The sequence below is a fragment of the Pan troglodytes genome, chromosome 5 (assembly GCF_028858775.2).
Source record: "Pan troglodytes isolate AG18354 chromosome 5, NHGRI_mPanTro3-v2.0_pri, whole genome shotgun sequence".
NCBI lineage: Eukaryota > Metazoa > Chordata > Mammalia > Primates > Hominidae > Pan > Pan troglodytes.
In genome coordinates, this window is record NC_072403.2 from 43,309,977 (window position 1) to 43,450,397 (window position 140,421).

At 49.5% G+C, this 140,421-nt stretch overlaps 3 protein-coding genes, 2 long non-coding RNA genes and 1 other non-coding gene across 11 annotated transcripts in view; 4 read left to right on the forward strand and 2 right to left on the reverse strand.

Annotated features, from left to right (window-relative positions):
- Positions 1-464: 464 nt before the first annotated feature.
- On the reverse strand, positions 465-1,461 carry LOC112209466 (uncharacterized). Its single transcript, XR_010157995.1, has 2 exons — positions 1,288-1,461; positions 465-1,172 (listed from the first exon to the last, which is right to left on the reverse strand). It is a non-coding gene; the product is annotated as an uncharacterized LOC112209466 (transcript).
- CMTR1 (cap methyltransferase 1) lies at positions 1,291-51,070 on the forward strand. Of its 5 annotated transcripts, none has more exons than XM_527377.6 (24): positions 1,291-1,615; positions 3,862-4,000; positions 12,247-12,398; positions 14,525-14,683; positions 18,490-18,582; positions 20,046-20,117; positions 21,285-21,379; positions 21,478-21,550; positions 26,888-27,086; positions 27,829-27,947; positions 29,811-29,907; positions 30,232-30,364; positions 31,091-31,270; positions 39,259-39,315; positions 40,084-40,141; positions 40,655-40,723; positions 41,706-41,837; positions 42,755-42,877; positions 43,551-43,642; positions 44,356-44,424; positions 45,825-45,872; positions 46,643-46,755; positions 47,381-47,489; positions 48,246-49,738. In XM_527377.6, the coding sequence occupies exons 2-24, from the start codon at positions 3,868-3,870 to the stop codon at positions 48,376-48,378; spliced, it is 2,508 nt and encodes an 835-aa protein (XP_527377.3). In that variant the 5' UTR covers positions 1,291-1,615; positions 3,862-3,867; the 3' UTR covers positions 48,379-49,738. The 5 variants fall into 5 exon arrangements, 4 of the variants coding, with proteins under 4 accessions (XP_527377.3, XP_009449448.1, XP_054541727.1 ...); XR_010157994.1 differs by having other exon boundaries at positions 1,292-1,615; positions 43,551-44,146; XM_009451173.4 differs by lacking the exon at positions 48,246-49,738 and adding an exon at positions 50,716-51,070 and having other exon boundaries at positions 1,292-1,615.
- Positions 51,071-51,171: 101 nt separating this feature from the next.
- Positions 51,172-68,237, reverse strand: CCDC167 (coiled-coil domain containing 167). Its single transcript, XM_003311272.5, has 4 exons — positions 68,131-68,237; positions 53,340-53,434; positions 53,048-53,100; positions 51,172-51,523 (listed from the first exon to the last, which is right to left on the reverse strand). The coding sequence occupies exons 1-4, from the start codon at positions 68,170-68,172 to the stop codon at positions 51,420-51,422; spliced, it is 294 nt and encodes a 97-aa protein (XP_003311320.1). The 5' UTR covers positions 68,173-68,237; the 3' UTR covers positions 51,172-51,419.
- Positions 68,238-75,685: 7,448 nt separating this feature from the next.
- Positions 75,686-80,582, forward strand: LOC129144247 (uncharacterized). The gene is made up of 2 exons (XR_008548481.1): positions 75,686-76,022; positions 77,732-80,582. It is a non-coding gene; the product is annotated as an uncharacterized LOC129144247 (long non-coding RNA).
- Positions 80,583-85,797: 5,215 nt separating this feature from the next.
- LOC107975125 (putative uncharacterized protein FLJ45825) lies at positions 85,798-106,087 on the forward strand. The gene is given in 4 exon segments (XM_063813266.1): positions 85,798-86,043; positions 103,312-103,381; positions 103,968-103,992; positions 104,567-106,087. Coding segments are annotated over 4 exon segments (693 nt in total). The 3' UTR covers positions 104,919-106,087.
- A 20,394-nt stretch (positions 106,088-126,481) lies between these two features.
- LOC134810296 (uncharacterized) overlaps positions 126,482-140,421 on the forward strand; it is a 14,121-nt gene continuing 181 nt past the window's right edge. The window contains exons 1-3 of one of the 2 annotated variants that reach the window (XR_010157997.1): positions 126,482-126,862; positions 127,228-127,365; positions 139,461-140,421. The exon at positions 139,461-140,421 is cut by the window's right edge and continues 181 nt beyond it. This is a non-coding gene — a long non-coding RNA (uncharacterized LOC134810296). Of the gene's footprint in view, positions 126,863-127,227; positions 127,366-128,550; positions 129,958-139,460 lie in introns of those variants that run through there. The other variant, XR_010157996.1, reaches the window with a different exon arrangement.

Genomic DNA, 140,421 nt, shown 5'->3' on the forward strand with positions numbered 1-140,421 from the left:
AGCATGATCCAGGCAGGGGGCTGAACTCTTAAGAGACATGGCATGTTTTGTTTTGTTGTGTTCTGTTTTTGAGATGGAGTCTGGCTCTGTCGCCCAGGCTGGAGTGCAGTGGTGCAATCTCTGCTCACTGCAACCTCTGCTTCCCAGGTTCAAGCGATTTTCCTGACTTACCCTACTGAGTAGCTGGGACTATAGGTGCGCACCACCACACCCAGCTACTTTTTTTTGTATCTTCAGTAGAGACGGGATTTCACCATGTTGGCCAGGCTGGTCTCGAACTCCTGACCTCAGGTGATCCATCCGCCTCAGCCTCCCCACGTGCTGGGATTACAGGTGTGAGCCACCGCGCCCGGCGGAGACACGGCATATTTGATAAACTGAGAAGAGTCAGCATGGGGAGAACTAAGGGATAGCAGTACAAGGCATACCTGAAGAAGGGGTCATGCTGGAGGGTCTCAGAGCCATTTTAAGGACATTAGCTTTATTCTAAGAGCAATGGGACATCATTGATGGATTTTAATCATTGTTGGGTTGTGACAGGATCAGGTTTAATTAATCAATTTTAAATTCCCTTCTTTTCACAGGTGTTGAAAATTATAAAAATCACTTTGGTTTTGTGAAGAACGCATTAGAGGGATCACAACTGGAGACAGTCACGGGAGTTTGGAGTTACTGGAGAAATTCTGCCGAGAGGGGGTAAGTGCATGAATTGTGGCAATGGGGATGGGGGTGAATGGATGGATTTGAAAGACAATTAGGAGGTAAGCGCAATTAAGTGTATGAGAAACTTTGGGGTATGAAGAAGAGGGAGATTCCTCAGATTTCTAGCTGGACCAACAGGATGGATGGCAGCGCCCTTCACCAGGAAAAAAGTGAGCTGATGGAAGAACATAAGGTGAAATTTGAATTCATGGGGTTTGAGGTGACTAAGTGAGGATGTCCAACAGACGTTTGGCCATATTGGCCTGAAAATCAGAAGAGAGGTTTGAGATGGAGAGCCAACTGTGCCCATATGGTAAGATGCTACAGGCGGCATTCCTTCTTTCCTCCCGTCCTTCGTTCAAAATCTGTTGCGATGTCCCATAGGCTGGATGTTGGGGATACAGCAGGGAACAAGAACACTGCGTTCGCTCAACCAGTTTACCATCTACCTCTCTGAACTTGTTCTTAGTCTGTAAAATGAAGATAATGATAAGATTAAGTAAGATGAGGTCGTGTGAGGGCACCTAGCACTTACAATTTTTGTATTGGTTTCTCTTCCTCAGAGCCAAAGGAGGAAATAGTTACTTTTGCTTTTGCAGCCTTTTCCGGGCGGCTTTTCCGCGCAGGCGCCCCTGGACCTCCCAGGTTGAGAGGTGGAGCGGGCCAGAACCTCAGCTGCCTTTCCCGGGGCCGGGACCCGGCCGGGGGAGGACCGAGGCGCGGCGCTGTCCGTGACGTCATCAGGCTGCGCTGCCCGCAGTACTGGACCCGAGCGCGACGGTGCGGCTGGCGGACCTGGGCTGGCTTGTGGGGAAACGAAACTGAGGGAGGAGGCGGCGGCTCTGGCAGCGGCGGCGACAGTGTCGGCCTGACCCCCCCTCCGCTCCCCGGCAGCTCGCTCTCTCCCCTCAGCGTGAGTGCCGACGCGCGGCCCGGGGGGAGCAAGCGGGCGGGCGCGCGGGCTCAGCATCCTTCTCCCCTCCACCGCCGCCTGGGCCCCCCGCCCGCGGTCATGGGTCTCCTCGCCTTCTGGCCCCTTATGTCTTCCCTCCTCCTCCCACCCCCAACGCCGGCTCCCTGGAGCCCGAGCTGCCGCTGACACATGTCTCTGCGCACACATTCACACGCTCATGTTATCTTCAAATGAAGGGACTGGCCGGGAGACATGGGAGCTTATCTCTTCTCTCTGTGATTAGGGGTGGCAGTGCCAAACCGAGGCCCAGGGAGAGAAGACTGCAGAGGGGATTTGAACCCCTTCTGTGCGGAAGCAGCAGGTAGAACCAGGCCGCTTGCCTTCCGCTTAGAAGTTCCCTGCCAGAGCATTCTGCTGGCATGTGTGGGTCACTTGAGCAGGGCACTGGTTAGCTGTGTGGCCTTCACCTCTGTGGCCGCAGTCTTCTCCCGTGGAAGATGATAGGGTTGGATGAGATGATTTGGAAGGCCCAAATCTAAGGTGATGTGGTTTGGGGAGGAGCATCCGCCTCTCCTGCCTTTCACACAACTGTTCAACAGTTCGCTTTGAGTTTGCTGTACTTCCAGTCTCCCCCCGAGTCACTTAAGAATTAAAAGCTTTTAGCGCTTGCAATGGCTAGAAGCAAGCTCTGTGATGAGCCTTCCTTTAGCTCACCCTGGGGGCCTTTTGGGGGTATTTAAGACTACGGCTTAAAGTGAAATGTGGCTTAGCTTGGTCTTGCTTTCTGTTTGCTCAGTGTCTCCGGTTCTTCCCTGGGACAGCCCCTGCCTGTATCTAGTAAGAGGCTGCTTTCTCAGGAAGGTGGCGGTTGTGCATTGGGTTGATTGGCTCTTCCTTGAGTTGGAGAGAACTGAAACATGTGATCCAGGGTTTTACGAGGTTGGGAGCATCAGTGACACTTTTGGGTTTCAATACTTTCTTGCTGTACCTCGCCTTCCCTAAGGATTGTTTCCCAGCTTGTCGCCCACCCTGTATTGAGTCCTCTTTTCTGAGTTCTCTACAGCCAATCAGTTGTGTGTAAGCCACACTGTATTCACTACTTCTTTTGCTTGCTCTTTAACTTGATAATTCGTTAAGATTTCAGGGTTTCATAATCACTTCATTCCATCTTATTTTTTTCTCGTGCTTATCTCTCATGTACCTAACCATGGGGATGGATGATTGATGGTGGCATGGTGCCTGTTTCTTTCTTTTTTTTTTTTTTTGAGACGGAGTCTTGCTCTGTCGCCCAGGGTGGAGTGCAGTGGTGTGATCTCGGCTCACTGCAACCTCCGCCTCAGCAATTCAAGCGGTTCTCCTGAGTAGCTGGGACTACAGGCATGTGCCACCACCCGGCTAATTTTTGTGTTTTTTTTACTAGAGATGGGGTTTCACCATGTTGGCCAGGCTGGTCTTGAACTCCTGACCTCAGGTGATCCGCCCACCTCTTTCTCCCAAAGTGCTGGGATTACAGGCGTGAGCCACCGCCCCCAGCCGGTTTCCACTCTTTTTTGTGGAGGTGGATTTCTGTCCTTAAAATTGTTGTTTTCGTAACTGAGTTCTGTGGTATAGCTACCTCCAGTCCCAATAACTTTCCCGCTCTTGTGTTTCCTCGGTCTTAAGTCATTCACTGCTTCCATTCCCTACTCTGCTTAAAAACTTTCCCAATTCTTTCATGTTTTCAAACATTATGAAGTAAACCAAAACCAGTATTTTTATGATATTATGTAATTTCTTAATTGTTTTGGTAAAATAATGCTGATGAAACAGTCATTCTGGGATGGTCCCTTCACCTTGGGAATATTGGTTAATATTTATTAGGTTTTATAGTTCATTTTCAGTGTACATTGTCATGCATGGCCAATATTGCATCAAAAGTGTAGAATAACTACAGGTACCAAGGCTTTTTCCCCCAGTGGCTTGTGGAGTTGATCCATGACTTTCTGTTATCTGACACCAGTGGCCCAGGGCTCTCTCAGTCTGTGAGCACCACATTTTCCAGTAAAACAGCTATTATTGAAAACCAACACTTGTCTAGCATCCTTCCTAGACCTCATTCTGAGGAAGAGGCTATTCAAGTGCTGGCACTGGAAGATGTGTAGAGTTGCCAAATCTCATCCCATTGATGATTTACACTTTGGAATCCCTGCTGTGATCCCAGTGGCTGTGACCCAAGGGCAGCTGACTGACTGGATTTATGGTTACAGTTAACGATGAAGAGGAGAACTGACCCAGAATGCACTGCCCCCATCAAGAAACAGAAAAAAAGAGTTGCAGAGCTTGCCCTGAGCCTCAGCTCCACGTCCGATGATGAACCTCCCTCCTCTGTCAGTCATGGAGCAAAAGGTACGTGTGCTTGTGTGGTCTGAGGCCACTGGCCATCTGGTTATTTGAACACACAGTGTCTAATCTAGGTGGAGCAGACTATAGTCCACTGCCCCTTGGTCCCTTGAGGAAAATTAGGAATACTCTACAGAGAGATGTTGGCTATAGACTCTTTTCCCTTCTGCCATTCTCCTACTAAGAGTGGGGAAACTTGTTTTAAATAAAAAATGGTAATTTTTCTAGAAGTTGCTTTCTGTTGGTTGTCCTTCAGTAGGTGGCACTCTTGCTGCCTTAAACCAGTTAGAAGTAGTGGTGAGCATTGAGTGCTGTGTGCCCTTAATAGCTGTTAATTATCCTGGGGCTCTTTTGTAAGGGAGGGCCTCTTTGCTGCGGCCATCGAGCCTAATTTTCATTTTTTTTGCATGCATACCGTTTTCTCAATTCCTTCAGCGGTTGTGGTCAGAAATATCCAACTACTGGAGCATTGCTGTGTTCACTGTTTGCATTAAGCGTCGAAGATTTCACTAATCTGGTTGAAACTAGCATTTTGCTTTGCCTGTCTTTTAGGGTTATTCACAGTTTCCATAGATGCTTTCTGAGGAATGGTAAAATGTCTGGGAGCTTGCCTCAAATACCTCAAGGTAAATTTGCATTTACCTTGACTTGCCAGCTGTATTAGTTTCTTAGGGCTACTGTAACAAATTACTACAAACTGGGTGACCCAAAACAACAGACATTTATTCTCTCACAGCTCTGGAGGCTAGTAGTCCAAAATCAAAGTGTTGGTGGGGCCATGTTCCCTCAAAGGCTCTTGGGAAGACCTTCCTTAGCACTTCTAGCTTCTGCTGGCTGCTAGCATTCCTTGGTGTTCCTTGGCTTGTGGTAGCATAACTCCAATCTCTGCCTCTACCTTTCCTCTGTGTGTGTCTGTATCCAAATTTCCCTCTTCTTATAAGGACATCGGTCATTGGATAGGGCCCACTGTAATCTAGTATTACATTTGATGTAATCTGGAAAGACCCTATTTCCAAATTAGGTCACATTTACAGGCTTTGGGGAGGATACCATATTCAACCCAGCACACCAGCAGGCTTGCATATTGGATCCTCTGTTGGATCACTGGGAAACTGGAATGAAATTTCATAACAGATTGGTGACTGAAAGGGTGTGAAGCACCCTTTGAAGGTAGTAGGAAATACAGTTTATTCACAAGTGATAAGCTTATTGAAGGGCAGTTACTCATCAGCTGCTACTGAGAAGCTGGTCCAGAGAGAAGCTTGACAGGTGGTACAGCGAATGGAGCATCGATGTCGCTGTAGTCCAGGCTAGATAAGAGAGTCAGTTGCAGCTTTGTATGTGGAGGTGTTCACGCCTTTAAAGCAAGCTTGTCCAACTTGCGGCCCAGGATTGCTTTGAATGGGACCCAACATAAATTTGTAAACTTTCTTAAAACATTATGAGATTTTTGGGGGATTTTTTTTTTTTTTTTTTTTAAAGCTCATCAGCTGGCCAGGCGCGGTGGCTCACAGTTGTAATCCCGGCACTTTGGGAGGCTAAGGTGGGCGGATCACGAGGTCAGGAGATCGAGACCATCCTGGCTAACACAGTGAAACCCCATCTCTACTAAAAAACAGAAAAAAGTAGCCGGGCGTGGTGGCAGGTGCCTGTACTCCCAGCTACTCGGGAGGCTGAGGCAGGAGAATGGCGTGAACCCGGGAGGCAGAGCTTGCAGTGAGCCGAGATTGTGCCACTGCACTACACGGAGCAAGAGTCCGTCTCAAAAAAAAAAAAAAAAAAAAAAGCTCATCAGCTGTTGTTAGTGTATTTTATGTGTGGCCCAAGACAATTCTTCCAGTGTGGCCCAAGGACGCCAAAAGATTGGACACCTCTGCTTTAAAGTCACAGTAGATTCCAGGGTAGGTAGGAATTGAAGTTCCTGAGTAGGAAGGCAAAAACTTACTGCACGCGATGGTTCTGGAGATTCTTGAGGAAAGGGAATTTTACCTCTCACCTGGAATTTGAGCAGCTTGGTGAAGATACAATCTCCTTGGGTAGGGGTATTGGGAGAGATGGCCTGTAAGGGAAAAAGAGAGAGTATGTCTGGGGAACAAGTGATATCTGGTTCTAAGTGGATCTTGGGGGACATTTGCTCTCAAGTAACATCTCTTTGAAGTAAGGAAAGGACAAGTCCCAGGTAAAAGAAGGTAAGTGTATAAGGGTAAGGATCCTTCAAGGAAACCGTTCTGATTTAAATTTCAAGCTTTTGTGACTGAATTGAGATTACTCTTCCCCCTTCTCTGGAAGTGGTACTATATGACTCAGTCAGGATTGACTATTGCTGTTGTGTGTGTAGAATGGAAATCCAGGCTGGGCATGGTGGCTTATGCCTGTAATTCTAATACTTTCGGAGGTCGAGGTGGGCGGATTGCTTGAGCCCAGGAGTTCGAGACCAGCCTGGGGAACATGGTGAAAACCCACCTCTGCAAAAAATACAGATATTAGCTGGGCATGGTGGCATGCACCTGTAGACCCAGCTACTCGGGAGACTGAGGTGGGAGGATCACTTGAGCCTAGGAGGTAGATGTTGCACTGAGCCAAGATTATGCCACTGCACTCCAGCCTGGGCATCAGAGCAAGACCCTATCTCAAAAAGAAAAAAAAAGAATGGAAATCCAGAGGTGTCCAGTTCCTTGTATGTGTCTGGCAAGAGGCCACTTGGTCCTTTCATTTGCAGAAAATGAGATGGGAGGCAGAGGCAAACCAACATTTCTAGATTTCCCTAGGTTAATTTATTTTAGGAAGGGGCAGCTCTGCATTGACACAGAAACTGAGGGCAGTATCTTTATCAGCAAGACTGCTCCCTGTGCCTTCTTTCCCACCATGCCTAGCCTGGAGCAAAAGCTCAGTAAATAGTTACTGAATAGAACTGATAAAACGCAACAATAGTATCTTTTCCAAGAAGCTTAAAATGCGTCACAGTTTTCATTTTGCCTGTCTCCTCCAGTCTGCAGAAGATCATTTCATTAAGTACTTAGCATTTATATCACCTATGTTCTGTATCTAATTCTCTTAGGTGTTCCCCGGACAGTATACCCTGGTGGTTTGCTGTCTACATATCCCCTGAAATGTATATGCAGCTTTCCTATTCAAATCATTCTATTAAAGCAGAGGTGTTTCCATTTACTGCAGCCACTTCTACCTGAACATAATGTTCAGGTAGATGATTGAAAAATGCTCTTTAGGGAGGACAATTAGAAAAACAAAACAGTAGTTACTATTTCTGTCTGTGTGGACCTTATTTTTTCCTCCTCTGCTAAATCAATGTAATGACTCATTATTAGAGCTATTTAGTTTAATCAGTGTGTTTATTTTACATTATTCACATGGTAGCTGCATTGCCAGGTCAAAGACTGACGTCTGGCCAGAGTAAAGAAGAAAAGGGATGTTGTTGTAATGGCCACTGTTGCATTGTGATCTTTTGAGTATTTTCAAAGGAGTTTGAAGGTATTTTCAAGTGTAAATACATTCTTACAAATTTGCCGTGAAATAACTTTTTGAAGTAAGGAGAGGCAGATGAGGTCATTTTGTTCTTTTTGGTTGTTTTTCACGGGAAAACTATGGTCTAGACCCTAAGAAAATTCCTTCTCTCCTTAGCTGTGCATCTAGTGTAGGCTCCTAGCCCTGCTGCAGCCAGTTGCTTTGGAAGTTGCCAGGCTCCTTCACCAGTATCACATTAAAGGCGCCTTCCTCTCCACCAGGTTTAATTCTTTCCTAAATAGGCTATTTGCCCTGAAACACCATCGCTTTCCTGTCAGCCCAGATTCATGACCTTAATCAAAAGCTTCCTTTATCGGTATCTGTTTAAATTGCTCTAACAAGTTACCATTTGTCTGGCATGAAGGAGAAATTGAGTCTTTAAGTAGGAATGAGTTTATTTCACCACAGTTGTTAAGCAGGATGTGATGTTTATTAAAATTCATAATTTATTTTTCTGTATCTGTGTGCTGCCCACCTTGGCCATTAGCGGTTGGAGCTGCCCCTCTTTGTTGTCACTGTCATTTTTTAAACATAGTATATGTATTCTTTTTCTTTTTTTAGTGACAGGGTTTCACTATGTTGCCCACACTGGCCATGAACTCTTGAGCTCAGGTGATCTTCCTACCTCAGCCTCCCAAGTAGCTGGTGGGACTACAGGCACATGCCACTGTGCCCAGCTTGTCACTGCCAATTTTAATCTTGGCATGTTTGTCCCATTGCTGTATTGCCATGTGAAAAATTTTGCCAACAGCCAGGAGACCTCTGTTTCCTCTGTAAAGTTGAATCTTTCTTCCTTGTAATGACTTAATAGTGATTTCTATCAAGTGGAGAAGAAATCTTAAAACCGTACATACTGTTTTGGGCTCTCTGGTAGGTTTTAGGAGGGGAGCTCCCCAGGAGGTAAATGGGAATGCCATCCAGCGTTGGCAAATTCTTATTGAAACTAATGAGTTTAACAGACTGACCTTATTACTCCTATTAATTTACAACCTCATTACAAAATTATCTGCTCAATGTTTGCTAAATTCTTTATCGGTCTTGAGAAGCTAAGCCTCCTGTTTAGTTCCTGCTGCAGCCGTGACAATTGTCTCCCTTTCATATGAAAAGAGTAGCCTCAAAGGCCCCTGAGTAAGAATAAGTAGTGGCTGTGGCAGTCTGTGGGCATCAGGAATAATCTAGGGAACTTTGGCTTAAAGCATGTCAAGCTAAGAAGTGGTCTCCTATACCACGTGAATAAAAGAAAAAAATAAGACTTATTTGCTTATCTAGCACACTTCTTGATCTTACAAGGAATTGCCTAGTAGGGTGATATTTTACTCCCATTAACCTCACTCTTAGAACCTGGAAAGGATAATGTACATTAGGTAACACCTTGGGAGGAAGAGTAGGAGGGAAAAATCTTTGTGCCAAAGTCTGGTACTGGAATTTTACACCAGAGTCACCACTGATTTGCTTAGTGAGCCTTCCACTCAAATTTGGTTCTCCCTGTCATTTTTGCCCAGAGATATTCTGAAGACAGAAGGAAACAAAAGATCTCTCTTTGAGATCTTAGGGTGGCAGGAACCCTGTGTGCCCAGGAATGTTATTTGTACTATCTCCGTGCTCATTGTTGGGCCCTCAGGCAAATCTAACAGCCTGGCAACTCTTTAGAGCTGGAGCAAGGGCATACCCTCCTTTGAGAAGGATACCGGGTTTTCAGACTTTTTCATAGGTAGACCTATGAATGTCCAGATTGCTGGTGAAAGGAGTAGCAACTGATTTAGCATTGTAGCTTGTGATTAGTCAGGGCCCTGGATCCCTGGGCTGCCCAAGAGGAACTTTAGGGCTGTGCTTAGGGAGCTGCCCACATTCCTGATACCACCTGTTTCTGTATTAAGTAGTACAGGTTGAAGCCATGAAAGCAACTGAGTGAAGAGAATCCATACCTTTGGAAGTGCAGTTCTTTAGCATGTGGGCACTCTGTTGCAGAGTGCATCTCTCTCCTCTGCATAGGAGAATAGATGAGAGGCCCTAGAACAGTCTTGAGCCATTTAGAAGGCCTTTCCCCTCAGATTTGCTGCTCTTGGAAGATTTCTCTGGAAAGGAACCAACCTCTTCCCAAGGCTTGGAGTGCTAATCTATTTATTTATAGCTTTTTTTACCCTAATTTTCTTTTTCTTTTTTTTTGAGACAGAGTTTAGCTCTTGTTGCCCAGGCTGGAGTGCAATGGCTCGATCTCGGCTCACTGCAATCTCCACCTCCTGGGTTCAAGTGAATCTCCTACCTCAGCCTCCCGAGTAGCTGAGATTACAGGCATGTGCCACCACGCCTGGCTAATTTTGTATTTTTAGTAGAGACAGGGTTTCTCCATTTGGGTCAGGCTGGTCTTGAACTCCTGACCTCAGGTGATCCACCCGCCTCGGCCTCCCAAATGTTGGGATTACAGGCGTGAGCTACCGTGCCTGGGCCTTGATTTTCAAACTAATACATTCTTGTGTCTCACAAATGCAGAAAATGCAGGAAAATGCAAAACAAAAGAAATATCAGTTCACCTCTCAGTTTCCATGGTTACTCATTCTTAGTGGTCTGGGTTTTCTGAGTGGCACACTCTGGCACTCTGTGACGTTTGCCAGATTGGTTCATGTAAGCAAGTCAACTCGATTAAGAGAATTGGACAGCCACCATAAAGGGAAGGGCAGATTTTGTGCCTCTCATACAGGGACATTCTCAACCAAAATTTATCCTTGCTACCTTATTAGAAGCCAGAATTTTGGTTTTAAGTTTATTCTTTCACACATGTTCACCTGTCTTTTCTTTCTTTTGTAAAATGTTGTATCCTTGAAAATGCATATTAACCTTATCTATTAGATTTTTAAGCTCTCTAAGGGTTGTTACTTTTGCACAGTACCCCATTATATGTAGCATGATCTTTTATAGAATAGGTGCTGAACCAGTATAGTAGTCTGATCTTTTAAACAGTATCAGTGTTCTGAACTATGACAGATGTCCTAATTCAACCTACTGGTGGGGAAGCTAAATCATAGCCCAGGAGGGCTCCGTTCTCTGTTAAGATATAGAGATCCCATTCTCATCCTTAAACTTCTGAGGCCTGAGCAGCTTGCACTATTTGTAAGAGGAAATGTCTTAAGGAGTCATATACTCTGTAGGTCCTTAGGAAAGTGATACTTGGCTGACACATCTTTACATTTACTACAGTAATCATTTAATTTCTATTAAATGGAAAGCCTCAGTCCAGGTGTTGGGTACAGACTGTGACATAGTTCCTGCCCTCCAGGAGTGACCCTGTCCAGTGGGGACAGCAAGTGGCAAACAATAACTGGCTCTAAGGCAATGTGATGAGTGCTGTGCCAATGACACTGGTGTTACTGGAGCACAGTGGAAGGGATAATCAGTTAGGCCTGGAGTGCTGGGGAAAGCTTTGTTCTTCTTGAATGTCAACCCTTAGCAGGTTTTGGTTCTGGTAGGGAAATGGATGGATCACTTAAGATTGGCTTCAGAATTATAATGTATTCTTCAAGTTAGAAATACCTGAATAGTGACCACCTCGGGTCTATTAAAAAATGTTTTACACACTGCCGTCTGTGACTTTCCTTCAGTACTTCTCACAAGCAGCCAAGTTTTGAATCAACACCCTTTCTGAGTGGTGTCCCTTCTTCTTCAAAGGAATTATGCCACATTGCTAAGTCAGTATTTTCGTATTTATTTTAAATTTTAATAGATAATATATTCACATGGTTCATAAGTCAAAAAATACAAAAAGATAGCCAGTGTAAACTTTCGTGGTATAAAAATGTAAATCAAGTTTCACTTTCGCTTTCACTAGTTCCAAGTAATTGTTTTGGTATTCTGTCTCCAAATGCTAACCCCTGAATGTGTGAATAATCACTTTTATTGGTCTTCTTGTATATCGTTCCTTCCAAAAGCGCTTTTTGCAATTATAAGAAATAAAAATGTTAGCCTTATAATGGAATCGTTGAAAATGGAATCAGGCATCAGTGTTTGGATATTGATGTTCAAATAATAACCACCAGCAGCAGAAATAACAATCATATCTTCAGTAAATACACTTTATATTTGACAATGTACTTTCTTTTTTTTTTTTTGAGATGGAGTCTCACTCTTTTTGCCCAGACTGGCGTGCAGTGGCGCAATTTCGGCTCACTGCAACTTCTGCCTCCCGGGTTCAAGCAATTCTCCTGCCTCAGCCTCCCAAGTAGCTTGGATTACAGGCACGCACTACCACACCCAGCTAATTTTTGTATTTTTATTAGAGATAGGGTTTCACCATGTTGGCCAGGCTGATCTTAAACTCCTGACCTCAAGTGATCTGCCCACCTCAGCGTCCTCCTGGAGTACTGGGATTACGCGTGAGCCACCATGCCCAGCCAACAATGCATTTTCAAATACGTTATTTCATTTAATCTTTAAACAATCCTGTGAGGCAGGTATTACTATCTCAGTTTTATAGTGGAGGAAATTGAAAGGGTAGGGAAGGAAAACTGTTATTTTTGAGCTCCCATTGTGTCAAGTCCATTAGGAACTTTCAGTAGTGACTTGCCCAAGATTACCTAGCTAGTAAGAGGTAGAAAATAGATTTGACCTTGGGTCATTTAATGAACTTTATATGTGCATTGTGTATACTGAACAGTAGTTGAATAAATGAAACTTGGATGTCTGGAGGCTATTTTGTGCCATAAACCTACCTAAACATTTTCCTTTTTCTTTTTCAGCATCTACTACAAGCCTTAGTGGGTCTGATAGTGAGACTGAGGGGAAACAACACAGCTCTGACTCTTTTGACGATGCATTCAAAGCAGACTCTCTTGTGGAAGGAACTTCTTCTCGCTATTCCATGTATAATAGCGTCTCCCAGAAGCTTATGGTATGTCAGCGCTTGGGTTGGGTTTCTCAAGCCCCACCAGCAGAGTGAAAGAAGGGCAATTTGTATTTGTATGAAAAGAAGGAAAGTTTGGCCATAGGTTTTTCCTTTGCTTTTCAGCTACTGAAATTTAGCAGAGTGTGACCCACTTCTTGATAGAAGTATCTATCACATTTGTATCATCTATAGGCAGCAACTGCTTAGGCCTGTTTCTGCTGTTCTATCTGGACTGGATCACCTTTTCATATCCATAGTAATGAATTCTTATTACTAACATGTGTGAATATACTTCCCTAAACATGGATGTCTGTCAGTGGGTAAAGAAGCTTCATGCTGTGAATTTTTGCTCTAGTGAGTGGTGTCAAAAGAAATGACTAAAATCCTGTTCACTCCCAGATGCCTAAAATAAATGGAAGTATTCCATTTATTCTTTTTCTGAAAGAAGGCCCAATTATCTTTCCTAACTTTTATACCTAATTGATGTATCACAAGAAGAATGGTGACTAGGAAGACCTGCTCATATTCCTTAGTGTATGTGCAAACATTAGAGAGATCCAAGTTTACCTTCTGTCTTGCTTTAGAAACATTATAGTTGGGCCAGGCGCAGTGGCTCACGTCTGTAATCCCAGCACTTTGGGAGGCTGAGGCAGGTGGCTCACTTGAGGTCAGGAGTTCGAGACCAGCCTGGCCAACATGGTGAAACCCCGTCTCTACTAAAAATACAAAAAATTAGCCAGGCATGGTGGCAGGTGCCTGTAATCCCAGCTCCTCGGGAGGCTGAGTCAGGAGAATCGCTTGAACCTGAGAGGTGGAGCTTGCAGTGAGCTGAGATCACGCCACTGCACTCCAGCCTAATTAACAAAGTGAGACTCTGTCTCAAAAAATAAAAAAAAAGAAAGAAATATTATAGTTGACCCCTCCATTTTCTCTTAGATTCATTTAAGAATGAGAATTGTCACTGCTAAAGCCATAGGTCAGGATTCTAGTTTGCAGGCTACAAGATTTGGGGAAGTTAAAGATGGGAAGGCTTGTGACTCAGTCAGCCTGTTTGACCTGGGAGAAGTATTTGTGGCTACCATAGGAATTCCATCCAGCTCTTTAGCTGGTAATACCCCTTTCAGAGGGAATATAGACCCTCCAGGGAAATTTAGATCTTCTTAGGATTGCAGTTTTTTTTTGTATTAGGCAGGAGTCTGTGGGGTTTGGGATTCAAGTCTCTAATCTTTGGGTATATACCTGGGCCCAGTAACTCTAAAGTTTAGTGAGAACTTACAGATAGTTGTGGCATTTAAAAAACTGTTTCTGTCCCAGAGTATTATAGTCCTCCCATACCTCACTTTTTTTTTTTTGAGATGGAGTCTTGCTCTGTCGCCCAGGCTGGAGTGCAGTGGTGTGATCTCGGTTCACTGCAAGCTTCACCTCCTGGGTTCATGCCATTGTCCTGCCTCAGCCTCCTGAGTAGCTGGGACTACAGGCGCCTGCCACCATGCCCAGCTAATTTTTTTGTATTTTTAGTAGAGACAGGATTTCACCGTGTTAGCCAGGATGGTCTCTATCTCCTGACCTCGTGATCCGCCCTTCTCGGCCTCCCAAAGTGCTGGGATTACAGGCTTGAGCCACCGCGCCCGGTCCCATACCTCACTTTTACATGAGGCAAGTTTTTAATCTCCTAAGTGGGCTCCTGCAAAGCCACTTATCCTTGCCTAGTAAGGCTGTTTGACTGGATAAGGGTAAGGTAGAAGTTACAGCTTGAAGCGGTTCCATTTTAAATTATGTTCTCTTTATCAAGTCTACTCTAGGTCTGTTTCTCACTTAATCAGACAAATTAGCAAATGTCCAATGAGAGATTCATGAAGTACTCTGGGTGCTTTTAATTAGGCTATGAGGTCCCTTCTCATTTATCCAATTTCTGGTTGCCCTAGACTTTAACCTCCAGAACAGCCAGCCACTGGGCCCACAGTTATACTGCAGTTATTTATTTATGCTGCTTTTCTTCATTAGGCTAAGACAAACTTTAGACTTTAATCATCTATTTTTCTTAGGATTTAGCACACTGTTTGGCATGTGATGGGGCTAAATAAATGTCTGTTGAACCTAATTAATTGTGCTCCATTACTTCTCTTTTTCAGGCCAAGATGGGCTTCAGGGAAGGTGAAGGATTGGGTAAATACAGCCAGGGTCGGAAGGACATCGTTGAGGCTTCCAGTCAGAAAGGTCGAAGAGGCTTGGGTCTGACACTCCGGGGCTTTGACCAGGAGCTGAACGTGGACTGGCGAGATGAGCCAGAGGTAAGTGTTAAAGTGAGGAGGAGATGGAAAAGCCACTTGTGTTTTTGGATGCATGGCTTTAAGAAGCCATATCAACAAACTAGAAATCTCCAGAGGCAGTATGAGCAAAGTGGAATTAGTTTTTTACGTGGAAAGTACTGGGGATATCCAGAATGGAAAACAGAAGGCTAGGGGAGATATGGTGGGATGTGGATTTCCTGTTGCATTATAGGACTGTCTAAGACCAATGGGTAGAAGATGCTTGAAAGGCAGAGTTTGGCTCCATAAAAACTTTAATAAATAGTTACAGCTCTCCACTAGTGGACTAGGATACCTTGTGAGGCAGTGTGCTCTCTGCTGAAAGTGTTCAGGCAGGCCAAGGGAGCACCCACTCTCTCACTGTGTGAGTAACTGGAGTAGGTGCCTTCTAAGAAGATCCTTGTACCTCCCCAGGTTTGTGCCATCCAGGTTCTAAATAGGTGCTTTTTTATGCCACATTGCTTTTCTACTGTGGGTTTAGTCTGCTTACTAGGGTACCAGTTTGTTTTCACCCTGAAGACCAAAGGAAACTCTCATTATCCCTTTTCATGGCACAGATAATGTGAGATTTTATTTTATTCATTTATTTATGTCCTATCTTATTCCGCAAAGGATCTGTAGTGGGTAAAATAAAAACACCTAAAAATAACATTGAGATATTACCATTACAGAGTTGAAACTAGAGAAAATGGAACTCAAACATCTAGCTTTCTGCATAGTTGCTGTAGTTCAGCTTCAGATGTGGCTCTGAACTCTGGAAAATTGATATTTTATTTGTCTCCCTAATGTTCCAGTTCAGGAAAGAAGTCCCGTGAATCTGCATGTGATAAAAGCCTAATAAGTCTTCTGAGTAAGATTCTGACGAGTGAGGGGCTCATGGGTTCTGGGGCCGGTCTCGCTGTTGCCTTGTAGTTGTGGGCGTTGAGACCAGCAGACTGGCAATGAGGAACAGGGTAGATACCTGCTGCTGGTTGCTGGTTGTGGGCTTTCATCTCAGAAGTACCTGATGGTTTCTATGTCTTCATTCGTGTTAAAACAAGAGTCCACATCCTTTCAGTGGGGCAGAAGTTGAACTAACTTTACTAAACTCAAAATCTGAAATCACCCTATAGGCCGGGCATGGTGGCTTACGCCTATAATCCCAGCACTTTGGGAGGCCGAGGCGGGTGGATCACCTGAGGTCAGGAGTTCAAGACCAGCCTGACCAACATGACGAAACCCCATCTCTGCTAAAAATACAAAAACTAGCCAGGTGTGGGACTCACACCTGTAATTCCAGCTGCTAGAGAGGCTAAGGCAGGAGAATCACTTGAACCTGGGAAGCAGAGGTTGCAGTGAGCAGAGATCGTGCCATTGCACTCTAGCCTTCCAGCCTGGGCAACAGACTGAGACTTTGTCTCAAAAAAAAAAAAAAGCCCTATAAGTAAGTAAAAGTTTGTAAGTAAAAGTTAGGTCAAGTGGGGCCAGGCATGGTGGCTCACGCCTGTAACCCCAGCACTTTGGGATGCCAAGGCAGGTGGATCTCAAGGTCAGGAGATCAAGACCATCTTGGCTAACACGGTGAAATCCCGTCTCTACTAAAAAATACAAAAAATTAGCCGGGCGTGATGGCGGGCACCTGTAGTCCCAGCTACTCGGGAGGCTGAGGCAGGAAAATGGCATGAACCTGGGAGGCGGAGCTTGCAGTGAGCTGAGATTGCGCCCCTACACTCCAGCCTGGGCAACAGTGAGAGATTCCGTCTCAAAAAAAAAAAAAAAAAAAAAAGAGGTCAAGTGTCAGTTGGCAGCCACTTCTTTACAGTAGGTGAGTCTGGGTGTCCAGGGGTGGATATCCAATCATGGGGTTACCACGGATAAATGCTCAGTGGCTACTGCAGCCTAGGAATGTGGAGGACAGGGTATTACCCTCTGGATAAAGTCCACTCTGTAGGTAGTTATAATAATCAGACTTCCATAGGGACATTGAGTCTGCTTTTTCTTTCCAAGTTTATATGAGCTTCTTGTTCTCTAGAGTTTATAATTTATAACCAACTCTATCACCTTTATGCTTAAACATGATAGATTTGACCAGGAGAAGAAGCCATGATTCACTGCCAGATTCATGGACAAAAGGCTTCAGTAATTTTTCTTTTCAACTTTTGTCTCTGTTGATGCTGGTTGGCTTGCCCTCAAGACCTTGCATTGTGATACCATTTTATGCCTTTCAGAGCATGTAATATTACTTTTAATCACATTGCTTCAATTTGCAATGGTGAATCTCTTCTCCACACTTGCTTGGGAGCCAATATGTGAAGCTGCCATGCAGGTTAGCCACCTGTTTAGGTTTTATAATCCATGTTTCTCTATCCTGGTGGCACTTAGCGCTGCCTGCACAGTAGAATCATCTGGGGACTTCTGAAAACTTATCCCCAGGCCTCACTTCAGACCAGCAGAATCTTATACTCTGGAGATGGGTCTCAGGCATCAGTACTATTTTTTATTTTTTATTTTATTTGAGACAAGGTCTTGTGCTGTTGCCCAGGCTGCAATGCAGTGGCACAAACACAGTTAACTGCAACTTTGAAATCCTGGGCGCAAGATATCCTCTCACCTCAGCCTTCTGAGTATCTACAACTACAGGCCTGTGCCACCATACCTGGCTAATTTTTTAGACTTTTTTTTAGTAGAGACAGAGTCTTGCTGTGTTGCCCAGACTGGTCTTAAACTCCTGGCCTCAAGCAGTCCTTCTACCTTGGCCTCCCAAAGCATTGGAATTACAGGTGTGAGCTACTGGGCCCAGCTCCAGGCATCAGTACTATTTTATGTTTTGTTATGTTATGTTATGTTATGTTATGTTATGTTATGTTATGTTATTTTGTTTTCAAGACGGAGTTTTGTTCTGTCACCCAGGCTGGAGTGCAGTGGCGCAATCTCGGCTCACTGCAACCTCTACCTTCCGGATTCAAGGGATTCTCCCGCCTCAGCCTCCCAAGTAGCTGGGTTTACAGATGTGCACTGCCATGCCCAGCTAATTTTTGTATTTTTAGTAGAGACGGGGTTTCACCATGTTGGCCAGGCTGGTCTTGAACTCCTGACCTCAAGTGATCTGCCCACCTCAGCCTCCCAAAGTGCTGGGATTACAGGCGTGAGCCACCACACCCAGCTGCATCAGTACTCTTTAGAAGCACTGCAGATGATCCTAATGCACCGTTTTGGCCTGATAGGAAAGTAATTGAAAAATTAAGAGGAAGCACCCATTAGAGATGTCAGTTTTTGTTCTCCCTTAGAATGAATGGGCTAGGAATCCTATTTACCAGTTTCTGGATTGTTTTGTGAATAACACTTTGAAAGGAATCAGGAGATGAGACTCATTGCCATTAAGTCTTTCTGATATACTTATCTTGTCATAGACCTACATTGTATGCGATAACTGCCTGTTTACTTCTCTGTGTCTCCACTGCTCTGATTGCAAACCCCTTTTGCCAAGGGCCATGTCTTATTTAACTCTGCATTCTGAGTGCTTAACACATAGTAGGTATTCATTAAATAATAATGGAACAAATGAAAGAAACCTTAGGTTTGAGAAGTTTCTAAGGATTCTAACCAGAATTGGAGCTGGCTTTAGAAGTTAAACTTTAGAATTCTGGCTCTCACGTCTCATGTCTGACCACTGCATTTGGCTTCAGTAACCTGCACCCTTCTCGGTCTGTCTCAGTCCCTTTTGATTGTTTTGGGGAAGTCCTGATGAGTTGGGGTTTAGCTTTGAGGGTCTGTCATATCTGTCTTACTAGCCTCTCTTTTGTTTGCAGCCCAGTGCTTGTGAGCAGGTGTCATGGTTTCCAGAATGTACCACTGAAATTCCTGACACTCAGGAAATGAGCGATTGGATGGTGGTGGGAAAGGTAGGCTTTCAGGAAAACGTACCCTGACTTCTTGGCATTCTCTTGACTTTTCACTTGCTCGAGTCTGGTATGTACATACACTTGCAGTTTAAGAAAAATGTGAATCTGACCATTCATGTTGGTAGGAATAAAACTGTGTCAAGAGGGAGTGTCATGAGCTTTACAAGTATGCCCCTTGGAGATATGACAGGGTTTTTTCTTTTCTCTGAGTTATTTAAATTGTAAGGCAGATAAAATGTATAACCTCTGTCTTCTTCATGGATGCCTTTTGAAGTGGCTTATCATACATATCTGTGTATTCTGATCACTGCTAGATGAAAAGACATTGTCCCTGCCCTCAGAAAGTAATGAGGGAATTGTTACAGAGGGAATTTGTTTAATCTTCTTCTGGAAAATTGTGAGAATAAAGTAGATGGCTACCAAATCAATATGGTCTAGAGGGCAGTTCTCAAAGTATATGTGCTCCCGGGGATCTCTAAGACCCCCTCAGGGGGTCCACAAGGGCAAAGCTATTTTCATAATGATATTGAAAAGTTACTTGCACTTTTCACCCTCATTCTCTCACAAGTATTCAGTGGAGTTTTCCAGAGGCTATGATGTGATATTACAACAGATTGAATGAAAAAGCAAAGAGGAAAATCTGGCCTTCTGTTAAGACAGATGCTGAAGAAATTTGCAAAAATGGAAAACAGTACCACTCTCCTCACTCATTTTTTTTTTTGGAAATGTTATTTTTCTGAAAATATATGTCTGAAAAATATTTATGTTAACATTAGCCTTTTAAACTGAATTTAAAAATATTTTTAAAATCTGTTTTAATTTCTAATAATATAATTATTTGAATTCTAGATAATAGATTACCTGTCTATTATCTATCCCGCATAAACAAAAATTCTTTAGGATCCTCAATAATTTTTATGAGTGTAAAACCTGAGACCAAAGAGATTGAGTTTTACTGGTTTAGAGGTGGCTTCACTCATTTTGGGGTTGCACTTGATATCCCTGTGAGACCCCTTAGTGTCCCTGTTTTCTGAAATGCTACCAGGTCAGTGCCTGGTATCATGTATTTGTACTCATCACAGAGAGGCTTCCTGGTGGAAGGACAAGCTTTTGTCATTTGAGGCATTCCCCATCCTTCTGCCTCCATGCTCCAGGGTTAGACAGCTTGAATGTCTCCTTCCTGTTTGGTGTTCCCAGCCTCAGCATTCATGAGTCTTGTGTCCATATGGTGCTCTACTCAGAGCTCCTGGGGTGGGGGTGAGGGGGTGCTTCATCTCACAGCCATCTGGAGAATAGCCAGAGGGATTTAGGATTTTCTCTTTCCCACCCTTCAGGGACTGATGTTTCTTGGCAGAGAACCAAGTCCCTTCTTGCTCTACTTACTTGGAACCCTAATTTCTTCATTCATCCCCGACAATTGCAGTCACACGTGGTCATTACTTACTGCTTTTTTCTCCCTGTAGAGAAAGATGATTATTGAAGATGAAACAGAGTTTTGTGGGGAAGAGCTGCTTCACAGTGTGTTGCAGTGTAAGGTAAGGTCTTGTGGCTAGAACCAGATAATGAAAACCTTGTGGGAGGTGATTTGCTGGACTTTTCCATTTCTCCTTTGAGTGGGTTGTGGGAAGCTAAAGTTAAGATTTTTGCTGGAGATCAGATGCATAGCTTGGTTCATATCTGCAAATTGTCTTTTTCCTGGGTGACTGTTCTGCCCTGTGGGTGTTGTGCTGTCCCTGTGGTCAGCAGCCAAGAAAGGATCTGCCTAATCTCAGTGGGTCTGTTCATTGTAATCCTGAGAGGGCCTGGTGTAGTAAAGGTTTGGAGTCATTCCTTAGCATCAGATAGACCAGGATTCAAATCCAAGATCTGCAACTCTTTGCTGTGTGACCTTGGCCCGGTGGTTTTACTCTCTCTGAGTTTGAGTTTCCTCATCTATAAAATGAGGAGAAAATACTCTTTTCTCAGGGTTGTTGTGTGAGCTAAATGAAATAGTGGGTGTGAAGTACCTGGGTAAATGTTAGCCTCCCCTTGACACTTTTTGTCTTAATTGAGAATCACATTGTGTGTGGGCAGAATGAGCCAGGGAAACTCTGAGGAGGAAATGGGTTGGTGAAAAAGGCAGGCCTCAGAGTAGCCTCACAGATTTTATTTTTTGGCATGCATAGGGTTGGGAATATCCATAAGGTGACTGGAACTCAGGTAATGTGAGGATTTCTTTATCTAGAGAGGAAATTGGTCAGGGGAGTTTGAGAGAAGGGATCGCTACTGTGTGGTAGGTGCCATCAGAAAACCCTAGTCTTGTTTATTTGTTTCTCCTCTCTCTAAGTGAGGTCTAGTCAGGTAAGCCTTCATACCAGAACTTTGATCCCTTGGAGAGTAGCTGCTGGTATGGGATGGAGAAACAGATTTACTATGAGGATTAGCAATGCCCAGAGGTGGCTCTGTGTGTAGCAGCGGGTGCCGTTTTTTAACCACTTGCCATGTGCCAGGCACCTGTTTACATTTTTTTTTTTAACCAATTTACCGGCAAGGTAGTTGAGAGAGTTATTGAGCAGCCTGTGTAGGGTCACACAGTGAGACATTTCAGAGCTGAGATGCCACAGGAATCTTGTTCCTTGGAGGGCTGTGAGTTGGGCACTGCAGGGTCTTAAGGTCCCTTTCCTATCCTGGAATTCACCTTGAGGTTCTGATTCTCTGGGCAGAGCGTGTTTGATGTCTTGGATGGGGAAGAGATGCGGCGAGCTCGGACTCGGGCCAATCCCTATGAGATGATCCGAGGAGTCTTCTTTCTAAACAGGTTTGCTGACATTTCCCTCCCCTCCCCTGATGCTCCCTGCTCTACCTTTTCAATTGAGCCTAGTACATCTAGTACTTTTCTGTCTTGCTTTATTGCAGGGCAGCAATGAAGATGGCTAACATGGATTTTGTATTTGATCGCATGTTCACAAATCCGCGGGACTCTTATGGGGTGAGAACAAGATTCTGCTTCTGAATTCATGGTGCTAAGAGGGCTTAAGTTTCAGTGGCTCAGCCATTGCCATTTGTTCAATGCTAGGAGAGTATTCTGACTGTGTGATGGAGATACTTTGCTTTGAGCTCCTCAGATAGGGTCCCACAGTGCTTCTGTGGTCCCAGGAGTGAAGCAGTTGTCTTCAGGGCTTCAGTCCTGGAATCCGAGCCACTAACCCTACAGAAGGTAGAGTGGAAGGGTGAATACTGTTTTTATATAGCAAGCTTATTTTCCGAATTGAAACTTGGTGACATCACCTGATTTGGGTGCTGTTTCTGGTAATGAGAGGGGAGTACTGGGAAATATGGTTTGAGTGTTGGATGAAATGTGGGCATTTCAGTGGGCATTTTCATTGATCTATTTAAAATCAGTGTTGTATCTGAAAATCTAGCCTGTGTTGTTGGAATGTGGTGAGGAGGGACATGACATAGCATTTATGAAGCAGGATGGATTACTTAAGTTTATACCTTCTTTGGGCCTCAGCTGCCTCATTCTGAAATGAGCCGTACTAACCTGCCAGAGGGCTAGGGTAGAACCAAAAGGCTCTTAAGATTTGTCCCAGCACTAAGACTGTAATTTTAGACTGGGCCACTTTCCTTCTCTGCCTCTCTGAACAAGCTTTGCGTGGGATCATAATTATAAGGCTTTGGCCCTTTTCAAGAAGTGGTAAAGCAAAATGAGTTTCTACTCTGCTGCATCTCATTTCTCTGAACATAGACTCTCCATAGTGATAGAGAAAGAAAAAAAGGAAATTTCATTCTAGAATTCCCTTCAGGGTTTCAAAGCATTTTTACCCGGTCCTAGAAAGTTACTTTTCTTTGACAGTGATAGGGCCAGGAGCCAGCTATCCCCAAACCTGTTTCTGCTTCACTCACCCTCATTCCACTAGACCCCCTGATTATCCACTGGCTAAAGAAACTTGTTTTCCAAGTTCTTTAATGTTTCAGCTCCACCTACCTAACTGCTTCCTCCTTGCTGGCAAAACTGGCATGTAGCCCCTCCAGCCATTACTCATTTTTCACTCCCAGGTCTCCCTTCCCATTCTCCAGTACCAGCAGGCAGCACAAAAGGGCTCTTGGAATTAGCATCTTGAGAAAATTAGGTTGATATAATGTTGATTTAATTTTCTGAGCTCCAAATGATTTCCTTTAAACCCCTGCCTGGCAGAGGAGCTCTGTGAAGCTGATGGGAAGTCACAGTGTCTTTTTTGGCTTTTGTATACAAATGCCTCCAGCAGCTGGTATCTGGTTATTGCCTTTTGCTGTCATGAAAGTGAAGTAGGCACCAGGGTTGTACCATTCAGGTTGAGGGTAGAGATTTTAGTTACATAGGAAAAGGCAGCCGTGTTTGTAATGCTTCAGGCAGCTTCTTGACCTGAATTGATTGTTAGTGGCCATGGAGAATTGCCCTTTCAGAGATGTTTCTCTATGCTTCACTATAAAAAAAGTGATTTCTCTCGAGCCCCTGGTGTTTTATTTTCTCTTTTCATTTCCGTTTTCCCCTGAGGACCAGAGTTACAGCCAAGCCCCACAGGCTTGGTGTGGTTTTCAGGCCAGCAGAGACACTAGAGCAGTCCCCAGCAGAAGAGGGAGTGGCTGAAGGCCCAGGCACACACCCATGTTTGCTAGGGTCATAGTGGCTCTTGGATCAGGCAAATTATAGACTAAGAGCAGGAGAATTTGAAGCTTGGAATGTGAAGAGGTTAAGAGGTGATGACAAGTGATGGAGAGAGCAGACTGAAGTTTTTTTTTTTTTTTTTTGAGACGGAGTTTCGCTGTTGTTGCCCAGGCTGGAGTGCGATGGCGCGATCTCAGCTCACCTCAACCTCCGCCTCTCGGGTTCACGTGATTCTCCTGCCTCAGCCTCCCAAGTACTGGGATTACAGGCGTGTGCCACCACGTCTGGCTAATTTTGTATTTTTAGTGGAGACGGGGTTTCTCCACGTCAGGCTGGTATTAAACTCCCGACCTAAGGTGATCCGCCTGCCTTGGCCTCCCAAAGTGTTGGGATTGCAGGCGTGAGCTACCGCGCCCAGCCAACTCTGAAGTTTTTAAGTAGGTCTGTGGTGCTGCAGGTTATGGTAAAGGAGAAAGGGGGCAAGGGGAGGAAAATAAAGAAGCTATAAGCAAGAACTGGAAGAGACAAAGGACGAGGGAAATTTAGATCCTTGGAGTATATGGAAGCATATTATAAACTGTTACATTATGTCAGGGGTTCGAGTGCCTGGGAATGTTGTTGAGACAAGAATACATTGTCTGTGAAGCATTGCAGAAGACAACTGAAGATAGATCTCTAAGTTTCAGTCCTAGCTGAGGAAATTAGACATCATTTGTCTAATTTCCATTGAGTGTGCAGTGCTGCTGTACTCGCCACTGGAAAGAGAAAAACATGGAAAAGGATAAGAGTTTTGACTCTGAGGAAGTTGATCTGATTGAGTACAATATCATCTTGCATTAATTGTTTAATACTTTACAGTTTGTAAAGCTCTTCAATATAGGATACTTTATTTAGTCCTACAACGGCCTGGAGAAATACCTGTATCAGTCCCAATTTATAACTGAGCAAGCTCAAGCTTAATGACTTAAATTGTGTGCTTGTCCTTGACTGCACAGTCAGTAAGTAGCAGGGCTAAGAACCCCAGCTGTCCTTCCTGTGAAAAGACTTCCTGGCCATGACCTATAAGGGCCATACATCTTGAAATCACAGAACGAGGTCATATTCATGCCCCCTTTGCAGGGGTGAGGTGTTCGCATCGATCATTCCGCATCCTTCTCCCAGTCTTCCTTTGGACCAGTGGTTCACTTAGAGGGCACGGCCAGTGGCAAGGAACCTTGCTTTTCCCTCTTTGCAGTATGTGTAGGGCTAAAACTTGTGACCCCTGCCTCATTACCACCATGCTGACTCGAAGATGCTACATAACGTTCTTGGCAAATACCATTAGGTCTTTTTTGTGTGCAAATGAATATAATCCAAAAAGATGAATAATCGATGGCTCAGGAACAAAGAATGCTGGGGCGGCTTAGTAAGGAAGTGGGGAAAGAACAATTAAGACCCAGCATGCCTGGAGTGGGCTTGTCACGGGATGATGACATTTATTTTTAGCTAAAGTCACTTTCTCCAGAGACTTTTTCACTATTTTGATAAAGCCAGATAGCTATCATCAGAAGAAAGGCCCACCTCACCTAGAAGTGATTGGGTTGTAAACATTAGTATGTCTATTTCTTTCTTGGGACTGTTTCCCCTAAAGCTTTCTGATCGTTATCTAGCAGCTGCAGAACTCTAGACCAGCACTCAGCCATGCTGAACCTGTAGAGAGGGAAGACTGAGGTCCCTAAGCCCCTTTTGGCTTGAGTGTTCATCATGGTCTGAGGCCAGCTATAGTCTTTTGCAGTTACTCACTTGTAGAACTCAACCTTTTGTTGTTGTCACCAGTGCAAATGGTTCATCCTGTCTGCTGTGGAGGATGGGTAGAATTTCACTGTCTAGGGCTCAGGTGTGGGTAAGAGCATACCTAGCATTTGTGTAAGAGAAGTATAAACATACAATATGGTCCAGTACTGGGTTCAGCATAAATGTGAGGTTAAGAGATAAAGCTAGGCTGGGCATGGTGACTTACACTTGTAATTCCAACACTGTGGGAGGCTGAAGTGGGAGGATTGCTTCAGTCCAGGAGTTTGAGGCCAGCCTGGGCAATATACCAAGATCCTGTCTCTAAAAAAAAAAAAAAAAAAAAAAAAAAAAAAAAAAAAAAAAAATTGTTGAGCGTGGTGGTGTGTGTCAGGGGTCCCAGCTACTCAGGAGGTTGAAGAAAGAGGATTGCCTGAGCTCAGGAGTTCAAGGTTTCAGTGAGCTATTATTGTACCACTGTACTCCAGCATGGGCTGAGTGAGACCTCATTGCCAAAAAAAAAAAAAAAAAAAAAACCTGGGGAGAGAGAGCGAAAGCTACTCAAGGGGCCACAAATGTAATTATGCCAAAATTCAAATGATGATTAGTCAGTCCTGAGTTGGCTGGGTGCTCCGAGCGTTGCCTGGAAGCTGCTGTTGCTGCACAACAGTATTTCCTTCCCTCTCTGTCTTGTCAGCTTCTGACTGTGCCCTGCCCCAACCCCACACCCAGCGCTGGGCAGGAGAAGAAAAAAGGGAGTGCAAAAAGGAGAGAGACCAAATGCAGTGTGGTGTCTTGGATTGGATCCCAAACAGAAAAAGAACATTAGTGAAAATCTAAATGAAGTCTAGAGTTTAGTTAATAGTAAGGTATCAATGTTGGTTTCTTAGTTTTGCCAAACATACCATGGTGTAAGGTGTTAACAAAACTGGAAACTGGGTGAGGGGTACTATCTTGGCAACTTTTCTGTAAATCTAAAATTATTCCAAAATAGAAAGTTATTTGGGACTTTTTAAAAGGTGGTTGGGAGAGCCAAGGAGGAAGGGGAGAAAGGAAGACAGAGGCTATGATGGGAAAAGGGAGGTTCCTGTGGCTGGGAGAGGGTGTTAGAGCCCCCCAGCCTTTGGTTGGACAGGAAGACCTGAGTCTAGTGGCTAGGCCAACTGGACCCTGATTTAGCTTTGTTGCAGACTGGCTGTGAACAGATTACTTTGTGACTTTGTATCTTGGTGCCTCTTTTTCCCTATCTGTATATGTGGGGCATATTCTGTTCAGTAGGACTCTTGAAAGGCAGGATATGGTGAGGAAAACACTCTGAGAGATAAAAAATGTAGTCAGATACCCATAAATGTTTTTTGTTGTTTTTGTTGAGACGGGGTCTCGGTCTGTCGCCCAGGCTCAAGTGCAGTGGCGCGATCTCAGCTCACTGCAACCTCTGCCTCCCGGGTTCAAGCAATTCTCATGCTTCAGCCTCCCGAGTAGCTGGGTTTACAGGTGTGTGCCACCACACCTGGCTAATTTTTTGTATTTTTAGTAGAGACAGGGTTTTACCATGTTGGCCAGGCTGGTCTCAAACCCCTGACCTCAGGCTATCTGCCTCTCTGGCCTCCCAAAGTGCTGGGATTACAGGCTTGAGCCACCGCGCCTGGCTCCATGAAGATGTTTTTATGAGGAGTCTGAGCTAGGCCTGGTGATGTGATAGGCATTGTGGGTATTTTGAGGGTGGGTGAGGCAACACTAAAGGGTGTTAATCACCAGAAGATACATTTCCTGGGTGCTGTAGCTCTGGTGGGAGCTCTGGATTGTACTTGGCGAAAGGCTTATTTTACTCTCCCTGCATTCTCCTTCTTGTTGCCCATTGAGCTGTCTTGTTTTCCTTCCTCTCCTGTCCTCCACTTGCCTTTGCAGAAGCCACTGGTGAAGGACCGGGAAGCTGAGCTTCTGTACTTTGCTGATGTCTGCGCAGGCCCAGGTGGCTTCTCAGAGTATGTGCTGTGGAGGAAGAAGTGGCATGCAAAGGGCTTTGGAATGACTTTGAAGGGCCCTAATGACTTCAAGCTGGAGGACTTCTACTCTGCTTCCAGTGAACTCTTCGAACCCTACTATGGTAGGGACATTGAGGAGGGTACTAGGAGGTATGAGGGACAGCCCCTCTATGGGGACTTCAGGTCAGAAGCAGTTGTTATCCACATGCCATATTTTCTTTCCTAGGTCTCTTACCCTGGGCTTCACAGTTCATGTCAGAATCTTGGTTCCCTTTTTACCCTGGGCCTGCAGAATACAGGTCAAACACTCCCTCAGCAGATTCTCATCAAGGCCCTATTAATTCCTCCTTTCAGGAACACTCTGCTTTTGTGGTGGCAGGAGATAATGAAACTGCCTGATCTCTGGCTGAGAACTGGCAGGGTTATTAACAAATATAAACCCAATGCCCATCTCTCGCCCTCTGTGCCAGGTGCAGAATGCACTGGGTTGCAGACAGCTCGGCAACCCACAGCAGTCCCTCTGCTCTATGTTGATTGTAATTTGACAGCAAATCCTAAGTCCTTTCTGAACAGTCCTTATTACAAAATTGATGCCTAAATGTAGGTGCCTTAAACACAACTTGGGTCTTAAAGAGAAAGTTCCACGAGTTGATGACTTTTGACTGGTCAACTCCTTTGGGACTGTGTTTCATTATAGCAGAGTACTGTTGTTCCTCCTGGTCCATCACTGTAAGGGAGCCTTGCAGGATGGGCCCTAGTTCTTGAGACACCTGATGCCTGTCTTCACTGACCCAGAGCACTCGTGTCCCAGCTCCTGACATGTATAGGGCAGATGAACTCACTATGACTCTTGTATTCTGACAGGTGAGGGTGGGATTGATGGAGATGGAGATATCACCCGCCCAGAGAACATCTCTGCTTTTCGGAATTTTGTCCTGGATAACACAGATCGCAAGGGTGTCCATTTTCTGATGGCTGATGGGGTAGGTTACCTTTTTTCCATAGACTGATGCATTAAGGATTTGTTATTTTAGAGGTTTGAGAATTGTTTGTTTTATCTGGTTCTTTAGCTGCTCCCAAAGATGGTATTTCACAGTTCAGATTGTAGAGAATGCATTTTTATTCTTTTTATACATTTTTTAAATGATAATTGTGTAGAGACTGATGTTGTGGATACCTTTGCCTGGAGCAGGGTGATCTTGGTGTTGCTCCTGGTGGAGGCTGTCTATACATGGTCACCTGTAAGCCTCTCATAGGCTGACAGATGGCCACCTAACCAAAGACGGCAGCACAGGGGAATCCACAGGAGGCTCTTGTCAGGGCTGGGTTAAAGTGAATGTTCAAGAGGCCTTGTCTACGGGCAGCTGCTTGAGGCACAGAGGGAAGCCCATTGCAGGTTTGTTCAGCAGAAGCTCTCACCCAGTAATCTGACAATGCAGGCATTCCTTTCTGGAGTGAGCCACCACTTACTCTAGAGGAAGGACAGACAATTTGGCAGCTGCTCCAGGATCGTATAGCTAGAGTTGAGAAAAGCCTCTGGGACTCTTTGGGTGGCCTCTTAAGCAGTAGCTGTGTGGCTAGTGAAGGTAGGTGGGCAGGATGTCAGCATGATATCCAAAGATGCCTAGGCTCACCAAAGCACTGTGCACAGCAGGGAACAACAGATGACAGGCTTGGGGCTGGCTGTGAGGGAGGGGCTGCTCTGGCTGAGCAGATGTGGGAGTCTGATAGCGCTAATGAGGCAGCTGTTGCTGTGCGGCAGCTATAGAGTTGGAAGCTCAAGGGCTTTCTGCTTCAGCACTTCAGCAGTGTAAAGGGGTGACCTGGGCTTTTTTTTTTTTTAATTGACCCCATAATCAGGCAGCATTTTGAGAAGCATCTTTAAGTCTGGAAGACACTCCTAAACATTTCTTATCCTGAGTCCTTTAGCTATCACTTTTGTAGAACTGAGTCAGGGACACCTGGGGCGTGTTTAATAGAGGGCAGCGTCCTTTTTTCTTTATTTTATTGTAAAAAACACAAATTTGATCATCTTAATCATTTTTAAGTGTTAACAGTAGTGTTAAGTCTATTCACACTGTTGTGCAACAGATTTTCAGAAGTTTTCATTTTGCAAAACAGAAACTGTACCCATTTAACAACACTGTGCCACCTGATGTCCCCTGGCCTCCTTTACTTTTATGTAAGCCTGACTCTGTCTCCTGCTGGGATCTCACAAGGAGGGAGACCACTCTAGAAATAGCATCACACATTCTTTCGGTAAATACCCTGGCCAGAGAGTCTGCCAGCTGGAGACAAGAGGCACCGTGGTCTTAGGACAGGAAAGGGGGTATTGTAAGTAAAACCTGAGTCAACAGAGAGAGATTATTGTGACTAGGAAAGTTAACTTTTCTCCTTCACCAGAGTGGGAAGCCGAAGCAGAGTGTTCTCACTGCACTCACTCCCTGGTCTTGTTAGGACTCACCAGAGCATTCTGTTTCCTATGTTGTGGTTGACCTCTGACTAGACAATATTTTGCCTCTGTTCTGCCTTACTCTTCCCTGGATTCCCATGAGTTAAAACACATTCTAAACCATCTCCTTGGAAAAGCAGGCTTGGTTCCATCCCCTGAGAATGACAGAGCAGGAAAGTGGAGCTGGTCCAGTAGTAGGCCTGGGTCCTGTGCTTACTCCATCTAACAAGCCCAGTGACCTTCTAAAATAACTCAACACTGAGCTGCTTCTTCATCAATCAGATGGTGATCAGTGAAAACACTTCAAGAACTCTCGATGAAGATGAGGTAGTGATGTTATTCTTAGTCCTTCTCTTTTCTCTTTCCCACCCCATTCCTTGTGCTCTCATTTCAGGGTTTCTCGGTGGAGGGGCAGGAGAACCTGCAGGAGATCCTCAGCAAGCAGCTGCTTCTGTGTCAGTTCCTCATGGCGCTGTCCATTGTCCGGACAGGTGACACTTCCTCAGCTGTCTCCTCACCCCAGGACCCACTTAGAGGCCCTATTGGACAAGAACATGTACAAGGGGTTGGTGGGGAAGTTAAAAAAATCTGCTTATATTAGAGGACAGGTAGCTAAATGAGTAATTTAGGGAAGAAAGGGCTGTGGAATCCTCAAAGTCCCCTCCAAAGATGGTTCTCCCCCTTAAATTGTCTCTGAGTTTTAACAGACCCAGGTGCTGGTTTCCTTGACTTTGTCATATTTACTCCCAAGACTACTTCACCCATCTCTTGGAATAGACCCATTGGCTGCTTTTGGTGTTTTCTCTCTAATCTAGGAGGCCACTTCATCTGTAAAACCTTTGACCTGTTCACACCGTTTAGTGTGGGGCTTGTCTACCTGCTGTACTGCTGCTTTGAACGAGTTTGTCTCTTCAAGCCTATTACCAGCCGTCCTGCCAACTCAGAGAGGTGAAGCCTTTCTCTCTATATTAGCCAGATTAATTGGCTAAATGTCAGAACAGCAAATCATGGTGCATCTCTCTGGCATGACCTCTTAAGCTACGTTTAAAACCTTGACTTTAAAGAAGTGATGGGAGCCAACAGGATTCAGGATTCCTGGATCTTTTGGTCTTGTGATATGCCAGTTCAGCCTCTGCCTCCTTCTTCCAAGCCTTATGCTCCATGCTTATGTGAGGGATTCTCAGCTTGGCCAAGGAGAAAGTGACCAATAGTACGGACACTTCAGGGGTCTTGGGCTGGGAAGGGGCAAGGAGCCGCTATCCAGAGGCACTACTGGGGTCCCAGTGTGACACTGCCCACACACAAGGTGAGAGAAAATGCAACCAATCAGAATTGCCCAGTGGCTTTGTTACAAACACATATTTCTGGGCCTTCTCCTGGGAGAGTTTGATTCATTAGGTCTGTAATTTAACAGACTCCCCAGGTGATTGTGACACAGCCCGTCTGTCACAGGGAAGTTAGGAACTACTGCGATAGAGAGTAGAAATAGAGCTCAACAGAGAAGGATTTGAGGGGAACTTTAGCACCACAAAGGGTCTGTGTTGTTCTTTGTGCGTAGGCCTAAGGTTGAACAGGGAAGCCATTAAGCTTTCTGATTCCACAAGGGGTTGGGGGAAAAGGAATGTATGGGGAGGAAGCCCTTGCTCGGTGGAGTGACAGAGTATCTTCTGCCAGGTATGTGGTGTGCAAGGGCCTGAAGGTGGGCATAGATGATGTTCGGGATTACCTCTTCGCAGTGAATATTAAACTCAATCAGCTGCGGAACACGGATTCCGACGTCAACTTGGTGGTCCCCCTGGAGGTGATCAAGGGAGACCATGAATTTACTGACTACATGATACGGTCCAATGAGAGGTAAGCCAACGAGCTGGTTTTTGCTGGTAACACTGAGGTCCTAAGGAAGACCAGAGAGTGAAAGACTGAATGGTTGGCTCTTGGTATCACTTTGTCAACCCTGACAAATTGGCAACTGGGTTTGGTCTGCTGGTTTCAGGGCTCCCTGGGACTTTGGTTAGTTACCCTCAGGGACCCCCATCCTGCTGCCATGCCCTGTCCCAAGGGTGGCAGGTAGGTGCCTGGCTAGTATAGGCCTGCCTGCAGGAGCCTGTGTATAACAGTGAAAGCTGACAGAGCAGCCTGTGTCCCTGGAGGCAGGAGTAATTTCCCTTTAATTGCTGCTGTTTGTAAAAGGCCATCATGCTTGTTGCCTGGTGAAGTCCCTGTTTGGAGGCAGGAGATGGATGGAAAGCATGTGTACAACATGCTTTGGAAGTGCCCAAACTTTTGCCATTTCTTCATGAGTTCCCCAGCTGGTGATCCAAATGCTGTTTTCTGTATCTTCTTTGTTTTCCCCACTCCCTGTTAGTGGTAATAATTTAAAGTTGTGACATTTGGCTTAGTTTTCTCAGTGGGCAGGCCTTAGAAAAAAGTGTTTGGAGATAGGCTGGAGGGTTGTATAGTAGTAGTGATTCAATAGAAAATGCTCTCTTAGGGGGCTAAACAGGTGTTGGAAAGGCCTTAGTTAAGGGTCCAACCTTAAGTCCCCCAGAGAAGTTTGAAGATAGAGGTGGCCCTGGAGAATCATAGAAGGGGAGGAAGTCTTTATCCTATTCTCTCCTATTTTTCCAGTATTGCCTGGTGTTTTAACTTTCCACAGTACTGCCATATAAGCGCCCTCATTTTGATAGCAATGGTAGGCACCAAGGTGGAGCAGACAGTAAACTTCAGCATGTTATAGATGAGGAAGCAAACAGGCCCAGAGACCCGCCTGGCTAGGGCTTTGTAACACTTCTGGGTTATGGAACATGTCTTTTGGCTGAACAAATTGTGCATAGATGCATGGCAGAACTGGAATTCTTTTCAGGGGTTCCAATAACACAGAGTGTTTAAGCAACTCTATAACCAGCCGCTTTTCTTTTTCTAAAAAAGTTGAGGTATAATTCTGTAAGTGAAATGCAAATCTTAAGTGTATAATCAGTTTACAAATGCATATATCCTTGTAGCCTACATCCCTATTAAGATAAAAAATGTGGCCGGGCGTAGTGGCTCACACCTGTAATCCCAGCACTTTGGGAGGCTGAGGCAGATGGATCACGAGATCCAGAGATCGAGACCATCCTGGCTAACACGGTGAAACCCCATCTCTACTAAAAATTCAAAAAAAATTAGCCAGGCGTGGTGGCGGGCGCCTGTAGTCCCAGCCACTTGGGAGGCTGAGGCAGGAGAATGGCGTGAACCCAGGAGGCGGAGCTTGCAGTGAGCCGAGATCGCGCCACTGCACTCCATCCTGGGCGACAGAGGAAGACTCCATCTCAAAAAAAAAAAAAAAGATAAAAAACGTTTCCATCACCTAAGGAAATTTTCTTATGCCCCTACTCAGGCAGCCCCAAAGTAACCCCTCTTCTGAGTTTTATCACCACAAGTTAGTTTTACTTTTGTATTTTGTGTCTGGGATTTTTTCCTCCTCATGTTTTTGAGATTCATTCATATTATGTTAGTTGGTTTCTTTTTCTTGCTGACTAGTATTCCATTCCATTGTATGAGGATTCTTTTGTCAATGGCCACTTGAGATATTTCCAGTTTGGGGCTGTTACGAATAAAGCTGATACAGACATTCTTGTACAAAGTTTTTGGTGGACAAATGTTGTAATTTCCCTTGGGTAAATACCTGAGTGGGAAATTCTGGATCATAGAGGAGATGTATGTTTATTTTAAAATACCACATAGTTTTCTAAAACACTGTGTGTGTGTGTGTGTGTGTGTGTGTGTGTGTGTATAGACAAACAATAAAACAATGTATATGTATATAGTATACATATAATATGTATATTATGGCCGGGCGCGGTGGCTCACGCCTGTAATCCAGCACTTTGGGAGGCCAAGGCGGGTGGATCACCTGAGGTCGGGAGTTCGAGACCAGCCTGGCCAACATGGTGAAACCCCATCTCTACTAAAAATACAAAATTAGCTGGGCATGGTGGCACATGTCTGTAATCCCAGCTACTGGGGAGGCTGAGGCAGGAGAATCGCTTGAACCCGGGAGGCGAGGTTGCGGTGAGCCGAGATCGTGCCATCGTACTCCAGCCTGGGCAATGAGTGAGACTGTCTCAAAAAAACAAAAAGTATATTATATATAAAAACAATAGAACAATTTATATATATTGTTTTATTCTCCTTTCAGCAAAGTGTGAAGTTCTGATTACGTCTTTGTCAGCATTTGGTATTATCAGTCTTTTATTTTAACCATTTGGTGCAATGTAGTGTTATATCATTGTGGTTTCAATATGTATTTCTGTGACAACTAATTATATTGAACCCCTTTTTATGTGCTTATTGGCTATTTGTATATCTTATTTTATGAAGTGCTTCTTCAAGTCTTTTGAACATTTAAAAAAATTGATTTGCCTCTTTATTAAGTTGCAGGAATTATTTTACATTCTGGATACAAGTCCTGTGAGTAGCTGGAGTAGCTAGGATTACAGGCACCCACCACCACCCCCAGCTAATTTTTGTATTTTTAGTAGAGACAGGTTACAGCATGTTGGCCAGGCTGGTCTTGAACTCATGACCTCAGGTGATCTGCCCACCTAGGCCTCCCAAAGTACTGGGATTTCAGGCATGAGCCACCATGTCTGGCTGACCTTTGGCTGTTTTTAATTGTTTTTTTGTTTGTTTGTTGTTGTTGTTGAATTGTAGGAGTTCTTTATATATTTCTGGATATTAATCACTTGTCAGATATGTGATTTGAAAATATCTGTGATTCTGTAGGTTTTTTTTTCCCTACTGCATTGATTGTGTCCTTTGATGCACTGAAGTTTAAAGTTTTGATGTAATCCAATTTACCAATTTTTTTCTTTTATTCCTTGTGCTTTTGGTGTTATATGCAGGAAATCATTGTTAAATGCAATGTCATTAATCTTTCCTCTATGTTTTTAAAGAGTTTTACAGTTTTTTTTTTTTTTTGAAATGGAGTCTTGCTCTGTTACCAGGCTGGAGTACAGTGGCACAATCTCGGCTCACTGCAACCTCTGCCTCCCGGGTTCAAGCAATTCTCCCATCTCAGCCTCCCGAGTAGCTGGGATTACAGGTGCGTGCCACCACGCCCAGCTAATTTTTGTATTTTTGGTAGAGATGGAGTTTCACCATGTTGGCCAGGATGGTCTCGATCTCTTGGCCAGGATGGTCTCAATCTCTTGACTTCGTGATCCTCCTGCCTCGGCCTCCCAAAGTGCTGGAATTACGGGTGTGAACCACTGCACCCGGCCGAATTTTACAGTTTTATCTGTTACATTTAGATCTTTGATTCATTTTAAGTTAATTTTTGTATAGAGTATTAGGTAAGGGTCCTTCTGCATGTGAATATCCAGTTTTCCCAGCACCATTAGTTGAAAACACTGCCCTTTCCCCATTGATTGGTCTTGGCATCTGTCATTTAACCATATATATGTAAGAGTTTATTTCTGGGCTATCTCTTCCATTGGTTTATGTGTCTGTCTTTATGCCAGTAGTAGACAGTTTTTATTACTGTAGCTTTGTAGGAAGTTTTAAAATTAGAAAGTGTGAGTTCTCCAACTTTGCTCATCATTTTCAAGATTATTTTGGCTATTTGGTGTCCCTTGAGATTCCATATAAATTTTAGGATGGGTTTTTCTATTTCTGCACATACGTGTATATATATATAATTTTTAATGTTATAAATTTTCCTTTAAGGATCCTTTAGGGCCAGGCACGGTGGCTCACACCTGTAATCCCAGCCCTTTGGGAGGCTGAGGCAGTTGATTACTTGTGCTCAGGAGTTTGAGACCAGCCTGGGCAACATGGTGAAGCCCTGTCTCTACAAAACGTACAAAAATTAGCTGGGCATGGTGGCTTACACCTGTGGTAGCTACTCAGGAGGCTGAGGCAGGAGGATCGCTTGAACTGAGAAGGTAGAGGTTGCAGTGAGCCAAGATCGCACCACTGCCCTCCAGCCTGGGTGACAGAACGAGACCGTGTCTCAAAAAAAAGGATGCTTTAGCTGAATCTCCTACATTTTGATAATGTGTCTTTTAATTAACCTATGGCTCATATATTTTAAATTTTTTCCTTATGATTTGTTCTTTGATTCATAGATTATGTATATGTTGTATTTAATATTCAGATAATTTAGGATTTTCAAGATATCTATTAGATTTAGTCACACCATTCTCAGAGAATGTATTCTGTATGATTTTGATCCTTTGAAACTTAATGAAGCTTATTTTATGGCCCATCATATGCTCTATCTTGGTGTTGCTTGGCATAATGTTCTATAAATGTTAATTTGGTCAAGTTGGTTCATAGTGTTTTTCAAATTTTCTGAATCTTAACTGATATTTTGAGTACTTATTCTGTTAACTGCTAAGAGGGTTGTTAAAGTCTTTAACTATGATTATTGAGCTGTCCGTGTCTTCTGTTAGTTTTGTCAGTTCTTCAGCTATTTGGGATCTTTGTTATTAGGCACATGCACATTTAAGATAGTTTTGTTTTCTTGATGAATTGACCTTTTATTGTTATGAAATACCCTGTTTATTTCCAGTAATACTCCTTGTCTGAAAGTCTGCTTTATCTGACATTAGTATAGCCACATAAGCTTTCTTTAGCTAAGTGTTTATTGGTCTTTTTTTGTCCTTCTACCTTTGTCTTTATGATTAAATATGTTTCTTATAGACAACATGTGGTTGAGTCTTACCTTTTTGTCCAGTCTGATCTGGATAAAAGTCTCTGCATTTTAATTGGGGTGATTGGTGCATTTACATTGAGTGTAATTATTAATGTTTAGCTTTAAATCCCCAATCTTGGTTGTTTGATTTCTATTTATCCTGTCTGCTCTTTGTTCCTCTCTTCCTTTCTTCCCTCTGTTTTGTGGGGGGGGGAGCTAATTCAGTATTTTTTAATAACTAATTCAGTATTTTTAAAATAATTCAGTATTTTTTAGTATTCCTTTTATCTCCTTGAGGTTTTTTAGATGCCTTTTTTTTTTGCTATGTTTCAATTGTTGCTGTAGAGATTACTATATGCACCTTTAAGTAATCCGTCTGCCTTCCAAAACTATTTCATTGTTGTATGAACAGTGTAAGAACCTTACAACACGATACATGCTATTGTTCTTTTGTCTTTGTGTTTTTGTTTTTATATAAACTCTACTTTATATTGTTACTATTTTTACTTTAAACCGTTTATAGTCTTTTAAAGATGCACATGCATGCACATATATATCTAATTTTTTTAAAAAGGTCCTTGGTATTTACTGACATACTTACCTTTCTGGTGTTCTTCATTCCTTCCTGTAGAACCAGATTTCTATTTGGAATTATTTCGCTTCACCCTAAAGAATTTCTTTTAGCCTGTCTTTGTAGTACAAGTCTGCTGGAGACTAATTCCCTGCTTTTGTCTATTTAAAAATGTATTTGGGCCAGGCATGGTGGCTCACGCCTGTAATCCCAGGACTTTGGGAGGCTGAGGCAGGTGGATCACCTGAGGTCAGGAGTTCGAGACCAGCCTGACCAACATGGTGAAACCCCGTCTCTACAAAAGTACAAAAATTAGGCCGGCATGATGGCGGGTACCTGTAATCCCAGCTACTCGGGAGGCTGAGGCAGAAGAATCACTTGAACCTGGGAGGCAGAGGTTGCAGTTAGCCGGGATTGTGCCATTGCACTCTAGCCTAGGTGAGAGAGTAAGACTCCGTCTCAAAAAAAAAAAAAAATAATAATGTATTTAGACTGGGCATGGTGGCTCACGCCTGTAATCCCAGCACTTTGGGAGGCCAAGGCAGGTGGATCACCTCAGGCCAGGAGCTTGAGACTGGCCTGGCCAACATGGCGAAACTCCCTTCTGGCAAAAGAATTGCTTGAACCCAGGAGATGGAGGCTGCAGTGAGCCGAGATCGTGCCACTGCACTCCAGCCTGGGTGATAGAGTCAGACTCTGTTTAAAAAAAAAACAAAAACAAAAAACAAAACAAAAAACTATTTCCCTTTCATTTTTGAAGGATATTTTCACTGGGTATGGAATTTGAGGTTGATGTTTTTTCTCTTAGCACTTTAAAGATATGATTCCATGGCTCTCTGCTTCCCTTGTTTCTGATGAAAAGTCAGCCATTATACCTGTTGTTTTTCTGTATGTCATGTGTCTTTTTCCCCTCTGGCTGCTTTTAATATTTTATCTGTTATTTTTAGTATCTCAATCTTGATATATTTATATGTGGTTTTCTTTGTATTTATTCTGCTTGGGGTTCATTGACCTTGGATCTGTGGATTGATTTCATTCAACTCTTCAGGAAATTTCTTGGCCATTAGTTTGTCAATATGTTGTTTTATCCATTTTTTTTTTTTTTTTTTGAGATGGAGTCTCGCTCTGTTGCCCAGGCTGGAGTGCAATGGTGTGATCTTGGCTCGCTGCCACCTCCGCCTCTGGGGTTCAAGTGATTCACCTGCCTCAGCCTCCTGAGTAGTTGGGATTACAGGTGTCCACCACCATGCCTGGCTAGTTTTTGTATTTTTAGTAGAGACAGTTTTGCCATGTTGGTCAGTCTGGTCTCGAACTCCTGACCTCAGGTGATCCGCCAACCTTAACTTTCCAAAGTGCTGGGATTACAGGTGTGAGCCACCGCACCTGGCCTAATATATTGTTTTATTCTTTCCTCTGCTTCTGGAACTCCAATTATGTTTATGTTAAGCAGTTTGCTATTGTCCCCAATACCTAGATGATCTTTTTTTTTTTTTTTTTTTTCACTTTTTTTCCTCTTTTATGTTTCAGTTTGGGTTTCTGTTGACATGTCTGTCCTCAGGTTCACTGATTCTTTCCTCTACTATGTTCAGTCTGCCAATCCCAGCAAAATAATTATTCATCTCTAACATATTTTCATTTCTAGAATTTCTATTTGCCTTTTAAAAATATAGTTTCTATATCTTTGCTGAAAATCTTCACCTTTTTATATATGTCATTCACCCTTTTTTTTTTTTTTTGAGATGGAGTCTTGCACTGTTGCCCAGGCTGGAGTGCAGTGGCGCGATCTCGGCTCACTGCAAGCTCCACCTCCTGGGTTCATGCCATTCTCCTGCCTCAGCCTCCTGAGTAGCTGGGACTACAGGCGCCCGCCACCACGCCCGGCTAATTTTTTGTATTTTTAGTAGAGACGGGGTTTCACCGTGTTAGCCAGGATGGTCTTGATCTCCTGACCTCGTGATCCACCCGCCTCAGCCTCCCAAAGTGCTGGGATTACAGGTGTGAGCCACCGCGCCTGGCCGTCATTCACCCTTTCCAGTAGATCTTTTAACATGTTTATCACAGTTACCTTAAAGGCCCCATCTGAGAATTCCAACATTTGGGCCATCTCCGGGTCTTGTTCTGTTGGCCTGTTTTCCCTCTTGTCAATGGGTAGCATTTTCTTGCTTCATCGTATGCCTCATAATTTTTTTATTAAATGCCAGACATTGTGTGTAAAGAACAGTGAAGACTAAAGTAGAAAGGGTGGCTGTTAGTATACATAGGTCGAGTAAGCTTAGTCTATAGTTGAACTGAATCTGGGCTTTGAATGAGCTCACCACTACTTTCAGATTATTTAAGGGTGGGATTAGAAGCTTCCTTTTAGTAGGACTTGGGATCTAAGAACTGAGTGACTCGGTTTTCCTGTTCTACCCTCATCCTTCAGTAAGCCCCACATAACTGCACTGTGGGGTAGGGGTGTGGGTTTCTTTCTCAACTCTCCAGCTCCTTCACCAAATATAGATGGCCACTGCTCCCGTTTAACCTCTCTGTCCTGATGTCAGTTACCTGTCTTTTTTGGTAATCCTGAGATCAAATAATTTTTTTTTCTTCTAGCCACTGTAGTCTGCAGATCAAAGCTCTGGCGAAAATCCATGCCTTTGTTCAAGACACGTGAGTGTTGCCCACTTTTCAGAAACCACCTATTTCAAGGGAAGATCTTGCTTTTCCTCCCCACAAGCTGTTTGTTTTTTTCATTTCAACGACATTTTAAAACACCTACTTTTTTCTCATACTCTGCTATGGTCTCTGAAGGATGCCAGAGAAGCATATGACATGAGCCTTGTCCCCAAATACTTTACATTGTCTTTGGGCAGATAAGAGTAACCCAGGAAAAGGATACAGGAAAGGTTATTAACAGTGCATCAGAGGGTGTAGAGTGGCATGGCACAAGTAGAATACATAATGTTCAGGGGATACAGAGTAAAGAGTGATCAAGAGAGGAGAGGTAGGACTGATCAGAGAAACCTCGGGTAGGGGGTGAACATAAGCTAATTCAGCTTTGTGGGGCATGGTGACATCCATTGGGATGGGTTTAGTGTGGCCTGTGTCAGCAGAAGAGGAGCTAGAACATGCTGATGGGTGATTGAAAAGGGTGTCGGGGAGGACCCTGGCATCCAGGTCGTCTGGAGGGCACTTTCTCCTTTCCCATTGTGGTGAGAAGGGCAGGTAATCCCATTTCGTGTATGTTTGAGCTCCTGTCTTCAAAAGGAGAGCCTTGCATGTGTTGTAATCACGCTGGGCCAGTGGCAGCATAGTGTCTGTGTGTACACTCACATGTTCATTCATTCAGGCCTCCTCTCTATGGGATATGAGGGGTGCACAGGGGGCACTCCTGTGCCTCTTAGAGATTTTAATCACTAACTGGCTTCATATTCCCAGGACACTGAGTGAGCCTCGACAGGCAGAGATACGGAAGGAGTGCCTCCGACTCTGGGGGGTGAGTATCTCCCCCAGCCCATTGCTGCTTCAGGGCAGGGAAGCCATAGAGAAGAATGGGGTTGACTCCCAATCCTGTCACCTTAGGGTCTCTCCGCATCCAAAAATATCTGCTACCCTCACAGCATCCCAGAGGTTGACATCTCGGCATTGTTGGTAGTTACGTCCTTGGCCCTTTCACTGCTGGTTTGGCCCTGCAGCTGGGTCAGAAAGGACTAAGGGGTGGGGTGTGGGGAGGTGGGCCGGTGTCAGTTTTGCAACTGGTGGCCCCATGTAGCAGCACTGACAACAGAGAGCCCCAGAGAAAAGGAAGTAGCCTTTGGGGTCCATTGCCACAGGATCTGAAAGGGAGCAGTGAGTGAATTATCCACCTCCATCCCTGTCAGCCTAGCCTCCTTTGTTGTGTGCCATTCCTCCTCCCCAGTCTGACCCTATCCTCCACCTGCATATACTCATACACGGTCTTGGTCAAAAGGGCATTTGAAAGTCAAAGCTCTTTGCTGTCTTATTTCAGATCCCAGACCAGGCTCGTGTGGCTCCTTCTTCCTCCGACCCTAAATCGAAGTTCTTTGAGCTAATCCAGGTAAGACTGGTATCTGTGGTGGACATAAAAAGTTAGAGATCTGTCTCTAGATGGGGATGGTATCACTGAGGCCCCAGATGCATGGTCTCCAGAGGGCTTGTGCAGGTGCCCACCATAGGCTCTAAGGGGCGGAGCTAAGGCTGCCACAGGTGGGAACCTTTGGTATAGGGTGTTGAATTCCCCAAGAGCACAGTCAGGCCAACGGAAGATTCTCATGTTCAGTGCTTGGGCTCAGCATTCCTGCCACCCAAAGGGTGGTTCTGGCTGTGTCACCCTGGCAAGTTCAGGGTCCTGTGGGATTTGCCTACAAAGGAGACATAGAGTGTGGGATGATCTTAGGCAAGGGAGCTGGGCACAGGGTGAAGGGAGCTGCCAGGGAAGCCCGCAGCAGGGTTGGCCTAACCCCAGGTTCTTTGTCTTATTTCTGGTGAGCTGGTCCTCAGAGTTCTTTTGCCCTGTTTCTTCTACCACTCAACCTCCAGCTTTTACTTGGGCCTCATTTAAATCTGTCCCAGATCATGGGCAATTGTGCTGGTTTTGTGGGGGTCAGGGAGTAGAGACTGAGGTTCAAGATGCCCTCAAAAGAATAGTATGTGTACATTTTTCTAAATGGGGTAAAGAGATCACTAAACTGTTCTCAAACCAACTGCTGGAGAATCCTTGCTTTGAGTTTTATTGAAGGGGCAGCTTTTATATTCTGGTGACATTTTCTTATAGGTCTGGTAAATTGATCTGTACTTGGGGACTCAGTGTTCTTTCCTTTTCCAGCCTCTCCTAATAGGTCCTACAGGAACATTCCAAGCAGATGGAAATAGATCCCATTTAGTGCACAGTTAGGTAGAGAAGGGGGTGCAGGGGAGCATATTTCAGAGAGCCAATGCTTCCTGTCTCTTGCCTTGTCGAGCCTGCCCCCAGCCCAGATAGGCACCCATACTGTCCCTTCCCCCAACCCGGCAGTGTTTTCTCTGACTCGTGGCTGCAGGGCACTGAGATTGACATCTTCAGCTACAAGCCCACACTGCTCACCTCTAAAACCCTGGAGAAGATCCGCCCTGTGTTTGACTACCGCTGCATGGTATCTGGCAGTGAGCAGAAGTTCCTCATCGGCCTGGGGGTAAGTCTGCAGCTGGCTTCCTGCCCAGCTTGGGATGGTGGATTTGCCCTTTGTGGAATCTGGACAGCTGCCTGCCACACTTGGTACATGTTCTCTTGGCATTAAGTAGCTGTTGCTTTGACCCTAGTGAAGGTATTTCTTGAAACTTCGTTTCCTTTCTTCCTCTGAGTTTGCCAAGTGTCATTCATTCATTCTTTCATTTGTTTCTTCAATTCTGTGCATTGCTAAAGGGAACACTGCTACTTTTCTTGTGATACAGAGCTTCCCAGGCTAGCAGAGTGGTCAGCAGGCTAATCTGGCTTGAGCCCAGGCAGCCATTCCTTTGCAACACCACCACCACCCCATGCCATCCCCCGTCTTGCAAAGATACTCCCTGTCCCTACCCTGGGCCCCCTGGAGTCTAAAGTGAGGTGAGGGAAAGCCTTGGCAAGCTCTTTATCTTACTTAACTGGGTAAAGTCATTGCTTTTTCTTTCAACTCTTGACTTGTGTTTCTATATAATTTGATCCTGTCTTCCTCAGTTACTTCTTTTGTACCCTCTCACACTTTGTCTTTTTCTCATTTTACTTACTCTCTCCTTCTCTGCTCTCTGGACTCTTCACTAAACCCACCTTAGACATATACGAAACTGGATCTTTTTTGAGGGCCGCTAATTATGGACTTAGGTCTTTTGAGTGGTGCCCTGCACCCGTTCCAAGGCTGAGCCAGATCTCTGCTTCTCTTCTGCTGAGGCACTGGAGAACACTACTATCACTATCACTAAAGTATAATGGATTTAATCTCTCATAGACATTTTCTTCTGACATTTCCCAGTCCCATCAGTTTGTAGCTGCCAACTAAAAGCTCTTTTGAGAAGTAAGCCTCTTATCCCTCGATCTCCATGCCTTCCTTACCTGGCTGTTTCTCTCTGCCTGTAGAAATCCCAGATCTACACGTGGGATGGCCGCCAGTCAGACCGCTGGATCAAGCTAGACCTGAAGACAGAGCTGCCCCGGGACACTCTGCTATCTGTGGAAATTGTGCATGAGCTGAAAGGGGAGGTCAGAGATGGTTCTGCTCAGGTGTTGGCCCTGCAGCTAGGGGACTAGGGGGCTGCTGAACCTGGCCTTTTGCCCTGAGTTAACTTGGTTACATTGTGTGGTGGCTGACAGGGCCCAGGACTGGGGTAAGGGTTTATAATGACTCCTCCCTGAGCAGTTGCTCTAAGCCACAGTGGTTCAGGTAAGGAGGAGCGCAGTCTCCGTGCGTCAGAGGAGACCTCGATTGTCTCTGTGCATTGAGGGCCCTGGTGAGTCTACTGGGTATTTTTTAGCAGCTGATTTAGTTTTTGACCAGAGATCCCTTGGGAAACAAGAGACTTGTTTCTCAGGAGCCATGAGTATGAAATCTATATGGTGACATTCAGAACAGTCAGTAGGAGCAGCTGGCAAGGGGGGTAAGCCAGATCCTGGCTGGAGTGCCATGGCAGCAGCCTCACTGGGTTTGAGGTTCGAGGGGCCTTATCACCCAATGCCTTGGATCTTACCCTGCTCAGAAGCCGAGGCCAGTCTGATGCTGAGGAGCAGCTGGGAGGGAGACAAGAAAAATATCCTGCATTTAGACCCCTACCCTTCCCCCAGCTGTAGGCAGAATGGAGCCAGCATGCCATGGTGGGTAGTGGGGGCTGAAGGCTGACACCTGGCAGAGTGGGCAGTGTACCTACTTATCCTCCAGGGGAAGGCCCAGAGGAAGATCAGTGCCATCCACATCCTCGATGTCCTTGTGCTGAATGGCACCGACGTTCGGGAGCAGCACTTTAACCAGCGGTCTGACCTGGGCCCCAGGGTAGGGAGGGTGGGGGTAGGCCAGGGCAGCTTGGGAGGACAGCGGCCTCCCGAGGTGTGGCCCCTCATCTAGGCCTTCTCTGCTTGTTGACATCCTGAGAGTTTCCCCCTCCCACCCACTGACTGGTCCCAAAGTCAGGGTGAGAATTGGAGTTGCCACTTCAGAGTTTGCTAGGGCTTGGGCCCTGGTTATCAGAGATACTAGCACACTCCATTTTGCCACAGCTGCTCAGGTTGAGGTATTTATGTTAAGGTTGAGCAAGAGGGTGACCTTGCGGGTAGAGGGGGTACTCCTTGGAAGAAATATCCTGTGCTTGAGTGGTCCCATTTAAGTTGCTCATCTGAGTGGGTGCACTGTAGTGTCCATGCTTTGGGGTGACAGGGCAGACACATACAATAAAGATGATACTTGAAGTTCTAGTGGAAGTGACTGAGCACAGCTGAAGGCACACTTCAGGAAAACCAACCAACATAGTGAAATTAGAGGTCAGAATCCACAGGGGCGGGGCATGAATAAAGACGTCGGTGGAGAAGGGCAGGGCGGGCTTCCTGGGGGACATGGGTGCTGCCTCTTAGAGCAGTCTTGCCGCAGATTCAGAAGGTTCTCCTACTGGAGCTGTGAAAATGCCCTGGGGGTAGGGGTGCTGGTGGAGGCATCCTTGGCTTGCCTCTGAGAGAGACTGTTTGGATTGTAGAATTCAGCTTGCCGAGAAATTTGTGAAAGCTGTTTCCAAGCCCAGTCGGCCCGACATGAATCCCATCAGGTGAGCATGTGGTCCCTACCCTCCATGCTTCTTTCTGGCCAGTACCTGCTGCTCCCGTCCAGTGAGGGACAGGAGGGCTCAGTGGAGGGCACTAGGCAAGTGGGTGTTAGAGACAAGACCATTCTTGCCATGAAGTTTGTTTGGGGGTGCTAGGTAGGTGACTTGCCCCAGAGCATCTCCCCATCCTGCCTGGCAGTGGGTGAACTTCATTCTGAGGGGTTAAGGCATCCTTGTTTAGGATGCACGTGCTTCTGGGAGTGCCAGCCCACCTCATGAATACCCGTTCCCACTTGAGCATTGTTAGCACATTACCTGGCCTTTTAATTTTTTTTCAGGTAAGAAATGGGTGCTGAGGGAATAGGAATTTTGAACATGAAAAGGAGGAGGATTGTTTGAGGGAATGGGACCCCCAGTGCTGAGGGAGAAGGAGGCCAGGGTTGTTGTAATGTTAGATAGTGGGAAAGTTCCAGGACCCTGAGAGAGAAAGGAGGAAGAGAACAGAGTCAGGAGGAGACAGATGGAGGACACACTTTTCCAGGGTAGGCTGAGGTCTGAGGTTATTGCCAAAGGGCACTGCTTAGCCCTGCTCTCGGGAGCTTCATGCGGCTGGAGACTGAGGTATCTATTTACACTTTATCCACATTGTTTTTGTTCTTTTTAACATAAATTTACTTAGTTAAAATTAAATCCAGTATTGAGAATGCACTTTATAGATGGCATGTGAAAGTTTCAAAGGAATTTCTTTCTGCACTTTAAAGTGTCCTGTCTGCTAGGTCCTGAAAGACAGCTCCCAGGGGGAACCCTGCCTTCATTGCTTGTGGTTTGGTTGCTGGATTTCTGGGAACGTTCCCCACTAGCAGTTCCAAAGACATGTTCAGGGCCCCCAAGAGCTGAGCATGGGCATCAAACAAGAGCCCTGCATTCTTGTTAGGGTTTCCCCACCTGCTGTGGGTAATAGGACTATTAGGACTGTTTAGCAGTAACTTGTTATGGAAGGCCTAAAATCCATGTGGACAGACCTGGGCAAGAGCCTACTCCTTTGTTTTCTGCCCTCTGGTGATGGTGAAGATGACTTGGGGGTGGGAATGCTGACAGAGACATCTTTGTCTGCCAGACTTTTCTTCCTCTTTCTCCCTCCTGTCTTCAGTATCCAGTTTCACTCCCCAGTTGCCCTGACGCAGGCCTGAGGAGGTGCTTGGCAGCTCTGAAACCCACGGCTTGTCTGTGTAGAACAGCCATGTTGGCAGGCTTGGTGTCCTCGCTGCCGGTGGGCTGGGTGGTTTCAGGGAGGGCCTGGGGCAGAAGCCAAGGTCAAGTGCAGTCTCCTGCCTCCCAGCTGCCTCCTGGATGAGAATGTCCCCCAGGAAGCCTTTGTCTTGTCTCTGTCCCTCTACCCGCAGGGTGAAGGAGGTGTACAGACTGGAAGAGATGGAGAAGATTTTTGTCAGGTGAGTGACTTGACCGGTGAAGCTCAGATTCAAGAGGAGGTGGGGGTGCGGCCGTGTCCTATAGTCATCCTCCGTTTCATAGAGATGGGTCGGGGGCGGGGGGTGGTGAGCTGCCTCCAGCAGTCCCCTCACCTCATCTGCCTCGCTGCAGCACTGCTTGCAGTCAAGAGTCCCCCAGCTGACAGCTGCTTCAGCATCCTATCAGGAGGGAGCCAGGCGGGCTGTGTCAGGCAGAAATACGGGCTCATTGATGCTGTCATAGTTACGATGGGCCCTGCGAGGGGCAGAGCAGCAAGCTGCTTGAAATACCATAAATCCCAGCTCCCGCTGCTGAGAGAGAAATTGAGCCTGGAGGGGTAGAAGGGGCATAAATGCGTCCTTATATTCTTAGTGGTGTGCGGGTGCTCACAGATCTCAGTCTCCTTCTGGGTGTGCTTATGTAGAGGTTACATTAACTCTTCAGTGGCTGCAGTGTTGCCATGGGCACCCGTGGTGTCAGATCTCACCCTTACTGGTGTCACCCTGAAATCCCTCAAGCAGCAGTGACACAGCAGGGTCATTTGTTACTCCCCTGCCTCCTCTGCCTGAGTGGGAATTCAGGGCCTGAATTCTAAACTCAGCATGGCCACCCACTCGGCTGTGTGCCTCAGTTTCATCTTAAGTCAAACCAGGATCAGATACTGCAGTTGGGGTGATTTTATTAGTCAGAGACTAATTTTATCAGCCAGGGCCTTTTCTCTCTCATGCACGTACCTTCTCGGGGAAATCAGGTTGGAGATGAAGATCATCAAGGGCTCCAGTGGCACCCCAAAGCTCAGCTACACAGGGCGTGATGACCGGCACTTTGTACCCATGGGCCTCTACATCGTCAGGACAGTGAATGGTGGGTGAGGAGGGACTGTTCCCGCCATCCCCTCCCCTCTCCCCTCTCCTCGCCAGGTGATGGGTCCAGACCCTACTTGAGCCAGAGCGAAGGGCTCCCAGCTAAGGTGGGTAGCAGCCAGGCTGGCATTTCTCTGAGGCATATGTTAGGGGACAGTGTTCCCTGAGCCTCTTCTGTTCTTCCGTGGGCCCTGGGAGTTGGTTAGGCAATAGGGAGAGGAGCTCAACTTGTACACACACACGTGTTGTTCTCATGGCAGGAAAAGGGCCTTCTCAGTAGACAGCAGCAGATCCAGAAAGTCAAGCTTGGTTTCTGTCCATTTGCATCCCCCTTTCTTCAGAGCGCTCTGGCTAACAGAGTCCTACATCTGTCAGAGTCCTAGAGATGTTACCCTGATGGAGGGTTGGCAGGACTGGGGTGGGGTCGTTGAGAAGAAGTCATCGCGTAGTCATTCTCCTGGAGCCCCTTTGGGCTGGTGATGAAGGCTGCTGCCTCACGGGCTATTCCCTGCTTGCTTTTGGTGGGAGGCAGGAATAGGACCACCAGGAGTGGAGGAAGGTACACGCCTGTCCTCCACAAGTGCTTTGTGTCCCTTCTGGGCTTCATCCCCTCTTCCTCCCATCAGAGCCCTGGACTATGGGATTCAGCAAAAGCTTCAAGAAGAAGTTCTTCTACAACAAGAAAACCAAGGACTCTACTTTTGACCTCCCTGCAGACTCCATTGCCCCATTTCAGTAAGTAGCTCTCCTCCAAGCCTGCCCTCCTTAGCAGCCTCAAATACTCCTGCAGGATGCCAGCCAGCTGTCTTGGGGCACACCCTGGGTCCTGAGACTGTTGCCCATGCAGGGGTTCCCCTGAGCACAGGCCTGAGAATACTTGTGGGGATGGCAGCCCCCTGCAGGTGTGGCTGGACCTGGGTAGAGCTGGTGAGGGAAGCACGATGCCTGGACCTGCTAATGGTTACGGGCCTGGCTGTGAAGGCCCATCTGGGCAGCGTATCCACCCCATGGAGCAGCCACGTTTCGGTGACGTTCCAACACTGGCCTGATGGTGGGAACCTGCTGAGGGCCCACAGCCCTGCCCCTTGGCACTCAAGGTCCCAGCTGTCCCTCATTAGGACCCGGTGTCCATTAGTCAGACTGTTGGTCATAGGCTTCCCCAGCAGCCCTAATGTGCCTGTAATTAGCCACTGACATTTTCTGTCACCACACTACTAATACTGTATATTAGAGAAGCACAGACAGATAAGCCAGGAATATCAGTCACTGTAGGAATCCAGTTGGATGCAATTAGCAGCAACAGCTGTTTGTTGGGAAAAGTTGGTTCTGGGAGGCAGGGGAGTTAGGGCCTACCGGGTACCTTTTGCCTGCCGGGGGAAGAACCTCAACTAAAGTCATTGACAGACCCCTCCGCCCCACACCCTTAAGAACACATGACCCTGTGCCATCTGGGTGCAGTCCTGACCTCTTTCCCATCCCTCTCCTCCCCAGCATTTGCTACTATGGCCGGCTCTTCTGGGAGTGGGGGGATGGCATTCGTGTGCATGACTCCCAGAAGCCCCAGGACCAGGACAAGCTGTCCAAGGAGGACGTCCTCTCCTTCATCCAGATGCACAGGGCCTAAGAGCCTCAGAGTGTGCCACCCCTGCAGAATGCCCTGTCATTCCTGAGATGGGGCCACCTGGGGCCCACAGCGCTGGCTTCTTCCCCCTCTTGAAAAGGGACTGGGGAGCATTGCACCTGGCATGAGGAGTGGGTGGCCTCCTCTCCATCCCCTGAAGAGCTCAGGCAGGGCCCTGCAGAGAACACTCATGTTCCTTCTGGGACACCTGCCTGGGAACTTTCCCCTGCCAGGACTCAGCCTGAAGGAAGCTGCTCCTGAGGCAGGTATGAGGTCAGTGCCTAGGGCACGTGGGACTGATGGAGGACATATCAGAGTGGCAGAGCTGTGGGCTCTGCTGTTCTCTCCTGCATCCTGTAGACTCACTTTTCTGAGTTCCATGCACTGCCCTGAGGGTAGCCATGCCCTTGCTTTGCCCAACTTTTTATTGGGCCATCCCTGAGTGGGTGGAGACCTGCTGTCATGAGCTGGCCAGGAGAACCTGCTATAAAAAAATCAAGGTTTTGTTTCTTTGAACTTACTCTGTTTTGATGCCAAGTTGGAGACCATTTTCTTGTCTCCTTCCCCCACTCATCCTGGCCTTCCCTGGAGTTCTTCCTAGCTCAGAGCTCTGACAGTCCAGCAGGGTGGGAAGGAGGGAGTGTGGGCCTCTCATCCCTGATACCACATTGAGATCCTGGGAGCCCTCTTTTCGTACTGAGTATGGAGTTGTAGAGCCATCCTAGGTGCCATCCCCTTTTGGTCCAAACATTGGGCAGCGCTAGATGGCAGGAAGCAGCCTTGAAGACCCGTCTTTCCCCCACAGCAGCAGGGGCCCCAGCAGTAACAAAGGGTACCTCCAGGGGTTTGGGTAGCGCTGCCCTCTGGCAGTCATGCATCACTGTCTGCCATAGCCGCTCTAGGGTCTTGGCAGAATTCTGAGCTGGAAGTGCAGCTCCCTAACTACCCTTTCCCTTCCTTTTTCTTCCCTAATAGGAGGTACAATCTGCTTTTGTTTGTCGTTACGTGGTCACTCCCATTTCCTTTATCTTGGCCGAGAACACAGAGAGGAGGGGGAGCTGGGCAGTAGCTTGGGGTGGGGGTGGGCACCTGTGGTTGTTTTTAATGGGAAATACCTCTCAGAGATGTTCATGCAGGCTCCCTACGGCCCCATCCCAGTGCCAGGCTGGTTTCCATGGAGATAGGGCACTGAGGCTCCCGTGAGGTTGGAATCGACTTCACCATGGGGGTCCTTCAGCCAGCATCCAGCTCCCCACCCCCAGGCTGGCAGCAGCACTGCTGAGATGCTGTATTTCCACCCAATTCTGGGTATATCAGTGTGTCTTGCAGAATCTTGGATCATTAAAGATAAACATATTTTTAATGCCTGTGTGGCTCTGTGTTGGGGCTGCTGCTGTTTGTCCTCAGTGCTTTGTGATCTGAGACTGGCTTGGATGAAACAGCTTGAGCCAGAGGTGAAGGGGAGGCAGCTCTACTCAAAGCAGAGGAGAGAAAAGAGGGTTTGTTTAATCGGAGCCTGTGCAAGCTCTTGGGCCCCTGCCGGGCTCCCAGGGCTGCTGCTTGCTGCTCAAGAGGGGGCTCAAAGAAGAGTTGGGGGAAATTGTGCAGCTCCTGTTACAAGCAGGGACTGCAGAATGAATGAACCCACAGCCCCGGGAGGGCAGAGAGGCACCTTCCCCCCTTACATAAATCACACAGCTCACTCCATGGTGGCACTGTGACAATCCAGGATCAGTCTGTGTGACTAACAAGAGGCGTCAGACCAATTAGTGTCACTAGACTTGGGCGAAAGAGGGAGGGAGAGATAGATGGTTTCACTGACCCTAGCCTGCCTCCCCTCCAAGGAGGGCTGGTTCTGCCTGCACGGGACTGTGCTTGGGGGTGGGGGATGCAGATGCTGCAGGCACCTCCCTCTCTGTTCCCGGCTGGTTTCTCCACCAGTTAGTCATCGCCCTGGTGCTGGTTGCCCCCCAAAGTCCGCCTTCACTTTGCTGGACTTCCTCACTTTGGCCCCAAGAGTCCTTCGTGTATGGCCTTAGCTCCCTGGGCAACCCCATCCCTTGTTTTTCCTACTTAACTGGTTTCATCTCGGCCATCCACGCCCTTCCTCTGTTCTGCCTTGTTGTAGCCTCCCACCTGCTCCCCTCCTTATTCCAAAGCTAGGAGTTAGAGTTGGGGGGTGGAAGGGTAAGGGAGATGTCTGAGTTTGCTGCTCCTGCCACAACTCCCCCTCTGATCAGCCCCACCCCTACTTCTCACTACAAACCCTACCTGATTTACTGGCCACTGTCACCGTAAGTCTGTCTGGTCATTACCATGACTCTTCCTGCCCACTCACAGCCTCCCCAGCCTTGCCTGCCTGTCGAAGATGGATTAACTCTGCACTCCCCTGGGATCGCCACATGACCACTTCAAGTCCCCAAGCCGCCCTTCGCTGCACAGACTGCATTTTTTCTGCCATAATTACAAGCAATGGCACTGACTGGAGGGCATGACAGTGTGTGGTGGGGGGATGGACAGGTGGCACAATGTCTGCTGCTCAACCCCAGCAGTGCCCGAGCCCTGGAAGTAACTCCCACTATTTGGCTTGGAAAGTGCTTCCCACTGTCTCCTTCCCACTCGAGCTGGGGGCCTTCTCCTCTATTCTGAATTGTAATCCAGAGCTTTCCCTTGAACATCTCATCTCCTCTTCCTTGATTCCTGAGTGCCGCCCCTGCTGCTGCTGCTGCTGCCTCTTCCTGCCCCCACCGTCCACCCTCCGCTAGTCAGACCATGACATTTACTCAGCAGACGGGAACAGCTTTGTGTTCTTTATTGCCTCTCCCTTGGGCTAAGGGAGGGGCCAGCACCATGTCCTTCTGGAGACCTGGAACCCCCCAGCAGGCCAGGGAGGCAAGGCCTGGGCCGCCAGGAAGCCATGCTTGAACACTAGGTTGGGAGGGGAACACCCCAGCACCTTGGTCCTATTGAGGCTTGAAGTGCCTGCTTGATACTGACCAAGGGGCCAAGTGGAAGCCTGTGCTGGTTGTGGGGAAGTGCCAGGCTCACATGGTCCAGTAGGCATAGACGAGCGTCAGGAGGATAAAGATGGCCACAGAGAGCAGCATGTTCTTCCGGTTCTCTTGCCGAAGAAACTTCAGTTCCTTCTCTGGGAGGAAAGAGGGTGATAGGGATAGGACAGGCAGTTTAGGCCCGTCTGTTCTGCTCTGCCTCTCCAACGAGTGGGTACACACTGCTGAGGGCAGAGACGCACCCTTCCAGCCACCTCCTTACCCATAAAAATGACTGCCCTTCTTAATCTGCCCAAATCCTGACACCCTTTTGGCTATAGAACCAGCCTGATAAAGTCCCAACGCCCAGTGCTGCTCAACTATGGCTCTTTAAATGTGGTTGAGGTTGAGGGTGAGGTGGGTGAGGAGTCACCAAAAATGCCACACCTGAAAGCCAAGCTAGGAGGTGGTGTGACTGCCAGGTGAGTCTGCTTGCCTGTCATGGGGTTGGCTGTGTGGTGCTCATCCTTCCAGGCATCTCATCCGCCAACCAGAAACTGAGGGCACCTGGGGCCTCCTTGGGCCGGACAGTGGAGGAGGTGCTAGGTGGGGCCGCGTGTTTCCTGAGTCCCTGCCCTCTGCCGGGTGCCTGGTTGAGCAGAATCTAGGGACGCTAAGATGCAGTTTGTGTCCATGAGGCAGCTGGTCTTGACTCTAGAGGAAATCAGTCCTGCTGCTCTATGGCCACACTTGTATCAAAGTATCCCTTCCAGGTGACACGCAGGTAGGGGGTACTCTGTGAGGGCTAAATTGAGTGGTGGTGTGGTTTTGTGTGAAAACCGCTAAACTTGAAGGGAAACTAATGTCCCATCCCTGTCTGTGCTGGGCAGTGGGAAGAGACACCTGCAGAGCTGCTCTGGGCAGGCCAGACTGAGTCCAGGGCCCAGGGTGCACCGGCCCAGACATGCTGAACTCCAGGCAGGGCTGGTAGGTGTGCACTGTGCCTACGGCATTCATCAGACCAGCGCTTCTGGGGGACTCCTTGCCATTAGAACCTTCCTGGGGCTGATTCATGGCCAGGCCTGGTCCCCCAGGGGAGAACAGAACCGACAAGTCTGAGGAGCACCTGTAGACCGTGGCCCTCCCCAGCCTTTAGCAGGGAGCCCACCAGCCTGCCAGCCGCCCTCTGGCGCCCCGCCGGGCCTGGCCTCTACCTGCCTCTGCCCCCAGCGCCCAGAAGGTGGCGGCATCGCTTCACCCACAGGAGCCCTTGCCGTACCCAAGTGGGAGGTTCGGCTTCCTTTACCCCTCACTTCCACTGCATGGTTTTCCTGGGAGGGTGTGGCGGGTTGGGGTGGGGTGGGGTGGGCTGGGGCGTGGGGAGAGCAGACTTCCGATGTCTAGGTGAACGAGTGTCTCCTAGACCTGGCCACGGCCACATCCCTTCATCCCAAAGAGCAGACAGACCCACAGGCGGTCTCATCCTCCCTTAGAACAAAGCAACAAACCTGCTCTCCCGCAGGCTGCTGGACCTAGCAGGGGTGTCTGCAGCCTCTGGGGGCTGGTTCCCTCCCAAAGAACCCCCTTGCTCCCTGCTGCCTTGTCAGGCCCCTTGGGCTTCTGACCCTTCCTGGTTCTGCGGACTGGAGGCTGGGGCTGGTAACTGAAAGGAACTTTCTTACCGTAGTTGGAGGCTTTCTTCATTAGGCTGTTTTTCTCCTTCTCCAGGGACCTCCTGTGAGGGGAAAGGAGTTTCATGGACCAAACCCTTTTCCTTTTCCCCACCCGAGGGGCAGCTGGCATGCCAGTTGGCAGGGCTTGGGTCTTGTTCGGCGGCCGGGGGGGGGTGTGCACTGAAGCTAAGATGTCAGGGACCCAAACCCTCTGCCTCAGGCCTACTTTGGGGGACCCAGGATAGATACAGGGGGTGGGGGCCTGATGGGGAAGGGTGGGGTGGCTGGGCAGGAGCATTACCTGGCCTCTGGGCTCAGCTCCCGGCTGTGGAGTCTGGAGTTCACGGCCTCCAGGTCTCTCCGACACTGGGACAGCTTCTCCTCTAGCCCATCGATCTGAAACAAAGGCCACAGAGAGGTGGGCTGCCGAGGCTTCTAGCTCTCAAAACACTGGGACTGGGAAGCAGGGCCTCCGGGAGTCTTCTTGGACAGGTGTTCCCCCCATTCGTTTTGGCAGGGCAGGGCACCCAGGCCTGTCTTCCCTGGAGTGTCTTTGTTTTGCTGTCCTCTGCCTCCACGTGGTTCAGCTCTGAACTGCACAGGACAGTGGCCTGAGCCACACTGTAAACAGTAGTGGGTGTTGCCCAGGGTCTCACAGCTGTCCCAGCCCTCTGGGCCAAGCACAGGTTGGGGGTGGAGAGGAGCAGCCCCTTGGTCTGTTGTCTCCCCAGCACAATGCCCCAGTTGGGTGCACAACAGGAGCAACCAGAACCCTGAATACGGCATGCACCTGCCCCACGGGCGTATCCTAGAGTGGCGGAGATGCTGTGAAGAAACTGGCTTCCAAACACTCTACACATGTGGGGCCGGGTGATTAGACATCTAGGGGCAACACAGAGGTGTTTTTCTCATTGACATACTTCATCTTAATAACTTAGTAGTCCAAGTTGTAAAAATATACATTTTTCTGTGAGAATCAAAAATTACTGAGAAAAATGCTCAAAAACACCTTTCTTCCTCTCTGACTTAGTTCTTAAGCAAAAACTTTACCTACCATCAAGGTAGCAAAATAGTTAAGGTATCTGTTTTTTCCGTTTGTTTGATTAGAGTTTCAAAGAAGTGTTCTTGGGGAAATACTTGAGTTGTGGAGAAATGTTTAGTAACATACTGGACTGGGTTGTCCAAACCTGGGTCCTGGCACCATGCATTTGGCATTGAAAGTCCATCTCCCTGTGTCTGACTCAGTCTCCAGGTGTTTAGCTGGCCACCTCTCTGGCTGGGGCGAGCCTGGGTGTCAGTGGGTGGAAGGGTTCAGGGGGCTCTGTGACCCTCCCAGCAGCTGACTGAATAGTACCTCGGAGCCCCTTAATGCTCCATTTCCCATCTCTGACTTCACTCATTCTCACCACTTCCCTAGGAGACATGGCAAATAAGACCTCTATTTCACGAATGGAAGAATGGGGGTCCCCCAAATGGAATGACTTTCTGAGAAGTCAGGGTGGGGCACCCCTCTCCTTATCAGTCTCAGCCAGTTCTCTGCCCCATTCGCTTCTGGAGTTAGCCCCTGCAGGGTTAGTAATCAATGACTGCAGGTAAGATCCCTGCCTCCCACAATGGCTGGTTAGAGGGTAGCAGGCATTCTGGGGCTGGGTGTCAGGAGAGTTGCATTCCAAGTCTCTGGGCCTTCTGTCTCTCTCCCTGGCCAACACCCATCTCAGCCACTTCCATGTCAGCCACTTTTCCTTCTTCCCGAGGGAGGCCTGGCAATGACACACCATCCACCCCCTGCCCTGCAGCCCCACCATGGCCACCTCCAGCCCCATAAGCAGGGCCCTGTGGGAGAGAGCGACCACAGAGCCTTGAGTTAATTGCCTGGTTAATTGTGTCGTTTCTCTGCTACTGGGCACCCAAAAGGAGGGCTGTCCTGGGAAACAGACCCAGCCAGGAGATGGGGCTGTCCCTGGGGAGGCCAAAGGCCTACCTAGAACCTCTGCAGCAGGGAAATGAACACTGGGAAGCCAGACTCAGGGAAGAGCGGCAGCCCCATGCCAGTGCCTCAGGCCACCATGTGGCCTCCCCTTTACAGCAGCACCCCCAGCACACAGCCCAGCCCCTCAGTACCCTGAGACTCAGATTCCACTCAAGAGCACAAATAAAGCTTAATTCTTGATGCCCTACCTCCTCCACCAGGCTTCCCTGCTGCCCTTGGCTGTGGCAGGGGGGTGGGGGTTGGGGGGCGGGGGGTGGGGGTTGGGGGGCAGGGGACGGGGTGCATTCCACCCTCCTTCTCCTGGGAAATTAACCAGTCCTTCCTTCATGAGGCTGAGTATATTCTTTGTTGCCCTTCTGTTTGTGTCCAAACTTTATCTTCCCAAACTCTAGGGGTCTCTAAATGGTGCCAACTGGCAGCCCGTAGGTCAGGTCTAGCCCACAGATTGGCCCATTCCACTTATATATGTGACCTGCCTGGTCCCGGCAGAGGCCTGAGTCTAAAGCTCCTGTTCTAGAAGGAACAGTGACCATCTGTCTCCTCTTTGTGCCCACCACAAGGCCTAGCCTGCTGCAGTCTTTGTATTTTTAGCCACAATGAGTGGAGTTGAGCTTGGGTGGGACTGAGGGGCAAGGACAGACGGTTTAGGTCTCACGTAGCAACTGGAGCCTGAAACCTCCGTTCCTCTTGTCCATAGAAGCTAGAAAAAGCTAGGAGGAGGAGAAGCAACTAGACATGCACATAAATTGTACGCTTTGCAGATTGCCCAGTGCAAGTCTTAGTCCTAGGTGAGATTTCTCCTTACAGTCCTTGAGCCAGGCCTTGGTTTGCGTGTCATTCTGGGGAGGGAGCAGGTTGGGGAATTCCATCCCTGAACACCTCTGGAAGGCTACCAAGTGCCCAAACAAGTGGTAATTGCCCCCAGAGCAAGGCCATGAACTCATGCTAAGCAAAATCTTAAAATTGAGGTTGGCAAACCACAAGTGGCCAAGCCAATCTGCTATCATGCTCTGGGCAGAGCCTGCGGAGCTGGCAGTCGGGGGCCTTTATCTGAACAAGCCCAATTTATCTGCAGTTCCACTGAATATTCCCACTTTCATTTGCCACTTTTTAATGAGGCTTAAACGGTCGAACACAAATCAAGGTTTTAGGGACTCAAGTTCTAACCTCCCTCTATGAATATTTATGTCCTGCTGACAGCTCTCGCTGATTCCCTTCTAAATAGCAAGTTCCCCTTCTTTATAACCCAGCTGCTTGATGTGGGCTGAGTGAGGGGAGGCTAAGACTGTCAAGAGGCTCTTCAGAGGCCACAAACCCATCCTCAGAAGGTGACCCTGCGGGGTCCCCAGCACTGGGCCTGGTTCGGGAAGCTGACAATCAAACACCCTGCAGCATTTGCTGAAGCAGGAGCCAGCTGTCAACATGAGTGGAGAGACTCCAGGGGACCTGGCTGCAGAGGCAGGGAGGGAAGGTAGGTCCAGATGCCTCTTTTAGTTGTGGCTGGGGTCAGGAGTGGTGGCTACAGAGCAGAGCTGACACAGCAGGATGGGCCTGAAAGGTGGGAGAGGACCCAGAAAGTGGGTCTTAAAGGAAGTCCCGACTTGGATTTTCAGCCAGCTCTCAACTACATGCACACGGATTATGCACTTTGCAGACGACCCGAGGCAAATGTGCAGTCGTTGGTTAGCTCTCTCCCTGTCACCACCAGGCTAAAGGCAACGGAAGACAAGACAGCCAGGACCAGGAGAGAAGATGTGGGGATTGGGACCAGATAAGGAGACAAATGTCAAGAAGATTCTAGAAGTGTAAGGGCCAGAACTGGGCAAGCAGTTGGGAGCTCAAGTGCCCAGAAGCCTGGAATGGTGGTTCCAGGTAAGTGAGTGGTAAGGAGCATGGGCTATAATCAGTGCCCCTGGCTCTGTCACTCACTTGTGGTATGACCGGGCAACTCCCTTAGTTCTGTGCTCAGTTGACTCACGTGTAAAACAAAGATAACCACATTTCATATTTCAAAGAGTTTTGTGAGGATGACATGGAGCCATACAGGTAAGATGCCCAGAACATTCTTTACATGGTCAGAGTTCAGTAAGTGTTTGCTATCTTTATTATCAGAGAGTGGTTTGCACTAGATCTTTGGAGAATAAAAGAAAACCTGGTTGGTCCATGGCAAGAGTAAGAGAAGGTGATAGAAGCAGGGGTGTGGCTGGGCATGGTGGCTCACGCCTGTAATTCCAGCACTTTGGGAGACCAAGGTGGGCGGATCACGAGGTCAGGAGATCCAGACCATCCTGGCCAACATGGTGAAACTCTGTCTCCACTAAAAATACAAAAATTAGCCAGGCGTGGTGGCGCACGCCTGTAGTCCCAGCTACTCAGGAGGCTGAGGCAGAAGAATTGCTTGAACCCAGGGGGTGGAGGCTGCAGTGAGCCGAGATGGCACCACTGCACTCCAGCCTGGGTGACAGAGCGAGACTCTATCTCAAAAACAAGCAAACAACAACAACAAAAAAACAGCAGGGGTGTGAGGTGGAGAGGAATCTCCATGAGTTGCTGACTGGCAGTGCAGGGAGGAGGGCCCCTCTACCTTGGATGTGGCCATTCCCAGTCCATGAAGAGGTTCAGCAGGGAGGGCCCCCAGGGTAGATGTCAGAACAACAACAGGCCACAGGCCAGCTCGCTCCGCTTACTCCAGACATGGCATGGTGGGAACCTTGCGATCCTTCCCTGGGACAAAGCTGGGGTGGGCCTCTGGAGCCAGGGCCAGGTTGCAGACATGGCACCTGGTAGAATCCTAGCGTGAGAGGCCTGGAGCCATGTCCAAGGTGGAACAGCCTGGGGGCGGTCTGGGCATCAGTGGGCATCTGAGGAAATGTGGAACAGCAGGTGAGGCCCAGCAGCCAGAGCCAGGGCTCACTCACACCATGGTTCTAGGCAGCCTGAAGAGGCCCCATGGAAGGGATCCCACCAAGCCCAGTAGGAAGGGAAAGTTATACTCTGAAGGCCACAGGGGCTCCCAGGACTCCTGCCCAACAGGCTGCATAGTAGGGCCAGCTGGCAGGAAGAGGCATGCCTGGCTCAGGGGCCAGGACTTGCCTGGAGCTATCAGGGGGCAGCACTTATGGCTGTGACTGTGACCGGCAAAGTAGAGACAGCCAAGGCAGAGACCTAGACGGCACTCAGTCAGGCACAGTGTGGGGGCAGAGAGCAGGTGCCCCCTGCTGTACAATAACATTAAGAACCACCTGTGCATTATATTTACACTCAGAAAACCAGGTCAATTTTTACATGGGGAAAAAGCACTGTGTCCCAGTCACTGAGATGAGTCAGCAGGGGGCACAGGGCTGCGATCTGCAGGGGCTTTGGGGACCCCAGGAAGTAAGAGAGGCGATGGTATGAACCCACTGTCAGCCAGCACACTGCTTCCTGGCATCTGGCCCAGCCTGAGCCCTGGGGAGGCGCTGTGTGAAGCCCTGTGTGAGCGGTCCAGGGGCCCAAGGAACAGGTTGGAAAGTGTGAAGGGTGTCCTGGGGAAAGTCTGTTCTTTACCCAGAGACCAGCAGTGGCTAAAAACTGCCTGGGGGGATGGCTGGGGAGTCTGCCTAGGCAGGGGAGACACAGAGCACAAAGGAAGAGGGGAGGAGGAAGGAAAAAGAGGCATATGAGGCAGGGAATGGAGAAGGAGCATCCCTCAGGTAGACAGGTGGGAAAGGCCCCAGGGGAGGCCTTAGGGAATGGGACCCAACAAGTCCGTTCTTTTAACAGAAAAGCCCTGTAGTGATGCTGCCTAAATTACTATGAGAACTGCTGCTTCTCAGTATCAGAGCCTGGGGCAGGGAATTGAGGCCTGCTGGGTGAAGGAGTGAGCTCAGCGAGGAGACCCATGAGACCAAAGGCCCTCCACAGAGGGGGTGTTCTGTGCAGAAGAATGAGAAGATCTAAAGTCAGCCCAGCAGTCAAGGCTGCAGAGGCTGTGTTGTAGGCCTGAGGGGTGCTGGGGACAAGGCCCTAGCCAAGTAGGGCCGTCAATCCTGCTGGCAGGTGCCAAGAGCAGAAAGGGCTTCTTCATGCCCAGCAGCAGGGGCAGGGACTCTTCCTGCAGCCTCCCTGAGAGCCCATCAGACAGATGCAGCTCCAAGCACCCGGGCCTGGAGTTCAGCAGCCCCCAGGCAGATAAGCAAACTCCCCTCTGCAGCCTGACTTGGGGAATATCACCTTATTCTGGGAGCTTTAAGGAAGTCTCCCTGGGGTCCTATATGCCATAAAACCACTGTGTTAAGAGAAACTGTAAAATTCGTCTGAAATCCCCGCGAGGCATCTTTTCAGGAGTGTAGGCCCTCTCAGAATCAGAGCCCCACGGAGGCCTCACTGGGGGCAGGGAATTTCGTGCCAGCTCATGCACAGATAACTGCCCCAGCATCCTGGCCAGGTCAGCTGATGGGGTGCCAGCTCCACGGCTAGCTGCTGTTGGGGGCCTCATATGCAGCTTTTCTGCCAACAAGCACGAGACAGTTCGAGCCACAGGCTACCGTTCACTCTATTCTCCTACTGAATGGTGTTCCCACAGAGCATCTAGACAGCCGGGGAGGTGGCTCTCTGCCCACTCCCTAATGAACCACTGTCTAGGGCCAGACCTTTTTCTGGGAAAGGGCAGAAGGCACCCCCGGGGCCTGGTGCTGGGCTACACAGGCCACTCTGCTTTCTGATTTAGGAAGCTGTTTGCTGTCTCTCCGGCTTTACTCTTGGGAGCTTCTGGCCAGCGAGTGACAGGTTTGCTACAGGGTCAGGCAGTGGTCATGGGGCATACACTGCACCTGGCTGGCCAGGTCCTTACTGGGCACTAAGACCTTCCAATAAAGAGCGTGGTGCCAGGGTAGCTGAGCCGAGCCAAGTCACAGAGTCTCCAGTGTCTGCATGACAGCATGAGTGTAAGCAGCCTCTGGAAACCAAAAGTCCCAGCAAAATGGAACCACAACAGTGACGGCAGCAGCAACACTTCTGTAGTCTGTGCTGTGTGCCAGGCACTGACCTACATGCTTTACACCGATTAACTCGCATAATGCTCGCAAGAACCCTGTGAGGTGGGCAGTATTATCAGCATCCACATTTGACAGATGAGGGGACTCAGACATAGGTAACTGTCCAGGGTCACACAGGCATTAAGTCCGGGAGCTGGGCAGCCAGGTCTGTGCCCTTAACCACCATGCCACATGGAGAAGGCAGCGCTCATCAGCTCTGAGGGACTCCTAGCTCCTGGGCACAACCTCCACACCTTACCCCCGGAGCTGGGCAGGTTGTGGGCAGCTTCCTGTGTCTGCAACCGCCCTGCAAGGAAGGGCCCATCTCCATCTTACAGAGGTGCAAGCTCCCGTGCAGAGGTTTTCAGCACCTTGCCCAAGGTCGTGTAACTGGGAAGGGGCAGAATTGAAGCCTGAATCTGGGTTTTTCTGCTTCAGGGCTTATGCTCTTTCCACCACTTCAAGCTCTTTCTCCAAAATCCCTCATGAAAACATTCATGACAAAGAAGAGTTCTGCAGAACAGTCATTCCACATCCCAGCTGAAGCCCATCTAAGCTTGCTGATCTGGCTTCAACAGATTCTCTACTTGGAATAATCTTGTACAAGGCTCTGCTCAGTTTCTGTCTACATAACAGATACTCTGTGGGGAAAGCCCTCATTGAAATTTGTTTGTTGAGACAGAGGAGACAGGAGCCTAGCGTCTGCCCTTACACTGGGCCAACTCAATGAGCTTCACAAACATCCCAGGCATTTTGCCCCAGATCACCTCGACTGTCAAAGCATCCTCCAAAATTCACACAAAACAGATCCAGTTTGGAGAAGGAAAAAGGTGGGTTACTTGGGCCTGATAAACCCTTCTTTCCCCAGCAGTACCGAAGCCTTCCCTTTCACTTGCTAATTCACAGCCTGGAGAGTGGTGTCAGCTGTTTCATCTCCAGCCCCAGCAGCCTGGGAACTGGATTTTTGAAAATCCACTCATTTTCACACGTCAGGAGACCCCAGGACATTTATTATAATGGGTAAAGGAGCCAAGTGCCTGCCCAGATGGTCTCTGGCAAGAGTGCAGGGGCTTTCCATTTGGAGCCTTCAGGCTCCACAGCAAGTCACACGGGGTTCTTAGGCCTCAATTTTCCAGGTGACAAGCCTCAAACCCCAAAGGGCCCATTATCCCCACATCGTTTAAGGGATGTTTTTCTGTGGAGGCGGCTCACAGAGCTCTGTGGGGGCAGAAAAACCTCCGCCCATGGCTCCCCACATCAACAGGCCCTGTGAGGATTTCTCTCGCAGGTTGTGCAGCTGAAGACGGCAGACCTTCCCAGTTTTTAATCAATGAACAATTTTCAGGAAGAGCAGGGAGAGCCTAGGGGCTTGTCGCTCGCCTGGACACACCCCCATGCCAGGTCAGAAAGGCGAGGGGACCGCTGCAGCCCACGCGAGTCCCGACGCCTTCCCGCGAGGAGACGGAGGCTGAGCCAGCCTTGCAAGTAGCGCCCGAGTCAGTCCGCGCCCGAAGATGCCAGCTGTCCCTGGGCCGGAAGGTGGTGTGGGGTTTGTTTTGTCTTCTTTCCCCCCGATATCTATTTTTTGATAAACTAGCAAAAGCTTCTTCATCGCTGAAAGGCTCAAAGCACTTTTCAAGAACTGGCATCCACCCCGAGCCTTATGAATTCATTAATTAAGATGCTGGCAGACAGCCACTCCACACACGCCGCCATCCAGCCGCGCTAGGTAATGAGGTTTTAGTCTCCTGACCCCCGTCAAGTGGCGCAGAGCCAGACGCAGGCTGCCGCGAGAAATCACCTGCCCAATGGCGACCTGTCGCTCTCGCCTGGCAGCAGGTGAGGCTCATTTAATGGTCAGCGGCGCCTGAACAGTCCTCTGCGTGCTGCGAGCCTTTCTCCCAGCCCCTGGCTTGGGGTTCAGGGTCCCAGCAAGGTGGCGTCTAACCGCCTGCTCTACTGTGACCTCCTCACCTCTGACCACCCAGCCACTCAACTGGGCCCAGACGTCAGGGTGGAAGGTTCAATGCCTCCTCCTGCCAATCGAGCCAGTTCAGCAAATATTTATTGACAGTCCACTCACCTGCTCCTAGCCCTTGTCTCAGGAAAGTGGGAGGTTCCCCTGAGCCCTGTGCACAGCCTGCTCCAGAGCGGAGACCGTCTTCAGCCACACTTGGTGCTTCTGCCTGCCCTGCCCCACGGAGGCTACTGCAGTGGCTGGCACCATACAAATAACCACAAGCGTCAAGCCTTCCGGTGCTCTTCCTGGCCTAGGCCATTCTCTCCCCTCAGCCTACCACTTCTCATGGTCAGTGATCCTGCCCTCTTTTTTTTTTTGAGACGAAGTTTCGCTGTTGTTGCCCAGGCTAGAGTGCGATGGCACCACCTCGGCTCACCGCAACCTCCACCTCCCAGGTTCAAGTGATTCTCCTGCCTCAGCCTCCCGAGTAGCTGGGATTACAGGCATGTGCCCCCATGCCTGGCTAATTTTGTATTTTTAGTAGATGGGGTTTCTCCATGTTGGTCAGGCTGGTCTCGAACTCGTGACCTCAGGTGATCCGCCCGCCTGGGCCTCCCAAAGTGTTGGGATTACAGGCGTGAGCCACCACACCCAGCCGATCCTGCCCTCTTTTTCTGGTAAGGATTCCAGTGAATTTTCAATGACTCCCATTAGCATTTATTCCTTACAGGAGATACTGTCAACTGGCCAACACAACACCGACTCCCCACCCCTGCTCCTTTGCCCACCTCTACTCCAGAAGGTGGAAAACCTCAGCAGATGCTCTCCCAGCCTCACTGCAGCTAGGCTTGCTCATGACCCAGTTCTGGCCAATGAGACGTTCCAGAAGTCAGCTAGGAGACTCCTGGGGAAGCTTATGCTTTGTTGATAAAAGGGACAGTGTTGTTCCTTCCTCCTCCTTCCTGAGTTAAAGTTGAATATTAGACTGGAGCTGTGGCAGCTATATTGTGACCATGAGGAAACAGTGAAGAGAATGCAGAAATACCAGCTCTGACATAGCTAAGCTTTTGAACCAATGCCAGTAGCCACCTACCTACAAATTTTTTTTTTTTTTTTTTTTTTTTTTTGAGATGGGGTCTCTGTCGCCCAGACTGGAGTGCAGTGGCACGATCTTGGCTCACTGCAACCTCCACCTCCCGGGTTCAAGCAATTCTCCTGCCTCAGCCTCCCGAGTAGCTGGGATTACAGGCGTGTACCACCACTCCTGGCTAATTTTTGTATTTTTAGTAGAGATGGTGTTTCACCATGTTGGTCAGGCTGGTCTCGAACTCCTGACCTCAAATGATGCACCTGCCTCAGCCTCCCAAAATACTGGGATTACAGGCGTGAGCCACTGCACCCGGCCCCTACAAATTTCTATAAGGGGAAAAGTCTACTCCCATTTGCTTAAATCATTGAGGTCAGTTTTCTATAACTTGTAGCCAAAAGCTTTCCAAACTGATAAACTTTCTGTACTAGGGGTCAGATCCAACCAAGTTATCCACTTTAGGATACCGGCTAAGACACCACACATCTGTTAACTCAAGACCAACTGGTCACTGAAACATCTAAAGACACCAGTTTGAACAGTCCAGCTACAAAAGAAAAGTGCAATGACAAAGGAACAGCTCATTACCATCAGAGAGCCGAAAACACAAACAGGTTTTACATCAGTCAAAATTCTCCTATCAGTTTAGACTGAAATTCAACCTTTCCTTCCTCCCACACAACATTAAAATCAGTACTGGGTGGGTGATTTCTCATTTGAACTATAATTTTCTTTTCTTTTTAAGAATGAAATCTCAGAAGCTAAAACTCAGTTTTTTCTAACTCTGAGATCTCATATGGTGGCAAATGAATTGGATAAAAAGACCTCAAAAGGAACCACTTTGAGGGGGAGGCTAGAGGGTGCCCTGGTTGTCCTAAGAGGTGGCTGCTTATACAGCTGGCCCAAGCCAGCCCTAAGGGTGAGTGCTGCCTGCTTGGTAATTGCTTCATTACAAGTGGAGACTGTTTGCAGGTGCTGAGATCACTCACTTGTGGGGGTTTTATTGCACTCGTCAGATTAACAAACATTTTTGATTAAATCACCACTTCATTGGCTCTGAGCACACGACTTTTAATAAGAGGACAATATCTACTGCTACTGAGCATCAGTGCACATTCAATACTCAGACCCGCTGGGGGCAACTGAGAAGCAAGGTGGGGAGACAGCCAGCCAGATGTCAGGCTTTTTCCAAGGCACACGGTTACAGATGTCAAATCTTCGAATATCCAAGCAAAAAGTAAACTTAGGGACCAAGATAGCAAATATAAACATCTACCGTGGTATGGAGAGGGTAAAACAATGGAATCTGCCCCAGTATAAGGCACTTGGAGAATACATGCCCCACCAAGTTTAAAAACGTAAAAATCCGGCCGAGTGTGGTGGCTCACGCCTGTAATCCCAGCACTTTGGGAGGCCGAGGTGGGCGGATCACTTGAGGTCAGGAGTTCAAGACCAGCTGGCCAACATGGTGAAACCCCATCTCTACTAAAAATACAAAACTTAGCTGGGCGTGGTGGTGCACGCCTGTAGTCTCAGCTTCTCGGGAGGCTAAGGCACGAGAATTGCTTGAACCCAGGAGGCTGGAGGCTGCAGTGAGCTGAGATCATGCCGCTGCACTACAGCCTGGGCAACAGAGCAAGACCCTGTCTAAAAATAAAATAAAATAAAATAAAAACTTAAAAGTCTGTCAGCCAAACAGAAGACATCTGTGATCTGTATTTGGGCCATAGTCAAGGAGTTTGTAACCCCTGGTGAAATTCAAGTCCTTCATGTTATAGATGAGTGAACGAATGCCCAAGAACGAGTTTGACTTAGCCATGGTGGAAGGATGCAAAAGAAATACAAAGGCTGGAGCTACCATGTATTGATTACCAATCCGGTGCCAGGCACGTGCTGGGCACTTAACGCAATGTCTCATTTAATCCTCACAACCACACTGTGAGGTGAGGTGCCATCTGTAGTGAGACTACAGGCTGTCTGTGAAAACACACTGGTCTCTTCCTCCATAGTAAGCAAACAGTAGCTGGCTATGTGGCCTCCTGACTGGTGAACGCATTTCCCTGATCCCTTGCAGTCAGGTGGGGTTTTAGTTCTTGCCAATGGAAAGTGGACAGTTTGGGCCCAGGACAGTGGGTGTGCTTCCTCCATTCTCCTCTTTCTCTGCTGGTGGACACATCAGTGGGGTATGCCCCGGTTCCACTGATAAGGTGACAAGATCCCAAGAGATGGTGAAGCCACAGAGGAAGGGAATCTGACAGAACCACCATAGACCTGGTACTCTAGACCAGGAGTTGGCAACTAAGCCCTGTGGCCAAATGGTCTAAGGACTGTTCTTGCAGATAAAGCTTTAGTGGAACACTGACACACCCACTTATTTACATATTCCTTCATTTACATACTCCTACCTTAGCCTGAATACAGTTGGTTCTTGTTATTCCTGGTAGCTATGTCCTATAAAGTTGCCTCTAATATTGAATTAGCAAATACCAAACCAGGTGAGGTTCCTGCAAGCCTATGGACACAACATTTTTGCAACCTTGTTTTATGTGTGATTCTGTTTAAAGTGACCTTATTCAATATATATTGTTGATTCATTAACACTGGACTCACAACCAATAGCACTATACGTGCTGTTACATCATGAGTTATATCATGCCTGAACAGTTTATCTAAAAAACCTGTTTTCTTCTACAACACATCACAGCCTTCTTGGATTTAGGAACGCCAGACAGCACTTCAGCCCTATGCTTGGGGTCGGGGGTCGGGGATCGGGGGCACTTTAAACAGCAAAATCAGGCAGTGGCTCACACCTCTAATCCCAGCACTTTGGGAGGCCGAGGTGGGCAGATCACCTAAGGTCAGGAGTTCGAGACCAGCCTGGCCGACATGGCAAGACCCCCGTCTTTACCAAAAATACAAAAATTAGCCGGATGTGGTGGTGGTCTAATCCTGGCTACTAGGGAGGCTGTGTCAGGGGAAGGTGGGGGTGAACACTTGAATGGGAGGTGGAGGTTGCAGAGCCAAGAGTGCACCACTACACTCCAGCCTGGGCGAGAGTGAGATTCTGTCTCAAAAGCAAAACACAGCGAAATACCAATAAAAAACATGAGAATGAAAAAAACAAAACAAAACAAAACAAAAACAGGGCACTAAATAGAACACAATAAGGACCCTTGTTTACAGTAGGACAGCTGAAACAAGGCAGGGCATCATCACCTGTTCGACTTTAGCTGAGAACATGGACCGCGAGCGACTCAATTTTTTTCCCACTGCTTTGCATTTGCCACAAAAGCACTGTGAGTACTGATTTTGGGGTTACAAATACATTTTAGCCATTAGGGAAATTCGCAAATGTGGAATCCGTGAATAATGAGGATCAACTGTAGTTGCAACCCAGACCATTTGGCTCTTTAGAAGAGACCATGTCTCTTCTAAAATAGTTACTATCTGACCATTTGCAGACATCTCCTGCCCCTTGCTCTAGCCTGTTAGAAAAAAACTCACTTTCTTGTTCTTGAAGCCACTGAGTTTTGGAGTTTCTCTGTTACTGCAGCTTATTGTACCCTAATGCAGGTTACAAAGTCTATGTTCTTCCCGCCACAAAGTACCATCTCAGTCACCACTCATAAACCATCCTCTTCACATTTCCATCAACCTTTTTCCTACCAAGTGGGCCAATATTTCTCAAGGGATGCCACTAAAACTACCCACATCACCATGGGGTGTGTGTGGCTTGTAAAAAAAAAAAAATGCAGATTCTGGCCGGCTGTGGTGGCTCATGCCTGTAATCCCAGCACTTTGGGAGGCGAAGGCGGGCGGGCAGATCACTTGAGGTCAAGAGTTCAAGACCAGCCTGGCCAACATGGTGAAAGCCCGTCTCTACAAAAATACAAAAATTAGCCAGGCATGGTGGCACGTGCCTGTAATCCCAGCTACTCGGGAGGCTGAGGCACGAGAATCGCTTGAACCCAGAAGGCAGAGTTTACAGTGAGCCAAGATCATGCCACTGCACTTCAGCCTGGACAACAGAGCGAGACTCTGTCTTAAAAAAAAATGCAGATTCCTTGTTAAGAATGCACATCAAAGTCCTACTGAATTACTCGGGGTGTGGGAAGAGTTCAACTCTCCATTTTTAACAAGCCCTGTGACTCTATGCATGCTAAAGTTTGAGAATCACTGAACTCACTAGTAAGCCTGAAGAAGACTATGACCCTGTACCTCTCCTGCAACCTCCGGGAGGATGCCCTCAGGGAAGGAAAACAGGGGAAGCAAGATGAGTTTCCAGGAAGACCACCTGTGCTTGATTCCCAGGCTCCACCACTTCCACCATCTCAGCCTGGGTTCCACCTGGAACCTCAATTTCTTCATCTGTACAAACCTCACAGGCTTGCAGTGAGGATTAACAATGCAATGAAAGTAGCACATAGCAGTTGCTCAATATGCATGTTTTCTTTCCCTTCTATATGCAGCAAATTATTTTTAAGCCATTCAGTGACATCACCAATTCCAGAATTCTCTTTACATATTCCCAAAGTAATTTTGAAGGTACAAGCTTCCATACTCCGGAGGAAAAATTTCCCCTTTTAGAGGATATTTAAACCATTAATAATATACACCAGAATGGGCTCCCTCATCTTTCAGTCCTAGCCCTTTGGGAGTTCCCCTCAGATTCTACAGGTCCCTATTTCTCTGGGGTCTCCCTCACCTCTGTACCCATCCCTTTTGTTCTGCGTCCCCCGCTTTGAGTTCCCTCACTTCTATGCCAGGCCGTCTTTGGGGCTCCCCTTCACTTCCATGTCTCTTCCTCTCTGGAGATGCCCTCTCCAGAGAGTCTGGTTCGCCCATCCGGCACCTCCTCGGGCTCCCTCTCCTCCGGGAACCCCGTGGGCCTTCTCACCCCTCCCGTCCCTCTCCCCAAACCGCGTCGCCCTCTCTTCCTACGCTTGGCTCCTCCTCCTACCTATAGCCCAGCCTATCCCTTATCCCGCAGCCAGGAGAAGGCAACTAACGAGGTGGCCCAACCCCCACTTTTCCCCTCACCTCTAGAGCGACGCCCAGATTCTCCCGCTTCTTTTTAGTCATGTTACTTGCCGGGATCCCCCAGTCATCACTGGACGCGCCCACCAAGTCGCTATATGCGCATGCTCAAGTCTTCGTGCTTCTCCCTCATTGGCCACCGAGGCAGCGGGAGGTGGGGCTGCTGCCGTCGCCATCTTGTTGAGGGGCGCGGCCGGCTTGGTGCGGACATGTTTGTGAGGGGCAACCTCTAGCTTGAGACCTCAGCCTAGATGGGTGGAGGGTGGAAAAGTTGGTACAGGGAGGCAGAATGTACAGCCCGGGAGTGGACCTGCCCCTTTCTTCCCCAGTTTTAAGCCGCTTTGCATCACTGAGAGCCTTTTTTAACCCCATGTTCTCTTTCAGTGTGTTTTGTGTTTCAGCAACAACCCCGTCCCGGTTTAGGCCACGCCCCCCATTCAAAGTCTGTCCATCCTTCAAGGCCGGTGCTGGAGCCTTGAGCTTCTCGGCCAATGGAATCTGATAATGGCCCTCTATTGTTATTTCTCCTTTGTGTCTTGACTTCTTTTTTTTTTTTTTTTTTGGTTTGTTTTATTGTAAGAACAACTTACAAACATCACAGAAAACATATAACTGAGAAGCAGCATCCTTTATTCTACCAACTTTATCAGTTCCTCTTTGCTTCTGTTTATTCCTCCCAGGCTTGGCCTCACACACAGTATTTTATATTGTTGTAATCGTACTATACTGTACACCATAGACCCAGGGCCTTTGAAATGTTTTGACTGTGACCCTACGATAAAAAAATGTATTTTATATCATGGCCCAGTTACCCATGAAACCAAAACCAAAGTTTCACAGTAAGTACCTTTACCTCCTGTAATGCACTCTGTTATTTTGTATTCTTGCCTATTTAATTAAAAAAAAACAAAGTCAGGCATGGTGGCTCAGGCCTGTAATCCTGTGTCCGGAGTTGGTTCCTTCAGGTGGGTTCTTGGTCTCACTGACTTCACGGTGAGTGTTACAGCTCTTAAATGTAGCACGGACCCAGAGAGTGAGCAGCAGCAGGATTTATTGTGAAGAGCAAAAGAACAAAGCTCCCACATCATGGAAGGGGACCTGAGTGGGTTGCCACTGTTGACTGGGGGATGGCCAGCTTTTATTCCCTTATTTGTCCCCGTTACAGAGCACTGACTGGTCCATTTTACAGAGTGGTGATTGGTGCATTTACAGTCCTTTAGCTAGACACAGAGTGCTGATTGGTGCATTTTTACAGAGTGCAGATTGGTGCATTTACAATCCTTTAGCTAGACACAGAGCGCTGATTGGTGCGTTTTTACAGAGCACTGACTGGTGCATTTACAATCCCTAGGTAGACACAGAGTGCTGATTGGTGCATTATAATCCTTTAGCTAGACACAGAGCGCTGATTGGTGGGTTTTTACAGAGTGCTGATTGGCGCATTTACAATCCTTTAGCTAGACACAGAACGCTGATTGGTGCGTTTACAATTGTCTAGCTAGACAGAAAAGTTCTCCAAGTCCCCACTCAACCCAGGAAGTCCAGCTGGCTTTACCTCTCAATCCCAGCACTTTGGGAGGCTGGGCAGATCACGAGGTCAGTAATTTGAGACCAGCCTGGCCAACGTGGTGAAAGCCCGTCTCTACGAAAAATACAAAAATTAGCTGGGCGTGGTGGTGGGCGCCTGTAAACCCAACTACTCGGGAGGCTGAAGCAGGAGAATCACTTGAAACTGGAAGGCGGAGGTTGCAGTGAGCCGAGATCGTGCCACTGCACTCCAGCATGGGTGAAAAGCGAAACTCCATCTCAAAAAAATAAACAAAAACAAGTTGGTGGCAGGACACCTCTTAGGTTTATTTCATGACCCCTTAATGGAGGTTGAACTGCAATTTGAAAAACACTGCCAAGTATGTTTTTCTGTGTCTTTGAAATTATCATTTGCAGTGGCCTCATGTGCCACCAAGTGAGTCTCTCGCATTCTTGCATTGGACATCATTTTATTGACAGTAACTCCAAATATTGCGAAAGCAAACCTTTTCGTGCACACAGCTCTGTCCTCTGGATTCTTTCTTTAAGATAAATTCACAGAAGTAGAATTACTAGGTCAAAGAGTATGAGACCAGAATCAAAGCTCCTTATTTCCTGACCAGTTATCTCTGTTGGTGCCTGTGTTTTTGTATGTGAATAATAACCCCAAGTCAGTGTTAGGGGGAAAAATGTTTTCAGATCTGTGTTCTCTTCTTGATAGGGACATTGAGTGATGGAGCTGGAAGGCGTCTGAGATACCATCTCGCCTGGCTGCCTGACTGAGGCCCACAGAGAGAGAGTGTAGTAAATTCTATCTGAACAGGAAGCAGGTTGTTGAGCAGTTGTTTAGTGCAGTTCTCAGCTTAACACCCAGCACAGGAAAAACTGATTCAAGAACATTGTCCATCAACTGTCAATCAACATTTATTGTCAGAACACTCTTCACAGCATTGGTTCCAATCCCGGAAAAACCAGACTCTGTGCTTCCCAATTATCACAGGCACCGGCCCAGGGGAGGTGAGAAGAGGAAGAAAAACACTGTGTTCTTTGAGAAGTGACTCCTTCTGCATTTGTTTGGCACCAAGAAAAAGCCACAGAGATCTGGGTGCGCCTCATGTCGGTCCCTTGTCCATGAAATGATGGGCAATCTGTTGTCTGTCTTCCTGAAGAGCCTCGTGTTTTCCCAACCAAACCTTGTCCCACAGGTCTGATAATGGGAAGAAATGCTTGAAGTGGGATTGGAATGAGAGTCTATGTGGGTTGCAGTGAAAGGGGAGGCTTTTAGAGGGAGATCAACCTGGATGCCAATCCCAGCTCTGCTTCTTAGCAGCCTGTGATGTGAGGCAAGATACTTCAGCCCCGTAAGCTTCAGCTTCCACATCTATAAAACAAGCACATCATACCAAACTCATAGGGTGTTTGTGAGAAGTACTAAGTGGCGGGTGCTGTGGCTTGTGAGTGCCTAGGAGAGGCTCAGCAGGACTGATGAGGCTGCTGCCAGCTTGTCGTTATAGGGTTTTGTTTAGCAATTGTTGCCATGGGTATTTTTTGTGATTATTTTGTTTTCAGTTTCTATCAGCTTTGACACTATTGTATCTGTTGTTATAAATTTGGGGCAAATACTTGGGTGGTTTCCTGCTATCATGGGTGCATAGTTCACTGCAAAAAGGCAGCCCCTTGCAAACACAAGCGTTTCTCTGTAAACAGGAGATGCCCTCTCCACCTGTTTATGTGTCCTTCCTGCTAAGACCATCAATTACGGGTTTCCTTTGCCCCAGACATCACAGACAATAGTGACCTGCGTGGTGTCAGGGAGGATGCAAGCGCTCCAGGTACCCCACCGAGGTCCTTTCATCCCCCTGACACATACAGAGACCCAGCCTGGATTCCCATGGAGGCTGTTTGCTGAGCCTTAGAGCAGCTTGACTTGCCTCCATGTTGGAAATTCTGCCCATGAGCAGATGGATTACTGTGGGCCAGCTGTCTGTCTGTCTGTCTTTATTACCCCAGGGAGCTGTGGTTCTGAACCTCCTATTGGGGGTTTTAGAACTAAGTGTTTCAGGAAAGTCGAATGCTGCATTGACAGACAGGAGAACTGGAGTCGTTCCTGGCTAGCCCAAGTTCTCACTGCATGACCTTGGGCAGGTCAAGCCTCCTCTTTGGCTCTTAATTTTGTCTGCTCAATGGGTACAGTGGGGAGAATGAGACAGTCACCCTAGGTTCCTGTTTTTCATGACCTTGTTATTTGTAAGACATAACGAGGAAGACATAAAGCTTCCTCGTTAGCTGTAAGGGAGACATATAAAGTAAGAACTAACGATTACCTCAAGATCTCTTTAATCTAGTTAGAGAGACAGACTGACAACATGAAATAGTGCATGCCAGACATCATATAATTAAATGCCAGCTGTCTGGTACTCACTGTTGATGCATTAGGAGTGCAGAAACAAGAGAATGGGGTGGGTATTTGGGGATGGCTTTGTGGAGGCTCTGGGTCCAGGAGGACAGATGAGATTGCATCAGGCAAAGATGCAGGAGAGGGCATCCCAAGTGGGAACCCACAGGGCTTCCTGTGCCAAGGAGGGGCGCCCTTTCCAACTTTGCATGAAAGCACTTTATACGCTAGCCACATCCCTGGCTTATTTGTCCTAGAGACCCTGGGAGACCATTTCCTCTATCCCATGCCTCCTTCTGGGCTTGCCTCAGCTGTGGGGCCCAGTGTTGGGTCCCCATCGCTGCCCAAAGGGAAGCTTTTCAGAGCAAGAATGAGGGAGAGTGGCATTGCTCACTGTCAGAAGCATTTCAGGCAGGAAATGAAGAATTTTTTAGGTGGCTAAAAATACTGTGAAAGCTGATTTATGTTTGCATTTTGTTCCAGGACAGCAGATTATAGCCCAAGTTCTGAGGCAAAGGCAGCAGCGCCTTTATGGCCTGCTTGGAACAGTTTTATGTCTTAGTGAGTTTTATACATTTCAGCTAAGCCAAGATGCTAGAACTTTTTTGTCCATATATTTCACTGGGGAAAACTCACATACCACTCCTTGCACCCAACCTCATGTTACCATGCAAAAAGAAAGAAAAGGAAGGAAGGAAGGAAGGGGAAAAGAATGTGCTTGCTATTTAGTTGGTATCCAGTTTTTAGTTAACGTAAATCAAATTGTAGACAGTGAATCCACATGAAACTGAATTAGACAGCCAGTGACATGAAAACCAAAGGATCTCTATATATTGTTGAATATGCAGACCACTCCACCCTGCAGCATCTTTTTTTTTTTTTTTTTTTTTTTTTTCCTGTCTCACTCTGTCACCCAGGCTGGAGTGCATTGGTGCAATCTCAGCTTACTGCAACCTCCGCCTCCTGGGTTCCAGTGATTCTCCTGCTTCAGCCTCTCGAGTAGCTGGGATTACAGGCACCCACCACCACGCCTGGCTAATTTTTGTATTTTTAGTAGAGACGGGGTTTCACCATGTTGGCCAGGCCGGTCTCGAACTCCAGACCTCAGATGATCTGCCTGCCTCGGTCTCCCAAAGTACTGGGATTACAGGCATGAACCATCGAGCCTGGCCCACCCTGCGGTATCCTCTTGATGAGAAGAAATTTCTACCAGACATTGGTGCTGAGCTAAGCTCTGCGGCCTTTCCTGGCATGCTGATATTCTCTTATCCTATGACTACTGTATCTTTTGTAACTGATCATGTTTTCCACTTTGTTCATGAGAAAGCTCAGAACCAAACTTGTTCAGGGACTTTGAGCATAAGTTTCCAGGTACAAGAATTTTCCCTGGCTTTATTTGATTTTTCTACCCGTGTTTTCCCTCCGCTCTATCCCCTTACTATTTTTTATCCCACTATATTGTGTGCATTTTGCTAAGCTACCTCAAATCCTTTTTTGAAACACAAAGGAGCATAAATAAATCAATAAATAGATCCTGTGTTTGTAAATATGGCACTTTGTTCTTTCTACAGCAGTGTTTGTATCCATTAACTCTGTGGGTCCTCACATACCTCTGTGAGGAAAGTAAGGCAGGCTCCATTGCCCCAATTTTCCAGACATGGAAAAGTTTGCAGAAGAGGATACTCACCCCCTCCCTCTATATAAAAGACCATATGAGCCTCTCTGAAGAAAACGAGAGTAAGAAACTAACAGCCTATTAGGTGACTTCTTAGTAGATACAGATTGAGGAAGGAGAAACCCAAGGTTGCTCTTGCCAGTTGGAAAGGATACAAATTGAGGTGACCCAGGCTTCAGAGAGTCCCCCAGAGTTCACATCGGTGTTGCCATCTCCCCCTCCCACCCCACCTTCTTATAACAGATCCACTCCCACTGTTCACATGGGTGGCATATGATCTAAGCGGGGCAGCCAGTCATAGAACCACATGTCCCTAGCCATAGTGATTAGTTCAGAAGGGAGGACTCATGATCTGAGCTAGGCCAATAAGAATCCTTTCCTGAGATTTGTTTCACCTGTAGCTGGGAAAGGAAATCCCACCTTAGCTTTGGTTGCAGAGCAGCTGACGTGTGATCCTGGAACTGCTGGCAACAGTGTTCTCTTCCTGAGAAGAAGCTCATGGAGTATGAAAGAGGGCAGGCAGCCAGCACAGGGCAGCAGCAATGAGAGACAATGAGGAAGACTGCCCTGGGGGTGCTTGTTTGAAACTTGAATTCCAGGTGCCCTAGCCTCACTTTTGCCCCTCAGAGAGTGGAGGCCAACAAATTCCCTCTTTTGAGTGAGCTAATTTGATCTGAGTTACTTCATTTACAGCCCACAGATTTTTTGATTCATGTAGTTTTTAGACTGAAGGAATAAACCCAGAAGTTTGCTTCTCTGGTGTCCAAGTTTTGGTTTCCCACCTCTGTGGGTCTCAATGTTCAGCTTATCCGAGAGGTCTTAGGCCCTGGGAAGTAATCATAATAATGTGTCTGTCTACAACTGGACCACAAACAAAAGTACTAGAACCTAGTTCAGAGCGTGGATCTCACTCTGCTCTTCATCAACTGTGTGACCTTGGGCAAGTTATTTAACCTCTGAGCCTCAGTTTCCTCATCAGTGAAACAGAGATCATAGTAGCAGCTACTTCATAAGGCTCTTGTGAGGATTATACATAATAACCCTTTTCAGCATATGACGCTATGCCTGGCATCTAGTTAGCACACCACAAATATAGTTCAATTATTATGGATAATTTTATACACAATATCCCTCAAACAGTTCTATGAATAAGGCAGAACACAGATTCTCATATCTGTCTGGGCAGCGAAGACTGTGATGCTCAGAGGGCCGTGACCCACTACGTCACGTAATAAGTGGAAGAGTCTGGATTCTGGACACCAGAATCAAATCCGGAGTCCCCCCACTTTGGACTTTGCTTCTCAAATGGCATTGTGTTGGCAACTGTCAGAAGGCCAATTTAATAGCTTATAAAGGGCACTGTCCCTCCAGGGACAGTGTTTATTAGAGAAGCCAGATTCTGGCCAGAATGCTGCTTGGTGGGGACAGAAGATTGGCTCTGGAAAGATGCCCAGAAAAAAGACTGCTTAAGCTGAAGTCCCCAGGCACCCCTGGCCAGTGTCAGCACACCCTCCTTCTCCCCGTCTTCTCCCTCGCTGCCAGCTCCTTGTACCCGCACACTTTACATATGAGAATTCTAAAAGACAGACGGTCAGAACCAGAAGCTAATATAGAGATCACTGTAGTCCATTCAGCATTTATTAAACAGGCATAGTAGATGTAATGATGAGCCAGACACAGATCAAATCTCTCATTTACAGATGAGAACTGTGAGTCCGGGAAGGAAGGTATCTTCCCTAAGGTCTACTGTGAATTAGTAACTGCGTTAGGCACCTTCTAGAGAATATCTGCCTAGCTCACAATAGGCCCCCTTTCCTGAGGTTTGTGTGATCCCACCTACCCAGTCACAGCTGATTCGATCAGAGGAACACACCTGACCAAAGCTGGGCCAATCAGATTTTAACTCCCAGGAATCTGACCCTAGGATGAGATGCTGATCATAGTTAGCCCAGGGAGGAAGGGGACAGAATGACAGCATGGTTATATCAATGGTCCAATTCTTGGTTCCAACCCTTGATTGTCCTTTGAGAGCACCACCCATTCCTTACAACACATCTCTCCGCTTCATTTTGGGAGTTTTGAAGTTATTAAAGTTATTGATTTCTTTTCCTTACAACCAAAATAATCTAAATTAAGATTGTGGCCAAGCTTGGATTAAAACCTGCCTCCCGGCTCCAAGACCCATGTTTTTCTATCATGCTGACTGGCAGCAAAGACGTCTTCCCATGGATTTTTCAGAACTCTGTTCTTTAAATGTGACCTTGGATACACCAAACTCATGCCATCCAAAGGTTGGAGGTAGGTGGTGGTGGGGGTTAGGGGTAGGTGGTGGTGCAGGTGGGGGTAGATGGTGGTGGGGGGTGGGGGTAGGGGTAGGTGGTGGGGGGTGGGGGTAGGGGTGGGGGTAGGTGGTGTTGGGGGGTGGGGGTAGGTGTTGGGGGGTGGGGGTAGGTGATGGTGGTGGTGGGGGTAGGTGGTGGTGGTGGGGGTAGGTGGTGGTGGTGGGGGTAGATGGTGATGGGGATGGGGGTAGGTGGTGGTGGGGTGGGGGTAGGTGGTGGTGGGGGTGGGGGTAGGGGTAGGTGGTGGGGGGTGGGGGTAGGGGTGGGGGTAGGTGGTGTTGGGGGGTGGGGGTAGGTGGTGGGGGGTGGGGGTAGGTGATGGTGGTGGTGGGGTAGGTGGTGGTGGTGGGGGTAGGTGGTGGTGGTGGTGGGGGTAGGTGGTGGTGGGTGGGGGTAGGTGGTAGGGGTGGGGGTAGGTGGTGGTGGGGGGTGGGGGTAGGTGGTGGTGGTGGGGGTAAGTGGTGGTGGGGGGTGGAGGTAGGTGGTGGTGGGGGGTGAGGGTAGGTGGTGGTGGGGTGGGGGTAGGTGGGGGTGGGGGTAGGTGGTGGGGGGTGGGGGTAGGTGGTGGGGGGTGGGAGTAGGTGGTGGGGGGTGGGGGTAGGTGGTGGGGGGGTAGGTAGTGGTGGGGGTCGGGGTAGGTGGTGCTGGGGCTGGGGGTAGGTGGTGGTGGGGGTGGGGGTAGTTCTGGCAGGTGTCAAGTTCTTTGTTCTCTAACGCAATTACCTTGGGGTGGGGGAGTGATAAATAACAACAGGATGGTGGCTACAGTGAGGCCTTCACCAGCTGCGCACCCAGGGCAGGTTGCTTTTCTCAGTTTCCTCCTCTGATATTTATCTTGTATGTGTAAAGTGCTTACAGCAGTGTGCAGCAATGCAAGCTATTTATTATGTGAGTAACCTGCTTTTTAAAGATGGCATTTGCCCACAAAACCTTCTTAGACCCTTAGGGTTTAGCTTTCACTCACATCTCTCTAGCTACTGTAATTGCAGCCTGGAATGATTACATTTTCAGCAAAAAACAAGTCACATTCAAAGCCCAAGTGTGATAACCACATGAAAAGCAATCAGTCTCTGTCCTTTGACACACCTTGATATGAGGGCTGTGCCTGTGATGAGGTAGTTGTCTCAGCGTATACATTCCCTAGGACAGGAGCTGACCAGCTTGATTGAAGTTTCTCATGAAACTTTCATTCAACAATTATTTGCTAAGTGCCTGGGCTGGGGGACAGGGGCTGTCTGTATGGTGACAGATTAACAGATAAATACAATACCAGGACTGTGAGAAAGGCAAGTGTAAGGAGCTATGGATGCAATGAGTATATGGACCCAGTTCAGATGGGGGCATTAGGGAAGGAGGCCCACAGGAAGTGAAAGATGAGTAAGAGTTAGATGGGCAATGGAATTTTACACCCACAGATCAGCAGACACCTGACAAAACCAAGTGGGTACAAAAGTCTGGAAAGCAAATCGGCATTAACTAGCAAAGTTGAAGATGCATTTGTGCACCAGTTGAGGTATATGAGCGTGAACTTTGTTGCAACAGCGAAGAATCAAAAACGTAAATGTCCATTGTATTCATTAGCTGCTGCTGCAATAAAGCTGTGTAACAAACAATCCTAAGAATATCATTGGCTCATAATGACAAACATTTATTTCTTGCACACAGGAGTGCAGGTGAGCTGGGGTGAACTCACGTTCACATTGGCTACAAGTAGCTCTCATTTGGGGACTCAGGCTGAAGAGACAACAGCTTACTGGGAACATGCTCTCCTATGGCAAATGGCAGGACCGCAAGATGCCAAACTAAACCATAAAAGCACATTAAAAACCTCCATTTGTGGCCAGGCGCAGTGGCTCACGCCTGTAATCCCAGCACTTTGGGAGGCTGAAGCAGGCAGATCACGAGGTCAGGAGTTCAAGACCAGCCTGGACAACACAGTGAAACCCCTTCTCTACTAAAAATACAAAAATTAGCCAGGTGTGGTGGCACACCTCTGTAGTCCCAGCTACCCAGGAGTCTGAGGCAGGAGAATTGCTTAAACCCGGGAGGCGGAGGTTGCAGTAAGCCGAGTGAGACTCCGTCTCAAAACAACAAGAACAACAAAAAAATCCTCCTTTTGCATCACATTCTTTAGCATTTGCCCAGTTAAATTCCATTAGGCCAAACCCCAAGTCAATGGGATGGGGATATATTCTCCATCTACTCTGTACATCAAAGGGTTTGAATGTATAGTCCTATATAGTCCTGGAGTAAAGAATTGGGAGTGATAATTCAACCATACCATGAATAGAAGAATGGATCAATAAACTGTGGTGTAGTCATACAATGAAATATTACACAGCAATGAAAACAAATGGCCTAGATCGGCAAACTATGGCCCATGGACCAAATCCAGCTTGCTGCCTGTTTTTGTAAACGAGGTTGTATTGGAATGTGGCCACATTCATTCATTTACATATTGTCTGTATCTGCTTTCGCACTGTAATGACAGAGTTGAGCAGCTGCAACAGACTGTTGGGCCCACAAAGCTTAAAATATGAACAATCTGTCCCTTTCCAGAAAACTTTACCGAGCTCTGATCTAGATCTACGCATATCAACATGGATAAATCTCACAAACATAATGTTACATGAAAAGACAAGTTGCAGAGGAATGTAAACCAGAGGATCCCATTCACTTAAAGTTCAAAAACATTCAAAATATTCAAAACGGTGCTACATACTGCTTGTCTTAGTCCCTTTGTGCTGCGATAACAGAATACCACAGACTGGGGAATTTAAGAAAAGAAATGTATTGGCTTGCAGTCCTGGAGGCTGGGAAATCCAATATGAAGATGCCAGCAGATTTGGTGGTTCTGATTTCAAGATGGCGCCTTGAATGCTGTGACCTCCAGAGGCGAGGAAGGCTTAGTCTTTGCATGGTGAAAAGTGGAATGGCAAAAGAGAGCCAGAGGGCGTTGAATCTGCCCTTTTATAATGGCATGAACCCACACATGAGGGTGGAGCCCTCATGGCCCAATCACCCCTTAAAGATCCCACCTCTTAATATCGTTACAATGGTAATTAATTTTTCAACATGAGTTTTGGAGGAGACAAATATTCAAACCACAGCACGGCTAACTTTCAAACTTGTGCTGTACTAATGGTAAATATAAAAAGCAAGATAGTGACGGCCCCAGTCACTGGAGAGATAGATGTGCCTGGGGCAGGTGCCCGGGGGGGCTCTATTGCATGGGTAATGTTTTCTTTCTTAAGCTGGGTGGAGATGGTAGTGCATGGGGATTAATTTTATTGTTATTTATACCTTTTATGTCGGTCCTAAATATTTATAATATTAATAGAAAAAAAAGTTAGAAGAGGTAGGAGAACACAGAGGTAGGGGAAGGGTGTTCCAGGCCCAGGCTCCAGGTTGCAAGGGTGGAGGCATGAGAAAGACGAGGCATGGCGTGCACAGGGAGGAGGGAATGGAGAGAGGAGACTGGGAGGACAGCTGGGTCTTTGGGCCATTCTAAGGAGTCTGATTTCATACCTTGGCCAAGGGAACCCCTTGGGCAGCTCTGCGCTTTTGCACCATCGTGATCAGATTTGCGTTTGAGAACAGTCAGCCTGGTTGCAATAGGGAGGGTGGTGGGGAGCAGGGCTGCAACACGACCGTAGAGGGAACACCTCCTTAACATTTGTCCCTGAGGTGCCTCACTCTCTCACCCTACTCCTGGCCCTGGCATGCCCTCCCTCCTGAAGCCTACATGGCTCCCTCCATCCCCTCCTTCCAGTCTTCACTCAAAAGTTGCCTTCTCCACGAGGCCCTCCCTGGCTACTGTCTTTAAATTGAATCCCCTCTGAATTTCCCTTATTCCCCTTGCTTTTTCTCGATAGCATTTCCTGTATATTTTGCTTATTTGTTTTGCTTATTGTCTTCCTCTACTAGAATGTAGCTCCTTCTCCTCACTGATGGATCCCCAGGGCCTAGCGTAGTGAAGGATAATAGGAAATGTTCACTAAATATTTGCTGAATGAATGAATTTATAGGAACTCCAGAACTGACAGGAAGATGTCACTTTCTCTTGCTGATCTCAGCCGCCTGGAGGATGAAAGCAGCTGTCTGGCCTGATTCAGGGATGGGGCTTGGCTCAGAGGAGGCAAAAGAAAGTCAGCAAGATGGGCGAGGGCTTTGAGAGGCTCCTCTGGGGTGAGGTCTCCATGTCTTTGGTTATCAACACACATGGTGTGGTGTGGAAGAGCATGGACCCCAGGACTTATATCCAGCCCTTCCCGGCCAGCTCTCGCTGGTGGAGAGAGGGCTACCCCCTGCCCACCTCCCTCCTCTGCCATGTTCCTGCTCCCAGCACCTGCCTTTACCTGGGCGACTCCTGTCATGGAATTCTGACCTCTCCAGTCCTGCTTAGCTAAACTCCCTCCCTCGTCCGACCAATTTCCCCCTTTTTTGGATTCCTATACACTGAAACCTGTACTGTTCCACTCAGCCCAACGATGAATGCAGCCTCATAGAGTTCTCACATTGTTTTGTGTGTGTGTTTTGTCTGCAGCCCCACTTCCGGCCTACAAGAGCAGACCCCCATCTCCTCCTGTGCGCCAAGAAGCCCACAGGGCGAGGGCCCCCACTGATGCTCAGTAAACCCTCATGGGGAGAGGGAAAGGTGCTGTCATTTCCATGAGACATGTGCAGTGACTAGCGTTTCTTTTGGGCTTCCCACCAAGTGGCACTTGCCTACCCCCCCAATCCCCGCGTTTCTTCTGATGGGAAACACACGCTTTCACCTGTGCTGTCACATTCCACCCTCCAAGAACCCTGGCAAGTGGGTGCTTTATTGCCGCTTTCCAGATGAGCACACTGCCACCCCGAGAAAGGCAGGAGCCTGCCTAGAGCTGCACAGTCAGTCGGAGGCACAGCGGGTCAGAGCCGGCGCTGAGTTCCTCGGGGCTGAGGGAGAGAGAGCTCCCTCATCCCCTTCTCTGCTAGCTGCATCTTCCCAGCTAGTTCAGAGCCTTCAACAGCAGAAGCCTCTGCTCCGGAGGGGAAGTCAGAGCCTGAGCTGAGCTGTGTGTATGGCAGTGAACAAAGGCTCAGGGGGCTCTTCCTAAATGTCTCGCTGGAGGCATCGGTGTTTGTATCAGTGGCCTCCTGTCTCCCTGCCTCCTCTCTTTGAGCTGAGTAAGGAATCAGAGAGCTCTCCTTCCACCTCCTGCCTGCATCCCCTCCACGAGGGCACCTGCTCAGGCCTGGCTTTAGCCAGAACACTGCTCGTCTGCTTTACACGGCTCTGCCTGCGGGGAAAGTTCAGGCTTCTTCATCTGACATTCCAAGCACGCCTTGATCCCCCGAAGCTCACTCCTCCAGCCTCCTCCCGCCTTTCCTCACTGCTCAGTCCCTCTGCTCTCATTCCTGTAGGGAAGTTGTGTGGAGGTGGGATGTGGTTATCCGTGAGCACCTGAGGGGCAAGGAGCAGCGCTGTGGGTAGGGGCCAGGCCTTTGTGGCACAGAGGTCATTTGCAGTGCATCCAGGAAAACTTCCCTTTGTCCCGGCCGACGCATACTCCCCTTTCCACACCCGGCTCCCCCTCCTTCTTGGCCTGGAATGCTGACTTCTCTGCATCCAAGGGCTCCCTTGCCCTCTGGCTTGCAGCTGGGTTTGGAGGAAGGGAGGAGACTGAGGACAGGGAATTTACTACCCCAGCTCCCTCCCCGCAAGGTCACCACAGGGTGGCTGTGTCCCTCTGACCCTGCTTGCAGCTGCTCTCATGCAGCTACTCTCAGAGGGGGCTCCCCACTCTTGCTAGCCCTAAGATTCTGAGGCTCCCCATGTTGGTTTCCCTAAACCCTTCCTCCATCTTTGTAGAGACCCTTTATTCAAGTCTCCTCACGTTACTCAGGGTGAGGCTGCCATCACGGTGCTACCAGCACCCTGCATGAATCCAGTGCTGGCCCCTTGAGGAAGAGCCGAATCCCCAGACAGGAAACAGGGACTGAGACAGCAGGCTCTGTGGGTAGGAGGGCACTGCCGCCACTTCCTGGGCATCCTTCTCCTGGAATGGAGGCACCCCTTGGTGAGGTACAGGCAGGAGCTCAGTAAACTCCGCTAACCATCTTAGTGCTTGCTGCTTCCCAGCATGGAACTGAGCGCAAACGCTGAAGGGGGCTCCTTCCACTTCTCCCTTGGGAAGGGGAAGCCTCCCTGAACCACCAATGGGGACCATCCAGTGCACTAACAGTCATCTCCAAATACTTGGATCACACACCCCAGTGGGTAGAATATTTTTGAGGATGTGCTGCGTATCAGGTCAGGGTCTCAGCGGGAGACAGATGCCACTTTTAAATTAGGGTAATACGAGCAGATTTCTTCACAAAGGACTCTTTATAAAGGTGTGAGTGCAGGGGAGCCGGGAGGGACAGTGCAGTAAGCAGGGGCTGGCTGCCGCAGGGCTGTGACCACCACGAGGGGAGGGGGTGCTGAGCCAAATTTGGAAGGAGAGAGTCAACTTGTAAGCAGCTTCCAGGAAAGAGTTGCCTGCAGTGCCCTGCAGGGATGGAGCGGTGGAATCAATTCCCCAACTGCACTTTGCCAGTGTCCTCTGATCTCCCGAGCCTCCCCTTAGCCAAATCCTACCTGACACCTGCGGGCAGGGAGCCCGAGTGATGGGGACCATGCAGGGCAGCCTCAGAGCAGGGTGGAGGAGGTGAAGAACCAGGGGTAAGCAGGAGATACTCAGCGTGTATCCCTAGCAAATGTACACTTATTTATTAGTAAATTCTAAATGTGCAATTGTGCTAATATATGCATTATAAAGTATACAGAAAAAGGGGCGTTGAAAAGCATGTGGTAAAATAGATAGAAGTGGAAGTTCTATTCCATTTCTTCTGCCCCCAATAGATTCTTTTTTTTTTTTTTTTTTTTTTGAGACGGAGTCTCGCTCTGTCACCCAGGCTGGAGTGCAGTGGCGCGATCTCGGCTCACTGCAAGCTCCGCCTCCCGGGTTCACGCCAGTCTCCTGCCTCAGCCTCCCGAGTAGCTGGGACTACAGGCGCCCGCTACCACGCCCGGCTAATTTTTTGTATTTTTAGTAGAGACGGGGTTTCACCGTGTTAGCCAGGATGGTCTCGATCTCCTGACCTCGTGATCCGCCCGCCTCGGCCTCCCAAAGTGCTGGGATTACAGGCGTGAGCCACCGCGCCCGGCCCCCCAATAGATTCTTTCATGCCCCGTGGGGGTGTATTTTTCCTGCTTTGAGGAACACCATGTTCAAAGGCCAGTGCCCTGAAGGAGCACTCTGGGGTGATGGGAACATTATCTTGATCTGCATGGTGATTATATGAGTGTATACACATGTAAAAGGTGCATGTGGCCGTGTCACACTGCACACCGATCTGGGACCAGTGGGTTCCCTTTTCTTCCATTGTTCATCCAGGAGGTGGGGCTGCCTGTAGCTCCAGGGCTACCTCCCTCACTGTCTTTTCTTCTCACTCCTCTTAGCCCATCCCTACAAGGCTGAAGTGGTCCAGCCCAGAGTTCCTGCCTCCCTGGGGAGGCCCAGCCACCTTGTTCACTGAGAGTAATCATGAGTCACACGTATATAGCTCTTCCTATGTGCTGGGAGCAGCTCTAAGCACTGAATATGCATTCACTCATTTAATCCTCACAACAGCCTTGTGAACACTGGTATTGTCTTTACTTTCATTTTACAAATGAGGACACTGAAGCACAGAGAGGTCAAGTGACTCACCCAAAGCCACACAGCATGTAGAGTAGAGCCAGGACTTGCCCCAGGACCTGTGCTCCAATCCACATTGTGCAGTTTCTTGTCTTCCCCAGGGCCAGAAAGAAAGTTACACTCAGGGCCTGTTCCCTTGAAGCCGATCTCTTTTTTCTCTGTCATTTTCCCCAAAATCCAGTTCTTTTCCTCTCACATGGCAATTGGTGTGGGACTGAGTCCAGGCCAGGGCTATCTTGGCGGCACTGTGGTAATTAATGAGCAGTGCCCTAGGGCAGGCAGCCTGGGAGGCAGAGTCAGGGCCTGGGGCTGCGCCTTTCTCCCGGCCAGCCTGGAGGTGGGAGAGGTTTCTGTTTGCCCAGACAACCCCCAGCAGGCTGGCTTCCTTCTCTCCCTCCCTCCCCACCACCTGCAATGAGTTGCTGCCCCAGCCCATGAGATGCACCATAGCCTTCCAGGCCCAGCAAAACCACACTCCGCCTTGTGAATCTGAGAGCCCGGATTCCCTCACTGCAACTCCGGGAAGGCAGGAACCATATCTGTCTTCCTCAGTGTCACCACCTGACACCTTCCTCAAAGGTGCTTTGGGACACAGCATATACCAATGACTGCTAGACTCTGTGGAGGAACGTTAGAATGTTCTCAAAGGTCTTGACAATGTTCTGTGGGCCTGGTGGGTCACCAGAGTTTCCCAGCAGGTGAGTTTCATGGCCAGAATTCTCCAAGCGTCCTGGGGTGTTTGGGGCTGGCTGGCATCTTCCCTTGCTTTTTTTTTTTTTTTTTTTTTTTTGAGATAGAGTCTCACTCTGTTGCCCAGGCTAGAGTGCCATGGCACGATCTCAGCTCACTGCAACCTCTGCCTCCCAGGTTCAAGCAATTCTCCTGCCTCAGCCTCCCGGGTAGCTGGGACTATAGTGCACACCACCAAGCCCGGCTAATTTTTGTATTTTTAGTAGAGACGGGGTTTTGCCTTGTTGACCAGACTGGTCTCGAACTCCTGGGCTCAAGTGTTCTGCCTGCCTTGGCCTCTCACAGTGCTGGGATTACAGGCGTGAGCCACCATGCCCGGCAGCATCCTCCCTTCTTTCTGCAGTGTTTGCTGAGAGCTCTAGCAGCCTGATGAGCCCCCTCCCTGTGGGCTGGAAAAGAAAGGGTGGACCCTGGCTCATCAGCAGCATGAGATGTGGGATGCAGCAGGGTGACGCTTGAGAGGCCTGCTTCCCCAGCTGCTGGGCACCATTCGTGCCCACCCGGTGGGGGAGAGCCTGCGGGTCATGGGCCTAGCGACAGCCTAGCATCAGAAGGCCCTGAGCAGACTGATCTCCGTCGCCTCACAAGATGGGTCACTTCCCTTCTGAGCTTCCAAGCCTTTACCTGAGCTGTTTTCTTGTCCCTTAAGACTGTTGGTATTGAAGTCTGGGCGGCCTGACAGCCCTGGCAGGCAGCCCAGAGGCCAGCGCCCCAGGCAGACACTCTCTCTGCCTTATTTATGCAGCTTCGCGGCCGCTGCAATTGGGTGGCATTTGTGAGCACAAAAGAGAAGACTCGGGCATTCAGAAGGCCCTTTCAGCAAAGGGCGCCACAGGCCTGCTGGCTGGAAATTCTCCTGAGATCGGTTGGAGTCTATTTGCAGGCGTGCAGGCATTTCTGTTTGCTTCCTGACCCTGGCCTCCTGGGCACTGGGGCGGGGAGGGGCAGGCCTCTGCATTCGGGGACAGGAAGGAGGGGGTTGGCACAGAGGTTTCTGCCAGAGCCTCCCTGCCTGGAGGACCTGGCCTTGTGGTCTTCCCCAGGCCCATGTGCCCTGCTTGCCTGCTCTCTCACCAACAGGGTGATGAGGTGGCATCCACTGGGGTCAGTCCTGTGCCACCTGGCCTCCCCCTCCCTGCCTCTGCAGCCCGCTGAGAAGTGAACAGAAGCTGCTGCAGTGTGGCCGGGAGTCAGCTAGGAAGGGCCAACCCCCTTAACTGGTGCCCCACGTGACTGAGGCTCCTTGGTCACATCATGATCTGTGGTACCCAGATCAAAGGTCCTGCCAGCAGTGCACCAAGCCCTCCTCTTGGCAGGAAGCAGCAGACTAGAGCAAGTGAGGGAGAGTCGAAGCTGGCGGGGGGGTTTTCCCAGACAACAGCCTGTCCCGTGCTGCTCCCTGCCAGCCCCAAATCAGGAGTCCCCCCACCCCCGCACCACCGTGTTTCTAGTCCTGAGAGTGATGGGCTGGGGGATGGAGGCTCTGAAAATTCCACGCAGGTATGGTGCCCGGTCCAGGCATGCCCTGTGGCCGTCTGTTGTTGATTTTTAAATCTGTTCACCTGGGAGTCCCAGTTCAGCTCAGCAGACAGCAGTATTTGCTTATTAATTTGTTTATTGATTTACTGGGCTGTACTTGGGGCTTCTCCCGGGAAGGACTCCAGACGCGCTGTGCCGCCCAGCATCCAGCCATCCGTCAGACTCAGGTTTGAGCTTAAGATGCCACAAGGCCTGCAGCGGGCAGACCTAGAGCCAGCGCAAAACTCCCGGAGGATGGACTGGGCCATGGGGCACTGGAGGACTGAGGGCAGTTGGGGAGGAGGGAGGCTGCCTGCAGCAGCTGCAGGACACAGGCACGCGGTACCATGTGGGAATGGCACCCCTGGAGTTGTGCAACTGGGCACTCCTGGTTTGGGCCTCTCCCTATAGAGCAAGGGTAACAGATGTCTTCTCAGGAGAGGCCCTTCTCTGTCTCAGATCGTATTTAAGAGGCCTCGTTCCAGAGGCAGGGGATGGAGGAGAAAACCAGTCCAAGGTCTTCGGTGCCCCAGAGGCTCAGATTCATGTCTTCGGATGGGTTTTCCAACGTGCCAGGATTAAGTAAGGCGAGGGGTGTTTCTAGCAACAATTCTCTCAGCTCTTGCATAATAATGCTACTTTTTTTTTTTTTAAAACCTCTGAGGACACGTCTGTGGCTTTGTCGCCTTTCTGAGGCATATGCTGACTACAGATTGTGGCAGCAGGATGGAGGGGAGGGGAGGAGAAGCGGGAGGAGGCCGCAGTGTCAGAACAGAATTCTGTCACGGATGTAGAAAGAGCCTTGCCTGAGGACTTGTAAGAGCGAGGTGGCTATGAATGTGGACTTGGCATGAGGCAGACCTGGGGTGAATCCTGGCTCCCTCATTTATGAGCTGGGCAATCTCAGGCAAGTTACTTACCCTTTCTGTGCTTCATCTCATCCGTAAAGTAAGAGTCAGCTTGTCAGCCTCACAGGACTGATGTGAGGGTTATAAACGAGACAATGTAAGAAACACATTAGTGTATAATTAGTTGCTACCTCCTTATCACACATGTAAGATGGGTGATGTGATGCTTCCTGATGGAACTCTCATCCCTGAAATGAAAAGAGGGCCATGTCTGAGTAAACCCAAGGCTTCCCTTTTCAGATCCGCCTTTCTCTTTGGCTGCTCTGGACTTCCCTGGGCCTCCCTGGTGCTGTTATGTTTCCCTTTCCCTCCATGTCCAATATTAAAACCTCCTGATAGGTCTACAAGCCAGCATGGATGAACAGGAGGCCTTGGAGGATGCTGGGTGTGGACATGGGTGCTCAGGTCAGGAGAGGGAAGGGGCGGTGGGTGCCCTCAAACCCCGCTGCCTTGTGAGAGTGGAGCATGCAGGCTGAGGAGTCCCACTGCCCAGGCTCCACTCCCAGCCCTGCTGGGCACTGCCGTGCATCCTTGAGCAAGCAGCCTAATCTCCCTGTGCCTGGTTTCTGTATCTGTGTAAGGAGGCTATGATAGTACTGCACTTAGCTCGGAGGGTCGTGAGGGTAAGCCAGCTAATGCGTGTTACACACTTAAAATATGAAGCACCCGGTATAGTTCCAAGTCCTCCCCAACATCTGCCATCATTCCTACCCCCTCCCTGAGCACACCACATTCTAGCCATGTCCAGTCGTGGCCTCTTTGCCTTTGCACTTGCTGTTCCTTACCCAGGAACGTTCTTCCTCCCAACCTGTCTAAGTCTTTCTCATCATTCAGAGCTTTGTTCCACTCACTTTGGAAAAATCTTTCTCAGTCCCTTGGGATAAAATTTACCCCGCCCCCCCTGAACTCCCCAACTCTCTGCATGTATCTATCTCAGTTATAGCACTGTCTTCCCTTTCCCTCCACCTCCCACCAAAGGCCTCCCCATTCTTCGGGACTTGAAGTAGATATCACTCCCTCCAGGAAGTCTTCCTAGATCCCCTCCCACCGTTCCCTCCCCTGTGTTTCCTCCCACAATACTCTGTGTCTACACATCCTCACCACACTCTGATGGATGGGTTGGTCTCTTTCTTTGTGTGCCTCCCCCAGCCAATTGTGAGCTTCTAGTGATGCGTCTGTATCAGTTAGCTTTAGCATGAGCTGTAGGTCATGAGTAGTACAACTCCAAATATTGGCTCATGCAATTTAGCAGTTTTATTCTTCTTTCGAAAGTCTGCAGTCTGGGGCTGGTTGGTGGCTTGGTTTGACATGGTCCTCTGAGGCCCAGACTCCTATTGTCTTGTTGTTCTGTGAGGGGTGACTTCCGTCTCCTCACAGTCCAATGTGGCTGCTTTAATTCCAGCCATTTCATCTACTTTTCAGTCTCCTGGGGGAAGAGTGAGTGCCAGCCATCCCTTAAGGAGTTTCAGAAGCTAGCACTTGACACTTCGCACTGTATTGGTCTGAATTTAGTGAGAGGGCTATGTCTAGCTGCAAGAGAGGCTGAGAAATCTAGTCTTTATTCTGTATGGCTATGTGCCTGGCCAAGAATTCCAGGAATAGGGAAGAAGGGGAGAGTGGAATGGGGACAACCAGTAGTCTCTGCCATAGGGCCCTTGCCGCATTCATCCCTATGTTGTGCCCAAGCCACCCCACAGCACATTACCTGGCACATAGTAAACACTCCATGTTTGCAGAAAGAAAGGCCTGTATTGACAGTTACAGCACATGCGTTTGCCTCCTTGACTGGAGTAGGTGTGTGGCGGCTGCTGATTGATCCATGTGTTCGCCTCCCCAGTTCACTCATTCAACAAATATTTGTGCTTCCTATGCACTGGATGTTGTTCTAGATACAGGGATGAAGCCATGAATAAAAGAGGTAGAAGTCTGTACCCTGGGGCTCACATTCCAGTGGCTTCTATAGTGATAGCAAGCACTGTTCGGCCAGGTGAGGTGGCTCACGCCTGTAATCCCAGCAATTTGGGAGGCCGAGGCAGGCAGATCACCGGAGGTCAGGAGTTCGAGACCAGGCTGGCCAACATGACGAAACCCTGTCTCTACTAAAAATACAAAAATTAGCTGGGCATGGTGGTGGGCACCTGTAATCCCAGCTACTCGGGAGGCTGAGGCAGGAGAATTGCTTGATCACGGGAGGTGGAGGTTGCAGTGAGTCAAGATTGTGCCATTGCACTCCAGCCTAGGCAACAGAGTGAGACTTGGTCTCAAAAAAAAAAAAAAAAAAAAAAAAAGCAAGCACTCTTCGCAGTACTTTCTTTCTTCATTAAAAAAAACAAATTGAAACAGGATCTTTCTCTGTTCCCCAGGCTGGAGTGCAGTGGTGCAATCCCAACTCACTGCAACCTTAACCCTCAAGGCTCAAGCGATCCTCCTGCCTCAGCCTCTTGAGTAGCTGGGACCACAGGTGTGCACCACCACACCCGGCTAATTTTTTGATTTTTTTTTTTTTTTTTTGAGACGGAGTCTTGCTCTGTCGCCCAGGCTGGAGTGCAATGGCGTGATCTCAGCTCACTGCAACCTCTACCTCCCGGGTTCAAGCAATTCTTCTGCCTCAGCCTCCCAAGTATCTGGTACTACAGGCATGTGCCACCACACCCGGCTAATTTTTTGTATTTTTAGTAGAGATGGGGTTTCACCGTGTTAGCCAAGATGGTCTCGATCTTCCGATCTCGTGATCTGCCCGCCTCGGCCTCCCAAAGTGCTGGGATTACAGGCGTGAGCCACTGCGCCCAGCCAATTTTTTTATTTTTTGTAGAGATGAGGGTCTCGCCGTGTTGCCCAGGCTGGTCTCGAACTCCTGGGCTCAAGTGATGCTACCGCCTCTGCATCCCCAAGTGCCGGTGTGAACCTTACAGGTGTGAGCCACTGCGCCTGATCCAAATTGCTTCTGAGGACTAACTCGTGCAAGCTGGGTCCCCACATTAGTCACCTCTGTCTTACAGGCGAGGAAACTGAGGTACAGAAAGGTCAAATGACTCACTATGGTCGCACGGCTTATGTGAGGCAGAGCTGGGTTTGACCTGGGTGGTCTGCTGGAGAGCCCACCATTGCCTCTAGCACCCTTGCGCTCCAGTGCCCTCGCTGCACACCTTGCCCTGTGCCCTGCTTTCCTCAGTTAACAGAACCACAGATATTTCCCGTAGTTTCTGTCATCACCATCTGTGGTGGCTCCACAGGGAAGGGCGAAGCAGAGCAGCTGCAGTCTGCAGTAAATGGGGGGAAAGGAGGGACTTGTGGTTTCCTTGTGGGGTCAATAAGGATTTGTGGGCACTTGCCTGGGTGGGGCCTGTGGTGAATGGAGCCGGGGCCCTCCTGGCCTGGCTGACATGTTCTCACTGTCCCTCTTTGATTCTCCCCCTGGGGCCTGCCTGCCTCCTCAGGCCCTCTCCGAAGTCCAAAGGGAGGCTGCAGGGCCTCGAGCCCTCCCCACCTCCCTTGTCTTGTCCTGTGACTGACTTCCAGACCTCAGAGATGTCTTTCCACCTCAGCCAGGGGAGGCGTGAGGGTCCCCCACCCACACCCTGTGGAACACATTTGTCTTCCCAAATCTTTTCCCAGCCCCAGGGAAAGGGAGAAAAAAGAGAAGGGGGAAGAAGAGAGCTCTGGGGGAAGGAAAGCTCACCAAAAATGAGATGCTGGGGCTCACGCCTCTGCTACTTCCCGACACCTCACCTTTCCCCAGTGGCCTGCTGTTGTCCTTCAGGGGAGTGGGGCTGCCCCGCACACCTGCTCCATTACTGGGAACGTTACATTGCACAGGGGAGGACGCTGGGGCTTGAGGAGGGCGGGTCCCTGGCTCCACTGGCTAGTCAGTGGAAGGGTAGAGATTAAAATTCTGCCCCTGGTGTGGTGGGTGGGGAAGGAGCAGAACACGGCTGCCTATTTTGCAGATGGGCACATTGAGGGCTAGACATTTAGTTAAGTGACCCTGCCCATAAACCACAGGTTGCACAATGAGTCAGGAATGGAACTTGTGTGTGGGGGACTCTCAGTCCGCAGTGGGCCTTTCTGATTTCACCTCTGGCCCCACAAGTTTGGTTTCTGAGACCCCAAGGATCTTAAAGTACCTAAGGTAAACCTGTGGACATCAGTAAGTGCTTGTGGCCAGGATGGTTCCTGGCAAGCATCGTGTGAAATGCTGTGGAGGACAAAAAAAGAAAGGGCTGGGTGCGGTGGCTCATGCCTGTAATCTCAGCACTTTGGGAGGCTGAGGCAAGTGGATCACAAGGTCAGGAGTTCGAGACTAGCCTGGCCAACATGGAGAAATCTTGTCTCTACTAAAAATACAAAAATTAGCCGGGCATGGTGGCAGGCACCTGTAATCCCAGCTAGTCGGGAGGCCGAGGCAGGAGAATTTCTTGAACCTGGGAGGAAGAGGTTGCAGTGAGCCGAGATTGCGCCACTGCACTCCAGCTTGGGTGACAGAGCAAGACTCTGTCTTGGAAAAATAAAAAAGAAAAAAGAAAGTCGGATGTGATTCTCATTGGTGGTGGTGATGGTGTGTTTCCAATCAGGTTGGTGAGATGAGTACTTGGAAATAGGAAACTCTTCGAACACTGACTATTTCAATATGTGGTAATGCCCCTGAGTGCCTTGAGAGCTGGGATGGATCAGAGCAGTTAAGAAAGCTTCCCGGAGGAGGAGGATTTGAGCTGGACCTTAAGAAGTGCTAGGAACTAAACTCGTATCTGGAGGATGAAGATGGGGGGAGCGTGGGAATGGCAGCTTCAGTCAAGGCACAGAGGTAGGTCTGAGGTGGTGTGTGCCAAGTACAATGCAGAGCTTGGCGTGATGGGGGTGTCCTTGCTGGAGAGGAGTGGGTAATGACTCTGGAGAGGAAATGAGGGGTCAGATGGTGGAGGAGTTTGGTAGAGCAGTAGAGGCATTTAGACTTAGTTCTGTAGTCCAGGGAAGACTGACATTCGGTGTGGGCGGCTGCAATCTCTGCTCCTTCATTCATGGCAGACATGGATCATTGATCACTGCACGCTCCCTGCTGAACCCACACAAGGCCTCAGAGATCTGTTCCACCTAGAGCTCCAGGCAGTCCCCACCTATGGTCTGCCGTTGAGAGGAAACGTCATTGTTGTGGGTAATTGGGAGCCACTGCATGTTCTTGAGCAGGAGAATGGGTGTCAGAACAGGTTTTGTGTTCCTGGATCCTGGGTGAACTGCTTGTCATGATCCCACCAACTTGACTCAGTTGCATTGGGGGATGGGCCCTCTGAAGACCCCAGGGCAGTGGGGTCTCTGACTTCACCCTGTAAACTCACCTAGTCCAGACCTGTCCCCCTAGGGAGAGGGCCCAGCTTTCTTATCGCAGAAACCGGGCAGAGGCCGGGGGTGGTGGCTCAAGCCTGTACTCCCAGCACTTTGGGAGGCCAAGGTCAGGAGTTTGAGACCAGCCTGGCCAACATGACAAAACCCTGTCTCTACTAAAAATACAAAAATTGGCTGGGAGTGATTGTGCGTGTCTGTAATCCAAGCTACTCAGGAGGCTGAGGCAGGAGAATCATCTGAACCTGGGAGGTAGAGGTTGCAGTGAGCCGAGATCACGCCACTGCCCCCTAGCCTGGGCAACACAGTGAGAGTCCGTCTCAAAAAAAAAAAAAAAAAAAAGAAACTGAGCAGAGACAGAAGTGGTCACGCCACTCAGGCAAGATTAAATTCTGAATGAGAACCTGGTTGGCTGCCTTCCTGTTGAGGGGAAGAGGAGGCCAGGGTTGGGTGGGCACCGCCACTGATCCAGATTCTAATTTAGTGAGTTTAAATGCACCTTTAAAATGCATACAGGCCCAAACAAAACTCATCTGTCATGGTTTTCAGGGTGAGAAAGATCCATCTATCCCCCACCGATATGTATCTGAGTGTGTGTGTGGGGATGTGTGTGTGTGTGTGTGTGTGTGTGTGTGTGTGTATATTTTAAACGTATATTTTTTTCTTCCCCCAAAGTAAGTATCGATTCTCAGTGACTGTAAACAGGCCATATGAATGGTCTCAGGCATCCCAACTTCTGATTTCAACCATGCAGATAGGACTCTGAAATGACATTCCGCTATGGTTTGGGGCTGGTTCGTCATTGCTGATGTGTGTGTGTATGTGTGTATGTATGTGTGTGTGTGTGTGTGTTCTTGTGCGCGTGTTGGAATGGGTCAGTGAGAGGCACAGGTACCGGAAAGGTGGAAATAAAAATGGAGTCTTTCCACCTTCTGGGAGCTGCCATGGCCACAGAGTGAATGTGTGCGTCAGTTGTGGGTCTTGGAGGCTGGCCAGGGGAGAGGGAGCTTCGACTTGCCTGGAGTAGGGAGCTGCAGGGCTCCCGCTTTGCAGGCCCCTGGACCCCCACCCCCCCTCCATACTGCAGCTTTGTCCCACCTGGGGAGGCTTGTTGCTAATCCCGCTGCCTGGTGAGTGCTAGGTCCGTGAGCGGCTGAGAGATATGTTTATTTCCTTTTAATATTGTTCAGGGTTCAATTTACCCAGTGGCATGTGAATAAATAAATAAGAAAACCAAACCTTTGATGGGGGAAATATGGAGTTTTCCTCCTATATTTCTGAGTAATATCTCAAAACTTTTGTGACTCATGAGGGCCCGCAGTGTTTGGCTAAGGAAAAGAAAAAAAAAACATGGAAAAGAAAAACATCTCATTTCCTATATTTGTCAACAGTTTTATAGCAAGTGGAGAATATTCCATATAATGTGGCCCCATGCACCATCTGTGCCGACACCAGGTTCCCCGAGGTCTGTGGCTGTGTCTGAACTCAGGGAAGTATAACCTGTATAATTGTATCTCTGTAAAGGGGGCTGTTTTCTACTGCCCAGAACCCATTACCCACCAAATCTCCTGACACTAATCTCCTAGGCCTCGAAGATCTGGGCGTGGGGGTGGGGAGTTATTGCACAAAAATCTTTCAAATGCTCTGGCTCAGAACATAGCAGCAGTTAAGAAAAGAAAAAAAAAGGCAAATGAGGGAGAAGCTGTTACAGGCGAATGAGGTAGTCAGAGGCAAGAGCAGTGAGGTGAGGATGACAACTATACATTTGTCATCTGTGTACCTGTAAGACTTTGCTGAGACCCTACTGTGTGCAAGGCATTGAGCAAGGCATGAGGAGAGCAGAGCAGATAGCAATAACAGCAGCAACAATGCCATCATGGTAATAGTCATAATAAAGTGGCTACCTCCTAGGTACTTACTAGGAGCTGGTCGCGGTGCTAGACTGAGTGGCTCAGAGTTGAGCGGCTGAGCTTCTTGTTCTCAGGGAGTTTGCAATCTGGTGGAGGAGGAGGGATTGGGCTCAAGTGCCTGCTGAAAAATCCAAGGAGAATTCTGGTCTTGAAGGATAGTTTAGACAACCTCAATTAGGGAATTTTTAGAAATTTTGAAATTCAGATTCTGATGAATGCTTGCAATTTCAACACTGTCTTTCTAAGGGACTAAGGGCCAAAGTGACCAGGAACACTGATAATTTAGGCTTTCATGGGGTAATCTGCCAAATTTATCACAGATGGGATGGGCAAAGGAGTGAGGAGAGGAGGGGGCTGGGGAAATATGGCTGGGTGAAAAGGGGACATTCAGAGCTCAGAGAAAGGCGGGGGCAGGAAGAGAAGGGGGTGAGGAGACATCTGACCATGTGGCTGTGAAATGAATCAGGCCTGTGGCATGCAGATAACAGAGCTGGGGGATCCCAAGTCCCCCAGCCCAGGGTGCAGTTTTGGGAAAGGAACAGATGGGGGCAGTTGGCTGGCCAGGAGGCGGGTGCAGTGTTAACTGAGGTCTTCTGCATCCTGAAAGGAATCAGTGAAGGTGACTGAGAGTGAAATTGCTCCTTCAGTTGCAGGACAGAGTTTGAGGATGTGCTTCCCAAGGAGGGAGCAGGGAGAGGCAGGGGTCTGAGTGGAAACCAAGCGGTGGGTGGTGGGTGGAGGGAGATGGCGGGGAAATGCTGTCCTCAGGGGGCTCCCTGTCTCAGGCCTGAGTGGTGGATGACAATGAAGAGCCAGTTGGGGAGCTGTCCACACCTCGGGTGCTGAGATGAATTCCTAGAAATAGCCCTTTCTGGTCCATAGAAGTTGAGATCCTCCTACACAGTGGTTCTCAAAGTGCAGTCCCTGGGCCAGCAGCATCAGAACCAGCTAGAAACCTGCTAAAAATGCAAATTCTCAGGCCCACCCCAGGTTTACTGAATCAGAATCTGTGTGGCAGGTGGGGGGAGGTTGTGCACAGCAATCTTTTTTTGTTTTTTGGGTTTTTTTTTGAGACAGAGTCTTGCTCTGTCACAGGCTGGAGTACAGTGACATGATCTCTGCTCACTGCAACCTCTGCCTCCGGGGTTCAAGCAATTCTCCTGTCTCAGCCTCCCGAGTAGCTGGGACTACAGGTGCGCACCACCACGCCCGTCTAATTTTTGTATTTTTAGTAGAGATGGGGTTTCACCATATTGGTCAGGCTGGTCTTGAACTCCTGACCTCAGGTGATCTGCCCGCCTTGGCCTCCCAAAGTGCTGGGATTACAGGTGTGAGCCACCACGCCCGGCCAGCAATCTGTTTTTAACAAGCCCTTCAGGAGATTCTGATGCCACTCACTTTGGAGAACCACTGTTCTCAATAGCTCTTCCTGTCCCCAATCCCAGGGCCCCAGTCCTTCCTCTGCAGTGCACACCCTGCACACAGCTCTGCCAGGCACTCAACCCCTGCTTCTGAAAGCACCAGAAGTTCGTTTTCTCATCCATGCTGAGCTCCACGAGGGAGGGCAATATCTTACTCAACTCTAAACTGCAAGTGCCCGGCACAGACCCTGGCACACAGTAGGTATGCAGGAAATCTTGTTAATAAGCAGATGGAAGGATGGATGGATGAATGCTAGAGTGGCAGCCAATGTGGTCTTTTAAAAACATAAATGAAATCAGGTCACTTTCTGGCTTAAAACTCTCCAAAGTCTCCCAGCATCTTTAGAATGAAATCCAACTCCTTATTATGGCTGATGGCCCTTGGCCTGGACCTTGTGGCCTCGTCACTCTAATTTATCCTGCTGTCCCCCTCAGCTGCTGTTCTTTGTCTCCCAAATACCCCCAAGTTCATTCCCGCCTCAAGCCTTTGCACACTGTACCCTCTTCCTGGAGTGCTCTTTACTCATATTGCCACACAATGGGCTTTTCTCCCTTTTCTCAGGGCTTGACACCTCTTCAGAGAGGCCTTCCCTGACTACCCACCTAAAGCATCACCTCCCACCCTGTTCTATTGCCCTGTTGGTTGGGTCAGTTGTTTTCCTCTTCATGGCATGAGTACAGGTGCCAAAAGTGTACTGGGAGGGATGTCCCCCATTTCCATATGTCCCTCCCAATGTCCTTCCACAGAAAAGAAAAATAACCCTTCATATACACAACTGACATTGCCTCAATTTTTGAAAACCTTCCTGTATTTGGATTTTAAGTAGAATCATTGTGTGTACTTAGCAGACTCAGCTTTAAGATGAACTCCCTTCTAATCATCTTGTTGCCTCCGAGTCCCCTTTGGATAGGACTACTGGAACCGTCATGGACCAAGCCCCCTTAATCCTACCATGGTGGGAGTTATGGACCTGGGGTGAGAGATATTGGCCACTTGGAGAGGAAAGCAGTTATGGGCCAAGACTAACATGTTCAGAGAAATGAGGGAAGGATGAGTGCTTTGAGACTGGAGTGCAAGGTGCATTCTGGTTAATCAGAGAAGGCATTTACAATGCACTGGGAAGATTTTGAAGGGATGAAGACAACTAAGATAACCATAATAATAGTTATCCTGTATAGTGCTTGACTCCATGCCAAGCACTGTTCTAAAAGCTTTGCTCATATTCATTTAATCATGAGAACCCTCTGAGATGGGTTCTGTTTTCACCCTCATTTTACAGGCATGGAAACTGAGGCACAGAGAGGTGAAGTAGCCTCTGCAAAGCTCCCCACTAGTAAGAGGTTGAGGCAGGATTCCAACCCAGGAAATCTGGTTTGACTCTTCCCCATCACCCTCTACGGCTTCTCGGATAAAGACATCAGCAGTACCCTAAGGTCTTTTCAGTTTCCCAAGCCTGTCCCCATACTCCAGCTGGCTCTCAGTGCCTCTGAGGTGGCCAGGGTAGGCGTTTCATCTCCGTTTCCTTTTTTTTGTTTTGTTTTGAGATGGAGTCTTGCTCTGTCGCCCAGGCTGGAGTGCAGTGGCATAATATCAGCTCACCGCAACCTCCACCTCCTGGGTTCAAGTGATTCTCCTGCCTCAGCCTCCCAAGTAGCTGGGATTACAGGCGCCTGCCACCACGTCCGGCTAATTTTTGTATTTTTAGTAGAGACAGGGTTTCATCATCTTGGCCAGGCTGGTCTTGAACTCCTGACCTTGTGATTCACCCACCTCGGCCTCCCAAAGTGCTGGGATTACAGGCATGAGCCACCGCGCCCGGCTCATCTCCGTTTTCTAGGTGAGGGTGCCGAAGCTGGTTAAGCAAACCACCCGAGGCTCCACAAAGAGGAAGAGGCAGAGTAGGGCTCAAAGCCCTGCCACCCAGCCTGCCTGCCTGTAGGAAAGCCTTCGGGGTCCCTGTGCCCCAACCATAGACCCCGTGCCCTGGCCGCAGGCAAATAGAGGACATTTGGGGAATGACAGTGAAAAGCCGGCAGGCAGGCGGCGTCCTGCTGCTCTCCCCCAGCCCACTCTCTCCCAGCCGTAAGATATATATAGTGCCAATGGAGAAACAACACGAATCGGGTGTTTGTCTGTAGCCCCTTCTGCAGATCCATCACAGAGCAGTGCTTGGTGCAAGATTTTGCAAACAGCTTGAGATTACTGAATTAATTAGAATAAAATTAATCAAAACACCCACCACAAAGGAACCTGAGCGTGTGGAGTGTGACTTGGGTGAGGGAGGAGGCACAGCAGAGAGAGGGCATGGCAGGCTGGACTGGCTTCCTGCCTGGAGCCTGCTGGGGCAGGCCAAAAGCCTGAGGGGTGGGACCCAGATTCCTGCCCGCACTCCCACATGTTCCCCAGCCCCCGAGTCTGCACACTGGGTCTCTGTCCAGGCAGTACATTCTGTGGAGACTGAGCTTGGATCCTGGTGGGTGTTGGGCTGAACCTTTAAGGAGGTGATGAATGGGAGGGGGGTCACCTGGCAGACAGTGCAACAGATTAGAGATCAGAAGACCCAGAACTCTGAGCATCATTATCCAGTTTTCCAAGATGGATAGTTTTGACTTTACTCACCTGCTTGTCCTTGTAAGTTGTACAAAACAGACCAGAAGTAAAGAGCATGAATCCCGGGCTAGACTGCCTGGGTTCAAAGCTTGGCTCTACTGCCTGCGAGCTATGTGACCTCAAGCACTGACTAGCTGTGTACCCTCTCCGAGTCCTGGTTTCCTCATATGTCAAATGCAGGTGCTAATAGCACTTCCCTTATGAAAACTGGTATACAGCAGTTGCTATAAAAGTACAAGCTGTTATCATCACATCTAACCAGTCAAGGGGCCTTGTCCGTCTGCCTTCAACTTGTCTTCACATTTCCTTTTCCTTCCTGCTGCCGCTGTCTCAGTCAGGCCTTCATCACTCCATTCCTTCATCCCATAAACATTTATTTATTTATTTATTTATTTATTTACTGAGACGCAGTCTCGCTCTGTCACCCAGGCTGGAGTGCAGTGGCGCGATCTCGGCTCACTGCAAACTCCGCCTCCGGGGTTCACACCATTCTCCTGCCTCAGCCTCCCGAGTAGCTGGGACTACAGGTGCCCGCCACCAAGCCCGGCTAATTTTTTGTATTTTTAGTAGAGACGGGGTTTCACCGTGTTAGCCAGGATGGTCTTGATCTCTTGACCTCGTGATCCACCCACCTTGGCCTCCCAAAGTGCTGGGATTACAGGCAGGAGCCACCGCGCCCGGCCCCATAAACATTTATTAAGCTCCCACGATGTGCCTGACACTAGACCAGAGCTTGGGGATGAAAAGCTAAAACCCAGCCCCTGCCTTTGCGGGGATCAGAGTTCAGGGGATGCTTCACAGAGAGCTTTGAGTCGCAGTTCTTGGGGCATGCAAGTCTGGGAAAGGCATTCCAAGCAGGGGGAACGGCATGTACAAAGCATTGCCACCAGAGTGAGTATCCTAAAACATGAATTTGATCAAGTCACGTAAGTTATGTCCTGGTTCAAGAACCTGGAATCAGCCCTGTTAGCTCACTGTAGTCAATATTGTAGTCAATATAAAGCCGTTTGCTTGGGTTTCAGGCCTCCCAAAATCTGCCTTCCAACACCCTCCTTCAACTGGGGGGCTTAGTGCCAATCTCCTCTCCTGTAAAATGATAGAGTTATCATGGAACTTAAATGGTTATGTGTATACAGCAGGTGCTTGGTAAGTGAGCCCCTCCTCCCCTGCCAACACTCACTAAGGCTGCTTGGTCTGGTTCTCTTTGTTTCAAGTTGTGCAGGAGGCAGCCCCACGCAGAGTTCAGAGCGCTGGTCCTGGAGTGGGCAGAGTGATTTCTCATCCTGGCTTTTCCTCCAATGCAGGACTCCTGTGCCTTTTCCAAGGGGATCCTCCCTTTATTTCTGCATCTGCAAAACGAAATGTGGAATTTCTCAATAGGGTACTGTGGACAAGTTGGGGGAAGGAATATCCCATGCAAGGTACAACAATTTAGCATCCCAGCAGCCCCACCTCTCCCAAACATCGAGGCAACCACCCCTCGTATTTCCAGCCCCACCCTCCCTGCCCCTTTCATGATCCTTTCCAGCTCTTACCTTCTAGCAATCGCCGACTCCTTGATTCTCAGTCTAATGCCTCCAGGGGACTCTGCTTTGTGCAACCCCTAACCCCCAAACTAGAGGAGTTTGGGACATACATAAGGCAGGAAGCAGGAAGCCAGTGGATAGACTCCTGGTGGGAGCAGGGAGAGCCCAGGTTCACATTTGGCTCTGCCACTTACCGCTGGCTGTGTGACGCTAGGAAAGCTACTTAACCTCTCCGAGCTCCAACACTAGGCTCACCTGTAAAATGAGTGGTGATGGTAAAAGTACCCACCTCATAGTGCTATGGTGAAGGTTAAATAAGATAATAAATGTAAAGCACAGACCCTAGTATGTCATGAAATAATAAAAGGTTTGTTGGTTCTTCTTGGGCAAAATTGAACTCTCAATTTTCTCATCAAATAAGGATAATAGTGCTACCCCCCCAGGAATGTAGTGAGACCAAAGTCGATGATGCACACCCATGCCTGGCATGCAGTTGGGTCTCAGCGCAGCACATAACCGGTGGGAGTGTAAATGATTCAGCACCTTGGGAGGTCCGTTTGTCATATCTTTTAAAATTACAAATGTGCATTCCTCTTGTCCCAATAATTCTATCTCTAGCTATTTTTCCTATAGTTTTATTTCCAAGTGTGTAAAATAACTTATGTACAAAATTTATATTAGTACGTGATTGGAAATAACTCAAATTTCCATTCACTGAGAACTAGTTAAACCAATTATGGGACATAAATACACTGGAATACTATATAGCTTTAAAAAGGAATTAGGAAGTTCTTTCTGTACCCACACAGAAAGATCTCCAAGACACTTTGTTCTAGAGAAAAAGAAGAATGTGTTTGGAATGACTGCATTTATGTGCCTGTCTGTGCATAGAGTATCTCTGGAAGGACTCATAGCAGATCAGTGACAGCAGCTGTTGTCTTCAGAGAGGGAAGCTGGGGCACAGGAAAAGAGGAAGGCTTTTGTGGATTTGGAACCATGTGCAAATAAAAGCTACTGATATGTATAAAGCCAGGAACTGTAATAAGGCCAGGTCTGAAGTGAGCTCTCTATGCTGAGGGGATGATGTGAGGCTTGGCTCCCCAAGTCTCAGGCATATGGCCTGTTGCTCTTGCCATCAGCACACACTTGCAGGGGCTGAGAGGGGGGCTCAGCTGGGGACCAGGAAGTGCTGTACCCCTTTGGGGCAGGCAGCAGCTCGGTCCAACCCTGGCACGTTGGGAGGCCACTTTCCCTCAAGGGTTTCCACATGTTTGCACGTAAACTGCGGCTGTGGTACCAAGTGCCTGACTGCTCTGCCTGGGACCATGCCACCCAAGGGTTCTATGAGTGTGACTGGAAAAGGAGAAAATATCACAGATGGCCCTAGCCCTGTGCCTCTGCTCTCTGCCTGGAGCAAAGGAGCTGCTGCTGTACCTCTGAAGGAATGAGGTTTCCATTTCTGAAGCAGGATCCAGCCCCTCAGAGGGAAAAGAGGGAGACAGATGGAGATGTAGAGTCTGTGGCATCAGACAGACATGGCTTCAAATCCCAGCTGGGCCACTCACCTGCCGTGTGGTCTTGGGCAAGGCATTTACACTCCATTGGCCTCAGTTTCCACATCTGTAACATGGGCACAATCACACTCACTTCTCAGGTGGTTGTGAAGAGCGAAGGTAGGCTAGACACAGTGGTTCATCCCTGTAATCCCAGCACTTTGGAGGCCGAGGCAGGAGGATTACTTGAGGCCAGGAGTTCGAGAACAACCTGAGCAACATAGTAACACCCCACCTCTACAAAAAATTGTAGCCAAACGTGGTGGCTCATGTCTAGTTCTAGCTACTTGAGGGGCTGAGGTGGAAGGATCTCTTGAGTCCAGGAATTGAAGGCTGTAGTGAGCTGTGATTGCATCACTGCACTCCAGCCTGGGTGACAAAGTGAGATGCTGTCTCGAAAAAAAAAAAAAAAGAAAAAGAAGAACAAAGGTACATTTGTGAAGTGCATTAGCACAGAGTAATAACTGAGGGAAGGATTTGGGTGCAAGCAGTTTATTGGAGAGTGATCCTGAGGAGCACTGGGTGGGGAAGCCAGGGGCAGGAGGGAAGACAATAAAAAGTGTGTGAATGAGCAGTTAGCCTCCTGGGTATAGGGCTCAATCCTGCTGAACCTCTGTCAAGCCTCAGAGCTATCTCAGAGGGACCACTGGGGTATTTATATGCCAACTCCCTACAGTCATCAGGTTGAGGGCTGCTCTGAGCCATTTACACTCCTTGCACTTTCAGCCTGCATGGAGCTCAGGGCAAGGACACTGGAGTGATGGGGTAGGGGTGTGGAATCAAAGAAACCTATCAGGCAGGGCACAGAACCACAGGTGCTTAGAGTCCAAGAGCCAGGCATGGGACTAGTGAGTGCCAGGGGTATAAAGACGGAGCACTGATATCCCTGCCACAAGTTCTTTGGCATGTGCCAGGCACTGTTTTAAGCCCTTTAAAAATGTTAACTCACTTAATTCTTACTACAACACAATGAGGTGAATGAAGACAGAGACATAGAAAAGTGGAGAAACTTGCCCAAGTTTACCCACCTAGAAGAAGGAGTCGAGATTTTAACCAAGGAAGTCTGGTTTATTGGGTCTAATGGGACTTAGAGACCTTGTAGGTCAATACCTTCATTTCATGGTGAGGAAATCAAAGACCAGAGAGGGCAAGCAATTTATCTAAAGTCACACAGCTAGCTAGCGACAGGACTAGGACTTGAACTTAGATCTCTGTTCCTTCCTTGACACGCCCCCTGCTTAGCCTTAGCCTTTTCTCCTCTGGGTTGCCAGACTCAGGTGGGGCTGGGGTGTGGGAGGTGGCTTTCTGCAGAGCACTGGGTGCTGCAGTGCGGAAGCCAGGAGGCCATTAATCGGCCGGGAAGGCGGGCATAGCACAATCAGATTATGATCTTTAAGATGCATGCTTTGAATCTCAAAATCAGCGAAAGAATCAGGCCCCAGAGGAGGCGTGTGTCGTCTGTCCCTGCTTTTTAACCCCAGGCTGGCATCAAAGAGGAAAAGATGAGCTGGGCTCACTAGGGTGTGAAATTTCCTTTTTGTCTCCTGGGGTGGGGAGGGAGAGATGAGAAATTGCGCTGCATCTCATGTGTAATTATAGGCTCTAGAATTTCTTGAGGATTATGTTGCTCAAAGAGACTCAGTGGGCTCTGTGTGGTATTGCTGGGCTCCGGTGGACATGCTCTCAGTAAACTAAGGGAGACTAGGAGCGGTGTGTGTGTGTGTGTGTGTGTGTGTGTGTGTGTGTGTGCGCGCGCATGTATGTGGACGAATGCAAGGAGAAAGCACAACTGACAAAATGTAAATTAACTCTTGCAGCTTCATATTTTTCAGAAAAATCAGAGCAGGGGCTGGCTGTCTTCACCCAGAGATAAACTTCTAGAATCTTTGCCCTTGAGTTACCAAGAGGGGTCCTTGCCAGACTCTTAGCAGGTTGCTGCGGACATGTCTGGCAAGACAAAGGTGACCGACTTGTTCCCGTTTTCTAGGGACTGCCCAGTTTTAGCAATGAAAGTCCCATGTCACGGGAAACCTCTGAGTCCTGGACAAATTAAGATGGTAAGTCACCCTAGGTATGACCCTTCAGTCCCTACCCTGGCCAAGCCTGGACCAAGAGAAGCCAGCTGTGTCAGAAGACTGGGCTGGCAGTGGCTGGATAAGGTCATGGGCAAGTGCAGGCCATCCAGCCAGGTTCCAAATCCATCTCTAATTCTCATCTTGGGATCCCCTGCCTTTATCTGACTGCTCCCTCAAGTAGGGTCACACCCCAGTCAGGGGCCGTTCCTGCTCTGGGAAGGGGGTGGTCCATTATTCCCTCATGGGTCTGGTTGGTCTGGCTGGCAGAGCTGTGTGCCTGGGGTGAGGAGAGGGCAGGACCAGTGCTGAGGCCAAGCTGTAAGTGCTGTGCAACTTGGGAAAGTCCTTTTCCTTCTCTGGGCCTCAGTTTCATAAGGGGTTGGGCTGAGAGATTGCTGTTTTTTTTGGGGGGGGGGGAGGGGGAAGATTTATGTTTAAATTATGAAAGTAATACAATTGTTAAAAAAATTTAACAGTACATAATGTAAGATGAGAGGTTAAAGTCCCTTTCTGCTTCTCCTTATCCTGTGGGACAACCATTGCTAACAGTCTCTTTTTATCTTTCCAGACATTTTCTATGCATATGCAAGCATGTGAGTATATATAGCCTTTATTTAAAATGTAACACAAATGAGACTGTACTTTACATGCTATTCTGCAACTTGCCTTTTCTGTTTAACAATATATCCTGGACATCTTTCCATGTCCCCATACACATAAATCTCCCTCGTTCTTGCTGCAGAATGTTCTGCGGGAAGGATGCACTCTGGTTTGTTTAACTAGAACTGCTGGTTTCCAAGGTCCCTACTAGCTCAGAGCCCACCACCCAGGCAAAAAGAAAAGCTGGAGGGGGCTGTGGAACAGGGCTGGGGAATAGCAGCAGATTCTCAGACTAGGAAGGCTGGGTGTCCGCCCCAGCTCTTCAATGAGAGACGTAAAATGATTTAGAGATGGGTGAGGAGGAACCAGTAACTCCTGGGTCCGGGAAATTAGGCATGGGGTGGGGGCAGGGGCTTCTAAAGATACACGGAACACCCTGCCTGGCACCGAGGTAGGGCCGCAGACGCAAGGCTCTCTGCTAATGCAATGTGACGGGCCTGCAGCCCCTAGTAAGTTTTTCCATTTCTTTGTCTTTCCTGAGAGAGGCTCATGATTATCGCCTTCTAGGTCACCAGGAGCAGAGCACAGAGGGACAACACAGCTTTTGCGCTTCCAGCTGGCTCCCATCAAGAAGTTAGAAGGGAGCCTGCAAACACATTTCCTGCTATCATCTCTCCACCCCAGAATGACTTTCCCTGGTAGAGCTGGGGGAGGGGAGGCGGGCAGCAGGCCCCCCAGGAGGCCCTGGGCAGGAATATTAATACTCCAACTTCCCAGCACAAGAGGAGGGAGGAGGAGCGGCCACGGCGCAGTCCGGTCCTGGGGGCCCTGGAAGGTGGTTGCTGAGCAGCCCGTGGGAGGCACGGATCCGCCAGCTCACGGCGGCAGGGGCCGCCCAAGTCCTAATGAAAACACCTAGCTCCTGGCAGGGCGCAGCCGACACATCGCCCTGCCTTCTCGGCCACCTGGGAGAGGATGGGCGCCGCCCGCGGATACCCAACCTGCCGGGTTGTGCTCGCAGTGACATCGCTTTTCTCCCGGCAAGTGCATCCATCTCGCTGGGTCTGGATAGATAACACAATCTCTCTGCCCACACCCCATTTGCGGGGAGACAGCCTGGGCTTCTCCATTTTTTATGGGCTCACTTAGCTTGGAGGAAATCCAGAGGTCAAAGCCGGCGCAGACGCTCCAGTCACCTTGCCCGTCCGGGCGCGCAGCCATTCCGAAACGGGCTCACCCACGGGGCCCTAAATTACGGCGATTACACTGCAATTCGCAGCGCGATATTACTTTGATACACTACCTGCTGCAGCTTGGCCCGGGAGGCGTGCATTATTTACCAGGGAGGCTGTCCGTACTGCGCACCAGAGCTGACAGCGCTCCGCGGGGTCCCTCCTGTCCCTACAGCCCCGCCTTCGCCCGCGGTGCGGGGTCTGGAGGCGGTGGGGCGGGGGCGGGGGGTCATTGGAGCAGCCCGGCTCTCTCGGAGTGACCGTTTCCTGAACGCAATATAGCCCGGAGAGGACCCAGTGGCGGAAGCGGCAGCTGGCGATGAGGTTGGGGGTTAGTAGGTGGGAACAAGTGCTGAGCCCGCAGCTCCTCCTGGCTCTTAAGGACACCCAGACCCTCCTTAGCCGGCCTATAAGGGCCCTTGTTGCGCGCGCGCAGGGACCCACACAGAGGGCCTGCCCAGGGGTGCAAGGCTGGTCCCTGGCCCCTGGCCAACTGTTAAAACGGCTAGCAGCCGGCTAACCCCACCGGCAGGCTCCAGGATTTAGCCTGTGGCGGCTGGTGGCGGAGATGGAGGGAACTCAGGCTACCCTCTTCCTCGGGCCCTGGAAGCTGCGTGCGCCTCAGCTGAGGCCTGATTTCGCCGTGGCTGGGGGCTGGGGCCGGAGTTGGGCCCGGCTTCTCTCCGGCTCCCCCATTATGGTTTTGCATCAGCATCTAGATTGCAGGTTACTTCTGCTTTTATCCAAAGCGGTCCTTAAGGGAGATGGAGTTCTGATTGAAATCCAGTCAATTGGCGCCGTGGCTCAGAGGGCCCAGCGTGAGCACACTTGTAGGGAAATTGCCCTGGGTCTGAGAGGAGGGGCAGGGGTGGGGGAGGGAACAGGACCCGCAGGCCTGCTCTGGAGCCTGTGAACGCGCTGCTGCGAGGACTTTAGCGGATGTGCTCAGGTCGGTATCCGCGGGAGTCCTGGAGGGAAATCCGCTCTCCTTCTCCAGCTCCCTGGGATTGATGGAACCAGAAACCTCAAGCAAGGGATCCCCAGAGGTCACTGCGTCCAGTCTCCAGCCTCAGACAGTGTCTGGGTAGTGGAGGAGGGGCCGAGTCTGTGGGACCGAGCTGTCTGCTTTGGTGGGTGAAGGAGGGTGGACTTCTGGGGTCTGGGTTCAGATGTGGATTAGTTCCAGGACTAGTTCCTGTTACTCGCAGGCGGGGAGAGGTCATGGTCCCTGCTGAACACATCTGGCTGTGTTCAGTCCTGAACTGCCCTGGGCTCCTCAGCAGTGTGCACAGGGGTCTGGCCTCCAAATTTCTTGTTAACAGCCCATCAGGAGCTGGAGGAGCTGGCGTGGCCTTCAAGGTGTGGAGGGGTTCCTGGAAGGAAGCAGATGGGCACAGGGAGGAGAAGAATGACAAATCCATGCTTCCCCAATGCTGGGGAGAGAATATGGTGGTGGGGAGGAAGCATGGAGACCAGAAGCATTCCCGGGAATGCTTCTGGAAGTATCCCAGAAATGTCAAGAGCTCATTCTGCCAGCTCTTCCGGGGCCAGCAAAGAACATACATATCATTTCTCCATCCACTTTGGGACCTGCCTGAGATGAACATATGTTTTAAAAGGAATCCCAATTGCTGCAGGAGCAGATGGTGCTACAGGGGCAGGCAAGGGCAGGAGAAAGAATACTGGCTGGCAGTAGGGTAGGAGTCCTGGGCTCTGCCTCGCCCCTTCCTCTTACCAGCCGTGTGAGCTGTGTGGCTGCGGGCAAGTCACTCCCCGGCTCTGTGCTGCCCCATTTTCCTTGTGAAGAATGAGTGGGTCCCCTGTAGCATGCAGGATGAGCTGAGGCCTCACTCCCCTGCGGTGGAGAGGACAGAACACTCTCTCCATCAGCAGGGAAGACAGATTTTCCTATTTATTAGCCTGTTCAGCTGGCAGACACAGGGACTGTCCTCTAGGCCATGGGGTGGGGAAGAGGGGGACAGAGCCCCACACCAGCCACCGCTGTGTCCATCCTCTGCCTGTGGCTGTTTGCCTGATTGATTTGTTTGGTGGCCACCCTGGCTGGGATTGGGTCCCTGTGTCCTCCTGCACATTTGCCTCTGGTCCCTCTCTGTGTGGTCAGGAGGGGGAGCTCTAGGTGTAGGGGCGGAAGAGACTGGAACATCTATCCATCACGGACTGACTCTTGGGCTTGGTAAGGATCCTAACAACCACCGGGTCCACCTGCCACCTTGTGCTCCGGGCCCCTCCCCAGAAGCTCCCCCTGCAGTGGGAGGCTCACTGCCTCTCGCTGAGCCACTCCCAGAAAGTTCACCCTTTTCTGGATCCCAAGTTGAGTCCCTTGTGTCATCTCTCATTCATCCTAGCTCTTCTTGTTGGCCTAGGTGTGAACTCCATGCCTACAGGACCACCCTTCAGATATTTCAGGGCAGCGATCTTGTTCACCCCCTACTCCACCTTCTTGGGGCAAAACCTGCCTAGTATCCTCCCTGCTGCTTCCCAGTCCCCTCACACTCTAGCTCTGACAAGAAGTGATTGAGCTTCCAGTCAGATGTCAGAGGCCCTGGTCTCCAGGGAGCTTCTAGTCTGGGAGATAGTCTTCCTAGGACCTAAAGAATGAATAACAAAATCACACAGGCATTTGGGACTGTTGGATTTCCAACTGGTATGGCTGCCGGTCTGGAAACCTCCTCAGAGGTGAGTGGGTTTAGTCGTCTTCCAGGTAGAGAAGTCTTCCTGTTCTCTCTGAAACAGCTATGCTCCCCCTCCTCAGAGACTGTGGGACTACTGGGTGCTCCGATGGGGCTAGTGCCTGCTCCGGAGAGAAGTGGGAGAGAATACTTTCCAGTTCTTCCCACCTCCATCCCCATCCATCCTGGTGTGGGTACCACAGAAACCTGAGGTCCAGGGGGAAGCTTTCCACAGTGGGACCACCTCAGTGTCTTCGGTCCCCAGGGCACCTACTTTTTCTCCTGACTTCCAGAAGATGTTCCCAGAGGGGCTGGTCTACGCTGCAAGAGTGGGCCCGCCACATCTAGGCCTCCACCCCGCCCCCAGCTCTTAATTTATTATTAACTCTGGAACTGACTTTGAAATTATGGAAGGCCATGTTGTTTCTTTCCTCTGCATCTCTTATGGTCCCCAAGGGGAGGCGAGCTGAGAGTGCCAGATACACAAATATGCAGCGAAAACCCTGTGGATTTTTGGTTCTAGCAAGGGGAAGGAAATTAGCTGTAATAAGCTGCTGTCGCCTCACTGGAAAGCCTCCAGCACAGACCCTCGGAGGGGCTCCTGGGCCCCCTTCCTCTGCTCTCCCCACTTCCCGGCTGCATGGCTGGAGATCTCTGTCTTCAGGTTCCCCTGCAGGGGAGTGGCCTCCTCCCCACCCAGTCCTGTGACATCACTGATGGAGATGATCAATATCCCGGGCCTGTGAGGAGGAGGAGGAGGAGGAGGAGGAGGAGGAGGTGGAGGCTGCAGGCACACAGAGAAGCGGTCTCTGGCCTCTTCCCAAGCCATTAGCTTGAATGGTGGTAGGAGAGGCAGGTGGGAGTCAATTTCCATTCTCCTAGAATTACTGGAAGGCAGAGGGTTATTTGGAAGTTTCTGAAAGGTGTGAGGTATTCATTGGCCCTCACACAAAAGGATCAGTAGGCTCTGGTCTTTCCTTTTTCCTCTCCTGAGGAGAGCCAAGGGCTAAAACCCTTAAGTGACTACCCCACAGCAGCAGCTGCACTTAGGCAGAAAATAGCCTGGGCTGTGACTGGAGCCCTGGAAGGAACTAGTTCTAGCCCTTTGCTGGCTAACTTGGCCCATCCTGATCTGGCATTGGGCTTCTCTCTGGCTTCTAATGCAAAGAACATAACTCAATCAAATGGCAGATATGATGTTAAGCATTCATTGAATTGAGTGGTTAAGTTCCCCCATAACTTGCTGTGTGACCTCTGGTGAGTCACCTAACCTCTCTGGGCTTCACATACTTTATATGTAAAAGGAGAGCAGGGGTGAGATGAGTGCACCATTTCTAAGACCCAGGAGTAATCATGCTGGGACACATGTTTTATAACCGTGGCCCAAACGCTCTTTCCTTCATGTCCACCAGCTAAAATGTTGAGCCTCACTCGCTGGTAATGCTATTACATGGAAGGTTTTACAGCCAACAGGACAGTCATGAGCTTTCACTACTAATAATTATCTTTGTGATTTAAAATTTTAGCAATAAGATGGATTCTTACCAATATTACTATGTATTAGTTTGTTTTCACATTGCTATAAAGAACTACCTGACACTAGGCAGTTAATAAAGAGAAGAGGTTTCATTGACTCACAGTTCAGTGGACTGTACAGGAAGCATGGCTGGGAGGCCTCAGGAAGGTGCATGGGAAGCAAGCACCTCTTTACATGGTGGCAGGAGAGAAAGGGCAAAGGGGGAGTGCCACACACTTTTAACCAACCAGATCTCATGAGCCAGCACTAGGGGGATGGTGCTAAACCACTAGAAACCACCCCCATGATCCAATCACCTCCCACCAGGCCCCACCTCCAACACGCGGGATCACATTTCAACATGAGATTTGGGTGGGGACACAGAGCCAAACCATACCATACCGTATATTTTTACTTTTTAAAAAATTTCCTAAGATTTTTCCCTTGGAGAGACAACAGGCTGTAAGAGTGAAGAGTGTGAGCCCAGGAGTCTGTCTGCCTGGATTTGAATCCTGGCTCTGCCACCTACCAGCTTTGTTATCTTGAGGGTGTCCCTTCACTTCTCTGTGCCTCCGTGTCCTCATCTATAAAGTGAGAAAAATGGCTGGGCGTGGCGGTTCAGGCCTGTAATCCCAGCACTTTGAGAGGCTGAGACGGGTGGATCACCTGAAGTCAGTTCGAGACCAGCTTGGGCAACATAGTGAAATCCCGTCTCTACTAAAAATACTGTAGTCCCAGCTACAGGAAGCTGAGGCAGGAGAATTGCTTAAGCCCAGGAGGTGGAGGTTGCAAGGAGCTGAGATTGCGCCACTGCACACCAGCCTGGCTGACAGAGATTCCATCTCAACAACAACAACAACAAAAAACAGCGGGGAAAATAATACAACACAAAGCTGCTGTGGTCTGAAGGGCTTAAAACAGTACCTGGTGCATAGTTAGCGCGAGCTTACTGAGTGTTGAGTGTTATTACTGTCAATGATAATAATAGAATGCCTTTGAACCCTTCTCAGGAGAAGCAGCCTTTTTATTTCCTCATGTTGGCCCCGCATCTTTGCTAGAGTGATCAATTAGACACATATACTTTCTGAAATTCTGAGGGCACCCAGTGGGATGACCTTTAAGGTATACTTCCAGCCAGAATGTTGGGGGCGGTGTGTGTGTGTGTGTGTGTGTGTGTGTGTGTGTGTTTCTGGCTAACAGTATACACTGGTTAACTGAGAATAGCCCATTCCTTTTAGTTTCGTTCTCCTACAGTTGAACATTGATTTGAAATGCACAAATCCTGTCCCTTGCCTTAGCGGAGTTATTAGTATTCCTTTCTGAGGAGGCCATAAGGTATTATCGGCAGGCGCTGTAGGTAGGCTGTGAGAAGGGCGAGTCAGTTCTGCCTCTTCCCCTGGCTTCCACATCTGTAAAATGGGGGCAATAACACTTAGAGGGTGTGGGGGCTTTCCATCCTCACAAGGAGATCTCAGGTGAGATGATGGCTCCAAGATAACTTTTTAAACTGTAACATGCTGGTCACCCAAAATGGCATATCCTCCTCACCACAGAGCCTCTGCACCCTGGGAACCCTTTTTCAGGACAAGGTGTCACCTTATCCCAGGTCCCTGGAGGGGAGGCCCAGGAGGTAAAGGATTAGGACATTGTTTTGTTCCTTGCATTCTTTTCTGATCTTGTTTTATCTTAAAAGTTAAAACAAAGATCCAGTTAATGGATAGTCCCATGAATTCAGACTTCAGAGGTCGGGTGTGCCTGTGTGTATTGTGGCTTCCCCACGGGCCCGGCTTTGACCAATGCCCTTGTAACAAGCATCTTAGTTCCCAGAGCTCATGTCTGCACAACACCACACACTTTGTGGATGTAGACATTCATTCGTTTGACAAATATTTATGGAGAAACTGCCAAATGCTGTTCTAGGCACTGGGGAGATAGCCATGAGTGACACAAGGTCCCTGCCCTCGTGGAGCCCATGCCGAGAGGGAGAGAGACTGACAACAAATAGGAAGATACATAAAAAGGATTTTTTTTTTCATGATGATGAGTGCCTTGAAAAAAAGAAACCGGGGGAGTGTGATAGAAAGTGACTTGAAGGGCAAGTGTCCTTCCTTAGGTGTGGTCAGGACAGGACAGATTCTGCTGAATGGGCTACTTTATGTAACAGAGATAGTCCCAAGTCCTTTCTCTTTAATAGAAGTACTACTGCTACCATGCATAAGGACAATGACAGTAATTAACAGTTACTACTTGCTGATGCCACACCCTGTTCTGAATGGTTAGAAGAATCGAATCCTGGCCAGGTGCAGTGCCTCATGCCTGTAATCCTAGCACTTTGGGAGATGGAGGCAGGAAGATCTCTTGAGGCCAGGAATTTGAGACCAGCTTGGGCAACTTAGTGAGACCCAATCTCTAAAAAAAAACTTTAAAAAATTTAGTCAGAAGTGGTGGTGCGCACCTGTAGTCCCAGCTACTTGGAAAGCTGAGGTGGGAGGATCCCTTGAGCCCAAGAGTTCGAGGCTGCAGTGAGCCGTGAACGCACCACTGCACTCCAGCCTGGGTGACAGGGAAAGACTCTGCCTCAAAATAAACCACAAAAAGGAATCAAATCCCCCCAACAACCCAGGTGGAGGGTATCATTATTATCCCCACTGTACCAGTGAGGAAACTGAGGCACAGAGAGGTTAAGCAACAATGCACAGCTAACAATGAATGAAACTGGAATTGGAGCATCCTGATCAGTTTGAGAATATTGGTGCTTTGGGGGTCTATTGTATGAGTGTTTAACTGCCATTTGAATAGTTGTGCTCCATTAAGTATTCTTCATTCAATTTGACCCATTTTTAAAATGAATTTGGTAATTTGTAAGTTTTATCTCATTTGAGTGAAGAGGGCTTCCTTTGGGAGTTGGGAGGCGGGTGGTTCAGGAAGGTTTGTAGCTTCCAGGATGGTAAAGGTAGAGAAATCTTGAAGTTGTGGAATAGGAGAGCTGCAAAGGCTCCATTTGGGCCTGGTCACTTACTGTGTAGATTGAAACAGAGGGCCCAGAGAGGGACTAGAGTCACCCAAAGCCACATGCCACACACACTGTGGCCCCCTTCCCTCCAGCCTTCTGCACATTTTGAAGAGCATGTCAGATTCTATTAAGAGTAACCAAGCGCAGTGCTCCAACATGGTTTTGGTCTATTTATCCAGGGACACCACAGCTTTGGAGGCAGCAAACATGCCCATTTGTTACTATTTGCAAAGATGGCGTACACCAAACATGGGCTTTCCGTAAACAAATTAAAAAGTAATAAAGTGGCCCCATCTGCATACTAGAGCAATGTGCTTCCATTTTAATGAAGCTTGCTATAGAAAAGCCATTTGATGGCTTGTCAAAAGCGTGAATGCCTGTGGCTGAACGTGGAAGTGTGCTGTGGTGCAAAGACGTAGTCCTTTCTTCCTCCAGTATGCACGGGGCACCTGCCGCACCTGCTGCAAGGACCTGGTCCTGCCCCTAGGCCATCTGCTATGCCAAGGAGACCCTGTGTGTGCATACAATACAGTTAAATATCAAGGTCAGTCATCACAAGAGGGTTCACGGGCCAAATGAACAGTAATAATAGCAATACTATTTAATCAGCGCTGGCTGATATCAGTGCTGGAGATCTTCTGTTTGCTCCTCCAAATCCACTCTCCCCCCTCTTCTGCCCTGCACTGTGCCCCGGGAGGCTGACTCAGGATTGCATCCTGGGACCTTCTCTGGGTGGTGTTACCCAATGATGGGAGACTGGAGGGAGGAAGGTGAGTGAGGTTGGGGTAGATATTTTGGGATGGCGCTGGCTGCCTCCTCAATGTCCATGGTACCTGTCATGGCCCCTTGCCTATAGCATAGTTTTTTTTTTTTTTGAGACAGAGTCTCACTGTGTCGCCCAGGCTAAAGTGCAGTGGCACAATCTCGACTCACTGCAACCTCCAGCTTCCAGGTTCAAGTGATTCTCCCACCTCAGCCTCCCGAGTAGCTGGGGTTACAGGTGCCTGCCACCATGCTCAGCTGATTTTTGTATTTTCAGTATCGACAGGGCTTCACCAGCTTGGCCAGGCTGGTCTTGAACTCCTGAACTCAAGTGATCCACCCTCCTCAGCCTCCCAAAGTGCTGGGATTACAGGCGTGAGCCACCGCGCCTGGTCTACAGCATAATTTTGTCTCTGGGTTCCTTTGACCACTCCCTCCCCTTTCCTCTCTATCCTTCCTATGGATGGCTAGCTCCCCATCCTGGTTGGCCCAGGTGTTCTACACTGTTCCTTGTTGCTTTCCTCAACCCAGCCCACACCTATGCAAACGACCCCTTTGGTAAATGCCTGAACAGTTCGAATGACCCATCTGTTTCCTGCCAGGACCCAGGTTAACACAGACTGCCTGAGCCAAGCCTTCACAGAAGTGTTCTCCATCCTCAAAACAACTCTCTGAGGGAGGGGATATTATCAGCCCCATTGGTGGATGAGGAAACTGAGGTTAAACTTGCCCAAGGTCAAGGAAGTAGTAGAATTTGAACCCAGTTCTGTCTGGCAACAGAGAGAAGCTCTTAATCACTGCCTTGCCTGCTGGAGAGGAAGAGTGACTCCAGTCCTGGGTACCTTCAGGCACCTCCAGGAAGGGGATGGCCCATCTGTTTGGCAGTCATTGATTAACAAACATTTGTTGAGCACCTATTATGAGCCAGGCACGTGCTAGATGCTAGGATTTAGAGATAAAAGGTAGCTCCCCTTCCTCTGGAGGAGCCTACAGCTTAGACTCCCAGCTTTGCTAGCATGCATGTTAGCATGACCTGGGGAATGAAAAGGAATCAATGCCCTGCTGCCCCACCACCAGCCAATTGAACCAGGGTCTCTGGTGGTGGAGCCTGGGCATTCCTGAATGAGTGACAAGGTTGAGGGCTTGAGTGGAGGCCGGGCTTGAATGCAATGAGGGGACAGAGAGGTTGACACAATGTGCGGCTGGGCTGACTGGGGAACACGGGCTGGCCCTGCGGGGTTTGGGAAGACAGAGGCTGGCAGAGGTGAGTGGTCTAGGCTAGGGGAGGAACTGGCCTGCGAGTTTCCAATTATTTATTCAACAGACACGAAGTGGGCAGCCCCTGAAGCTCAATAAACCCCTGTGTTTTCTGCGTGGAGATGGTCTTTCAGACCCCTACACCGCGGGGGCTTCCCTCTGGGGCTCCTAAGAAGGCTGGGCATTGGGGAGCCATCCACACTCCTTCCTGCCCCCTGAAACTGGCGCAAGCTTAAGAAAGCTTCTGGCTGGGGCCAGGGGCAGGACCAGGGAAGAGAGTATGTCCGCAACATAACCTCCATCAGCCCCCACCACCAAGCATGGACTCCATGGCCCTTACCAGGTCTTTCCAGTTTCTACCAGGCCCTTTAATGCTCTATCCTGTGGCCCACCTATTGGCAAGAAGAAAGGAATTTTTGAGTAAATGGAACATCCTTTCCCTCCCTAGAACACCCATGAGGTCAGTCTTGTTCCAGGAGATAAATGAGGTGACTCCCAGGGAGGAGACTCAGCCCCGTCCTCAGGGAGCCGCAGTCTGAGGGGAGCCACAGCCCTGACTCAGGGAGCCCCAGTCTGAGGGGGACACAGCCCCATCCTCAGGAAGCCCCAGTCTGAGGGGGACACAGCCCTGCCTTCTACAGCAGGGACCACCCTGTCCCAGTGGAGTCCTACGCCAGCCTGTCTAGAGGGCTGGAGGCCCTAAAAGAATGGTTGGTGGCCTGAGGCCTGCCCAGGGAGCAGGGTGAAGCCTGACAACGGATCTCTCCATGTCTGTCTCTCCCTCAGGACTGGGGTAGAAAAGGAAGGAAGAATGGAAGGAGGAATAGCGGGAGACAGGACAGCCTCAGCGCAAACTTTCATTTCCTTCCCACCAGAGGTCAGTCCTGACTTTGGCTGTTCTTCTGGGTACCCTCTGCCCTTCCCCCTCACCACCCATGGCCCTTCTCCCCTCATGACCGGTTAGTTACACACCAGGTCCCTCCTCCTCCCCGGGGTGAGGCCTGGAGGCCTTGAGTCAATCCCTTTCCCTGACACCCTGACCCCTCCCCCGCACCCACCGTGTTGCAGGGACTCCAGCAGCTGATGATCATTGAGCCCATAGCCTGTGCCTGGGGCTGTTTGAAACCTTGTCCATGGGATTGTTTAATCCTAACAACAGCACTAGGAGGTGGCTGCTATGTTTTTTTTAACAACTAGTAATCAATGAATTAAAATAGTTGACCTAAGCATCTGCAATGGTGACTTCAGCCTTCACTCCTGGGCACATTACTAATGGAAGTAATGAGCTGATAACCTCAGAGGACCATGCAAGTCAATGAGTCACTTGTGGATTCTTATCTGGAAGACACCCTGTGTCTTAGAACCTTCACCACAAGTTTTTGTTGTTGTTGTTGTTTTTGTTTTGTCTTTTTGTTTTGAGACAAGGTCTTGCTCTGTTGCCCAGGCCGGAGTGCAGTGGCACAATCTCGGCTCACTGCAACCTCCACCTCCTGGGTTCAAGCGATTCTCCCACCTCAGCCTCCTGAGTAGCTGGGACTACAGGTGTGCGCCACCACGCCTGGTTAATTTTTGTATTTTTTTTGTAGAGACGGGGTTTCACCATGTTGGCCAGGCTGGTCTTGAGCTCCTGGGCTCAAGTAGTCCACCCGCCTCGGCCTCCAAAGTGCTAGGATTACAGGCGTGAGTCACAGCGCCCAGCCCACCACAAGTTTTTCTTAGGGTGATTCTCAAAGTCCTGGGAGGCATCAGAACTGGTCTTGTCACTTTAGAAGGTTCTTTCCTTGGGGCCTCTGATCAAGTCAGCACACACCTCCAGGGATTTTTCTTTGCAGCTGGTTAGGGTAATTCTAATTCAGTGATTTGCCACCTCTGGCTCCATGAGTGTTTCTCTGGTGTCCTTAAAAGCCACAGCTGGGCCAGGCGCGGGGGCTCGTGGTTGTAATCCCAGCACTTTGGGAGGCCAAGGTGGGCGGATCACTTGAGGTCAGGGGTTCAAGACCAGCCTGGCCAACATGGCGAAACCCTATCTCTACTAAAAATACAAAAATTAGCTGGGCATGTTGGCAGGTGCCTGTAATTCCAACTACTCAGGAGGCTGAGGCAGGTGAATCGCTTGAAACTGGGAGGTGGAAGTTGCAGTGGGCCGAGATTGTGCCACTGCACTCAGGCCTGGGCAACAGAGCAAGGCTGCATCTCAAAAAAACAAAACAAAACAAAAAAACACCACAGCTGCAGTGCAGCTTCCTGACCAACTTGTTTCTTGGTGAGTGAACAGCGGTGACTTGCAGCAGGAACTGGCAGACCAGAGCTCCGTAGCACCCATAACCTCATCTTCCTGAAAAAGAGGCTTCTATTATTATCTTCATCGTATAGATGAGGAAACAGAGGCACAGAGAGGCTAAGCGACTTACCCAAGGTTGCAGAGCTGGTAAGCTCTGGAGGTTGAACCCAGGCAGTCTGGGCAGAGTGCCTGCTCACTGTCCTGCCTCTCCTCGGAAGTTTGCCAGTTGGATGAGGTGCTGAGGGGAGGCCAAGGCTTGGAGGGATGGAGTTGACGGAAGCAGGAAGGAAGGAACTCGAGCTGGAACTTGTTCTCAGGAGTGTTCACATATTCTTCTGCTGGAGACTGAGGGGTTGGGGGTTGAGGCTGCTCTGGCCCGGTGTGGACAAGGAGCAGCACAGGTTGTAAATTAACCACCCTCTGAGGCTGGTGGGTCCAACCAGCCTTGCACAGATGGCAGCCCACGATCAGGGCAGAAAAATCTAGCTCAGCTGCATCTGGAGCCAGGGTTAGCCTCCCTTCTGCCCCTCTCCTGGAGGGGAAGATGAGTCATACTGGCTTCGAGTTGCCCCGGGATGGGCCAAGAGGAGTGGACCAATCCTCCTCAGACAGCTCTCTGGCCATTCACCTAGCCCGTACCCCACAGCTGAGTCTGTAGGAGACTAAATCGCCACCCACCCAGATGCCACCATTAGCATCTAGCTAATTTTCATGTACTAGTTTATTTAATCCTCACAACAGCCCTCTGTGGTGGGGACTGTTTTTATCCTTGTTCTACTATAGGTTCAGAGAGGTTGAGTCACTTGTCCAAGGTCACACAGCTCCAGCTAACTCTGGAACCAGTGTTCCTGACCACTAGGCACTTACCTCTGCATCCCGCAGCCTTGTTGAGCCAGTTCACGCAGCTGGGATTGGGCCTCAGGTTTTTCTCTTGAGTCTCCTGGCCCACGTGGGAACAGAGCGCTGAGATTGGGGTCCTGGCTTTGTGTCCAGCTCTGCACCCTGCTCCCCATCTTGCTCCCCTCAGGGACTGGTTGTGGTGTGTCCTCAGATGCCTGCATCTGGGTCTGCAGGTGCCTGAAACAGCCTGGCATGGTGGTTCAGAGCTTGGGCACTGGACTGCCCATATACCAGCCCTGCTATGTGGTCCTGGGCAAGTTACCTAGCCTCTCTGGGCTTCAGTTTCCATTCCTGCCAGGTGGGGATAATAATCTCTGATGGGGTGGCCCAGGCGTCTGAATTTTTTAATCAGCACCCTAGGTGGATCTGATATCCATGAAAGTCTGAAACCTCTACGGAGGGGAGGGTCATAGAATTTTCTGGATGCTGGTCAGGGGGGAGCAGATCTACTAACCCTAAGATTCTCTGACTTCTCACCCTCTATCCTCAACAGGGCACTAGGATCCCCCTCTCCCCACTGCAGTGCTGGCCTGTGAGTTGAACTTTCCACAGTTGCCCAAACCTCTCCTATATGACAAGGAGCCCTCAGCCATTCTGGCCACAGCACCCAGTCCCTCTCCTTAGGAAGCAGGTACAATCTGTCTAACACAGCCTTGCAGGAGGGTGAGTGGGCGTGGGTGTGCGTGTGCATCTCTGTATGTGGGGGTCTGTTTCTGCGTGTGTATCTCTGTGTCTCTGCACCTGTGTGTGTCCCTGTATCTGTGCACACACCCTCTCAGCAGCAGCGTCTGGTGATGAAGCAGTTGGGGCTGGTGCTTCTGCTGGGAGTGGCGGCAGCTCTCTTCCACAGCTCAGAGCCCTCTTGGCCCCCTGGCTCCCCACATCCCAGGGGCCTGCACACCTGGTTTCTGGCTTCTGAGCCCTCCTAAGCTGAGGCTGCTTTCCCTTAATTATCTCCTGCCTGAGTCCTGGAGCAGCATCTTTAACTATTTACTGCACAGAGTGCAGGCTGAGGCGGCAGAGCTGGGAGCCGCAGAGGCCACTCGAGCGGGCTGAGGTCCCGGAGCAGAGTGGAAGGACCACAGAGTCCACATTTGGGACCTGCCTCCTGTCTGGTACGAGTTGTGTGACTTTGGGGCCCTCCTTGAGCTTCAGTGTCATCATCTTTAAAATGGGGACATTAATAACTATGTCATGGGTTGTTATGAGGAAATGAGAGTTCAGAGCCCATGGTCTCATCGGGGAGATCAAATCATCAAATTATAACACAACGTGCAGTGAGGGCCAAACTGTTCATAATAATCATAAGCGACTTTTACTGAGGGTTTCCTCAGCGTCACACACTGGGCTAAGCATATTACAAGCCCTCACTTGATCCCCGCATCGACCCCATGAGTTGGCCTCTATTATTTCTCTGTTTTACAGATGATGCCACCGAGACCCTGATATGTGAGATGACTTGCCCAAGGTCCCACAGCCAGTAATTTGAATGCAGGCAGTCAAACCAAGGAGGAAGCAGGGAGCAGCTGTGCCTTGATGGGCGAGGGTGGAGGACTGCACAGGTCAGGGAGCTCGTTCTGGCTCCTGCCAGGGGAGTCGGGTGAGAGCAAAGGTCCAGAGACTGTGGGGTAGGGGTGGCCCCGCGTCCCAGTGGGGTGGGCTGTGGCTCCTCATCAGGAGAGACTGGTTGTGGTCCTGAGCATCCCTCGTTGCCGAGGGTAATAAACCTGCCTCTTTATCCCCCTCCAAAGAGGCCGTTTTGTTACTTCTCGGTTCTCCCAGCACCATAGCGCTAATAAGCCCCATCTTTATGGCCAACAGCAGACACATTGAGCTGGTTAGGGACGCTCCCTCGCCTGGTGTTTGCCCAGCATCTAAGAGGAGGCCTGGGCCCTATTCTTACTCCTCTGTAGCGGAGCTGAGCGCCTTCTTTCTTTTTTAATAGTTCCACTCCAGGAGCCGAGTCCCCTAGTCTCTTTTCCAATCTTTGGTTACAACACTTTATTAATTCTACAGCCATGCAGTGTGTGAAAGGTCTCCTGGTTCCTGGGAGTGTTGGCTGTGATGACATCATCCTAGAAGTCACTGACTGGATTGGCAATGGGGCTGATGCTCACTGAGTGCCTGGCACGCTATGTGCTGGGCACTGGGCTACACAACGGACACTGAATACTTCCCATAGACAACCCTGCAAGATGCATGACCTTGGGCAAGTTACTTGACCTTTGTGGGCCTCAGTTGCCTTATCAGTAAATTGGGGATAATAATAGGACTCACTTCCCAGGAATAAATGACTTTCTCCAAGTAAAGCAACTTAAAGTATTGATATCTCCACAGACCAAGCCCTATAGAGGCGATGGGGATAAGGCTTGGGGGCTAGAGATCCTGCCCAGGTTTTAGCCACGATTTAAATCCAGGCCTCTCTGGCTCCTAAACTCATCCTTATTTCACCACATTTTGTTGGCATCCAATCCAAGGTCTTCCTTCTCTGGGAAAGGCAAAACCCAGCCTGGAGGGGTGCAAAGCAAAGGCAAAACTCAGCCTGGAGCCACTTCCCCAAGAGCACACAGCAGCAAGCTAGGAGGCCGTGTGGGACAGTGCCCTGCATGGGGAACAGCCACTTCCCCTCTATGGGTCTCAGTTTCCTCACCTGTAAAATGGGTGAAGGGGTTGGTTGGACTTGAAGGGCTCTAAGGCACTGCCGGTTCCATATTTGAGTGGTAGAGCCTGAACTTAAATAACAGAGATTTGTCATGGTAGAAGGAGCCATAAAGCTCAGCCCGTTGAAACTGCTGGTCCCAGAGCTCTGCACACTCCACAGACCCATTGTGTTTGGCTTGCAGAGCATTTTTAGAATTTACATTTGAATTTGTTTACACAGGCTGCTGTCTCTGGGTTCCACAGCTGGCTCCGCTCCCTAAAGCCTCACACCAGGTCTCCTTACACCCTTCTCACCCTTATCTCCTTGGTCCCTGATCTGGTTCAAACTCCTCATTGCTCAGAAACTAATAATTGTTATTGTTATGGAGCTCTTCCTATGGGTCAGACGCTGTTCTAAGCCCATTCATATGATCTAACTCATCTAACCCTCATAGCATGCCTCTATGCAGGTATTGTTATGAGCCCATTTTACAGATGAGGAACACGAGGCTCAGGGCAGTTAAGTAATTTGCCTAACACCCTAGGGCAGGACCAAGGCCAGAGAAGGAGCATAATTTACCAAATTGGCAAAATAGATTATCCTGATTCACTGTGCAGTGCTCTGTGCATAAAACAGCCTCAGCCAGGGCAGGCATTTTTGGGGGGCTCCCTCTGGCCCTGCCCTTTGGGGTATGGTAGAAGGAAGGAGAAGAAAAGGTGTGTCCCCCAGTTCCACACTCTTTCCACCAGACAATAACCACCCTCTACCCCGCCCAGTCTCTCTGGGAGTCCGATATCCTAGCGGCTGCAGAGGATCAAAACAGTGAGTTAAAAGCGAAAACCCGCAGCATTTTCTTCACATTTCCCTCTGCCTCTTGAGGAAGAAGGCGCAAGTGTTTGCAGGAGCTTTCAAGTTCTCAGGAACAGAAATGAAATGCTCTCATGGCTCTTCCTCTACGTTTGAGGCCCTCGGTGCAAAGTGCTATTATTAGCATTGCCTTCACTATCTTCCAAACAGGCTTCCCCTGGAAGAAGTAATTAAATGCATTATTCTATGCAAAATAAAAGCACGTATCCACATTTGCAGCCTCTGACACCATCCCAAATATTTTGTGATTTTTACAGTTGGGAAGCTTTTCGGTTGCATCCCATCCAAAGAGGGCAATTCGCCCTGGCACAGGGCCCACGGAGGGCAGAGGGCAGGCCCTGGTGAGAGCCTAGCAGTTGGATGAGGTGGTTTGTTTATGAATTTTGAGGCTGGAGATTGGGGCCATGTGAGAAATGGAAGGATTGAAGTATCTGAGCCAGGCAGGGCTGAGCCAAATCCCTTCAGACCAGATGGAGAATGAGGATTGGAGGGGTTGGCCACCAGCCCCCAGGTGACCCAGCCTTGGGAGATGCCTTGTCTCCTCTGAGCTGGGCGATTCCTAGCAAGAAGCCTCCTGTCTGAATCTTGCCTACTGGAGCCAGAAACTGACCTCTCTTCCCTCCCTCCCTCCCTCCCTTCCTTCCTTCCTTTCTAACAGAGTTTCGCTCTTGTTGCCCAGGCTGGAGTGCAATGGCACGATCTCGGCTCACGGCAACTTCCACCTCCCAGGTTCAAGTGATTCTCCTGCCTCAGCCTCCCGAGTAGCTGGGATTACAGGCATGCGCCACCATGCCTGGCTAATTTTTGTATTTTTAGTAGAGATGGGGTTTCTCCATGTTGGTCAGGGTGGTCTCAAACTCCCAACTTCGGGTGATCCACCCACCTCGGCCTCCCAAAGTGCTGGGATTACAGGCATGAGCCACTGTGCCCGGCCTGAGCTCCTTTCTTAATTCCTCCCTCTCCTTTAGCCTCCATAGCAAATCTGTTTCCTAGCCTTGCTTGTTTGATTTACTCAACAGTTTCAAATGCATCTGCTTTTCTCCCTGGATGCCAGGGCCTTAGTGTGGTCCCACTGTAACAGGAGAGCAGTGGCTAAGGGCACAAGGCTGTGGGGTAGGATCTGGGGTCTGAATCTTGGCTTTACTGTTACTTGCACTGTGACCTTGGACTAGGGTTGCTAGATTCAGGAAGTCAAAAATATAAGATGCCCATTTGAATTTAATATGCAATGTTTGGGATATATTTATGCTTTAAAAAATTCCTTGCTTATCTGAAATTCAAATGTAACTGCTCATTCTGTATTTTATCTGGCAACCCTACCTTGGACAAATTCTTTAACTTCTCAGTTCCCATGTCTATAAAATAGGGATAATAATAGCACCTACTTCAAAGGTGGTTCTGAGAGTTAAATGAGTTAAAAATATAAAATGCTTAGAACAGGATGATAATGACCATCTCACTTAATTAGTGTATTAAGAAGTGCTTCATACTTGAAAAATGCCTTGCAAATGCTATTGATGTGTTATTTTTGCTGTATCTTCCCTCTCCCCTGACTTCATCAGAGGCAGCAAACCAGCAAAGTGTGGGTGAGGGAGAAAGAGGTTAGACCTAAGGGGAATTTCCTGGCAGGAAGGATCAGTCACATCCCTCCTGCACAGGAGTCCCAAAACTTGAAGATGCTGCAGCTGGTGACATGTGGGCTGGGGAGATGGGTGGCAGGGCTGTAGCATGCAGACAGTGACAAGCTCTCTAGGACAATGAGAATGAATGAACTGCGACTACCCGAGCCACAGAAATGAGTCACACAAACACCGCCAGGCTGGCTGAAAGAAGCCAGATACGAAAGAATGCGTAACATGGGACTCTATTTTTTTTTTTTTTTTTTTTTTTTGAGATGGAGTCTCGCTCTGTCTCCCAGGCTGGAGTTCAATGGTGCAATCTTGGCTCACTGCAACCTCCGCCTCCTGGGTTCAAGCAATTCTCCTGCCTCAACCTCACGAGTAGCTGGGACTACAGGTGCACACCACCACACCTGGCTAATTTTTGTATTTTTAGTAGAGACGGGGTTTCACTGTGTTGGTGAGGCTGGTCTCAAACTCCTGACCTCGTGATCCACCCACCTTGGCCCCCTAAAGTGTTGGGATTACAGGCGTGAGCCACCGCATCCTGCAGGACTCTATTTATATAAAGTTCAGAAACAGGGAAAACTGAACCACGTTGTTGAGGGAACACACAAACAGAGAAAGGTAGGAAGCGACTGCCTGGGACCTCTGGGGAAGAGAAGGTCAATGGGAAGGGATCCGCAAGCTGCTGGGTGCTGGCGAGGTTCTGGTCTGTGACTGAGGTGGTGGCTACTCTGCTTTGAAATAATGTGTTAATGAAACATTTGTTTCATGCCCTTTTCTGGACGTGAGATTTATTCCACAATGCTAAAAGGTTACAGGACAGGGAAGAGGGTCACGCTTGGGAAGCACCTGAAGCTCACCTTCTTCCTGGAAGGCACCTGAAGTTCTACCTTCTTCTAGAGAAGGGCCTCCAGGGAAGAGGTGGAAGCCGACCTTTCCGTGCCCCCAAAGTTAGAAAGTGAAGCTAGACAGCGGGGCAGCCTGCGTGATGCCAGCCTGAGTTAGACTCATTAAGATTCCTTCTCAATCTGCCCTGGGGTCCACAGGGCAAAGAGAAACCTGTGAACCGTGCAGGCAACTGGGTTGAGAGAGAAAGACTGGCAGGGAGCGGGGAGAGAGGTGGAGGTGGGGAGGAAGACAGGTGGGGTGGGGGGGGGAGATGGAATGGGGAAGAGAGAGGGAGAGAGAGGCTGAGGACCCCAGGCCAGTGCGCCAGGTCTGGATTCTTTAGCCAATCCATTCTAATGACAGCTCTTCAGGGTGCCCCTCCCTGCTTCCCCCCAGGAGCAAGGATAATTACTGGAGATAATGATCACTTAGGGGGCAGGGGGCACTTTTCATTAACCCCAGACCTGGTATCCAACTGCCCTTCCCGAGGAGTCCGCCCCTCACCCCATCCTGCAGGGCCCACTCCTGCCAGCCCCCACCTTGGGCCGTGCCACTGGCAAGTCCCTGTGCCTGTCTTCACCTTAATTCCTGGGTGAGTGACATTTAAGGGCAAGCTCTTCATTGGGCCATAACAATTTACAAGCCAGGCAGTGGTGGGTTGTTCTGAGGCCCGCGGGGAGCGGTGGCCCTTTATCATCTGCCGGGGCGAGGGGGCCAAGTGATGCATGGCTCCTCATTAAAGCCCCACCAACGACACCAGGGAAGTAAAACATTTTAGCAACCCATTCACTTTTCATTTCCCAAGCCACCCTCCGTGTCAGGACAGCCACTCCTGACTTAGGGCAGCTGGGAAGCACAGAGGCCTTTACATGTCTTATTTATATCTTCCCGTCCCTCCCTCGGGGCACCGTCTAGGGCAGGAAGCCAGCAGGGCTTCACGCCACCATCCCCTTCATGCTCCCTGAGCTGCTCCCCATCTCGCCCCTGAGAACAGGCAACCCAGAACCATCTCTTGCTGAGGTTTACCAAGTGCTTTCATTCACCCACCGCATCTTCACTGAGCCCCTCAATCACTCAAGGTCTGTCAGTAGTAAGTGCAGAGGCTGGATTTGAACTTGGGTATCTGGGGCACATTTAAAGCCAGACCTTCCCACAAAGAGGTGAGTCCAAGCAGGGGGAGCTCAGGGGAGGTGACCTAGGGTTGGCCCTGAAGCCAGCAGGGGTCTGGAACGGGGATGCCCAGTGGCCCTCCCTGGGAGACAAGTCATTTTTGCAGGAGAAGGTGGGGTGGGTGGGGACATGGAGTCACCGTTCTTTCTCATCTCAAGCTTCACTACTGTGAGGCTCTGAGATTTTCTGTTTCCATTGGTGCCTCTCTCTGGCTTGTCCTCTCTCCCCTGTCTTTTCTTTCTCTCCCTCACCACGCCCCTACTTCCTCCTTTTTGTCTGTCTCCATCTCTCGGGCATTTTCTAGAGAAACAACCCGGTGAGCTGGGAAGAGGAAGTGACATGGCCTTGGCCTGCCAGCACCCGGCTTCACAGCCAGCTGTGCCACCGCCGGCTGAGTCTGGACATCTCTGAGCTTCTTCCATTTCTCACATGTAAAATGGGTCTAGGCCTGGCGTGGTGGCTCACACCTGTAATCTCAGCACTCTCAAATGAGTATGGGACCCTGGAAAGTCCTGGAAATCTCATCTTCTCCTCTTGAGAACTTTTAACATCAAGAAAAGCCCCGGCTGGGCACGGTGGCTCACACCTGTAATCCCAGCACTTTGGGAGGCCGAGGCGGGTGGATCACGAGGTCAAGAGATCGAGACCATCCTGGCTAACATGGTGAAACCCCGTCTCTACTAACAATACAAAAATTAGCTGGGTGTGGTGGCGAGTGCCTGTAATCCCAGCTACTCGGGAGGCTGACGCAGGAGAATCGCTTGAACCTGGGAGGCGGAGGTTGCAGTAAACTGAGACTGTGCCACTGTACTCCAGCCTGGGTGACAAGAGCGAAACTCCATCCCCAAAAACACAAAACATAAAAAATAGCTGTCTTTCATTTTCAACAGTGGCTGCAAAGATGAGAAGCCCAGCCCAGAAGAGGTATCCAGTGGATGCTGGTACCGGAGGCAGATCTGGCCCACAGTCCATTACAAATCCAGGCTCCTCTTTCCTCGGTGTGGAGTGTCTGGCTGAGAAGTAGCTGCCTAGCCAGGAACCCCATTTTTCAGACCCCTTTGTGTATAGGTGGGGCCGAATTTCTAGTTCTCCCCTATGGACTGTGTGCAAGGCGTGGTGTGCTGCTTTCAGATGGAAGGATCAAGAATTGGTCTTTCCCTGTCTGGCGGCTGCACAAGGAGAAGTCAGAGGTCTTCAAGTGGGCAGAGCCAGAGGAGGGAGGGAGCCAGGGGAGGCCACCCTGACAGCAGTGCTGGCGCTGGACTGTGACTGAGCAGGAAATGAACTTTCACAGGCTGAGCCACTGCGATGGGGCTAGCCTCTTACAGCAGTGGCTTTACCTCTTCTTTTTTCCATCCCTCCCTGGCAACTGTCTTGATCCCTGTCCGGCTGTCCAGGCCTCATGATCTGGAGGGAGGGCGTCCCGTTCCCTCTGACCTAGGCCCTTGCCCTGACTCCACGGTGGGCCAGATGCGGCCATCTTGGCCATCAGGCTCAGGGCAGACTGGGGCCTTCTTTCCAGGTGCCAAGCGCAGTCCCCACCTCAATGGATGCTGACAGGACGCTCTGGTGGCCCAGGAAGTCTTGCTTAGTCATACGATCCTCTGTGGATTAGTGTATGGGGACCCAAGCCACATGGGACTTTAGAAATCCCCCTCTCCCTCAGAAGCACCCGGGGAAAGAGAAGCTACCATCCGTCAGTGCAGTTAGCCTCGGCCCCACATCCTCCCTGACCCTGGCTTTTGTCTTCCGGGGGCTCTGTGGGCCTCCTTGTGCAGCCTCCCCGTGGTTCTGGGCTGGGGCCTCCTGCATTTCCATGGTTTCTGTGATCCTGCCTTCTCCCAAGGCCTCCCTTAACCTCTGCCTTGCTTCCCCTGACCTTTCCCCACTTCTCCCCGACTTCTCAGCTCTGTTCCCTGCAGCCCGCTCCAGGTCCTCCCCAAGGGATGCTGTGGCACAGATGCCTATGTCTTCCTCGGAACAGAAGCACAGCCAGAGACTCAAAGAGGTCATCTCCAGGGGTGAGCTTTCTCTTTGCCTCTGTCTTAGCAGAACATGAAGTCCCTGGAGGGAGACCATGGCAAATTGGATAAAAATCTCTCCGTGGCAGATTCACCTTCCTGGGATTAGCCCGACTCTCACGCTGGCCCTCCCCAGATGGACTCTGCCCTGAGTCATTGGTACCTGATGGCAGAGTGGGCAGCAGCTTTCCTCCCCTGACCTTCTCTCCCAGTCCCTGCCTCATCACCCTGAGTCCTCAGCACACTCTCTACCCCTGAGCCCACCCTCTCCCAACTTGAAGCTCCCGATCCTCTGCCACCAAACCATGACCCTGCCCTTCCTTCTGAACTCTGAGTGGCATTAATTGCCTCAAAACATTTCTTAGGCTAATCTCCCAGACTCTGGTCCCTGTACTCTTCTTTTGACAAGGCGAGGGCTCAGCTTCAATTATCCTGAGGCGGTGTTGAGGGGGTGGACATTGGAACAACTCTTCTGCCTCTAATCAGCTACCTGAGCAGCACAGGTGAGTGATTCACCTGAAGATTCTAAGCCAGCAGCATAGCCTCTGCTCTAAGGGACCTCATGCAGGAAACAGACAGACAAGGGCAGTGAAGTATTCTGGTACATGTGGTACTGTGAGGCCCAAAGGAGAATGGCCAGTTTCACTGGGGAGGGGCCGGGCTCAGCAAAAACCTCACTAAGAAGAGGGAGCGTGGAGCTAAGTCTTGAAGGATGGCTAGGTGTTCAGTAAATGGAGGAGACAGCGGTGGGGAGGGTGTTTCAGACAGACGGCACAGCCACTGCAAGGCCCTGGAGGGAGCATTGAGTCCCACACATGGAAGGGCCAGAGGGAGGAGATGGGGAACAGACAGGGTGAGAGGGCCTTGCCTCCCTGCTGAGGGGTCTGGCCTTTATCCTGAGGGCGGTGGGAGCTGCTGAGGGAGTTAACCCAAGGAGTGACCTGATCAGATTCGTTGGTTTCCTCTGCCCCGAGGTCTTCTTACTTCTGTCCCAACAACTGAGCTAGCCTCCCGCCCCCTGCTCGGGCCGGCACACTGTAGGTGCCCAGCATGAGTGCGTGGACACCACTCATGTCTCTCACCATTGTCCCTAAAATCAAACCCACAGTCCATGGAGGCTTGCCCTGCCAGCTCCTGAACAGCCGGCTGACCCACTCCGACGCCGCGGGCTCACCTTGGAGTAGTGCCCAAGCTGGGTGTCGCTTTATGAATTGGGCTGTTTTTGCCACCTGGGCTGGTGTCCCCACTCCCCACCCCATGCCACCCCCCACTTTTCCTCTTACCTGGCTCCTTCTCATCTGGAAGGTCTTGGCCACAGTATCACCTACTTGGAGAGACTTTCCTGAGTGTAAAGAAGCCCCCACCGCCAAGATTCTCCCACGATGATGCCCTTTCACTTTGTAGCACCGAACCTGGTTTGTTGTTATATAATTGTGGTTTGTTTGTGGTCTGTCTCCTCCATTAGGCTAAAACCTACAGGGCACATGGCTTTTGTCTTCCACTGTGTCTTGGGGCCTGGCACAGAGTAGGGTACCAGGACCATGTGTTGAAGGAATGAATGAGGCTCAAACCTCTGCTCAGACTCAGGGCTCCTTAAAGATAGGAATCTACCTCCGTTTTCAGCCTGGGCCCCCTTCATCCCCTGCACAGGGCAGGGACTGCTTCCGCCCCTCTCCCCTTTCTCCTAGGGTCCCTTTGCTGCAGGCAGAGCTGGAGCTGGAGCAGAAGTGTGGCTGAGGCCACTGAGGAAGCATTCACAGCTTAGACCTGCAGCCTCCTCCGACCACAGAGCTAATGCTGTGGAGCTGACCACTTGGCACCAGAGATCTCCAGGGAAACCCTGCCAGCGCCCTGAGCTTATGGCCTGGCCTTAAACCTGCACCACTGGCTTCAAAAGTGCCACATCCTCTCCCTATCTTTAAAGATAGCACAGCACCTGCCTTCATGAATCCATTTCAGTGAAAGCGTGGCTTAAAAACCAGAGCTGTACAGCAACATACACACACGCCCTAAACACATCCCCACTTCTACCTTCCATCTTTTCTCTTTCTGCATTCATTCCTCTGGCCCAGTCTCTGTGTCTCTGTTCCACTTATTTCTGTCTCTGTCAATCTGTGTCTCTTTCCATCTGCCTCTGTCCCTCGCTGCGTCTCTGCTTCTCTCTGCCACATTTTGTGTTTCTTTTCTGTCTCTGTCCGCTTGTGAGTGTTATTCTACATCTCACGCCTTCTCTGAGTTTTTGTTCATGTCTGCCTTCTCCTCTCACCCCCAAGGGCCCTGAGGTCCCCCCTCCCCTCATTCCTCCCTTCCCCCATAGCAACCACCTCTCTGGGTGCCACTAGCTCACGCTTAGCTCTTAAGGCAATCGTAGAAAGAAGAAAGGGAGGAGGATGCTAGCGGGGAGCTTGAAGCAAGTGGTGGGGCAGCAGTGAGAAGTAGAAGTAGCGCTGAATAAATACGCAGCTGTCTCTTTTATCTCTTCTTGGCAGGAGGCAGAAGCTGGGGCAGGGGAGGCTCAGACGAATGGGCAGGGAGGGAGATGGATGATGGGGCCCAGAGTGAGACGGGGAGACTCAGGGCAGCCGACAGGACTGAAATGAAGGGGGATGTAAGTTTCCACAACCTCTGGCTCCTGGCAGGAGACTCTCCACCCTGATTACTAGGGACAGGGAATTGTTTAGGAGTCCAGGACACAAAAGGATAAAATAAGGAGACCGTGGGAAGAGCAGTAAGTGTGTGTGTGTGTGTGTGTGTGTGTACGCACGCGTGCGCGCGCACTACTCACTAGTCGCTAGTGCTATTTGCTAAATATTTCCGGGTCTCCTCTTCCGAATTGCACTCCCTGGCCCCCTTGTGGTTGGATGGGGCCATATGACCAGTTCTGGCCAATGGGCAGAAGAGAAAGTGTCACTTCCCGGCAGAAGAATGTAATTGCCAATGCAACATCTTCCAGAGGTCTTTCTTTCCCTCTGGCACTATGACCAGCAAGCTTTGAGCTAGTGGCTTCTCCATCAGTCTGGGCCTTGGGGTGATATGATGTGCAGAAGCTGTGACTGGCATGTCGCGTGAGCAAGAAGCAAGCCCTTTGGTTTTAAGCAGTAGAGGTTTTGGAGTTATTTGTTAATGAAGCATAGCCTTGCCTATCCTGACTGATGCAGTATACATGCCTGTGATTGTGTAGGTGTCTGTATGGAGTGTAAAGTGTCCAGGGATGTGTGTTTAAGCATGTGTATGTGCCAATATTTATTTAATACATATAGAAGCATGTGTGTTTAGAGGTTGTGTGTGTGAATACAAGTCTTGGTATTTTTGGTCCACACCCAGCAAGTGGTGAAGAAGGAAAGTTTCCCTCTGCTGCTGTCTTACCTCCTGTTTGAGGTAGAAACACAAAGGGCCAGATCTTGGGTCCCGCTTGCCTCCTAACCACCCGCCCAGCTTTAATCTCCACGTCTTCTCTTCTTCCCGGCAGCTGCTACCCTCTTCCCTGAGTGTTCCTGGGGTGGCTACTGCTTTTGGCTGCCTGGCACAATTTCCCTCTCTCCTAGCCCCAGGCAGAGTGGCTGGTTCTGGGTTAGGTGTGTGGCCAGGGCCAGACCACTCAGACACCTTCCCCAGGATTTTGCTGCTGGAGCAAGCAGGGAAGTGGAGTGCACCTTCCCTTTGGGGTGATAGACACAGGAAGGGGTGAGATGTGCAGCTGTCCTTGCCATGGAGGGAGGAGTGGCCAGGCCGAAAGAAGCAGAGCTGAGAGAAAGGAACAAGATGTTTTAGATCCAGTGCCACCTGGTCTCAATAATGACATGGGCCAGTGTGTTTATTTGCTGGCTCTCCAAGGCTGTGGTGGACTTGTCTCTGGGAGGAGGGACAGAAGGGACTTGATCGGGAGGACAGAGGCCCATCCTCTGCTTCCTCCTGAAAAGGCTGCAGAACAGCCTAAAACCAGGGGGTGGGTCTTTCAGGCCCAGAAAGGGGAGTGTCTCTCTGCCAAGGACCAGGGCAAGGGTCCAAAACAGAGACACACAGCCCAGCCCAGGCCTGAGTGGTGGCTGGAGGGTATGGAGGTGTAAGAAGAGACCCCCATAGTCAGAGAGAAGATTCAGAAGCAGTTTCTGGAATGGACTGGGATCCCACCACTGGGGCTGTCCCAAATCTCCCTTAGCCAAAGTTTGGAGCTCAGCAGCCTGGGCTGCAATCTTGCTAAGTGATGTGAGCACCTTATTTAATCCCTGTGCCTCTGTCTCCTCTGTGAGATAATAGTGTAAATTTCACAGCATACTTCTGAGAATTAAATGAATGGATTCACATTAGTGCTCAGAACAGTGCCTAGTATATAGTGAGCAGCTGACATCGGCTATTATGATTTCCTAAACCAATGTGAATTGGGTTTTTGTTACTGGCAACTGAAATGGTCCTGGTTATTAATAATTCTCTCTTCCCAGGCTGATCAGCCAAGAAGCACCTGGTTTCACTACTTCTTTTTCTTCTGGTTCAGAAACAGAAGCAGAAATCCCCTTTAGATTTTCACCGCGTCTTTTGTCCTTCAATGGTAACTTTTATAGAGGGCGGTAAAACAACGCAATGGGAATTCCACTCAAGCAGAAACAACTGCAGAAAGCCTGGGTTGGGGCTTTCTGGGACTTCTATTAGGTGAGAATGTCCCAGGCCAGCTCTCCCCTACCCCTCCCAACCTGGGGTGGTTCTAGGAGGGTGCTGGGGGTCAGGCAGGCCTGGGTGGGAATCCTGGCACTTCTGACTGGCTGTGGGACCCCATGTAAACATACAATCTTGTAGAGCCTCAGTTTTCTAATCTATAAAATGGGACTAATAATAATAATAGCTGCTCCATGAGATTTTTCATGACATTGAAGTTAATCTGTATAAAGCTTTGGTCACTGGCACATACTGAAGTTCTCCATAGATGCTGTGGTTGCTAAATCATCCTGGTAAGAGACTCCTCTAGTACGTGCTTTAGAAAGCAGCTCTTCTGGATAGGCGTGGTGGCTCACGCCTGTAATCCCAGCACTTTGGGAGTCTGAAGCAGGCAGATCACTTGAGCCCAGGAGTTCGAGACTAGCCTGGCCAACATGGTGAAACCCTGTCTCTACTAAAAATACAAAAAGTTTAGCCAGGTGTGGTGGCGTGTGCCTGTAGTCCTAGCTACTCTAGAGGCTGAGGCAGGAGAATCACTTGAACCCAGGAGGTGGAGGTTGCAGTGAGCCGAGATCCTCCCACTGCACTCCAGCCTGGGCGATAGAGCGTGACTCCTTCTCAAAAAAAAAAAAAAAAAAAGGGGGGGAGAAGAGCAGCTTTTCTAATTGTTACCTGGGCTGAATGTGAGCTTCAGTTCCTCAAACTTTGGCTAAGGGAGATTTGAGACGGCCCCAGTGGTGGGATCCCAGTCCATTCCAGAAACTGCTTCTGAATCTTCTCTCTGACTATGGGGGTCTCTTCTCACACCTCCATACCCTCCAGCCACCACTCAGGCCTGGGCTGGGCTGTGTGTCTCTGTTTTGGACCCTTGCCCTGGTCCTTGGCAGAGAGACACTCCCCTTTCTGGGCCTGAAAGACCCACCCCCTGGCTTTAGGCTGTTCTGCAGCCTTTTCGGGAGGAAGCAGAGGATGGGCCTCTGTCCTCCCGATCAAGTCCCTTCTGTCCCTCCTCCCAGAGAGCCCTCCACTGCCCCCACACCCCCACCTGCCTCCTCCTCAGCCGGCCTCCAACTCTCACCTCCCTTTCCTCCAGTGTGTCTGCATTCCTTTTCCTGTGTCAAAATCTACTCAAATACTTCCTATCCTAAAAAAGTTCTCCCTCGCCAGGCACAGTGGCTTGCACCTATAATCTCAGCTACTTGGGAGGCTGAGGCAGGAGGCTCACTTGGGCCCACGCATTTGAGGCTACAGTGAGCTATGATTATGATTGTGCCACTGCACTCCAGCCTGGGCAACATAATGAGATCCTGTCTCTAACAAAACAAACAAAACAAAACACTCTCCCTGGGTCCCAGGCATCCAAGTCTTCATATCCTCTCCTGTCTGTCCTATTCTGAGTTCTCAACAGCAAAGCTTCTGTGACCTCCAAGCCCTGAATAGGCTCTTGATAAGCTGCCAATGACTAGGCAGGCTTCTCTGTCTTGGAATCCTCCTCCACCAGCACTGTGCTCCCAGGCCGACCTCTGTGACCAGCATGGCCCAGGCTCCCTGTGCCAGGGAGGGCCAACAAAGGGAGAGCCTCACAGAAGATCAGAGAGAGGAGAGTGAAGCCAAGATCTTTATTTTCCTGATGTGCTCCCTGCGGGACTTCAGGGGGCTGGCTCTTTGCTGTGTCTCTCCACACAAGGTTACAGCTCCCATCCAGCAGGCCCTCCCCATGGCTCTGTCCATGTCCCTTTGGGCCCAGCTCCCCTGTTCCAAGCCCTGGGGCTTCAGCATCTCCTGTTGATGTCCCTGCACCCTGCCCACACCTTTGCACCTGGCCTAAACCTTCATTAAACTCTCTTTGAATCACTCAGTTTGAATATACCTTGAGTTTACTGCCAGATTGGAATTGTTAATAGAGGGTCCAGCACCAAATCCATGGGAAACACCTGTGTTTTTCTCATTGGTGCTTTCTGCTGTATCTGATCGGCCTCCCTCCTTCAAGAGCCCCTCTATCCCGACCCCACCGCGACACAACGCTCCACCAGCTTCCTTCTCTCTCTGACAGTTCCTTCTTCGTCTTTCTCTGACCTAGGCCCTTGCTCTATTCTCTCTCCTGGGCAGTCGCCTCTATAGCCCTTGGGATTTCCGCCACTGTGTACATTGCTAGTCCAGCCTTCACCTGTGGAGCTCAGGACAGAATATTCAATTACCTCTTGGAAGTCGATATGGACACCCTCAGGTACCTCAAACTCAGCGTGTTCCAAACTGGACTTCTTCCCCTAAGCCTGCTCCTCCTCCCATGTAACCTTTCAGAGGGTGGCACTGCAGTTCACCCACACCCAGGCCAGGTACCCAGAAGTCGGCCTTGACTGTGATTTTGCTCACTCTGTCTTCATCCTTTTGGGTGCTGATGCTTGGATGTCCAGAATATTTATTGACTCTCCCTTTCCCCCAACCCAATCCTTATTACTCTGACATGGTTGGTTCCCCATCATCCCACCCCGTGTTCCCCTCCCTGGACTGTGGCAGAAGCTTCCTAACTGACATCCCAGTCTCTGACACCCACTCCAATACATCTCCACATTACAAATCTGAACTGGTGACTCCCCTGCTCAAAACTCTTCAGTGGCTCCCTGTTGCAAGCTTGTTGGATGGTGAACAAGACTCTATGATCTGAGCCCTGCCTCTTTCTCTTGCACCTTTGCCCTGGGACTATAGAGCTGTCTCCACTCCCCTCACACTCCGTGCCTCTCTGCCTTTGCTACACTGTCCCTTCTGCTTGGAATTCTCTCTCTGCCCCCTCCAACCACTGGCCAATCCTGGACAACTTTCACTGCTTCTTAAAGTGGTGTCACTTCTTCCAGACAGAGGCACAGTAGCCAGGTTTTATTTTTTGTTTGTTTGTTTTTAATCTCAAGGGGAATCCGGTATGTGAAGCAGAGGACGGGACTTGGCCATTGTTTGGAAGGGAATCCGGTACCTAAAAAACACCCCCTCCCCACAACACTTACACTACCTTCTCTGCATGCCTTGCGTTCCTCCTTCCTTGCTGTTTTCCCTAACTCTTCAGGACTGAGAATCCCCTGGGTCTGATGGTGGCTACAGCCTTGCAGCTGCCAGACTGTGGTGTGCTGAGCTAGTCACTTCACCTCTCTGTGCCTCTCTGGCTGGGCTATCTGATTTTCTGTTTCCAGAGGCCCTGGGGTAGGGTAATAAGCGGTTACTAAAAAGAACTGTGAAGGCAAATCTCTGAGGCAGCAGCGCCTGTCTCCGTTGGAGGGCTTGAGTCTGTGTGTCTGGCTTCCAGTGGACACAATGAAACCTTGGGCTTAGGCAAGAGGTCTTTTGTTCCTGTCGTGACAGCTCCACCTCCAGACCCCAGCCCTCCCTGAGGCTGCTGCTGCCGGGGCTTATGCTCCTGCTGTCTCCTCTGCAGCTGTGCGCCACCTGCCTGGGAGATGGAGCTGAGCTGGAGCTGAGGGAGGGGTGCATCTGCCTATGGCGGGGGCTGGGGAGGAGCTGCCGAGCTGTGTCAGGCTGCGACAGGCCCCTCACCCCAGCTGGGCTGGGCAGGTCCCTTGGAGGGCTGCTGGGAGCAGCAGCAGCTTCCTCTGAGAGAGGGTCTTATCTGCTCCAGCACCCGCCACCCCGCCCAGCCCCCATGCTTCCAGGAGTTAGCCTTGCCCTTTCCAGAATAATAGCTTCCCTCCCCGTCTCTCCGCTCCATACCAGCTGGCTCTGGAGAGAAGCTGGCGTCGGGAAGACCCTGAGGATTGGGGGCGGTGGGTGGTGAGAGGGAAACGATTTAAAACAGGGCAAGAGGGACAAGCAGAGGGAGTGACGGAGAAGGCGCACACTGGCTCCTGCAGCTCTGGGAGGCGGCCGGGCTTCAAAGACTTGCTCCGATGCTAGGCAAAGCAGCCCAGCAAGAAGCCTTTTTTCTGCCCCTCCTTGGGGAGCAGTTTTCAACCAGGGACTTTATTTAGGAAGGGAAAGAGAGAAGGGGAGTGGGGAGGGGTCACGTGGGCTCCGCTGTCATGGAAACAAACTCTAGGAGGGTGCCGGATAGGCTGCAGCCCGCACCCCCTCCTCGCCCCTCTGCGCCATGCCCCGGCTGTGGGCGCCCCCGCGCGGCCACCATCAGAGCAGCACGCCACCGCCCCGGCTGCACCCAGGGGCCTGGAAGCCCAGCCCTGGGCAGAGAGAGGTCAGGGAAGTGAGGACCCTGATCAATGGGCCCAGCCATTCCTCATCTCTCCACACATCCATCACCCATCCACTCACCGGGGCTCCTTCAGCTTACCCCCTCCATCCTGCCACCTACCAGGGACACTGTCAGTGGTCAGTGGAAGCCTCTGGGTGTCCATCCATTGATGGTTACTTTTCCTCTAGCCCCTTGTGCCCAGGAACCCCTCTTGGCGTACATCCCTCTGTCTTATCTCATTAGGTGCCTGTCCTGCCTCTCCTCTCCTTGCCTATTTAGTAGCGATGCATCTATCAGAACTCCGGAATCAGTCCTTCCAGCTGCCCCTGTGTCTGTTGTCTCTGAAACTCTCTCCCTCCATCAGTCTATATGTACCTACCCATCTATTACTCTGGCAGCCACCTATACATCATGCGGGCCCCATTATCCATCATTTATCTGCATATGTATCATTCATGCTTCCACCTATCTATTATCCATCACCTCTCTTGCAGCCTCTTTGATGTCCTGCACTCTGCCATCAGGGTTAACGCTGTCAGGCCTGCTTTCCCCAGCCCCAGAGAACAAAGAGACCAAAGGGACGTGGAAGGAACAGAGAGGCCACTGGGGGATGGTTAAGAGAGCTAGGGGCTCAGAGTTGAAAAGAGAGTGGAAAGACCCAGAGATGTGTCAGATGAAGCTGTTTTGCTGAGAATTCCATTCATTATCTCATTGTCCCTCTTCCCCCACCTCCCAAAAGATCAAGAGGGCCTGAGTTTGATTTGCAGCAGGAGAGACACAAGTGGTACTTGTTGGCCGAAAAGGTGGTGCTCTCTGGAGGAAAGGCTGCCTGTGGCTGCAGTGTCTGTATGGAGATGGTCCAGGCTTAGCGAGTCATGGGGCCAGGTAAAGATGGAGATGGAGCTGTAGACTGAGGCCAAGAGGGCCCCCACCACCATGTGCGCATGCACACACACACACACACACACACACACATACACTTCCGTGCGCGCTCATGCACGCATGCATTTCTGGGATCACAGAAATTTGCAGTCAGAAACGCTTTCCTTTGACTGAGGAATTCTTACTTAGCCACAGCAGCACAAATCCCTTGTGGGGTTGGTGTCTCGTGTTGCTTTTCTAAGCATCACTCCTCATGTTGTTGGTGATATTGTATAGTTTCCCCTGAGCACGGTTTCCTGGAGGAACGGGTAGACCGTGGCTCCTTTGTGCCTCTGGTTTCCCCACATCCCGTTTCCTGAGTGGAAACCTCTCTCCACGGCCCCCTTCTCTCCCCATGCCCTGCTCATGCTCGCACAAAAGCAGAAGGGCCTGGGGACACACTGGGCATGGCTCTGTCGTGTCCATTTCTGTATCCCAATTCTTAGCACAACAGCCAGCAGGAAGGAGGCCTTGTATGAGGCCAGATACAGGGCGGAAACTTCACTCACAGTTCTGCCCTGTCCAAAAGAGACCCGGCAGGGGTCAGATAGCTCCAGCAGTGCCACCTTATCCTCAGGGCACTGCCCTTAGCTCCAGACTCCTGAATGGGCCTATGAAAGATGCTGTCACTTCTGCAACTTTCCTCAAAGGTTCTGGGCAAGGGGACACCTCAGGGCTGTGTTTCCAGGGGAGGCTGATATGAGGGCCAGGTATTCTGGGGATGGTTTCTCAGCCCACTAACTTCAGACAAGGAGGAGAACACACCTGTTCTTCCTACTGGACAGGAAACCAAACAACTCTGCTTCCTAAGTTGCCTTGGTTTCTGGGGTTATTGGCATCCGAGTTTGCCAGGAGTGGAAGGCCTGGGACAGGAGAGGCAGGGGCTGGCAGGCCTCCCTCTTCACAGCTCCAAGGGTTAAAAAGCACTTAGCAGCAGCATATAATAAAAGCAAATGTAAGAGAAAGAATATCCTAAGGATTTAATAAACTGCAAACAAAATTATCACGATTCTTTTCCTAGCCAGTTGAGTTTTCAGTGATTAAGAAAATACAATTTCCTATAATTAAATCTTAACAAGAAATGTTATTAAAAACACTCTGTCCCAGCTCCTGTCATAATTGCATGCTCCCCTAGAACAGTAAACGGAATTAGACTTTGCAGCTTCCATGCTAATCCATGTGTCATTTTGATCAAATTTGTACTAATAACCTGTCTTCTTATTCTGAGATGAGGAAGGCAGGGAAGAGGGAGCCAGGCCCAGAGGGCAAAACTGAGCCCTGGCTGGGGAGTGGGAGCTGTGAGTGTTGGGTTTGGCCCCCAGGATGATAAGTGTTGAACTTACTGAGCACATGTGCACACTGGGCTCTGTGCTAAACAGGTTACACATATAACTTCACATATTCCTCACACAACCTCACATAATGTTGTTATGCTCATTTTACAGATGAGAAGACTGAGGCTCAGAGAGGTTTGGTAACTTGCCCAAGGTCACTCAGAGTCATCTAGATCTAAGGCCCCAGAGTGTGGCTATGGGGCTATTCTAGGGCACGGGCTGTCAGGTGAGAACATTCTCTGTCCTGGAGAACTGGACTGGCCTGACGGTAGCTGGCAGGAAGAACTTCCCTCTGCCGGGATGTGCTGGCCACAGAAGCAAGGGAGACTGTGGCATCCACTTTGAGAAGTTTCTTTTCCTTTGAAAAAAGCCACAGGGTGGGAGAGGACATTGTGGAGGGGCTGAGGGTGAGAGCAGAGGGCTGGGGTTTGTATGGTGCAGGGTTCTGTTCATGGCCCTGGGGTAGAGCTGAGATGAGCATTCTAGCACAGTTAAGAGGGATCGGCGTGGGTGTGGAGCCCTGGAGTTCAAAACTGCTGCCTCCACACATGCATGTGTATGTCAGTGTGTGTGTGAATGTATGTGAGTGCATGAGTATATGTGTGAGCATGTAGGCAAGTGTGTGAGTTCACCACTGACCCTGTGTATGAGTGTGTAAGTGCACGAATGTGTGTGAGTCATTGTGAGCATGTGTGTGAATGCAGGCATAGGAGTGTGTGAATGTGTCTGTGACTGAGTGTGTATGTGAGTGCATAACTGGGTGATGTGGTTGTATGCGGATGTCTGTGTGAGTGTGTGACTATGTGTAAAGGTGTGAGAGTGGAAATGTATGAATTGGGCACATGTCAATGTGTGCATGTGCATGAGTGTGTGACTATGAGGGTGAGCATGTGAGCATGGATGTTAGCATGGGTGTGCCCCTGGGGCCCCAGTCTGCTGGCGCTGATGGAGGGGCAGAGCCAGGCCAGCATGCGGGCCCTGGCTGTTTTCCTACTCACAGCAGCCCCCTCCCCACAGCTTCATTCCCTGCGGAAAGTGAGCCTGAAATTATCCTTAGCTCGCACGCTCCTGCATGCACACAGGCGCCAGTGCCTCCATCTCCCACTCCCGGTCCACTAATTAGCTCTTCTAATTAAGTCCCTGCTGGGATGGACAGGGAGGGCCTTCTCTTTTCCGGATCCTCTGAGGACCAGGTCATGCTGACCTAGAAGGCTCCACCCACTATCCCCATTCCCATTCCACAGCCCCTGCTGCTGTTCAGAGGAGCCTGGATCCAGGGAAGAGACAGAGGAGGAGGGAACCCCTATGGGTAGGAGTCCTGTTCAGCAAACACAAAACACCTACTATGTGCCCAGTACTGTGCAAAGCTTTCTGGGGAAGGAAGTGGAGATGACAAATGGGCAAGACCCAGGGGCTCCCCGTTCTGAGCTTCCTTCTCCCAATCACTCTGGCTCCGAACCTTGATCTCATTCTCCACTCTTGTCCTTTCTGGTACCCCCAGGCAGAAACCTGCCGCCTCCACCTTATCTCCTCGCTTCTCTACAGAGAGTTCCTCTTTGACCAGACGGCCTATGCATTGGGCCAGCCGAGCCCTGGATCATTCCTCCTTTATCAAAGTTTTAATCCTCTCTGAGGTCCCGTGCACTCACCTCGCAGCTCTCGTGGGAGCCCTTCCTGACTGCTGCGTTTCCTCCCGTCTGCTGGGGCCAGCTCCGGGCCTTGGCGTATGCCGCCTGCTTCCCTTTTTATAGGCTCCACCTGCCTCACTAAACATCTTTAAGCCTCTGAAATCAGAGGCCGTGTCTTGTGCCTCTTAACCCTTTACTGAGCCCAGCACATTGTGAGTGCTCAAGAATGTCTACGGAGTGACTGACGAACCAGGAAGATGGAGGAGATGGGTTCCTGCACTCCCTGTGCTCGCCCCGGAGAGCTCCTGTGAGATGGAAGAGAATCCCAGGCTCCTGGATCTCAGCGTGGACAAGCCTTAGCTGTCACCTTGTCTAACTTCTCCCTTCGAGCAGAGCCTGCCACGGGAATTCTTTGCAAGTGACTTATTGTCTCTCAGTGTGCCTCTTATTGTGTAAGAGTGAAGGGGTCAGGATATGCCGGGGGCAAGCTGAGCGAGGACGAGGCCTGAGCCGGCGGGAGGCTCTGGACCATGGACAGCATCACAGAGTCGGCCCCTGGAGGCAAGAGGGCGGCTTCTTCTTCCCCGCATCAGGCAGTCATCGGCTGCCAGGAGCCGGGGTGGGGGAGGAGCGGAGCCTCTCCAGAATCAGGGCAAGGTGGCTGAGAGCAGTTCTCTAGAAAAGGGGGCTGCTGTGAGCTGTTAGCAGCAGATGCCGATTTTGGGGCCTGGTAAGGGGGTGTGGGCGAGCCCCAAGAGCATCCACTACATCCCCACCCAGAATGCACTTTGTACTAGTCGTGGTTCCTGAGCCTGTCCGAGAAGAGCGGGGAAG

What these genes read in the sequence shown, in the direction of transcription:
- CMTR1 (XM_527377.6), top strand. Translation starts at nt 3,868, where the DNA reads ATGAAGAGGAGAACTGACCCAGAATGCACTGCCCCCATCAAGAAACAG. An exon ending in GAGCAGCACTTTAACCAGCG is followed by an intron (nt 43,643 to 44,355) that starts GTCTGACCTGGG and finishes TTTGGATTGTAG; the next exon opens with AATTCAGCTTGCCGAGAAAT. An exon ending in CCCGACATGAATCCCATCAG is followed by an intron (nt 44,425 to 45,824) that starts GTGAGCATGTGG and finishes CTCTACCCGCAG; the next exon opens with GGTGAAGGAGGTGTACAGAC.
- CCDC167 (XM_003311272.5), bottom strand. Translation starts at nt 68,172, where the DNA reads ATGACTAAAAAGAAGCGGGAGAATCTGGGCGTCGCTCTAGAG. An exon ending in GAGCTGAGCCCAGAGGCCAG is followed by an intron (nt 53,101 to 53,339) that starts GTAATGCTCCTG and finishes TTCCCCTCACAG; the next exon opens with GAGGTCCCTGGAGAAGGAGA. An exon ending in GAAGAAAGCCTCCAACTACG is followed by an intron (nt 51,524 to 53,047) that starts GTAAGAAAGTTC and finishes CTTTCCTCCCAG; the next exon opens with AGAAGGAACTGAAGTTTCTT.